The sequence below is a fragment of the Thamnophis elegans genome, chromosome 7 (assembly GCF_009769535.1).
Source record: "Thamnophis elegans isolate rThaEle1 chromosome 7, rThaEle1.pri, whole genome shotgun sequence".
In the NCBI taxonomy this organism is placed as follows: Eukaryota; Metazoa; Chordata; class Lepidosauria; order Squamata; family Colubridae; genus Thamnophis; species Thamnophis elegans.
Window position 1 is genome coordinate 75,850,449 of NC_045547.1, and position 104,779 is coordinate 75,955,227.

General features: G+C 45.2%; 1 protein-coding gene across 2 annotated transcripts; it reads left to right on the forward strand.

Annotated features, from left to right (window-relative positions):
• Positions 1-10,144: 10,144 nt before the first annotated feature.
• LOC116511886 lies at positions 10,145-102,273 on the forward strand. Of its 2 annotated transcripts, none has more exons than XM_032222154.1 (15): positions 10,145-10,254; positions 62,807-66,542; positions 68,878-68,962; positions 74,283-74,347; positions 75,637-75,899; positions 77,135-77,295; positions 79,009-79,161; positions 81,655-81,784; positions 84,788-84,862; positions 85,291-85,380; positions 92,722-92,873; positions 96,226-96,387; positions 97,489-97,559; positions 98,526-98,630; positions 101,489-102,273. In XM_032222154.1, the coding sequence occupies exons 2-15, from the start codon at positions 62,819-62,821 to the stop codon at positions 101,641-101,643; spliced, it is 5,391 nt and encodes a 1,796-aa protein (XP_032078045.1). In that variant the 5' UTR covers positions 10,145-10,254; positions 62,807-62,818; the 3' UTR covers positions 101,644-102,273. The 2 variants fall into 2 exon arrangements, with proteins under 2 accessions (XP_032078045.1, XP_032078044.1); XM_032222153.1 differs by lacking the exon at positions 10,145-10,254 and adding an exon at positions 40,990-41,391.
• Positions 102,274-104,779: the final 2,506 nt, after the last annotated feature.

Consider the following 104,779-nt stretch of genomic DNA (forward strand, 5'->3'; position numbering starts at 1 on the left):
GAAGAAAAATGCATACACATAGAATTCTTGACAGTTATGGGACTCATCCTGGCTTCTGGATCCTGGCTTCTGGATCCTGGCTTCTTTTAAGACTACTAATTTTTTAATTTGGTCTGAGCTCAGCCAAGGTTAGCTAAATCCTGCCACCTCTTGGGCCTGTGAGGAATTACAACTTCAGAAGGAGAATAACAAGAGTTGGAAGGGACCTCGGAGGTCTTCTAGTCGGTTCGGGGGTGTGGGCAGGACTGGGTTGCTACCAGTTCCAGTGACCCAGGCCGCCAAACCACGACCCGTTCGGCTGAACCGGGCCGAACCAGTAGGAACTCACCACTGTATTGTTTGCCTGCCTATTGTTGAGGTTGAAGCTGAAGAAGTTGTTGGCAGGTAGGATACAATTATAGCAGAGGTGGGTTCCTACCAGTTCGCACCTATTTGGTAGAACTGGTTCGTCAAATCTACAGAACCGGTTAGAAGAGGTTCCACCAGTGGACCCGGAAAGCAGGCCACACCTACAGAAGAGGTTCCAATTTTTTTTGAAACCCCCACTGGTGGGTGTGTAATGTCCCGCAGTTATCTACGCATTAATAATGATCTAGTAATATTCCTTATACATTTTAGGGAACTTTCCGTACATAATTGGTGTTTCTTTCATACTTTTTGATTTCTAATTTCTGTTTCCGTTAGTTGGCAATTGCTAAAATCATTCCCACGTGAAAAAGTATTCAAAGCCTTCTTGATTTTAATTGTCAATTTATTTATTCCTGCACATTGTAATATGTATTCATTTACATATCTCTGTTCTTCCACTATTGTGCAAACACAATTCCAGCAGCTGCTAACATGTGTAAAATTAAATATATATTATACTCCCTTTCAAATAGCCAACAAAAATATACTGTTGCTTTTTTTAATTCTAGTGTAAAAATAGGAAGCTGAATATATTGATAGATAGTAGAAATACACCGGAGGAGCAGAAGGAAAGAAGAAAGAGGGGTAGAGAGGTGGGAGAGAGGATCGGAGGGAGGGTGAGATGGAAGGGAGGGAGTGTATTGGGAGTGAGGAGTGATAGAGGGGAGGGGAAGTAGGGTAGAGGGGAATGTTGTAGGGGAAAGGAAAGTTGGAGGGGGGTGAAAGGGTGTATGGAGGGTTGAAGTGGTATATCGGGTTTGTATTTTGGGGTATTGTTGACAAGGATGGCTGTGTTTATTGCTCAATGTTATATGGCCCCAGTTATGCACAGTATTATGTGACTGTATGAAATGAAAATGAAAATAAAACATATTTACACAAATAGCCAACAAAATTTTCTGGTTTTTCCATATCTTGCTTTACGATTGCTTCTAACAACTAACTTCTGATAGCTACTTGGACCCCTAAATACTAATTCATAATTTCCTAATTATGAATTTCCGGTCACATGGGTGGCAAGCCACTCCCACAAAGGAGGCCACACCCACAGAGTAGGTTCCAACAATTTTTGAAACCCACCACTGAATTATAGCATACAATTTTGTGTGCTATGCTTAGGCCAGACCGTAGGCGCCATAGTTCCAGGTCGCCCAAGCTGAAAATTTCAAACCTGGTGGCACCAGCCTCTGGTGTAGGAGAATAGAATAATAAACCTTTTTTTTTTTTTTTAGTCTCCTCAAAATCAGAAGCTGAACACTTGAGATATCCGAACTATTTCTGAGTTAGGAAGAGGGATGACTCTGAAATAATGGATGTTGTCATTCCTATATTAAGGGGACATTTTGTCAGGCACCGTTTGGGTAGAAACTTTGGCTTAAAAAAACAGCTTCTTGTAATTGCAACACAGCCTCAACCCAACACTTGCTTATCTCTGCTTGCGGTGTGGCTCAATTAACTCCGCTTGCTGTGTGATTTCCCCAGTTTGCCCACACACAGTGATCCATAAGCTAAACCCCCAGGGCTGGGTTCATACAGCAATCTGCGATTCAACACTGCATCTCACTCAAACACGACAACCCAATTCTCCTTTTCCACGAAGTACAGGTGGTCCTCAACTTACGGCCACAACGGCATCCAAAATTCCTGTGGTTAAGTGAGGCATTTGTTAACTTGAGTTTGCCCCCCCCTCCCATTTCACGGCTTTCCTGGGCCACAGTCCACAGAATCATCACCGTGGATAAGTTAGTAAGACCGTTGTTATGTGACTCTGGATTTCCCCATTGGACGTGGCTGGTCAATGTCACCAAAACGGATCATATGACCCCCCAGGACATTTGAACCGTCATAAATGAAGCATTTGCCAAGCATCTGGATTTTGATCATGCGATTATGGCGGGGGGGGGGCACATGCAATGGGCCATGTGGAAAAAGGTCATTTTTTCCCCCAGTGGCGCTGTAACTTTGAATGGCCACTAAATGAACTGTTGTAAGTCGAGGACTATCTGGCACTGCTCCGAAGGGAAGCCTGATGCGTTACCTTCTGCGTTTGTAGACAACAGCTGCACAACTTCTATATCAGCAGCGCTGGAGAAACCCTGCGAAACCTACAACAGAGGAATGGCTAGTGAAGGTGACAAAACTGGCAACTCAGGTTAAATAAATGAATGGTCTTTTGTCAGAGAAAATTAACTGAAGAAATGTATGCATAATTGTAAGCCTTTGGTGAACTTTCTGCAGATTCCCCCCCCCCTCACAAATTTTAAATATTTATTTCCCTAACTAGCTGATAACCAGGCGTAGCTTGGGTATGTATTTATACCAATCCTGTATGAAGTACTGCGAAGCTGTTACTATGGCAAGTCCACTGTGCTGTACAGTAGAAGCCATTTTAAGGCACAACAGGCTGTATCTTAACAGAACTTGAATCCAAAACGCACACTGTCACCATCAAAATACTGTGTCTTGGCACTATAGATATAATTCAGTCCTTTTCATTTCAGCAGCCCAGAGTTATGCTGGAACACCCACATACAGACACCCACACCCATCCCAAGGGATGTCAGGGGTGTCTTAACCTCACAGTACTTGCTTCCAGAAAGTAAGTCATCTGTGTACGAAGTTTGGTTGAACTTGCTCAAGACGTTCCAGAGTTTTGCTGGAAAACACAAACACACACACACACACACACACACACACACAAAAGGGAACAGAACTATAACAAAAGTAGAAAAAGAAAAATAATATCAGATGAATAACAAAGGAAAAGGGGGAAAGTAAAAGAAAATTATAAACAATTAAGCATCACATATCTACTATCTATCTATCTATCTATCTATCTATCTATCTATCTATCTATCAATCAATCTGGTTTTGTCTGTGTATGTGTGTTATCCAGCATAACTCTGGAACACACACACAAATACTGTAGGGTAAGACACCCTTAACACTCCTGGGGGGGTGTTCTGTTAAGATGCAGCCTGCTGTGCCTTTAAATATTTTCTACTGTACTGCCATAAAATGACTTCCACTGTACAGCACAGTGGAGTTGCCATCGTAACGGCTTCACAGTACTCCACAAGCGGGCTCCCCTTAGAAATTACATTTGGTCTGGGCATTTCCCCCTATGAATAAATACCCGTGCAACACCGGGTTATTGGCTATTCTTATATAAAACAATATATGAAGATTTCAGATCTAAAAGAGAAAAGGACTCTGTTGAAGTAAAATATCACGACATCTGATGTTTCCGAGAAAGAAGCATATTGCATTATTTTATGATTAGCAGAAAGGATCACCTTTTCCCCAATGTATGAATAATACATATCCTGACTCCAACTTTGATTATCAGGGGAAAAAATCCAATTTCTCAAATAATTCCTTGGGCAATTTCCCACTCCCACTTCTCTAAAACAGTCAAATTCCTCATTTTTGGAATGTAATTCAAAGCAATATGCATATTTAATCTCCTGGAGGATCAGACATTTTTAACATTTTTTAAAATATTGAGGTTTTTTTGTGGAAAATGGACATTAGATCATAGTTTTGAACTAAGAGGTGAATGTAAGTTTTCTTTTATCCTTAGAAGAAGTCAGAAATTAATTCTTTGCATATTTTTTTCTTTATTTCTGCACCTCTATTTCTCTCTTTTTCCCATACTTTTAAGTTTGTACTTGTGCTATAAACAATTTAATAACATTATTGCAAAGATTAGAACTTTGCTAGAGCTGTTTCCTAGTATGTCGTATTTCTTCTCTGAAAACGTTCCTTTACTTAAAAGTTTTCCTGTTGCAACGAGCACAAATTATAAAGACACCTTCTTTCCCATGTTTCAAAATAGATAATCCTATTCATGCAATCTAGAAATTATTTTCCAGCCACATTGCAAGCTGACTCATGGTAAGACTATGACCGCTCCAAGATTCCCCTTTGGTCTGAGGTAAATTTACCATATATGCCTCTGTAATTTGTGTTAGATTTCATTCTGTGATGTGCAGTCCATTATTCTAAACAATTCAAAATCATTCCAGATTCTATCTTGGTTTTCCAAAGTATTAACAATCCCATTCAGTAATGGGTCTTGCGCAAATTTGGGAAAACCATACTATTCCCCCAAGCCATTAAAAACTTGAAGGCCAAACCATGGAATGTGGTCTTGTTGATTCAACCATTTAGTTGTGTTTATCTCTTGGAAATTTTATAGGCAAGTTGCCTATAAAATGCATTTCCGCAGCCATTTGACTGAAAGGGTGCACCAGTGGTGGGATTCAATTTTTCTTACTACCGGTTCTGTGGTTGGTGAGTGTGGCTTGGTGGGCATGGCAGGGAAGGATACTGTAAAATCTCCATTCCCTTCCTACTCCACTCCAGGGGAAGGATACTGTAAATCCCCATTCCCTCCCCACTCCAGGGGAAGGAAACTGTAAAATCTTAACTCTCTCCCCAATCCAGGGGAAAGATACTGTAAAATCTCCATTCCCTCCCCACTCCAGGGGAAGGATACTATAAAATCTCCATTCCCTCCCCACACCAGGGGAAGGATACTGTAAAATCTCCATTCCCTCCTCAACCCCAGGGGAAGGATACTGTAAAATCTCCATTCCCTCCCCACTCCAGGGGAAGGATACTGTCAAATCTCCATTCCCTCCTCACCCCAGGGGAAGGATACTGTAAAATCTCCATTCCCTCCCCACTCCAGGGGAAGGATACTGTAAATCTCCATTCCTTCCCCACCCCGGGAAGGATACTGTAAAATCTCCATTCCCTTCCCACCCCGGGAAGGATACTGTAACATCTCCATTCCCTTCCCACTCCACTCCAGGGGAAGGATACTGTAAACTCTCCATTCCCTCCCCATTCCAGGGGAAGGATACTGTAAAATCTCAATTTCCACCCCACTCCAGAGGAAGGATACTGAAAAATGCCCATTCCATCCCCACTCCACTAACCTGCTTTCCAGCTCCATTCTCCTGTGCAGGGCAACAGAAGAAGACCTGGACAATCAGCTGAGATGCGGGAGGCAGCGTATAGATGAGGGCGGAGCCAGCCAGAAGTGGTATTTGCAGGTTCTCTGAACTACTCAAAATTTCTGTTACCGGTTTGCCAGAACCGCTCAGAACAGGCTGAATACCACCTCTGGTGTAGGCGTAAGGTTTTCTATCCGAGCAGACAGTTGGACTACAAGATCTCCAAGGGCCTTCCAACCCAGTTTTTTTTTTTTTGTTTTCTATGTTTGCTAAGATGGGGACCACAAGGAATACAACCAAAGCCCTTTACTTTTTTTAAAAAAAAAATTGATTACACAGTTACAGCATAATGTTTCTACAAGTGGAGAAAAAGGAATAGAAGAAAAAAAAAAAACCCCAGAACTTCCAGGATAATTAATACAGCTATCTACACACCCACGGGTTTTTTTTAATAAAAAAATATTTTGCTTTGTATGAATTATATGGTGCTAAACATTAAAAAAAAAATTGTTGGAAGAAAAGTCTTTCTGGTTCAGTTCCAAGTGGGGAAAAAGACACTGGATTCATGGAAGTTGCTTGGAAAATGGTGTAATAGTGGACAAGACCATATGGTTTGAGATGTTGAGAAAAAAGGGAAGAGATGCTGAGAATACTCTGGTTTAATGCCCTCTCTTGGCCTTGCTCCAGAGCTTCCTGTTCCTGTGCAAGAAACACACTCTGATTTCATACTCCCGGGGGGTGGAGGGTCTTAGCTAACTTTGTAGGCTGACTGTCTTTTGAGTCCCAAGCTTGGTTCACTTGCTGGGTGATGATTTAATGAAAGGGCTTTGGGATTCCTATTACGGCTCTGCCTGAAGGAGGTAGATCTTTGTTATACAGAATAGACTAACTCAGGCCCTTAATGGCTCATTGACAAAGGTGGGGGCAGGGAGCTTGGTTTGTCCTTAAAACATGTTTCCCCTTTTCTCATCCCGGGAAATATAATATTCTGTCTTTTTAATATTTCCTAAAATATTTCACTTTCCTAGGAGAGGGGTGGTGCCAACGTCCGACATATCAATGCATACAACTGGATTCATGAATATTCAAAATAATACTTTTAAGAAAGGGGAGGGGTGACGTATCCTATCAGGAGCAACAAATTCAAAAATCTATGACTGTGTTGCTTGAAAACCTCCCTTGCCCCTTTCCAGCAGAGTCCTCAACTTGATTAATTGCTCTCATCCATATAGAGACCATTTGAAGTTACACTGTCATTTTGACTCTTCCTCCTCCTTTTCCAAGTCCTTTTTCATATTGATAGCGGAATTGCATTTTTTGGGAACAGAGAAAGACTCTGCAAATTTTACCTTGCTCTTTCTTCTTCTGTCTGACATCATTGCAATGATTCTGTAGGAGATGACCCGGCTGAGCCCACGGGTGGGGTCAAATGCATCATCTGTTTGGAATCGTTACGCCACCATAAATAAACCCATAGTCCTTTTGAACGGTTCACCGACAAAACCGCGCTCAACTAAACCGCGCCCGACTAAACCGCGTCGCTGACATCATCAACAGGGCGACAACAGCGCGGAGACAGAAGCACGCTGTAAACCCTAAACCTAAAATTAACCCCTAAACCTAAACCTAATCCCCCTAAACCTAACCCTAAACCTAACCCTAAACCTAACCCTTGTTAGGGGAATCTGGTTTCATCATTGAGTATGATCATACAACTTGAACATACAACTTGAACATTGGGCATTATCTAACAAAATGAATTCAATGGTGAAAAGAGTAAGGTTCTACATTTAGGCAAGAAAAACCAAATGCACAGCTACAGTATAGGTGGCACCTTGCTCAATAGTAGTAACTGTAGAGGGATCTTGGAGTCCCAGTGGACAACCATTTAAATATGAGCCAGCCGTGTGCAGCAGCTGCCAAAAAAGCCAACACAGTTCTAGGCTGCATAACAGAGGGATAGAATCAAGATCACGTGAAGTGTTGATACCACTTTATAAGGCCTTGGTAAGGCCACCACTTGGAACACTGGCCATCAGTTTTGATAACCACAATGTAGAAAAGATGTGGAGACTCTATAAAGAGTGCAGAGAAGAGCACCAAGATGATGAGGGGACTGGAGGCTGAAAAATATGAGAGAACGGTTGCAGGAACTGGGTATGTCTAGTTTCATAAAATAAGGACTAGGGAGACACGATAGCAGTGTTCCAGATATCTCAGGGGCTGCCACAAAGAAGAGGGAGTCAAGCTATTATCCAAAGCACCTGAGGGTATAACAAGAAACAATGGGTGGAAACTAATCAAGGAGAGACAACTTAGAACTAAGGAGAAATTTCCTGACAGTTAGAACAATTAATCAGTGGAACAGCTTGCCTCCAGAAGTTGTGAATGCCCCAACACTGGAAGTCTTTAAGAAAATGTTGGATAGCCATTTGTCTGAAATGGTATAGGGTTTCCTGCCTAGGCAGGGGGTTGGACTAGAAGACCTCCAAGGTCCCTTCCTGCTATTGTATTGTATTGTATCATCAGAAGGTTGCAAAAAGGATCCCGTTATCCCAATATACCATCATAAATATGAACTAGTTGCTGAGCATCTTAATTCTGATCAGGTGACTAGGGGCAGTGGCCATGTGAAAAATGGTTGTAAGTATGAAAATGGCCATAAATCTCTTTTTTTTTGTGCCATTGTAACTTCAAACAGTCACTAAATGAACTGTTGTAAGTCAAGGACTACCTGTAATCCATTCTTAATTATCAGCCTGCTTTTGAGTAGGCAAAAGGATTCAAGCCAGTGCCAGAATTTGGCAGGAGAATGCAAATCTGAGGTTTACAGTCGATGTAAGGAAGGAAATCCTGTTGGTAACATATTTAATTTCCAATTTTGGGCAAATACAATTCTTGCTGCTGTAGTTACGTGTATAACCAAATAAGTATCCTCTTTCTTGAATTTCTCTGGGATAATACCTAGTAAAAATATCTCTATTTCTTGTTGTAACATATTCTCTAGCCATACTCTTATTTTAGTCCAATTTCCTTACTTCTGCACATGTCCACCATATACGATAATAGAGCCTGTTGCTTGTTGACATTTCCAACATTTCGCTGACTTGTCTTTAAATAGCTTTGCTAATTTTCCCAGTGACATGTGCCATCTATAAAACATCTTGTATAAGTTTTCTTTATAGACTGCTGACATGGTTCATTTATAGTTCCTTTCCCATAGTTTTGCCACTTTTCTAGCTCAACCATGTGGCCAAAATTCTTTGCCCAAGTTAACATTGTATCTTTAACCACTTCTTCTTCTAGCCTAGTTCTTAATAGGTGGCTATATAGTTTCTTCACTATTCTTTCTTCCGTTCCCATAAGTATCTTATCCAGCTCTGAACTTCCCAAGTTAAAACTGTATTGTAGGGAAGGAAATCCTCATCTGAAGCCAGCTTGAATTTTATTGCCAAGTTTCCTTTTTTTCCTTCCTCAATGAGGAGAAATCTGCGAAGGAGAGATCAGGCTTCGCTTGATGGCATCTCCTTCACCATCTGTGTTTAAATTGAAACAAACAAACAGATAAACCTCTATCCTTCAGCATTAAAAACTTAGAATAACTTTGTCACTTTGAATGTACACAATCGCCCTACATTAAAATGAAATTTTGTCACATACAGCTCTCCTAGGGTCACCACCTCCAATATTCAAACATAAACATGACAAGATTATGAAAAAAGAAAGAAAGAAAGAAAGAAAGAGGAGGAGGAAGGGAGAGAAAGAAAGGAAAGAAAGATAGAGAAAGAAAAAAGTGAAAAGGGGATAGAGACAAAGAAAAAGAAAGAAAGAGAAAGGGGAGAGAAAGAAAGAAAAAGAAAGAAAGAGAGAAATGAGAAGAAAGAAAAAAGCAAGAAAGAAAGAAAGAAGGAAGGAAGGAAGAAAAGTAAGGCAGGAGAGAAAGAATAAGAAGAAAGAAGAAAGAAAAGAAGAAAGAGAACGGGAGAGAGAAAGAGAAGAAAAATAAAGAGAAAGAAAAGAGAGAAAGGAAGAAAGAGAGAGAATGAGAAAGAAAGAGGGAAAGAGAGAGAAGGAAAAGAAAGAAGAAGGAAGGAAGGAAGGAAGCAAGGAAAGAGTGGGAGAGAGAAAGAAAAGAAAAAAGAACAAAGAAAGAAAGAAGGAGAAAGAGAATGAGAACGAAAAGAAAGAAAAAGAAAGAAAGACAGAGAGAGAGAGACAAAGAAAGAAAAAGAAAGAAAGAGAAGGAGAAAGAGAATAAAGAAGAGAAAGAAAAAGAGAGAGAAAGAAAGAGAGAGAGAAAGAACGAAAGAACGAAAGAAAGAAAGGAGGAGGAAGGCGGGAGAGAGAAAAAGAAAGAACGAAAGAACGAAAGAAACAAAAAGAAAGAAAGATGCATATACCCACATATATTATAAAACTAAACAGCTGCTGTAAACCTCGCATCATTTAATCCCTAACCACCATTCCTAACCCTTTTTTGGGGGGAGACACGCGCGTGGAGATCCTCACGGCGAAGAATCGCGCCCGCCCGCGTGGGGCTGTTTTATCAGGCACGGAGCTTCCCCGGCGCTCCTTTGTGCTTCCCCCGCCACCTCCCCGCACCTGGGATAGGAGTCACACTATTTCCTTGCTAGGCTTCGTTCCCGGAGAAGCCAATAAGCGCGCAGCTTTCCTGGCTTCCTGTCTCTCGTAGGTGTGTCCCTCCGTGGCTCACCTGAAAAAAAAGTGAAGAGCCCGGTGCGAGGGCTCAGCCCCCCCCCCCCAACCCGGGGAAGGCAAGAAGGAGCAGGGAACCGCCGAAAGCCTCCCCCACCCCCAACCAGGGGACCCCAATGGACAGGCCGGCCTGGCCCCCAAGACCGTGGAAGGGCAGCCGCTTCAGGTAAGTTGCTCCGGAGCTCCGGACTTTAAAAAACAAAACTTTCGGCCAAGTTTGTCTCGCTGCCAAGTTCCAGGGCTGAATCAGAGCAAAGAGACGCGCTGGGGCCTCGCGTAGGAATTCCAGGTGAGCTGCGTCAGGTCGAGCACGGAACCTGGCAGGCAGGCAGGCAGTTTGCAGGGAAAGAAAGGGAAGGCAGGAAAAAAACCAGAGGAAAAAGGGTTCGTTCTTTCTCTCTCTGCCCCCCCCCTCACCGCCTTCAGCTGCAGAGAGACGCCCCCCCCCCTCTTGTAAAGGATTGTGATAAGGTGTGTGTCTGTGTCTGTTGGTTTCCTCCTGCATTCTCTCCCCCTCCTCCAACTCCGTGATGAATTATCAGCAGTTCTGAGCTGGAGCTCTTTTGCCGGAAAATTAACACGAAACTTGCAATGCCGGGAATCCCCAAATTTGGGTGAGGATTGTCCAGGAATGTGCCCCCCCCCCACATCGGAAGGAGCTGTTTTCCAAGGCTCCTGAAACTTTTTTTAAAAAGTTTGTTTTTCATTTTTAAACTCCTACATACAGTACATTTACAGGTATACATTCTCACGGGTTGTTATGAACATTGCGTATTAACCATTTTGAAACTCCGTTTTTCCCTATAAACATTCAAAACTTAATTTAAGCTCCTGAAACTTAAGATGCCTTTCAAGACAGGTAGTCCTCGACTTACAGCGGGTTCATTTAGTGACCGAAGTCACCGAAGCGGGCAGCCCTGAAAAAAAGTGACTTAGGGACGTGTTTCACACTTCTGAGGATCATTGTGAGGACACCTCCGGTTTTTAAACCCCAAGCTGGTTGTTGGCTGCCATCCTCGGGCTGGCTGTCATTCCAAGGTGATGAATGCTTTCAGAGAGAGGGAGAGGGAAGGAGGGAGAGAGAAGGAGGAAGAGAGAAGGAGGGAGAGAGGAAGGGAGGAAGGGAGAGGGGGAGAGAGGGGGGGGAGAGAAAGGCTGCCTCTCACAGCCTCCAAGAAAGGGGATATTTGCTTTTTCTATTTCCTTCAGAGGCTCTTTTGAAATTATTTTCAGTGTGTAGTTCTCTTTTATTGCTGAACGTGTGAGTCAAATGTGAAAGGAAAGTGGACGGTGGATGGTTTCTCACCCCTCTGGTGGTTGATAGTTTCTTTCCCCCCCCCCCAGCCCTTGTTGTGTGGACTAGTCCATCACTCCAACCACATTCTGAAGGCATCATCATGAGTCAAGACAACATGGACATTTTGTTGACCTGGATTTAAGGTTCAACATAATATCTGAACCCATCCATGTGTCTTTAAATCATCCATATTTCTTCTTTTATTCTTTTACTTGCTCTTCATATCAGGGGTGAAATCCAGCAGGTTCTGACAGGTTCTGGAGAAACAGTACCGGAAATTTTGAGTAGTTCGGAGAACCGGCAAATACCACCTCTGGCTGGCCCCGCCCCCACCTATTCTCTGTTTCCCGAGTCCCAGCTGATCAGGAGGGAATGGAGATTTTGCAGTATCCTTCCCCTGCCACGCCCACCAAGCCACGCCCACAGGGGCATGTTTTTAGCAAAAAAAAAATTAGTAAACAAATTGAATTTCACCTCTGCTTTATATATACAGTTAATTTTTGAAGTTCTAGTAATTCTCCCTAATTCTATAATATTACCCTTCCTCAAAAAAATAAAAAATAAAAATAATATGTACTGTTACTGGAGTATTCTAGCTCCAGAGATGACTTTTTCAAATTTTAAGGTACAAGTATGAAATATATCAAATATAATCATGCAGCTGCCATTTTCTAAAGTTCTGTAATTATGACCTTTCATTTTAATTATCCTTTTCATTTTATTCTGATTTTATTGGGTAGTTTTGGTAAGCTGGTTGGTTTCAGGCAGTCAGATAAATTTTAGGTTAATATTGATTTTACTGAAGCATAGAGAAAACGATAAAACATGGAGGTGGCTATAAGTGGGTCTAAATTTAATTAATTTAAGTAAGTTCATTTAAGCAAGGATAAGTTTGAAACATTCTAAGTTTAACAGAACTTTTAAATAGAACTTAAAATCCCTCTATTATTTGTTGATAACTGGGACATATCACCTGGTAATTGTTACATCTATAAGTATTTTGTTGTTGTTAGCTGCAAAGTCGTGTCCGACCCATCGCGACCCCATGGACAATGTTCCTCCATGCCTTCCTGTCCTCTGGAGTCCATTTAAGCTCACGCTGACTGCTTTGGTGACTCCATCCGGCCACCTCATTCTCTGCCGTCCCCTTCTTTTGCCCTCCATCTTTCCCAGCATTAGGCTCTTCTCCAGTGAGTCCTTTCTCCTCATTAGGTGGCCAAAGTATTTGAGTTTCCTCTTCAGGATCTGGGCTTCTAAAGAGCAGCCAGGGTTGATCTCCTCAAGAACTGACCGGTTGGATGGCCTTGCAGTCCAAGGGACTCGCAGGAGTCTTCTCCAGCACCAGAGTTCAACGGCCTCCATTCTTTGGCGCTCAGCCTTCCTTATGGTCCAACTTTCACAGCCATCCATTGCAACTGGGAAAACCACAGTCTTGACTATACACACTTTTGTTGGCAGGGTGATGTCTCTGCTTTTTAGTATATGCATAAGTATATAAGTATATGCATTAAATAAAATAAAAAATAAAGTCTGCATTAGGTACTTGATATCTTTAGGAATAATCTTTAGCATGACCATCATTCTGGCTTAATTTGTGCCAAATACTACTTTATCGGTTTATTCCAAAAGATTGAGAGACGCATTTTTGAACCATCCAAATCTGAACGATGTAACTTTCCCTGCTCTAGTCCAATCATCTCTCTGTTTACTCTTTCCTCCTGTTTTTATGTATTCTTTGGGTGTTACCCAGAATAAAAGAATGATGTATGGATAGGCTGATTCTATTTGTGTGTTGCAGGAGTTGGTAACCATATTTTAATTAAGATGTAGTCATGCTGCCAGAAGCCACTGAAGCAGGGGAGCGTATACATACCGTATGTTTCGGCATATAAGAGGCACCGGAGTATAAGACGCACCAAGATTTTGAAGAGGCAAATGAAAAAAAAAATTTGCACTCTGCAAACCTCCCAAAAATGGCTTGTTTTTGTGAAAACGAAAAATGAATAGCCTTTAGGAGGCTTGTAGAGTGCTCCTGGGGGCTGGGGGGGGGGCAAAATTGAGCAAAAAATGGCCCGTTTTTCTCTCATTTCTGCCTTCCCCAACCCCCAGGAGCTCTCTGAAAGTCTCCTAAAAGCTCTGCATGGCCATTTTGGTGAAGGGGGCGGTGTTTCGGGAGGCAAAAAAAATGCTGTATTCAGTGTATAAGCGGCACCCATATTTTCAGCCTCTTTTTGAGGGAAAAGGGTGCGTCTTATACTCTGAAAAATACGGTATTTCTCATAGAAAAAGGGTGCTTTATTTTTCCTGCTGGTGGGTGTTTGATAGCTCTTGAAACCGTTCTGACAGTTCATAAATGATTTGGGGTGGTCCATGCTATTACCAAGACGAGCCAAAAGTGTGGGTCGAGCCTTGGAGACGGTAGCGAACCCATGGCAAATAGGGGTAAATCCTAGACTTACAACAGTTCGTTTTGTGACGGTTCAAATTGGCAGCGGCACTAAAAAATGTGACATGGCCGTTTTTTCCACATGGTCCTTTGCAGCGTCCTCTTCTTCCTATGCAGTGTCCTCTCCACCCAAGCGGCTGGACCTCGTGATGGAATTGCTAAAGGAAGATTTGGGTCTCGAGAAATTTCAAGTTGTCTTCACTGTGGAGGGCAAGTACAGCTCAGGAGTACATGGCCAGGGACCTGGCCCACGTAATTGGCTATGTACAGATAGTCCTCGACTTACAGCTGTTTGTTTAGTGACCAATGTTACGACAGTGCTGAAAAAAGTGACTTATGACCACTTTTTGCACTTACAACCATTGCAGCATCCCCATCAGAGGTGGGTTGTTTCCTGTTCGGATCAGATCGGGCGAACCGGTAGTGGCGGCGGTGGGAGGCTCCACCCACCTGTCTGTTGTGGGTGCACACGCATGAGCGAACTGGTAGTAAAAAAAATGGAGACCCCGTACTGATCCCCATGGTCATGTGATCAAAATTTGGGTGCTTGGCAATTGGCTCAAATTTAGGAGAGTTGCATCGTGCCAGTCGGCTCCTGTGATTTTGTGATCTTCAAGTCAACGGGGGAAGCCGTGTTCCCTTAAAAAAAAGTGTTACTAACTTAACACCTGCAGCGCTTCACTGAATAACAGTGGCAGGAAAGGTGGTAAAGTGGGGAGAAAACTCAGCAAACAAATGTCTCGCTTATCGACAGAAAGTTTGGGCTCGGTTGGGGTCATACGTCGAGGACTTAGGTATATTATATCTGGGTGGGGTTATTTTTGTCTCAGAACAGCTGAGACACAATCTGTGGGTGAGTGGCACCTCCAGTTATAAGAATGCTCTTATTCATTTATATAATTCCGGTATCACTACCATACAAGTTGCTCAGCAGCTTCTGCATGCAATTCAAAGTTTTTGGCTGAGGAGAGCAAGTTTGCAGGAAGCCCTCAGGCTAAAACATCTGAAAGAAGCCACAATGAGATCAGATACATCACGAGGAGAGCACATCTTTCTCCTTCTGTCCTGGCCACTTTCTACAGAAGCATGATTGAGAGCGTTTTAACGGACTGCATCCCTGTTTGGTTTGGTGGCCACAGCCCCTCAGATAGAAAGCCCATACAGAGAGTGGTGAGGACAGCGGAGAAGATTATAGGAAGCTCGCTTCCCATTATTTAGGATATTCAAGGAAGGGAGGGAGGAAAGGGAAAAGGGAAAAGGGAAGGAAAGAAGGAAGGAAGGAAGGAACACATGAAGGAAGGTGAAGGAATAGGAGAAGAAAAGGAAAGAAGGCGTTAACAATTGCAATAATTTGCTTACCAACCATGGCAAAAAAATTATAAAATCAGGCACTATTCACTTAACAAATGCTTAGCAATGGAAATTCTGGTCCCAATAGTGTTCCTAAGTCAAGGACTACCTCAATACTTGTAACTTGTTCTAGCACCATGATGGCGAACCTATGGCAAGCGTGCCACAGGTGGCACATGGAGCCATATTTTCCGGCATGCCAGCCCTCAGCTCTGGCACACATGGGCGTGCCGGCCAGCTGATATTCGGCCTTCCAGCAGACTGGGGAGGCCATTTTCGCAAGGGGTGGTCATGTGGATGCATGGGGGGGCACGTGCACATGTGCAGGTGGGTGGGGCGCATTCCATTTTGGGTCTGGGCATGCGCATGCACGCAATATCATGTGCACACACAATTTTGGCACATCTTTACAAAAAGGTTAGCTATCACTGTCCTAGAAGAGTGATGGCTAACCTTTTTGTCGTCATGTGCTGAAAGCACATGTGCGACCCCCGTGTCCCCCGCCCCCTGTGCATGCACACATGACCCCCCATGTCCCATTTTGGGCCTCCCTGCAGACCCCCCCACATGCGTGTGCGTCTCCCATACGTGGCAGAGACCAAAAATCAGCTGGCTAGTGGGAGGCACACGCACATGCGTGGTGGAGCTGAGTTGGGATGACAGCTCATGTGCCCGCAGAGAGGGCTTCATGTGCCACAGGTTTGCCATCACCTGTACAGGGTAAGTAACTAGCCAGGTAGAGAACCAAGTGCACAAAACTTGCCATTGCTCCAGCTGAACCCTATATGGGAAGTTGTCACTTGATTGCAAGGTTTGCTGTTAAGAGTCTGTAGTGCTGGTCTTATTTACAGATACAATCAAGGTTTTCACAGGGCAAGAAGAAGGAAGGCATTGCTAAAGATTACACAGTTTTAGATAAACTTTTGATAGAGACAGAAAACAAGTTGATCAAAGTGCCGTATAGATTTTTACTGGAATATAAACTCGAGGAAGAACATGTCAAAGAAACTACGGTCGCCGAAAAAAATTGGTTATAATGTGGAATTGGCTAAGTGGGAAAAACTTTGGATACTTAATCGGAAACTAACTTTGGCTACGGCATATAAAGAAAATCTTTATAAGATGTTCTACAGATGGCATCTCCCCCCAGCATGGCTCTCCAAAATGTTTAAAAATCTGGCCCCAAATTGTTGGAAGTGTAAAAAAACACCAGGCACTTTTTATCATATGTGATGGACATGCAATGAGGCCAAAAGATATTGGAAAATGATTCAATCATGGTTGGAACAAATGGTGGGAGACCAAATTTTGTTTAAACCAGAAATCTTTCTCCTAGGCATAATACCGGAGGGGTTTAAGAAAAATGTACTCTTATCTAATTATACATGGATTAACTGTGGCACGCATAACTTTTGCGTAGTATTGGAAAAAAGAAAATACACCATCAGAGCTAGATATCATCAGAAAAGTGTTGGCCTGTGCGGAAGCAGAAAGGCTCACTCTTGAACTTAAAGGGGAATCAGAATATTTTGAAGTCTGGAACAGATTTTATGATTGGTATAAGAGAAGGTGACAAGACTGGAACAAACTGTATATATTGTGATTGGACAGAAGGATAGATAATGCACTAAGTGGGCTAATAATGGTTGAGGCTAATTGTGTATAATGTGAATGTATAGTCACTTCAACTCTGCAGTACTGCATCGCTTTAAATGTAAAAATAATAAAAATATATTTTAAAAAAAGAGTCTGTAGTTCTCACACATACACCCACATATACAATGCAGACACCACACCTCTGTCCTTGATTGCTTGAAATACACCAGAACTTCAGTCAATCCCTGTCTTTGGTCTTCCTTTTTTTTTTTTTTTTTTTAAAAATGACTTTTTAAAGGCCCATGATACTTTTTCAAGAAGATAACCAGTTCTTATACATTTCCTGCAGTACATCTGACCACTGTTTTATTTATTTTAGCCTCGGGCATATCATACACGGACTAGCAATGTATATTAACATTTCACCTAGATTTACGGTAATAAACGACAATAAAATATAAATGTGAAAAGACCATTGCCCTTCTTAACCAAGGCAATTAAGGAAATAAGGAAGCACATGTGAACACAGCCCGGTGAAGTGATTGTAAAATGTATGGAATTGTCCGTTTTTCGATATCTTTCCAATGCCTTTTATAAAAAGATTTCCCTCATTTTTTTCATTTAAAGTCTACTGTGATAGCAGCAACTAAATGTATACACTGCTCTGCCGCAATATTTTTTTACATTTTCCGTTGATGTTGAAACAAAGGCCATCTTTCCTGGTTGGTTTTTGGTTGGTTTGCAGAATCAAAGCCAAATAGATAATTGATGCGTTGTAGATGCTTGTAGTTAATATTATTATTTGTTTATGCCACAAGGTCATAAATGAAGTTTGTTTAGAACTGGAGGCGGAAATGACATGGTTGTGGCCAGCCAGTGACCAGTGGAGCTGACAGCAGACTCAGACAGTGAGGAGGTTGGGGAGGAACATGGGCCAGTCCTGGAGTCTGGGAAAGGCTCTGACGAGGGCTCTGTGCCGGAGGCAGAGAGGGGGCCAGGGCCATCCAACAGTTATCAGCTGCTGTCGGAGATCAGTGGGGCAGAAGAACAGCAGGAGCCTGTTCCCGATGTGCGCATGCGCAGAGCTGCCAGGAGAAGTTAAGGAATAAGGGCCGATCTGGGAGTAAAGGCACAGGTGGACGGTGAATGACCCCTCCCAGAGGGAATAAAGAGGATACAAGGCCCCACTGATACAGAGAGCAGAGAAGCAGTACTTTGCTTTTACAGAGGGACAAGTAGGATGGTTAGCTCGCCTGTCGAATTGACCTGTGCTAGTTTCCCAATTTCAAGAGGAACAATTTGATTTGTTTGTGCCGCGTGTATCACCAGCAGGCACCAACAGTGCAAAACAAACTCTGCTGATTAAAGCACAGGTTGAATAGTTTTAAGATCCTGATTAATTTAAGATCCTGCCCCCCTCCCCCCAAATCTACACCACAGCTTGTTTCTTAATTAAACAAGCGTGTTGTTTTGTTAAAATTGAAAATACTGAGAATTTTAAAGTATGCATCTGATTGAACGTAGAGTAGGAGATAGGGTCAAAAGACAAACTCCATTGGATCTCTACCGAGTGGAATTTCCATTGTTTTGTTATGGTGCTTGGTTGTCGTATCTTTTTATCTTTCAAGTTTCAGTGTTGTGCATGTTTGTGGTTTACTTTTTTTTGCCATTTGTCACTTTGTTCCCCTTAGAGCAACTGACATTTTCCGTCTTCTGCCGCATACCTCCCTAAGACCGATAGGATCGCACAGGATGGGCCTTCTCCAGGTGCCATCAGCTGGACAATGCCGGCTGGTGACGCCTCGGAGTAGGGCCTTCTCTGTTGCCGCTCCGTCCCTATGGAATGAGCTACCCCCAGAGATCCGGACCCTTCCCCCTCTCATCGCCTTCCGTAAAGCTATCAAAACCTGGCTTTTCCGGCAGGCCTGGGGCTGTTGACCTCTTGATTGAGGTCCAGCCCCGCTTAGATGGGGTGCATGTTGTGTTTCTTTTAATTTGTTGTGTCTTATTTGTTTTAATCCTTTTTAATATTTCTTATTTCTGTAAGCCGCCCGGAGTCCTCCGGGATTGGGCGGCCTATAAATTCAAGAAATGGAAATGGAAATGGAATGCTTACCCTTGCCTCCTCAGCAAGGTTTCCACAAAAGGGTTCATAGACCCTTGGGACTAATATGGTAGCATCTTCTGATTTTCTTCTGTTGGAAGAAATGTCCTTCTGGGTTCAGTTCCAAGTGGGGGGAAAAGACACTGGAAACATGGAAGCTGCTTGGAAGGATGGATTTAATGGTGGACAGGACCACATGGCTTGAGGTCCTGGGGAAAAAGATGAGCACATGCTTCCAGATATTGGGTGAAGAAGAAAAAGAGATCGAGATGTTGAAAGTCCTTGGTTTTATGCCCTCTCTGGCCTTTGATCTTGAGCTTGTATTCTGATTGGTTGTCAGACTCCTATGGGGCCATGAATGGGCAACTCTGTAGGCTGGTTGCATTGCTGGCTGGTGTAATTTTCCCAGGTGCCTTCTGGTGAGTTTCTATAGAAGGCTAATCCTTTGTTATGTATGATACACTGGCTCAGGCCTTTAATGGCCCATTGACAAAGGTGGAGGCTATTGAAAGGGAGTCTCTTTCCTGTCTAAAATCATGTTTCTCCATTTCTTATCTAGGGAAATATAATATAAACTGCCTGTTCAATATTTCCCAGGATATTTCATTTTTGCAGGAGAGGGGGGATGTGAAGGATTTGAGGTCCAGACAACACTACCACTGAAATAGAATAGCTATAGCACTTAGACATATACCACTTTTACAGCCCTCTCTAAGCTGTTTACAGAGTCAGCCTCTTGCCCCCAACAATCTGGGTCCTCATTTTACTCACCTCGGAAGAATGGAAGGCTGAGTCAACCTTGACCCTGGTGAGACTTTAAGTGCCGAACAGCCGGCAGTCAGCAGAAGTGATCATTTGCAATCTTCCCAGCAAGCTCCCAGAGTCAATGGAGAAGCTTGGATTTGTTTAATGGCCATATGATTCATTTAACGGCAGTGATTCAGTCAAGCAGGGCCAAAAAAAAAAGTTGGTTAGATAGTGTCATTGATGCAATGAACTTGCATCTGGCCAAACTCCAGGAGACAGTGCGAGATGGAAAGGTTTGGTGTACCATGCTCCATGGGTTCGCGAAGAGCCGTACAGGGTTTAGTGACTCAACAACAACACATTTCTTAACCATGGAAATTCTGTCCCCAATGTGGTCGTAAGTCGAGGACTTCCTGTGTTTTCGGCTAGAGCTATTCTGGGGTGAACAGGTTTTTCTGGGTTCCAATTCATGGCTAAGCAGGGTGCGTGGGTGTGCATTGGGGAGAAAGATTTATTGAACACAATAAATCACCTCTGTTACTAAGGATGAAAATGAATGGCACGGCAGTTTTGGCCACCGTGATATAAAGAAGATGTGGAGACTCTACAAAGAAAGATGACTCAGGGTTAAAGATTAAGATTAAAACATTAATAGATTAACATAGCTGGAAGGGACCTTATAGGAAGCAACAGTAACAGAGTTAGAAGGGACCTCAGTGGTCATCAAGTCCCACCCCCTGCTCAGTCAGGAAACACCTATACCATTTCAGACAAATGGTTATCCAAACTCTTAAACAGTAACAGAGTTGGAAGGGGCCTCGGAGGTCATCTAGTCCAGCCCCCCTGCCCACGCAGGAGACCTGTACTAGGGATTCGAACCGCCGAACTGATGGACAAGCTCAGTGTCTTAGCCATTGTCCAACCCTCCCCGCTCAAGCAGGAGACCCTACACCATTTCTGACAGATGGCAGTCCAGTCTCTTCTTGAAAGCCTCAAGGGATGAAGCCCCCACAACTTCTGAAGGCAACTTCTGTTCCATGGGTTGATTGCTCGCACTGTCAGAAAGCTCCTCCTTATTTGAATCTTTCTCCTTGGTCAGTTTCCATCCATTATTCCTTGTTAGAACTTCAGGTGCTTTGGAAAATAGCTTGACCCCATCCTCTCTGTGGCAGCCCCTCAAATATTGGAAGACTGCTATCGCGTCTCCCCTGGTCCTTCTCTTCACTAGACTAGCCATGCCCAGTTCCTGTAACAGTTCTTCTTATGTTTTAATCTCCAGTCCCCTCATCATCCTGGTTGCTCTTCTCTGCACTTTTTCTAGAGTCTCAACATCTTTTTTATAGTGTGGTGACCAAAACTGTCCAAAACATACGAAGAATGATTGCAGGAATTGTGGATATGTCTAATCTAGTGAATGGAGGGACTAGGAGAGACATGATAGCGGTGTTCCCATATCTCAGGGGTTGCCCCAAAGAAGAGGGGGGTCAAGCTATTCTCCAAAGCCCCTGAAGGCAGGACAAGAAGCAATGGGTGGAAACTAATGAAGGAAAGAAGCAATCTGGAACTTAAGGAGAAACCTCCCAACAATGGGAACAATTAATCAGTGGAACCAGAAGTTACGAATGCTCCAACACTGGAAGAGGTGGCTCAGTGGCTAAGACACTGATCTTGTTGATCAGAAAGGTCGGCAGTTCGGCAGTTCGAATCCCTAGTACAGGTTTCCTGCATGAGCAGGGGGTTGGACTAGATGACCTCCAAGGTCCCTTCCAAGTCTGTTACTGTTTAAGAGTTTGGACAACCATTTGTCTGAAATGGTGTTTCCTGCATGAGCAGGGGGTTGGCCTAGAAGACCTCCAAGGTCCCTTCCAACTCCAGTATTCTGTAGTTTTTACAACCCAAATAGCGTGCTCTAATTTTTTGGCAGCGAGAGAGTGAGAAGAGGGTTAAAGAAAGTTCTAGGTTTCCCGAGGAATGACTTTGATGACTGCATTAGGAAATGGCAAGAGGCATGTCCTGACTGGTTAAGAAAACACAGCATAGATGCTCCTTTGCTACTCAGTCAGATTGACGGAGCAGCTGCCAAAGACGAAATGCTTGTGGATGCAAAAGTAGGATCTCCCAAGGAAAGCCACTTTAGAGGGTATCCTCAACTTATAACCATTTGCTCAGTGACCTTTCCAAATTATTATCATTCCGGGTACATCGTGTTAGGAATGAGAGAACATTCTTCCTTTTGGACAAGATCTTGCTGATAACTAAGAAACGCGGTGATCACTACATATGCAAGAGTCGCATTCCATGTTCGTCTTTGATGCTGATTGAGAGCACATGGGACTCACTTTGCTTCACTGCTTCACCCACTACAAGCATAACAAGCAGCAGTATAACATTCAAGTGATTTACAAACCGGTCCCTGAATTTATAACCATTGCAGCACCCCCATAATCATGATCTACAGACCCCTCACATCTACCCTCAAAACCACCTTATATAGGGCATTACACACCAGAACAATTAGACACAAGGACAGTTTTTTTTCTTTTTTTCCTTTTTCTTTATTTTTGCATTTTTTAAATATTTAAACGTAAAAAACAACATAAAAAGAATTCTCATCCATTAGATACAGCATGTCGTTTGGTTACAAGTGTTTTTTGCATCCATATTCTCAATTACATATACAATCAGAGATTTTCCGTCTAATATAACTAAATACCTCACTTTCATTGTACAGCATATATTCAATTTCGATTAATATTTCTTTCTTTTCAATAAACCTATTTCCCTTACGTTCTTGATTGTCTGTTTAGTAACAACATACCTTTATATAATCACTTATCCCATTCTGAATATTTTTACAATATAAATTTTTTTACCAACCATTTATATTTGTGTATCACTATTTTCAATTATGTATAATCCCACCAAGCTATCGAGTATGCTTATGTTCATTATTGTCCTTGTACATCATTCATTCAAACAAAGATGTTTGAATTTTTCAACAAGGTATTCTAAATACTCACTTCATATATATACCAATTTTTGATGGCAGTTTTTTTTTCTGTCATCAGTCTGCTAAACAATTAGTTCCTACAACACTGTCAAGCCATCTAGTAAGGCTGTATTCCTATTCTTCTTCTCATCCTTCCTAGTATCTATCTCTTCCCACTTATGACCATAACCATGTTGCTTGTATCCTTACGATTTATATTGCTTTATTTGTTTTGTATGATTTGATTGCTAATTTGTAACCTATGACTATCACTAAGTGTTGTATCTTATGAATCTTGATGAATGTATTATTTTCTTTTATGTCCACTGAGAGCATCTGCACCAAAGACAAATTCCTTGTGGGTCCAATCACACTTGGCCAATAAAGAATTCTTATTCTATTCCATTCCATTCCATTTCATTATTCTACTCTACTCTACTCTACTCTACTCTACTCTACTCTACTCTACTCTACTCTACTCTACTCTACCTATATCTATTTCTATTTCCATTCCATATATTCTATTCTATTCTATTCTATTTCATCCCATCCCATCCCATTCCATTATTCTACTCTACTCTACTCTACTCTACTCTACTCTACTCTACTCTACTCTACTCTACTCTACTCTACTCTACTTCTATTTCCATTCCATATATTCTATTCTATTCTATTCTATTTCATCCCATCCCATTCCATTCCAATATTGTACTCTACTCTACTCTACTCTACTCTACTCTACTCTACTCTACTCTACTCTACTCTACTCTACTCTACTCTACTCTTTCCATTTCCATTCCATTCCACTCCATCATATGATCAAAATTCAGGCGCTTGGCAATCAGCATGTATTTACAACAGTGTCAGGGTCTTGTGATCAAAGAGCCATGGTGGCACATTGGTTAAAATGTGGTATTGCAGGCTAATTCTGCTGACTGCCAGCGGTTCGATTCTCACCAGGTTCAAGTTTGACTCAGCTGTCCATTCTTCCGAGGTGGGTAAAATGAGGACCCAGATTGTTGGGGGCAAGAGTTTCATTCATTGTTTGAATGAAACTGCTTAGAGAGGGCTGTAAAAGCACTGTGAAGCGGTATATAAGTCTAATTGCTATTGCTATCACCTTTTGTAACCTTTCCACCCAGCTTCTGACAAGCCAAAGACAACAGGGATGGCTGGGTTTGATTAACGTCTGTGTGATTCCTTTAACAGTCGAAGCGGTTTGCTTAACAACCAGGGCTAAAAAAGGTCATTGAATCAGGCCCATCTCGCTTAAATGCCTTGTTTTACAATTCCAATTGTGGTCGTAGGTTGAGGACTATCTGATCTTTGGAGGAAGCTAATTGTCTTCAAATCCATCGGTCCGACAGGGATGTTTAGGGAGATAAGGGTGTGTTTCTTCGCCTAGGAAGATCTGCAGCCTTTATTATTTATTTATATATTCGTTAAATTGCTACCGATATCAGTGGTGGCTAACGTCTTTCTCAAGACGTGCCAAAAGCGGGACGGTGCATGGGGGGGGTCGCTCATGCGCATGCCCACACCCTTAATGTAATACCCTCCCCCCATGCATGTGCACCCTCCTCCCATGCATGCACACAGGCCTCACTGAAGCCTCTGGACTTCCAGGAGGCACATTGGCCTGTTTCTCGCCCTCCGGAGGCTTGAGAGAAACCTCCTGAAGCCTCTGGAGGGAGAAAAATGGCCTAACAGGAAACCCAGAAGTTCGTTCCTGAACTTCCGGTGGGCCACGTTGCGCCGTTTTTTGCCCTCCGGAGGCTTCAGAGAAGCTTCCTGAAACCTGGAGAGGGCAAAAAATGGCCCAATGTGGGGTTCCACCACAAATCCGCGAAGCCCTTCTGCGCGGAGACATAAGTGCGAAGATTAATTCGCGCCGTTCTAAGCGCTAGGGAAAAATGCGACCCTACCGCGATGACATAATCGCGGAGGGCAAAATCGCGCATTCCCAAGCACTTAGTACCCTAAACCTAAACCTAAACCTAACCCTAAACCTAACCCTAAACCTAACCCTAACGCTAAACCTAACGCTAAACCTAACACTAAACCTAACCCTAAACCTAACCCTAACCCTAACCCTAACCCTAACGCTAAACCTAACCCTAAACCTAACCCTAAACCTAACTCTAAACCTAACCCTAAAACAAACCCCTAAACCTAATCCTAACGCTTACCTTAAATGAAGTCGGCTTTCTGCCATGGCGCCGTTTTGAAGCGCCCTTCTGTTGCCGGGCTGTTGTTGCGGCGGTGATGATGCGCGGCGATGACGTCGCGGCTTTAGCGCCGCGATTTTATCGCCGCGATTTTGACCAGCGCGGTTTTGACGTGCCACGCAATACGCAAACCAGAAGTTCGGTAACATACTTCTGGGTTGCCCTTTGGGCCATTTTTCTCCTTCTGGAGGCTTCAGGAGGCTTCCCTCAAGCCTCCGGAGGGCGAGAAACAGCCCAATGCGCAAACCGGAAGTCCATTCCCAAACTTCCAGTTTGCATGTTGGGCCATTTTTTTTCTCCCTCCGGAAGCTTCAGGGAAGCCTCCGGAGGGCGAAAAACAGCCAAAAACCAAGGCCCAAAACCAGCTGGCCAGCGTGCGTATGTGCGCTGTAGCTGACAGGGCAACGCCTCACGTTCCCCCAGAAATGGCTCTGTGTGCCACCTGTGGCATATGTGCCATAGGTTCTCCATCACGGACCTGTATGGTTACTTTTTTATGGGTGCCTTGTTTACCCCAAGCAAAATGGAATCTCATTTCGGGTGAGGGCAAATCAGCCAAAGGCACCAAAAATTCATGAGAACCGGCGGACCGAACTCCGTAAATATGTTTTTAAAAAAAACAATACCTTTAAATGTGCAAGAAAAAAAATTCCATGTTTTGGTTGTTTTTTTTTTCCTGAACCAAAGTTCACTTTTGCACAAAGCTGTACTTGTAGCTTTCCTCTTGCTTTACTAATCATGAGGCTTCCAGTTGCCCATGAAGAAAAAAAAAAAAATTGTCCCACAATTGCAAAGTGTGACTTTTATGTAAATAAATGGAGCTGGAAGCAGACTAGTGCATCGCTGAGCTGCTGAAAATGGCTAATTACAGGGAGGAATGAATCCAACCAACCAGCAAAGCTAGTTTGAAACTAGTCCTAGATTCGTGGGAGGTGCAGAAATTCCGGATACAGTCACTTGAACCTCATTAAGGAAGAAGGTGCAATCCCTTTATTTTTAATTAAAGTTGGTGGGAAGAAATGATATAGAAGAGTTTGGAGGCCCAGGAGCTCCTGCAGGATAAGTAAATAAATCTGTTCTGGCCCACCAGCAACCAGCAGAACTGGCAGCAGAGTCGGACAGTGAGGAGGAAGATGGGCCAGTCCTGGAGTCTGGGGAAGGCTCTGATGAGGGCTCTGTGTTGGAGGCAGAGATGGGGCCAGGGCCGTATGCCAAGTATCAGCTGCCTTCATAGTCAGGCATTAGTGGGGCAGAAGAACAGCTGGAGCCTGTTCCCAGTGTGCGCATGCACAGAGTTGCCGGACAAAGGGTACAGCTAAAGAACAAGGGTTGACTTGGGAGTAAGGCCGCAGGTGGAAAATGAATGGCCCTTCCCAGAGGAAATAAAAGAGGAGCGAAAGGGGAGTGGAGTTTGCAGGAGACCATTAGTTCGCTTAAATTTGTTCGTGACTCTCCGAGACTCCTTGCCAAGTTTTGCAGATATCGGCCTGGCAGCTCTCCAAGCCAGAGAAGGTCTGTGACTGTAAATCCTCTCTCGAAAGACTTTTCTGGATGGGAATGAGCAGAATTCACAGGAAATTAATAAAAGGGTTTTTTGTTGGGACCAAGAGTTTGCTTCATGCTCTTGGGAAGCCTCGGTCAGAACAACTCCTTGATTTCCAGTTTGAATTCAGGTTTTTGGCTTGTTAATCTGTAAATCCCTCCTACTTCAGCGTCTAAGAAGAGACATTTTCTCCCACGGAGATCCCATCTGTCTCGAAACATCTATTCAAAAGGGCCGGTGAGGTGAGACGAAATGAAAGGGATCAGTGGAGGTTTATCTTTAGGGGTCTCCACAGAGCGTGGTAGAAAAAGTCAAAATGGCGGCCACAATGGTGGCGTTATTCTTGAAGGCAATATAACACTCCTCTAATAACCTTCCTTAGGTGAAGGCAACCTTAGATGCTGCTCCAAATCCTGCCTATCTGGGTTTATGGTGTCTGCTTGTGCGTTGATTGTTGTTGCTTCCATCTGGTTGGTGTTTCAACCTCCCAGAATCTTTTGAAAGTTTGCATTATACATCTGATCCTGTGCATAACATTGGCTGCTGTCTAGAAAAGAAACAAACCCAAAATGAAACAACAATATTTGGAAACTATTACTTTACGGGAAAGAAACAGAGGACCTTATGCAATTCTGATTTTTAACAATGCTACTCATTTTTGGTAAGGCCACACTTGGAATCCTGCATTCAGTTGTTTGTTTATTGGATTTATATGCCGCCCTTCTCCAAAGGACTCGGGGGGGGGGGGGCGTACAACATTTTAAAAAAACACATATTACAAAAGTTAAAAAAAAAATAGAGTATCCAAAAACAATCCCAATTAATATTAACAATAACATTTTAAAAATTAGATTAAAATTAACAATTAAATCAATCATTTATTTTGTTTTGTTCAGGCCAGGCCGGCTTGTTGGAAAAGCCAACTTTTTAGGGCGCATCGGAAGGACCGGAGGTCCGGGATTATGCAAAGCTCCGGGGGCAGCTCACTCCAGAGGGAAGGCGCTCCCACAGAGAAGGCTCTCCCCCTGGGGGTCGCTAGCCGACACTGTCTGGCCGAAGGCACCCTGAGGAGGCCAACTCTGTGGGATCGCACTGGACGATGGGAGGCTACCGGTGTCAGTAGGTGGTCTCGCAGGTACCCTGGGCCTAAGCCATGGAGCGCTTTAAAGGTCATAATTAGTACCTTGAATCGCACCCGGAAGACAACCGGCAACCAGTGCAGGCCGCCTAAAAGGGGCGATGGGAGCACCTAGGTACCCCCATGATAACCTACGCGGCCGCATTCTGGACCAGCTGAAGCCACGAAGCCAGTTTTGGTCGCCACGATGTAGAAAAGATGTGGAGACTCTAGGAAGAGTGCAGAGAAGAGCAACAAAGATGATTAGGGGACTGGAGGCTAAAACATATGAAGAACGGTTGCAGGAACTGGGTTTGTCCAGTTTAATAGAAAGAAGGACTAGGGGAGACATGATAGCAGTCTTCCAATATATTCCAATTCCAATCCAATAGGGATTTCACCTTCTTCTTAATGTTGCAATATCTCAGGGGTTGCCACAAAGAAGAGGGAGTCAAACTATTCTCCAAAGTACCTGAGTAGTTCTAGGTTGGTTCTCTCCTTGATGAATTTCCACCCGTTGCTGCTTCTCCTGCCCTCAGGAGAAGCACCTTATACGCAATTCTGATTTTTAAAAATTGCTCTACAGGTGCTAGTTCTCGACTTACAACCACAGCTGAGCTCAAAACTCCATTGCTAAGCAAGGCAGTTGTTCAGTGAGTTTTGCCCCCATTTTACGACCTTTCTTGCCACAGTTGTTAGATGAGTCACTGCAGTTCTTAAGTGAATCATGCAGTTGGTAAACAAATCTGGCTACCCCCCTCCCCCACATTGGCTTTGCTTGTAGGAAGCCAGCTGGGAAAGTTACAACTGGTTATCACTGACCCCAGGGACAGTAGAACTGTCCTCAGTATATTCCAAGTTGCAAAGTGCTTGAAGTTTGATGGGAAGGCTGCAATGCTTTTAAGTGTGAATATCATCATAAGTGGCTTTTTTCAAGTGGTCAGTAAATCAATCCGAATAGAGCTGGAAGGGACCTTGGAGGCCTTCTAGTCCAACCCCCTGCTCAAGCAGGAGACCCTATACCTATGAGGGTGAACCTATGGCACTCATGCCACAGGTGGTATGCAGAGCTCTCTCTGCGGGCATGCGAGCCGTTGCCCCAGCTCAGCTCCATGACACATGCGCACATCTCCCGCCGGCCAGCTGATCTATTGGTCTCTCTTCCGTGCATGCGTGGGGACGGGGTGCAAGCAGCGGTCGTGTGTGCATGCACAGGGGGAAGGGGGATCGTGGGGGTGTGTGTCATGCACGCATGCGCAGAGGGGGCATGGGAAGTTTGTGCGTGCATGCACGGGGGATCGTGCGTGCATGCATGGGGCACGGAGTGATGTGCGTGCATAAAGAGCCGAGGTGGTGCAGTGGGTAGAGTGCAGTACTGCAGGCCACTTCAGCTGACTGCTAGATCAGCAGTTCGGCTGTTCAAATCTCACCGGCTCAGGGTTGACTCAGCCTTCCATCCTTCAGAGGTGGGTAAAATGAGGACCCGGATTGTTGTTGGGGGCGATATGCTGACTCTGTAAACTGCTTAGAGAGGGCTGAAAGCCCTATGAAGCGGTATGTAAGTCTGCTATTGCTATTGCAATATGGGTGCGCGCGCACACGCCTCCTGCACTCAACGACAAAAAGTGTAGCCATCACTTCTGTATACCATTTCAGACAGTCTTTTCTTAAAAACCTCCAGTGATGAAGCACTCAAAACGTCTAAAGATGAGCAATGAATAATTAAGGAGTGAATAGTTATAAAGGGAGGACTACCTGTATTTAGTTTAGGACAAATAGGGAGTAGCCCAAGGAGATACTTCCTCTGTCTTTCCCTCGGATGTCCTGATTTTTTTCTTACTAGGTGTTCCTATAACCCCCTAACTTTGATCCTTCCATTTCTTAGATTTAATGACAGTTTGATGTCATGCTTAAAGGCCTCCACGCTGGAAAACAGGAGGCGGTGAATTCCAGTCCCGCCTTGGGCCCAAAGCCAACTGGGTGACCTTGAGCCAGTCATTTAATCTCCTGCCCCAGGAAGAAGGAAGTAAGAGCAAAATCACTTCCGAAACTTTGGCAAGAAATCCGCCGGGACTAGTCCAGGCAGTTGCCAGTCCTGAGTCAAAAGGCAGAAAAAGAGGCCCCTGGAAGGAATTTTTTTTAATTATTATTATTTTTTTATTAGTAAAAGAAAAATACAACAGCCAATAGATTGCAAAAGACAATACAACATCCGCCACTGTTTTGCTTTACATTTGACTACGTTTCGAGACATTTCCATAATAACAAAATCGTTATAGACATCAAAGGTTAGGCATCTTCTTCCCTCCCTCCCTCTTTCCTTCCCTCGTTTCTTCTCTGCCACTCCCCTTCCTTCCCTCCCTCCTTCTCTTCTTCCCTCCTTCCTTCCCTCCTTTCTTTTCTCCTTCCCTTCCCCCTCCCTTTCCTCTCTCCTTCCCCCCTTCTTTCTCTCATACATTCCCTCCTTCCTTCCCTCCTTCCCTCCTTCCTTTCTTTCTTCTCTCCTTCTCTCCTTCCTTCCCTCCCTCCTTCCCTCCTTGCTTCCCTCCCTGCTTCCCTCCCTCCTCCCTGGAAGGAATTTTTGGAGGGCGGTTTTATCACCATGTCTGGTAGAATGAGAAGTGAAGCCTGTGCTGCTGAAATGCATTTCTCAATGAGTTTTTTGTGAGATATTTCAGGGGGGAAAGAAAACCAGATGAATTTTATTTTTCCTGAGATTCTCCGTCTCTTAAATGTAGCTTTCAAGGCCTGTAATAACTCAATTCGTCACCAGATGGCTGCAGTTACATAGGTTTGTTCCCCCCCCCACCCCCCTCTGGGGAAAAAAAAGCTGTCCGTCATCAGTGGAGGAATATATAATTTTAAAATCAATCAGTGCTTCAACATTCAAAAACACGGATGTTGTGTACCTTAAAGCAACTGACCAAAATGTCTGTTGCTGACCTGTTCAGTCTGGAGTTCACCAACCCATGCAGCTGGATTTTCACGAAAGTGAAATTACTCTGATTTTTATCACCTGCTGCACTCTTTTCTATCACCTGCCCAAAAAAAAAAAGCTAATACAATTATTGGTTGTATAAACAGAGGCATCGAATCAAAATGATCTGGAGTATTAGTGTTGCTTTGCAAACTTTAGCAAGGCCACGCCTGGAATATTGCATCCAGTTTTGGTCACCACGTTGTTGAATCAGTGCTTCAACATTCAAAAACACGGATGTTGTGTACCTTAAAGCAACTGACCAAAATGTCTGTTGCTGACCTGTTCAGTCTGGAGTTCACCAACCTATGCAGCTGGATTTTCACGAAAGTGAAATTACTCTGATTTTTATCACCTGCTGCACTCTTTTCTATCACCTGCCAAAAAAAAAGCTAATACAATTATTGGTTGTATAAACAGAGGCATCGAATCAAAATGATCTGGAGTATTAGTGCCGCTTTGCAAACTTTAGCAAGGCCACGCCTGGAATATATTGCATCCAGTTTTGGTCACCACGTTACCAAAAAGATGTTGAGACTTGGGGGGAAAAGTGCAGAGAAGAGCAACTAAGATGATTAAAGGCCCGGAGACAAAAACATACGAAGAACGGTTGCAGGATTTAGGTTTAGCTAGTCTGGAGGGAAAAAAAGGACTACGGGGGACATGATCTCAGTATTCCAGTATTTGGGTGGTTGCAACAAAGAGGAGGGGATCAATTTATTTTCCAAAGCACCAGAGGGCAGAACAAGGAGCAATGGATGGAAACTAATCAAGGAGAGAAGCAACCTGGAATTAAGGAGAAACTTCCTAACAGTGAGGACAATTAACCTGTGGAGCAGCTTGGCTTCAGATGTGGTAGGGCTGTTTTTTGCCCTCCCCAGGAACCCAGAAAGGCTCTGGAGCCTGGGGACGGCGAAAAACGGACTTACCGAGGTGGTGCAGTGGTTAGGGTGCAGTACTGCAGGCCACTTCAGCTGACTGTTATCTGCAGTTCAGCAGTTCTAATCCCACCGGCTCAGGGTTGACTCAGCCTTCCATCCTTCCGAGGTGGGTAAAATGAGGACCCGGATTGTTGGGGGCAATATGCTGACTCTGTAAACCGCTTAGAGAGGGCTGAAAGCCCTATGAAGCGGTATATAAGTCTAACTGCTATTGCTATTGCTATTACCAGGCCCACCGGAAGTCAGAAAACAGGCCAATTCCAGTCCCTGAAGGGCTTCGGGGCAGGGCGGGGAGTCCGTTTTCACCCTCCACAGGGTCCAAGAAAGCCATGCATGCATGTGCAGGGCTGTGTGTGTGTGTGTGTGTGTTACGCATGCATGAACGGGGGGCATGGCACGGGGGGGGGCATTAAATTATGGGGATGAGCATGTGCAATAGTGTGCATGCCTCTGCTTTTGGCACTTGAGGCGAAAAAGGATTGCCACCTCTGTTATAGGGTCTCCTTAGGGGCCGAGGTGGCGCAGTGGTTAGAGTGCAGCACTGCAGGCTACTTCAGCTGACTGCAGTTCAGCAGTTCGGCTGTTCAAATCTCACCGGCTCAAGGTTGACTCAGCCTTCCATCCTTCCGAGGTGGGTAAAATGAGGACCCAGATTGTTGTTGGGGGCAATATGCTGACTCTGTAAACCGCTTAGAGAGGGCTGAAAGCCCTATGAAGCGGTATATAAGTCTAACTGCTATTGCTAACTGCTATTGCTATCCTGCTTGAGCAGGGGACTGAACTAGAAGACCTCCAAGGTCCCTTCCAGCTCAATTCTGATTCCGATTCTGACTTCACAAACAGCAGAGGCTGCTACCTTCCTGCTCGCCCCCTATCCTCCTCCCTCCCTCCCTCCCCTGCTATTTTATTTATAACAATAAAAAGGGAGGGAGGCAAAGCTTCCTGCCATTCAGCTTCCGAGGCTGCAGGAAAAGGAATCAATGCAATCTGCAGTTTGCATTCATGCAGACTAAATGCTCATTAAACCAAGGTGCTTTGTTTTGCACCCAAGAATTAACCTGATACAGAGGCCCCACTGCTCTGAATTATTTCTGTCCCCGGGGATGAGTGACCCTTTAGAGTCCCACTAGCTTCTTAAAGGTTTGATGGACACTTTGGGTCTGTTGCCAGAGCTTCTTCTGATAACAGAATAACATCGTCGGAAGGGAACTTGGAAGTCTTCTAGTCCAACCCCATTTTCTCAAGCAGGAGTTCCTATCCATTCCAGACAAATGGCTGTTCAACCTCATCTTAAAAACCTCCAGGGATGGAGCATCCACGACTTCTGGACGGAAACTGTTCCACTGATGAATTGTTTTCATTGTCGGGAAATTTCTCTTTACTCCTAAGTTGCTTTTCTCTTTAATGATCTTCTATTGCTTCTTGTCCTGCCCTCAAGTGCTTGGAAGGATAGATTGTCCCTGTTGTGGCCCGTCAGCAGCCAGCAGAGCAGCCAGCAGCAGATTCGGACAGTGAGGAGGTTGGGGAGGAACCTGGGCCAGTCCTGGAGTCTGGGGAAGGCTCTGATGAGGGCTCTGTGTTGGAGGCAGAGAAGGGGCCAGGGCCGTCTGACAGTTCTCAGCTGTTCTCTGAGTCAGTGAGGCAGACAAACAACTGGAGCCTTTTCCCAGTGTGCGCATGCGCAGAATTGCCAGACGAAGGGAACAGCTAAAGAACGGGTCGATTTGGGAGTGAGGCCACAGGTATGAATGGCCCCACCCAGAGGAAATAAAAGAGGAGCGAAAGGGGAGTGGAGTTTGCAGGAGTCAATTAGTTTGCTTAATTGGTTCATGACTCTCCAAGACTCCTGGCCAAGTTCTGCAGATATCGGCCTGTCAGCTCTCCAAGCCAGATAAGATCTGTGACCGTAAATCCTCCCTTGAAAGACTTTGCTGGATGCGAATGAGCAGAATTCACAGTCAATTAATAAAAGGTTTTTTTGTCAGGACAAGGAGTTTACTTCAGGCTCTTGGGAAGCCTTGGACAAAACATTCCCCCTGTTTGTGCTAGACATACAAATATTAGAACACTGCTATTATGTTACTCCTAGTCAGAGATGGGCGTCACATACTGTAACAACTGGTTTGAACCAGAACACAAAAATGTGAGTGTGTGCAGATATGGTGATTATATAAGACAGGTAGTGTCAAGGTAAGTGGGCGGGCCGAGCCACTGGTTGGAACCACCGGTTCAGAGTGTGCTGTCCTGTCTCCCCGGGTCCTTCTTTTCTCCAGACGAGCCAAATCCAAATCCTGCAACTGTTCTTCGTACGTTTTAGCCTCCAATCCCCCAGTCATCTTCTTTAACCTTTGTCTTCAACTTTTCTTGCCAGTTTAGGTTCCCCAGTGGCAGGCATGGTCCGAAAAGACCTGTGGGCTGTCACAGTTGGGCAATCACAGCGTGAAGTGCGCATAAAAAGCAAGCAGAGATATTTAATTTTTTTGACCACAGATGAGGAGACCCTTCCCTGGTGGTCTCCTACCCTGTTTAGCCTATCTGTGGCTGATACTTCTCAGGACTGAAAAATATGGAATGCAGAGTGCCTAATTTACAGACAGGTTCCTATTTTTATAGTTTACTAAAGCTGTGGTTTTTTTTTTAAATCTTCACACACAATACAATTTTCCTTTTGTGCAGATTTGACTTGCCCTAGTACAGGGGTGAGCAAACTGCGGCTCTGGAGCTGCATGTGGCTCTTTCATCCCTCTGCTGCGGCTCCCTGTCATTCAAAATATGCATCACAACTGCCAATGTGCGACACCCGCCAGAACGTGATTTGTTGAGCTCTTTGACCCTAGTCGGCCAACCATGGATAAATCCAAGAAAAGAAAAGTTTCAGAAGAAAACAGAAGGTTTAATTCAACTACATATGACAGTTTCGTGGCCGCTCAGGAAACAGTCAGGCACGGGAAGGGTTTTGTGGCTCCTGGTGTTTTCTTTTCTGTGGGAAACAGGTCCAAATGGCTTTTTGAATGTTTAAGATTGCCGACCCCTGCCCTAGTAGAAAAGAGAAGTTTACAATAATTTTTATAAACACTGTGTTGGAAGAAATATCCATCTGGTTCAGTTCCAAGTGGGGAGAAAGACACCGTTAACATGGAGGCTGATTGGAAAGATGGTTTAATGGAGCATTTGATTCTGGATAGCTGACACATGGAGTGCAGAATGAGAGTTCTTTATAGCCTCTTTTGGGCCTTGCCCTTGAGCTTCCTGTTCCTGTGGAAAGGGCATATATCCTATTGGTTGCTCTCAGACTCCCATGGGCTATAGCTGATTTTGTAGGTTATCTGAGTCAAGCTTGTTTGAAACTTGGGCTGATGCAGTGAAGAAGGGGCTTTGTTGTGCAGTTTCGGTTGTGGCTGAATGGCTTTACCCTGAAGGATAATCCCATCACCCTAGAGCTGAAGGTCTTTTGGTTTGTAGATACGCTGGCCCAGTCCTTCTCAATGAGCATCAAATATCTGCTGATCTGAGGCTCTGAGTTTCTGTCTCCCTTAAGTTTCTCTTCTCTATCAGAGGGGATTCTGTTGTTTTTCCAGTTTTGCACATATATGTTTCTGTCCATTGTTATTACGTGTAACATGATATATTGTCTTTTTTTTTTTTTGCAGTAATTTCCTCTTAATATACCTAATAAAAATAATTCTGGTTTTAAATCTATTTGTTGTTTGGTAATTTCCTCTAGCTATCTTCGTATCTTTGTCCAAAATTTCTTTGCTTCTGGGCTTGTCCACCCCCATGCGGAAATATGTTCCTTGCTTCTGTTTACATTTCCAGTATTCCGCTGGACTGTTTGGGAACATTTTCGCTATTCTTGCTGGGCGCAAGTGCCAACGATAAAACATTTTATATAAATTTTCTTTATATGCTGCCGACATTGTTAATTAAAAAAAAGTGTTAGAATGTGCCGAGATGGATAGCCTTACAATGGAAGTAAAAGAAAGGGGAGAAACGGAATACTATTTGATTTGGGACATATGGTTGGTTAATTGGTTAGAGAATAGAAGTAAAGATCAAGAAGGTTAAAGTAAATTAAGAGGTGACAACAATGTAATTATCTATCTATCTATCTATCTATCTATCTATCTATCTATCTATCTACCTACCTACCTACCTACCTACCTACCTACAAACATACATACATACATACATACATACCTCTATCTATCTATCTATCTATCTATCTATCTATCTATCTATCTATCTATCTATCTATCTATCTACCTACCTACCTACCTACCTACCTACCTACCTACCTACCTACCTACCTACCTACCTCTATCTATCTATCTATCTATCTATCTATCTATCTATCTATCTATCTATCTATCTACCTACCTACCTACCTACCTACCTACCTACCTACCTACCTCCATCCATCCATCCACCCACCCACCCACCCACCCACCTACCTACCTACCTACCTACCTACATCTATATACCTATATACCTATATACCTATATATCTATATATCTATATATCTATATATCTATATATCTATATATCTATATATCTATATATCTATATATCTATATATCTATATATCTATATCTATATATCTATATATCTATATATCTATATATCTACCTACCTACCTACCTACATCTATATATCTATATATCTCCATCTCCATCTCCATCTCCATCTCCATCTCCATCTCCATCTCCATCTCCATATCTATCTATCTATCTATCTATCTGTCTGTCTGTCTGTCTGTCTGTCTATCTATCTATCTATCTATCTATCTATCTATCTATCTATCTATCTATCTATCTATCGTGTTGTAACTATAATAATGGCATATTGTATAAAATAGATACATGCATAAAAGGAAAGGAAGAATAATGTAAACTTGTACATAAATATGAGATATAACGATACCGGAGCATTGTAAAGATTGAAACTGTAATGCAAAATGAAGAAAATTGTTTGATAAAAATTAAAAAAAAAAGATTTCTATCCTCCTTTAGGGGAAATTTAATATTCTGCCTTTTTAATATTTCCTAAAATATTTCATTCTTCTTGGAGAGGTAACTTTCTACAACTGTTTATAAACAGCCGTGGGTGTGGGCATAAGGGCAAATATTTCAACCAGCTATTTTTTCCTTGACCAAACAAATGTTTCTCCAAAGGGCTCCAGCCTAGGATTCCCAAACCAGCTTGCTAAACAAGCAGAGACTTTAATGACCTGATTAACTCAGTGCCAGTGAAAGCTTCAGGCCATGATTCCTTTTTTTTTCCCATTAAAAGATCTAGTGCATTTGTTTCTGAGAACTGGCCAACTTGTTTATACAGCAGTGGCTAGAAAGAATGCTTGCGAAGTATATGAAATTAATCAGCTCTGAAAGTCCCACTCCTTCTTAAGAAATTGCAGAGTTGGTGCGGCCCCTCTGGATGAGAAAAAAAATAAACTTTTACTCATTATATCTGAGGGCAGCTTGAAGTCGAAATTTGGATTTTTCTAACTTTGCTGTACTGAACATAGAATAATAAGGTTGGAAGAGACCTTAGAGGTCTTCTAGTCCAACCCCTTGCCCATGGCAGGAGATCCTATACCAGTGATGGCGAACCTTTATGGCACCAAGTGCCCAAATCAGAATGCACATGAATGCTTCTGCATGCGCTAGAGGGCCAGAAACCCCAAAACCAGCTGGTTGGTGCGTGCATGCCTCTTTTTTTGAGCCATTTTGGCCCTTTTTAAACCATTTCTTTTGGCTATTATTTGCCCCGAAAATGACCCGAAAATGCCCCCCAAAACAGCCTGGAAAATTTCCCAGAAAATGGCCTGATTTTTGGCTGTTATTCAGGTCATTTGTGGACCATATTCAGGGTGTTTTCAGGTGAGTTTTGAGCTGTTTTCAGGCCTGTTTTTAGGCCATTATTCAGGCTGTTTATCAGCCCACAAATGGCCCCAAAACAGCCTGCAAAATGGCCCCAAAACAGTCCAAAAATGCCCCCCAAAACAGCCCACAAATGGCCCCAAAATAGTCCAAAAACAGCCTTTAAAAGCCCAAAAATGCCCCCAAAACAGCCCCCAAAATGGCCCCAAAACAGCCCGCAAAATGGCCCCAAAACAGTCCAAAAATGCCCCCCAAAACAGCCCCCAATTGGCCCCAAAACAGTCCAAAAACTGCCTTTGAAAGCCCCAAAATGCCCCCAAAACAGCTCCCCAAATGGCCCCCAAACAGCACCCAAATGCCCTCAAAACAGCCCCCCAAATGGCTCCCAAACAGCCCCAAAATAGCCCCAAAATGCCCTCAAAACAGCCCCCAAATGCCCTCAAAATAGCCCGCAAAATACCCTCAAACAGCCCCCAAAATGGCCCCCAAACAGCCCCAAAATGGCCCCTAAACAGCCCCAAAATGGCCCACAAGCAGCCCCAAAATGCCCTCAAAACAGCCCCAAAAATGGCCCACAAGCAGCCCCAAAATGCCCTCAAAACAGCCCTCAAAACAGCCCCCAAACAGCCCCAAAATGGCCCCCAAACAGCCCCAAAAATGCTCCCCAAACAGCCCCAAAATAGCCCCAAAATGCCCTCAGAATGGCCCCCAAGCAGCCCCAAAATGGCCCCCAAGCAGCCCCAAAATGCCCTCAAAACAGCCCCCAAACAGCCCCAAAATGGCCCCCAAACAGACCCCAAATGCCATCAAAACAGCCCAAAATGGCCCGAAAAACAGCCCAAAAAACAGCCTGAAAAACGGCCTGAAAAACAGCCAAAAAATGGTCCCCAAAACAGCCTCTTTTTTAGGCTTTGGGGAGGGGCATTTTCTGGTGCTCTAGTGCCAGCGAAGGCCAGCTGGCCAGCGTGCATGTATGCGCCGGGAACCAAAAGAGAACCTGGCGATGGCAGGCGTGGTCCCAGAGGAGGCATGCATGCCACAGGTTCACCATCAGAGTCCTAGACCCTTTCAGAGAATTGGTTGTCGTTGTCCAATCTCTTCCTAAAAACCTCCAGTGTTTGGAGGGAAGCTGTTCCACCGATGAAGTCTTCTCCCTGTCAGGAAATTTCTCCTTAGTTCTCAATTCTCTCTCTCTCTCTTTAATGATCTTCCATCTATTAGCTTACTTCAAGGGGGCTTTTCCCTTACCTCCCCTACCGGATCGCAAATGTGTGTGCGCGGGCTTGCTCACATCACTCACATGCACCCCATCCAAGCATGCGCCTGGCCTATTTTTTTTTTAAAAAAAATAGTTTTTATTAAACATTTTTACCCATAAAAACAAAAAGAAAAACACAACAAAAAGAAAAAAAAACACAAGAGAAACATAACAATATAAAGTTGTTATACAGCCTTCTGCATTGGCATTTGTAGTTCTCCATTCTCCATTGCCTTCCTGTTGATTTTAACTTCTCTAATAGTGTAAAGAACAGTAGTACTAACACTTGTAATAATACCGATTGTTCATATCGCCAATATATTTACATTGCAGTCAATACTTTAAGTTTCATAGTAATTAGTAACTTTGGTTAATTTTTATTCAATACTAGTTTAGGGAAAAAAACACAAAAGACTTCTATTTCCTGTTTTGGCTGGTGTTTTCTAGCCACTTATAAATTCTATTCCATATTTTATAGAAATCCGATTCTTCTCTTTCTTTTAATTCCATTCTTTTAATTAAGGTGTGCACATTGCCTTTTTAGACCTAATGCTGTTGCACACACTTAATAACTATTATATACTACAAACATAAGTCTTATTTGTATTGGGAACCCCCCCAAAAAATGTTTTGTAATTCACTTTATATTGCAAAATTCCTTTTATGGCGGTGGTCTGGAACTGAACCCACGGTGTTGCCAAGGTATGCCTGTATCCTTATCCAGATAAATCAGCATGCTTGCAAGAGACACACAGACACTTCCTTAGAAATGCTCACTGGTGCAAACTCTTTCAAGCCGTAAGTCGCATAATAATTATTCAATATTAAACACAGGTAACAAAAATCAGAAGCATCCCAGCTGTTGCTGTTTTTCTCCTGTTGGAGATTATAGCTCAAAGCTTACCCTGTCTTCTTTCTATATTGCTACACATGGTTGAAGATGGTTATGCAGTTGTTGATTTAATTGTGAACTTAATCGGCCACCAAATATGGTGGGTTTGGAGGAAAACCAGCTGGCATGTGGGCATTCTGTGTTTTGGCAGCCAAGAAATAATTCACCTTTTGTTTTTAGTAGCATTTCCTTTCTTGCATACCCAGTAAGGCGGGCAGCATCAGAAGTAGAACATTCATCTGCCCAGAGAATTGTGATGGACTTGTCCAAGTTCTCCTATGCCCCTTTTCTTAAAAGTTGGCCCCTCTTTGTTGCACACAATAAGGCAGTTTGACTTGGGAGCCTCTGAGGACTGTGTCCCGTCTCACAGGATAGAGAAGATGGTGGCAAGGTCAGCAGAGCCAGGAAGAAGGCTGGGCTGAGAAGGAAAGAAATCCATGATTTTCTGGGGAAATCTTTCGTCGTAGGGAAACCTGAGGTCAGGGCTGGTTGGCATGAAAAGATGATAGTGCAAGATATTGCTAGAGATCTGTTGGGACTTGTTGGATGAGAAACACACCATTTACTACTTCAAATCAAATGTCAAATGACTTTATTGCAGTGATTAACCAGCAAAAAGAAGGAAGAAAAACAATAGTTTTCAAATGCCCAGAATGTAGAAAAAGAATAGGGAGAAGCATTATGTAGAAAAATATGCTAAATGGTTTCACAAGGTAAAGCTAGAGGTTCCCCTCACACATATCTACCATCCTCTGGAGTCCATTTAAGCTCACAGCGACTGCTTTGGTGACTCCATCCAGCCTTCTCCTTCTCTGTCGTCCCCTTCTTCTTCTTTTGTCCTCCATCTTTCCCAGCATGAGGCTCTTCTCCAGTGAGTCCTTCCTTCTCATTAGGTGGCCAAAGCTCTTGAGTTTCCTCTTCAGGATCTGGCCTCCTAAAGAGCAGTCAGGGTTGATCTCCTCAAGGATTGACCGGTTGGATGGCCTTGCAGTCCAAGGGACTCGCAGGAGTCTTCTCCAGCACCACAGTTCAAAGGCCTCCATTCTTTGGCATTCAGCCTTCTTTATGGTCCAACTTTCACAGCCATCCATTGCAACTGGGAAAACCATAGCCTTAGCTATACGCATGTTTGTTGGCAGGGTGATATCTCTGCTTTTTAGTGTGCTGTCTAGATTTGCCATAGCTTTCCTCCCCAAGAGCAAGCGTCTTTTAATTTCGACAGACTAGCCAACTAGAAAATTCCCCACTTTGGACAGCCAGCTTTCGTTCTCTTGTTCATCCCCGTCTCTGCTTTTCTGCAACTTTGAATGTTAGGCTAAGTATGATGAAACTTCCTGACAGTGCTTGTGTATCTCTCTCTCTCTGTGTGTGTGTTTGTGTGTGCGTGCGTGCACCCGGGTAGGGAGCAACCTCTAATTAAACAGGACATTTGCTTTTAGCTTCACTTAGTCATTGGTGGGGGTGTGTGTTTAGACTAAACCTTCAGCATTGCTCAATGCGCCGACTTCCGTTGAGGCACAATGAAGAAGTGGCCCGTCCAACAGCTTTCAGCAAACAGAGTTGGATTCCTTTAACCTCACAGTCCTGCCGTTGTGGTCCAGGAAGCAGAGGGAGGGGAGAACTCATAGCAACAATGGCTTTGGGACATCCTGCTGGCTCTTGAAACGGCTGCCATCCTCCCCTCCGAAAGAGCTTTCTCGCCAGCCAGGAGGACCTTCTGCTCTTTTCCCCAAGCGAGGAAGGGGATGGAAGAAGATCCCACCAAGGCAGGCCTGGTCACCTAACCTGGGCTTTTAGGGGCTTCCAGCAGAGGCTGCCAAGGGGGGTGGATAGGCCTCCTCTTTGTGTGCGTGACATATGCGTCTTCCTGGATCAGAACAAATGGGATACAGAGGAAGCAAGGAGAGAATGAGACGCTATCTCAGAAAGCTGAGAAAGGTAAGGTGCCTTTGTCCTATATTTTATTTTATTGCTTGGTCAGGAGACTTTTGTATTGTGCAAGGTGTTTAACTTGCTCGCTTGGCCATCCTAGGAAGGTTGCTGTCCTCCTAGGGAAGCCTCCCCGCTCAGGGGCAGCACGAACTGGGTAAATCCCCCACAAGGATGGGTAACAATGACAAAGGAAGTCTAGTATCTTCACGACTTTCCTATTTGGCTGTTGATGCAGACACACACACAAAGGCTTGTCTGGGAGGATCTGTGGCTGCTCCAGCCAAAGCCAGTCAGACCTGAAAAGAATGCACCTACACCGCTAAACAATGCCTAACGGAATAACAAGAATTGGAAGGGACCTTGGAGGTCTTCTAGTCCAACCCCCTGCTTAAGCAGGAGACCCTATCCCAGTGACGGCTAACCTTTTTGGCTCTGTGCACCCGAAGCACGCATGTGTATGCCTGAATGTTTGCGCATGCATGTGTGAAACCCCAAAATGCAATGCGGGCACCCTCTGCTAATGCACCCCGCTCCCCCCTTGCCCGTTTTGGGCTTCCAGGTTGGTGCAGGAGGCTTTCCAGGCCCAAAATGGGGCACTGGGGGGGGGGGGGAATGCGCACAGATGCATGCACCCCTAAAATGCAATGCGAACACTCCCACACCTACTCCCCCCTCCCACATGCATGTGTGCATCCACCGCATGTGCCCCACCCCCCGCGCATACATGGCAGAGACCCCAAAACCACCTGACTGGTGGGAGCCCTGTGTGCGTGCAGGCGTGGTGGAGCTCGGCTGGGGCAACAGGTGGTGTGCCCGCAGACTGGGCTCTGCATGCCACCTGTAGCATTCGTGCCAGAGGTTTGGCATCAAAGCCCTATACTATTCAGGTGAAATGGTCGTCCCGTCTCTTCTTGTAAACCTCCAGGGATGGAGCACCCACAATTCTGTTCCATCAATTAATTTGTTCTCGCTGTCAAGAAATTTCTTCTTGCTGTATGTATTGCAAAAAAAAATTATTTCAAAAATCGGGGGTCGTCTGATATGCCGGGTATAAGAAAGGCCGTACCAAAAAAACAAAAGAAAAGAAAAATCAATGCCACCAAGCAAAAATCTGCGCTGCCACCAGTGCAGACGTCGGCCTTTCAATCAATAACCTCCGCGCTCCTCGCCTGGGCACGTGAGTGGATGAGCGCTGGGATGGCTTAGTAAGATCTGGCTGGCGGTCTGGAGGAGGAAGGCGCTGAGCTCAAACTACGGAAGCCCGGCAGTGCGGAGAACTCCAGCCGTCTCACGGGCGCCTAAAAGTAGGGGGGGGGGTCGTCTTATACGCCCGGTTGCCTTATACGCCGGAAAATACGGTAGTTTGCTTCTCTTCTTGATTACTTTCCATTCGCTGCTCCTTGTTCTGCCTTCAGTTGTTGAGTTTTGCCCCATTTCGTGACCTTCCTCGCCACAGTTGTTCAGTGAATCGTGCCGTTGTTAAGTTAGTAACAGGATCTTGAAGTGAATCTGGCTTTCCCATTGACTTTGCTCATCAGAAGGTCACAAAAGCTGATCACATGACCCTGGGACGCTGCAACCATCCAAAATATGAGTCAGTCCCCAAGCGTCTGAATTCTGATCACATGACCCTGGGGATGCTGCAACGGTTGTATGTGTGGAAAACGGTCGTACATCATTTGTTTTCAAGGCGGTTGTAACTTTGAACAGTCACAAGATGAATAGTTGTAAGTCAGTGGTAGTCAACCTGGTCCCTGCCGCCCACTAGTGGGCGTTCCAGCTTTCATGGTGGGCGGTAGGGGTTTGCTGTCACTCTGCTTTATAAATGTTACAAAGTAAAGTTACTTCCCTACTTTATAAATCACCATTACTGTGGAACCGGTGGGCGGTTAGAAAATTTTACTACTAAAAGAGATACAAAAGGGGGTGGTAGGTATAAAAAGGTTGACTACCCCTGTTGTAAGTCGAGGTCTACCTGGATATGGAACTCCCAGTTATATATATATTTCATTTGGGGGTGGGGGAATGTGGGAAACCTTGTGACAGTTCTCAATTTTTCCCCCTGGATCTGGCGAGGTTTGGTGATGTTGGATGATGGGAGATTGTTGTTAGTTGCAAAGTCATGTCCAACCCATCGCGACCCCATGGACAATGTTCCTCCAGACCTTCCTATCTTCCACCATCCTCTGGAGTCCATTTAAGCTCACGCCGACTGCTTCGGTGACTCCATCCAGCCACCTCATTCTCTGTCGTCCCCTTCTTCTTTTGCCCTCAACCTTTCCCAGCATTAGGCTCTTCTCCAGTGAGTCCGTCCTTCTCATTTCATCTTTCATCTTCAGGATGTGGCCTTCTAAAGAGCAGTCAGGGTTGATCTCCTCTAGGACTGACCGGTTGGATCGCCTTGCAGGCCAAGGGACTCGCAGGGGTCTTCTCCAGCACCAGAGTTCAAAGGCCTCCATTCTTTGATGCTCAGCCTTTCTTATGGTCCTTCACAGCATCCATTGCAACTGGGAAAACCACAGCCTTGACTATACGCTCTTTTGTTGGAAGGGTGATGTCCCTTCTCATTAGGTAACCACAGTATTTTGAGTTTCATCTTCAGGATCTGGCCGTCTAAAGAGCAGTCAGGGTTGATCTCCTCTAAGGATGAAAGAAAATGGTACCAACATCAGGGACTGTCTACAGTACCTCTTTGGCCCAACAGAGAAGGACAACTGTTTTAAGTAAAGCTGATGGTATGATTGGTAAGCTATAGTTAAAAAAAATAGCAGAATAGGGGGGGAAATAGCTGGAAGGGGCCTTGTTTAGACCACCAAACAATGACTAATAGAGTTGGAAGAGACCTTGGAGGTCTTCTGCAGAGTCTAGTCCACTCCCCATGCTGAAGCAGAAGATCCTATAATCATTCCAGACAGGATTCCAACAGTCTCTTCTTGAAAACCTCTAGTGATGGTGCCAACCACAATTTCTGGAGTCAAGTCATTGCACTGGTTAATTGTTCTCCCTTTTAGGAAGTTTCTCCTTAGGTTGGACCTCTCTTTAATGATTTTTCATCCATGACTTCTTGTTCTGATCTCTGGTGCTTTGGAGAACAGGCTGACCACCCCCGCTCTCTCTTTTCGTTGTGGTATCCCCTAGATATGGGCAAGACAGCCACATTCTTATGGCTAATCTGTGGGGACTCAGTGGTGTCTTTCTCCTCAATTGATAATTGTGTGGGTGTACAAGGGAACTTTCTAAATTTATTTCTCCATCCCTTGAGAGATAATTTAGGCTGCAAGTGTCTGGTCCCAGGTTGCTCAAGGACCCCCTGTGCAAAGAGCAAAATTGAATGCGGACCTGTGTGAATGAGCAGGATTATCATTCATTGGCATCCTTCAGTCTCAAAAGACGACAGTATCGTGCTCTCGAAAGAGGTCAAAGCTGGAGTGTCCTCTCCAGAGCACGAGGCCTGGGTAGATGAATATGGAGGATAGACTGTTACCCAAGCAGCAGATCCCCCCTCTCCACGTCGCTGAAATAGTCCAATGGAACGGCAGAGCTGATACGATCGGTTCCAGCTGCGTCACGGGAGTTACCAGAACGTGGTTGCACACAGTCACAAACTGCTTTCGGGACGCCAGCTCCGGATTTTGCCTGGAGGTTGACTCCCGAAGCCTTTTCCAGTAGTGGATAGAGCCACAAGGCAGTGGAGGTTTGTAATCAGGGTATCCTTTCTCCTAGAAGATGGTTCTGCTGCTTTATGTGCCGTTGTGGGGTAGAGCCCTCTTCCACCTTCAAAACTGTTGACCGTCTTCTCCTGTAACCCTGGAAAGGGACCCTTACGAGGTGCTACCAGCTGGGCCAGCTGGACCAAGGTTTTTTTAAGGAGGTGTTACTCTTCCATCACTCACCCTTTGTCCTGGCTTGTGACAGGCAGAGCCTGGCTTCCCAAATGTTGGGCCCAGGATGGTGGGTTTACGAGCAGGATAAGGTCCCCAAATCTCTGTAGATCCTCTTCTGTTTTGTACTCCAGCAAGCCTACATCTGACAATATCTGTAGACATTGCCCAAGACTCCCTCGGTATGAGTGTGTGTGGGCGTGGGAGCGTATGCACCCACCCACTCAGCCACGGGTACAAAGCATGAACCCATCTGAGCTGTCAGTTAGGCAACAAGGCTGCTTGCTTTCATAAGATCTCATCCCAAAGATCCTCCTTGTGTCTCTTTGAGAGTTTCTGCAGCCATTGAATGAACATAGTATCTCCTTCTTGAGCTCCAGAATAGACCTTTGGAGGACTACAATTCAAGGCAAATTTGTTTAAATCCCCCCCCCCTTGTTCAGGAGATGAGTCTGAGTGTGGTCTGTGGGTGAGTCCACATTTCGGTCCATGTCTCTATGGCCCCAACCATGGGAATTCTCTTAGAAGTAAGTTTTGTGGCTGCCAGGTATAAATTCCTCCGTTCTTCTCTGATATAGTGGTCAGGGGTATCATGGGCCCATCCCTTATCCCCTAAGCCAGGGGTCAGCAACCTTAAACATCCAAAGAGTCACAAAGGTCCTAAACAGAAGCCCCCCCCCATTTAATTCTGGAGCCGACCGGAAGTCCGGTTCCCACACCATAGAGTCTCCTCCTGGTGCAGCATCCTTTTTCCTCTAACTGTCCTAACTGAAAGCCCTATCAATTGTGGAGCTGACTGGCAACAGGGAGCTGCAGCAGAGGGATGAAAAAGCCACATGCAGCTCCAGAGCTACAAGTTGCTACCCCTGCCCTAAATGATTCCACAGCACAGCCCCAAATGGGACCTCTCTTCCTTTAAACACTTTGGGGTTGATGAAATAACAGGATAGACCTGGCATAAAAAGGTAAAGGTAAAGGTTCGCCTCGCACATATGTGCTCGTCGTTCCCAATTCTAGGGTGGCTCAGTGACTAAGACGCTGAGCTTGTCAATCAGAAAGGTCGGCAGTTCGGCGGTTCGAATTCCTAGCACCGCGTAACAGAGTGAGCTCCCATTACTTGTCCCCAGCTTCTGCCAACCTAGCAGTTCGAAAGCATGTAAAAAATGCAAGTAGAAAAATAGGGACCACCTTTAGTGGGAAGGTATTCCATGCGCCTTCTGCATTTAGTCATGCCAGCTACATGACCACGAGATGTCTTCGGATAGCACTGGCTCTTCGGCTTTGAAGACCTGGCATAGATCTATCCATGTTGTCTACTACCATGATTGGAGATACATTATATGCCTATGTTCCGTCTTGAAGATCTATTGCAAGTGGAGGAAGGGAGGGAGGAAGGGAGGGGGAGGAAGGAAATATTCCACCAATATTTCCAAAATAAAACCTGCTAGATGATTGGCTTTGCAAACTAAACCCATCTCTAGCTGGGTGAATGGAGATCAAGATGCTTCCGGGTGCAGTTCAAGTGTTGGTAATAACCATTAAAACTCTTCATGGAATGGTCCAGGATTATCTGTTCCCACTGGAGTTGGCCCGTCCCACCCATGCCAGCAGAAGAAGCATGCTGCAGGCCACCTCCCCCTTCCCCTTCTGTTTCCACCCTCCCCATTACATTTGGCTGGGTGTCGTATCTTATTTATGCTTTTATCTTCATAGTTGTTTTTTTTAAAATGATTGAAAACCACCCAGAGTTACCCTGAGGTAGAATGGGAGGCCAAATGCATTTTTATAAGCATAATCAATAAACAAATTGCACAGAAGGCAATTGACTAGGTTGACTTTTGCAGTCAGCTTCTTCCCAAAGGAATTTGGTTCCTGTGGGCAACCAGCCTTCACACATGTCAGCCAGTGGCATGGCTGTCTACAAAGGGGTATCAAAACAACAACAACAATAACAACAAACCTCCAAATGGGCAATTGTGCACATAAAAAGGGAGCGAGGCTTAGATCGTATGGCCACCATGGCCATCTTGATGTTGGTACCGTGTTTCCCCAAAAATAAGGCAGGGTCTCATTTTCTTTTGTCCCCTGAAATAAGCACTTGGCCTTATTTTTGGGGAGGTCTTATTATTTTTGAGGTGCAGGAGGTACCTTAACCTCCACCCGTGGCTCGCCAATCAGCTGATCCAGAGAGGGTCGGGGGTTCTGTCTCTGTTCCTGGCACCTTCTTGCCAGCCGCGGTGGCGCAGTGGTTAGGGTGCAGTACTGCAGGCCACTTCAGCTGACTGTTATCTGCAGTTTGGCGGTTCAAATCTCACCGGCTCAAGGTTGACTCAGCCTTCCATCCTTCCGAGGTGGGTGAAATGAGGACCAAGACTGTGGGAGCGATATGCTGACTCTGTAAACCGCTTAGAGAGGGCTGAAAGCCCTATGAAGCAGTATATAAGTCTAAGACTAACTAACTAACTGCCTTAGTGTCGCTGAGCATGCTGCTCTTTCTGCGTCCAGCACTAAGAGAAGGTGCGCCAGAGGTAAGGTTTGCGGGAGCAGCCTCCATGAGACTTCCGCATGGAGGGCAGGTGCATGTCTGGAGCATGGCGCATCTCTCCTCCCCCTCCACAGGAAATGGGAAGGACCTAGCTGCGCATGCAGTTAAATATTTTAGGCGATTGGGCTTATTATCCGGGGAGGTCTTATTTTTGGGAAAACAGGGTAGAAACCACACACACCCCCATGGATATTCCTGCCTTTTCAGAAACGCAGAAGGCCGGTTAGCAAAATTAGCAGGCCCACTAAGGAAAGGAGGAGAATGACAATGCGTGCCCAGCCTCCCCTCGCAGGAAACAAATGTTTTAACCACTGGTTTCCTCAACTCTGTTTACTCCACAACTTTTCTGTAATGCGCAGCCTTAGGAGACCTGGGTCGTTTTCTGCTGACATTTCTGTATTTTGGCTTCAGGAGGCCACGCGCCTCCCATCCTTCCTCAGCTCCCCTTTACGGAGCTTCACTCTAAAGGGAAGCCATTGGCTTAACCGGCATCCCGATACTGAGCACCAGGCAGGAATTAATGGATAAAACAGACTAATCAAGGAGAAAAGCAACTTAGAAATAAGGAGGAACTTCCTGACAGTGAGGACAATCAACCAACAAATGATTTTCTTCCAGAAGTTGTGGGTGCTCCATCTTTGGAGGCTTTTAAGAAGAGACTGGAGAGCCACCAATCTGAAAGGATGTAGAATCTCCTGTTTGAGTATGGGGTTGGAGTAGAAGACCTCCAAGGTCCCCCTTCCAGCTCTATTCCGATTGCATAATTGAATAATAACAACGCGCAGTATGGAAAACGTGCACCTAGAGAATTTTCCTCCACTGCCATATCATTCGGATCTGGAATTACCTGTTGACGTGTCCTGCAAGGAGGTTCAGGACTAGTAAAAGAAAGAACTGCTTTAGCAGCATCTTGGGTGCTTCCTCACCGCAGCTTCTTCTCACCGTGAGAAACTGAGATCAGCCTGTTAGGAGATGGACCAGGATGGTGACGGTGGTGGGCATGGCACTGTAAGAGCGGGTGTGTTATCGATGTGACCTTAAGGAAGTATGGAATTGATTGACACCGGGTATGGTGAGGGTCACCACCAGGGTAGACTGGTGCTCCAGGATCTTTGGTGGCGTAGTGGTTAAAGGCAGCACTGCAGGCTACTTCAGCTGACTGCAGTTCTGCAGTTCGGCTGTTCAAATCTCACCGGCTCAGGGTTGACTCAGCCTTCCATCCTTCCGAGGTGGGTAAAATGAGGACCCGGATTGTTGTTGGGGGCAATATGCCGACTCTCTGTAAACCGCTTAGAGAGGGCTGAAAGCCCTATGAAGAGGTATATAAGTCTAACTGCTATTGCTATTGCTATCTTTGAAAGTTATACGGTTCAATGGTTCTGAGATCACATCTGCCAGCTCCTTCAGAACTCTGGGATGTAACCCATTCAGGGGTAGGCTGCTTCAGTTTTGGCCAGGTTCATGAGAACCCGTAACTAACATTATGGCCAGTTCAGATAACCTCCAAATCTCACCCCTGGCTGGCCATGCCCACCCTTCCCCTTCCCTCCTCTGCCCCCCCCCAAGGAGTCTTCACGTGGCCCATTTTGGATGCGAGGTAAGTGCAGGCTCCACGTGGAGGCTCGGGCAAAAAAGCCCCCCCCCCCACCATGGTGCAGGAGGCCGACTAGGCCATGCCCACCATGGCCACGCCCACCCAGCAGAGAACCCTTTGTTGAAATTTTTGAACCCCACCCCTGAATCCATCAGGTTCCCTACGATTTGAACTCATGTAGAGTGGAGAGCTGTTCTCCCCCCTTTTTTCCTTGCTTCTTTTAATTTGTATTCCTAGTCTGCCTTTTACGGTTATGTATTTGGTAAGTGGGGCTGTATTATCTTTTTGGGTGAAGACAGATGCAAACAAAGAATTAAGTAACTCTTCTTTCTCTCCATTGCCTGTTACTTCCTTGCCAACTTCTTTCATTAGTGCACGGATTGTTCCCTTGACTTTTTTCTTCTTTTTTATATGTTGAAAACAACTTTTTTTTTTTTTTTTTTAGCATTTTTGACATTTGTTGCAATTATGAGCCTTAACTTTCTTGACTTCATCTTTGCAAGTTTGGGCTATTTGTTAGTGTTCTGCCTTAGTTCTGTGTCCCTTCTTTCCATTTTGTTTTGTTTTGTTCTTATCCTTGTTTTTTTTTTTTCAGTTTATCAGAGAGCTCTTTGTGTAACCATACTGGTTTCTTCTTGGATTTCTTGTTTCTTCTTTTTCAGTGGTATTGAGCTGGACTGAGCTTTTATAATCATATTTTTCAGTGTTTCCCAAGCTTCTTGAGTGGTTTTCCCCTTTAGGATCTTCCTCCATCAAATCTTTCCCAAGCTCTCTCTAGGTTTGTTAAAAATCAGCTTTTAAAAAAATCTAAGACACTGGTTCAATTATGTTTTATGGTTTATATTTGCATTATATTGAATTCCAATATGACATGGTCGTTCTCCCCCAATATTCTGCCAACTTCAAAACTCTCTGTCACTTCTTCTCTTTTAGTAATAGTAAAGTCCAGTGTAGCTGTCTCTCTAGTTCTATCCTTTACCTTTTGGGTGACAAAGTTGTCAGGTAGGTTGGTTAGAAACATGATCTTCTACTTGATGCAGGTTTATTTTCTCCCAGTTGATGTCAGGGTAAAGTTCTCCATCACTACTGTGGTGTGTTTCCTAGATAATTTTTTAACTGGTTAGCAAAAAAGGCAAACAAACAAGTTCATCAATTTCTATTACTGGTAGCTGTAGGAAGTATGGTTCCCAGGAACTACCATATTTTTCAGAGTATAAGACGCACCTCTTTCCCCTCAAAAAAGAGGCTGAAAATCTAGGTGCATCTTATACACAGAATAAAGAATTTTTGGCCTCCCAAAACCCTGCCCCCTTAACCAAAATGGCTGTGCATAGCTTGTAGGAAGCTTTCAGAGAGCTCCTGGGGGCTGGGGAGGGCAGAAATGAGCAAAAAATGGCTGTTTGCTCAATTTTGCCCCCCCAACCCCCAGGAGCACTCTATAAGCCGCCTAAAGGCTACGCATGCCCTTTTTTTAAACAAAAAAACCAGGTCCGTTTTCATGAAGAATGGGCCAATTTTTGCTCGTTTTTGCCCACCCCCACCCCCCAGGAGCATTCTACAAGCCTCCTAAAGGCTATTCATGCCTTTTTTGAAGAAAAAAAAACAGGCCCGTTTTTGCAAAAAACGGGCAATTTTTGGGAGGTTTGCAGAGTGCAAAAACTTTTTTTTATTTGCCTCTTCAAAACCTTGGTGCGTCTTATACTCCAAAAAATATGGTAATGGGCTTGCTGACTCTTCATCACTTCCAGAATCAAAGCTTATTGTCAGAAGGACCAACTGTGGAAGAGAACACATGGCTCCCCTTCTAGGAAACATCTCACCAGCCATCCCTTGCCAGAAAGCTCTGGATAAGAAGGTCTTTAGTTGCTTGACTTGTGTTCTACTCAATAGAGCATTTGAGTATATCACGTGGTTAAACCCGTGGATCTCTGAACCCTGTGGACATCACACTGATATTACGGAGGACCTCTTGGCTCATCTGATTTGTGTGCAGCTCACAATCAAAGTTCTATGGTTGATTATATTTCCTAGTTTGGGAAATGAAACGTCTGCAAGAAAACAACCAAGCTCAGAGAGCACCAAGGACCCCATAGTCCTCGTCCTTGTTCTCCTCATCCTCTATTCTCTCCTCCTCTTCAGCTTCTTCTCTCCTCTTCCTCCTCTTCCTCCTCTCCTCCTCCGCCTCCTCTTCCATCATTCCATAAACTCTATTCCCTTCTAGTACTGATGATGTTACCTAGTTAGGGTAATGAAACGTCTGCAAGAAAACATCCAAACTCAGAGAGCACCAAGGACCACACAGTCCTCCCCCTTCCCTCCTCCTCCTCCTCCTCCTCCTCCTCCTCCTCCCACTCCCCCCCTCCCCCTCCTCCTCTATAAACCCTTCTCCCTTCTAGCACTGATGATGTTACCTAGTTTGGGTAATGAAATGTCTGCAAGAAAACACCCGAGCTCGGAGAGCACCAAGGACCCCATAGTCCTCATCCTTGTCCTCCTTCTTCATCATCATTCCATAAACTCTCCTCCCTTCTAGCACTGATAATGTTACCTAGTTAGGATAATGAAAAGTCTGTAAGAAAATAAGCCAGCTCAGAGAGCATCAAGGACCCCACAGTCCTCTTCCTCCTCCTCTTCTGTTCCTCTTCCTCTCTCCTCCTCTTCCTCCTCTCCTTTCTCCTCCTCCATCATTCCATAAACTCTACTCCCTTGTAGCACTGATGATGTTGCCTAGTTAGGGTAATGAAACATCTGCAAGAAAACAAGCAAGCTCAGAGAACACCAGGGACCCCACAGTCCTCCTCCTCCTTCTCCATCATTCCATAAACCCTTCTCCCTTATAGCACAGATAATGTTACCTAGTTAGGGTAATGAAACGTCTGCAAGAAAACATCCGAGCTCAGAGAGCACCAAGGACCCCTGCCCCGAGATGGCACAGTGGTTAGAGTGCAGTACTGCAGCCATTTCAGCTGACTGTTAGCTGCAGTTCAGCGGTTCAAATCTCACTGGCTCAGGGTTGACTCAGCCTTCCATCGTTCCGAGGTGGGACCCAGACTGTGAGGGCAATATGCTGACTCTGTAAACCGCTTAGAGAGGGCTGAAAGCTCTATGAAGCGGTATATAAGTCTTAATTGCTATTGCTATTTCTACCCTGAGCTTCTTAATGTTTTCTTCTATTGTCTCTTTCAATGTCCTGCTTTCAATCCAGAACAGTAGACGAGGGGTAAAGGGCATTGTGGCTTGTACTGGAAAATTATTTCCTGGGAAATATTCTCCATTATCAAGTGCACGTCTATAGCGTTGTATGCTTATTACAAAACACAGTCGGAGGCCAAAAAATAGTACAGTAGTTCCCAACTTAACGAGCACAATTGAGCCCAAAATTTCTGTTTGTTGAGGGAGACATTTGTGAAGTGAGCTTTGTCCCATATTACGACCGTTCTTACCCAGTCATTTACTAAATGAATCAATGCAAGTTGATAACTTAACAATCTGGTTGTTAAGTGAATCGGGCATTCCCGTTGACTTTGCCCATCGGAAGGTCACCAAAGGGGGTCATGTGCCCCCCCCTCCGGTCACTGCAACCACCATCATAAGTATGAACCAGTTGCCAAGCATCTGAATTTTGATCATGTGATCCCAGAGATGCTACAAAAGGTTGCCACTGTGAAAAAATGCTCATTAGTCCCTATTTTTCCCCCAGTTGTAATTCTGAATGGTCACTAAATGAACTGTTGTAAGGCAAGGACAACCTGTCGTGTAATTCTAGCAGAATGTGATATTTGGCAGATTGCTTTGGCTCTATAGCAGTGATGGTGAACCTTTTTTGGCACTGAGTGTCGAAAACATTGCGCAGAAATGTCGCACGGGCTCGTCAGGGCCACGCTCCCGAAAAGCCGAACTTCCAGGTTCTGGCGTTCATGCGTGCACTGGTTTTCGGCACTGCCACGCATGGGAAGCACAGCTGATTGCCGTGCATGCATGTGTGCCAGAAACCCAGAGGACAAACAGGCAAGGCTGCGTATGCCGGACGACATGGCTTCATGTGCCACTTTGGGGACATGTGCCACAGGTTTGCCATCCCGGCTCTATCGAATCCACAGGTCTGGGACTTAAAACTTCTGAGCATCCTATGGATAATTATGAGGATATCAGGGAGGTCTTTCAAACATTATTGCTGTAGTTGAGGGCAACGTGGATAACGTTTCCTCTTTTCTTTTCTTTTTCTTCTCCATGGTATAGCCTAGCTCCCGTTCTCTTGCTTCCTCTTTCTCCTTGCCGGGTCGGAAGGGAGCAACGCCTTTGCTCAAGTCAGAACTATTGTCTGCAAGAGCCATTTATAATCAGGCGGTCCATGGCTGTTTGAAAAGTTTGATTTTGGGGTTTTCTTAAAGAGGTAGAGAGTTTAGAAAGAGGGCAGAGAAGAGCAACAAAGACGATGAGTTGGCTGGAAGCGAAAAACGGGAGAAGGGTGGCTAATCTTTTTGTCGTCACATGCTGAAAATGAGCTCTCACCCATAATGCACCTCGCACAGGTTGTGCAACACCCCCCCTATGCATGTGCGGGATTCCCTGCCCCCCTGCATGAATGTGCTTCGCCCATCCCCCTTCAGCCATTTTGGGTTTCCAGGTTGGTGCAGGAGGCTTTCCAGGCCCAAAATGGGATGCCACTGCGGGCCTGACATGCCACCCTCCTCGGCCCCATTTTCGCTTCCAGGTTGACGCAGGCCCAAAACGGAGCATGAGGATGCTGCACAAGGTCCCAAAATGCAAAGACAGTCCCCCCCACATGCATGCATTCCCCTGCACATGCACGCCCCCCACATGCCTCCTGGACTCTCTCAACTGCGCATGCACAGCAGAGATCCAAAGTCCAGCTGTTTGGTGGGAGGTGCACGTCCATGCGGGTTGGAGCTGGGCTGGGACAACAGCTGCCGTGCCCGCAGAGAGAGCTCTGTGTGCCACTGTGTCACAGATACCATAGGTTCACAGGCATAGGATAAACAGTTGCAGGAACTGGATACTTTATATTGCCAAAAATATTCGCTCACCTGCCTTTCCTCGCATATGAACTTACTGTAAGTGACCTCCCATTCCTAATCCATAGGGTTCAATATGACGTCGGTCCACCCTTTGCAGCTATAACAGCTTCAACTCTTCTGGGAAGGCTGTCCACAAGGTTCAGGAGTGTGTTGATGGGGATTTTTTGACCGTTCTTCCAGAAGAGCATTTGTGAGGTCACACACTGATGTTGGACGAGTTTACGTGGCCTACCGCTTCGTAGCTGAGTTGCTGTCATTCCCAAACACTTCCACGTTCTTATAATACAGCTGACAGTGGACTGTGGAATATTTAGGAGCGAGGAAATGTCACGACTGGATTTGTTGCACAGGTGGCATCCTATCGCAGTTCCACGCTGGAATTCACTGAGCTCCCGAGAGCGACCCCTTCTTTCACAAATGTTTGTAAAAACAGTCTGCATGCCTAGGTACTTGATTTTATACCCCTGTGGCCATGGAAGTGATTGGAACACCTGATTCTGGTTATTTGGATGGGTGAGCAAATACTTTTGGCAATATAGTGTGTGTCTAACCTCATGAAGAGGAGGACTAGAGGTGACATGATCGCAGTCTTCCAGTATTTGAGGGGCTGTCCCAGAGAAGATTGAGGGGGGGTGGGGGGTGTCAGCTTATTCTCCAAATAACCTGAGGACAAGACAAGATATAACAAGGAGAGAAGCAACGTAGAACTAAGGAGAAACTTCCTGGCTGTTAGAACAATTCATCAGTGGAATGGCCTGTTTTCAGAAGTTGTGGGCGCTTCATCACTGGAGGTTTTTTTAAAGAAGGACAACAATTTGTCTGGAACGGTGTAGATTTCCTGCTTGAGCAGGGGGTTGGGCTAGAAGACCTCCAAGGTCCCTTCCAATTCTGTTATTCCTATTCTAAGAAGTCTCCAAATTTGGCAACTTTTAAGACTTGTGGACTGGTGGGTTTGGATGGATCTGAGAGATGTTAAGTTTGGGAGGCTGAAATGCGTCTTCTAATTTTCTGCATCTTGGCCCCTAATTTTCTTTTTTTTCCCCCGGAATTTGAATGGTGGGGGGATGATGGTTATCTTTTTCATCATAGAGTGCCCAAGGTTGAGATGGATTGTCCCTCCTCAGTTGGATATTAAAAGTGCTCCATTTATCTCAGAGCTACACGTGACAATTTGGACTTCAAATTGTAATGATTAATTTTTTTTAACCTCTTGAGTGTTTGTGTCTTCAGTTTTGGCCACTGAAGAAAGCCCTGTAACTCTCCCCGTTTAACAATATGGATAGTCCTCAACTTGCAATTGTTCATTTAGTGACCTTCAAAGGTACAGTGGTGTTGTTTTTAGTGTTGCATTCACTAAAAATGCTGAAAATGTCAAAATGGTCCTACAGTGGAGTCCTCTCTGAACTTGGTTGCTTGCGTGAAAATTTTCTGTTGTCAAACTAGATGACATCTGCCACTCGCTTTGAAGCAAACAAGCTCAGAGAGCACCAAGGACTCCACAGTTCAACCCTGAGGTCCGCAGTATTCCCTCCCATTGTCTCTTTCAGTGTCCTGTTTTCATGTAGAGCAGTAGATGAAGGCCAGTAAGATTTAAGAGTCAAAGGGTGGCTTGTTGCGGGCAATTGTTACGAGTGTGGAACATTCAATCTATTCAGCCTTACTGTGAAGCAACCGGAGATCCCTTACGCAGCATCTCATCTGAATTGTTATGGTTTAGTTCCCCAAATTTGGCAAAAAACCAGTACGCATTTTATTTTGGAAAAGCTATTTGTGAAAGAGTAGTAATAGTCCACTTTCCCCCACCAAGCTACTCAGCATCAAGGAAAGGATGACTGGGTCCTGTAAAAAAATATGCCGCCCTCAGATGGAGAGTCAACAGTCACCAGGTCTGGTGGTGGATGATGAGAAAGAGGAGGAACAGCTGGGTTCAGTGCCTGATGTGCGGATGTGTAAAAGGCAGAGGAGAGGAGAGCAGTGGAAATCTATGAGCTGGTCCTTGGGATGGAAGAGCCACCGCTGCTAGCGAAGCCTCACTCTAGCTCTGCAGATAAAAAGCAGGGGGTAGAGATGAAGGTGGCTCAGTGGTTAAGACGCTGAATTTGTTGATCAGAAAGGTTGGCAGTTCGGTGGTTCGAATCCCTAGCACCGCGTAACAGAGTGAGCCCCCCATTACGTGTCCCAGCTTCTGCCAACCTAGCAGTTCAAAAGCACATAAAAAACGCAAGTAGGAAAATAGGGATCACCTTTGGTGGGAAGGTAACAGCATTCCGTGCGCCTTCGGCGGTTAGTCATACCGGCCCATGACCGTGGAGACCTCTTCAGACAGGGCTGGCTCTTCAACTTTGAAACAGAGATGTGCACCGCCCCCTAGAGTCAGGAAAAATTAACACATATGTGCATGGGAAACCTTTACCCTATACTCTTATGAAATATGCTTATGAGACCAAGGTGAAAGCTAAAGCAATTTAACTCAGTGTGAACTGAACGTCTGGTTTACTAAATTTTAACCACTTATCAGTTTTTCTCGTGCAAGGGACAGATGGAAGGGTTTTTTTAAAAAAAAATCTCTAACCCTCCCCCACCAAATTCCTTCTTGATTTTGGGAAGCTGCATGGATTCTGCATCTCAAAACAGAAAACATCAGGCCAATATTTGCAGTGAGAGCTATCAGGAAGCATAGGGCCCATGAGGCTGGAGGGCTAAGGATAGGATACTTGGGCAGGGGTTAGACTAGAAGACCTCCATGGTCCCCTCCAAACTGTTAGTCTTTTTATTCTCCTTGTTCTGTTAAGGGGAGCATCTTGCCCCAGAGAGCTTCACAGCCTGCCTCCACCAAGGATGTTTCCTGTTTTGGTCTCTTCACAATGCCTAAGCTGGTGGTTGTATCTTTGATTCCAAGATGCCCGCTAACATTCAGGGAGAACAATTCAGACATACTTGAAGCGCTGGTTGGAAGAAATGTCCATCTGGGTTCGGTTCCAAGTGTGGAAAAAGCCCTGGAAACATGGTGGCTGTTTGGAAAGATGGTTTCAATGGTCGACAGGACCACATGGTATGAGATCCTGGGGGGAGGGGGGAAGGAGGATCCCATGCCTTGAAGATCTTGGAGGAAAAAAGGAAGAGATGCTGAGAGTGCCCATTCTGGGCCCCACCCTAGAGCTTCCTGTTCCTGTGCAAGAAATGCACTCTGATTGTTGGTCAGACTCCCAGGGGTGTTAGCTAACTTTGTAGGCTGTCTTTTGTTTGGGTCCCAAGCTTGGTTAACTCTTGCTGGGTGATGATGTCATGAAAGGCCTTTAGGCAATTCCTACTATGGCTCTGCCTGAAGTAGGTAGATCTTTGTTATGTAGAAGTCCTTCGGGATTGGGCGGCATATAAATGTGGTTAATAAATAAATAATAAATAAAAATAAAATAACAGGCTGGCTCAGGCCTTAATGGCCCATTGACAAAGGTGATGGGGGCAGGAAGCTGCAGGGAGCTGCTTTGTCTTTAAAACGTGTTTCTCCTTTTCTCATCCAGGGAAATCGAATGCTCTGCCTTTTTTAAATATTTCCTAAAATATTTCAGTTTTCTAAGGGAGGGGTGGGTGCTAACTTCCTGCAAATTGCTTCTTAGCATTTCCCTAAGATCAATTTGCAAGGTCCATTTATCCAACGGAGAAAAAAGTCTGTAGAAGGCTATTCAAAAGGCATTGATACCACACGTGTGTGTGTGTGTGTGTGTGTGTGTGCGCGCGCATGTGTCCGTTCCTGTACATTTCTGTACAAACAGACTTTATTCCCACACACCAGGGAGAGTAAACAAAAAGAAAAATTGAACCCCAATCCAGAGACTACACAGCCATCCGCCGGGAGTTGCTTCAAGTTGAACTTCAACTCCCAGCGTTCCCACGACTGACCGAGGGAATTCTGGGAATTGAAGTCCACGAGTCTTAAAACTCTTGCCAAGATTGGATGCCTCTGGGTTAAAAGGGGGAAGGGAAGCAATCTGGTTCGTGCTGCAGGGAAGTCACCTGGGTCATGATGATGTCGTGCAAATGATGCAAATGAGATAAGGTGTTTTCCCATCGAGAAGCAGCAGACAGTAGCTGACTTCAGCCAAATGTTTAGAATGTTGTTTATTCCATCAGAAAAGTTCAACTTTTTGGTGACGAAAGTGATCTCTGAAGGAAACAGAATGACAGAGTTGGAAGGGATCTTGGAGGTCTTCTAGTCCAACCCCCTCTTCTGAAGCAGGAGACCTTAAGACTTCCAAGAAGGCTCCACATCCATTTGCCACCACTCAGGTGACCCTAAGGACACAGATAAACTTCCCAAGTGGCCTCAACGATCCTCTAAAAGGATGCAAAGGACCAGCTGTCTGCAAGGAGTATCAATCCTTCCATTTCCCCCACTATCCAGTCAGAGCTGAAGAAGCTTCTTGGATGAGAAGCGAAACATCTTCAAAGAAAAACCAGAAAGTCCACTTGCCTCTCCGGAAAAAAAAAATAGCAATAGCAATAGCAGTTAGACTTATATACCGCTTCATAGGGCTTTCAGCCCTCTCTAAGCGGTTTACAGAGCCAGCATATTGCCCCCAACAACAATCCGGGTTCTCATTTTACCCACCTCGGAAGGATGGAAGGCTGAGTCAACCCTGAGCCGGTGAGATTTGAACAGCCGAACTGCAGAACTGCAGTCAGCTGAAGTAGCCTGCAGTGCTGCATTTAACCACTGCGCCACCTCGGCTCTCAAAAATACCTTTGAGACAACCATGACCTGTATGACTGAGAATCTCCATAGACAGGATATATTATTTTACCACAATTTACCATTTTACTATACTATTTTACCACAAAACACACCAGTAAATTTAAATTTCACAACAGGACGTTGAATAGCCCACCCTCAGTCCTTCGTTTCAAAGCCAGTTAACATCCAAAAAGCAGAACATTCTAAGTAGAAGTTAGCAAACACTTGGAATAGTGGATTCAATTTTGGTCGCCACGATGTAAAAAAAGATGTGGAGACTCTAGAAAGAGTGCAGAGAAGAGCAACAAAGAGGATTAGGGGACTGGAGGCTAAAACATACGAAGAACGGTTGCTGGAATCGGAAACTATTAACTATTAATAGTTTTAATAGTTTCATTAAACGATTAAATTTCTAGTTTAATGAAAATGATAGCCGTGTTCCAATATCTCAGGGGCTGCCCCAAAGAAGAGGGAGTCAAGCTATTCTCCCAAGCACCTGAGGGCAGGACAAGAAGCAATGGGTGGAAACTAATCAAGGAGAGAAGCAACTTAGAACTGAGGAGAAATTTCCTGACAGTGAGAACAATTAACCAGCGGAACAACTTGCCTCCAGAAGTTGTGAATGCTCCAACACTGGAAGTCTTTAAGAAGAGATTGGACAACCGTTTGTCTGAAATATTACAGGGTGTCCTGCCTAAGCAGGGGGCTGGACTAGAAGACCTCCAAGGCCCCTTCCAATTCTGTTATTCTGTTCTATTCTCTCTCTCCTCTGAGGAAAACAAAACAAAACAAACGAACCAAAACCAGGGTCTATTTTTAGGGCGTGAGAGGACCAGAATGATGCTGCTTTCTTCCTTCTGGTTTAGGAGGCACTTCCTTTACATGCCAATCATAACTGCCACTTCCATGTCGAGCGGGCATTTATCTGTTCGCTGCTGTCGCTTCCTTCTCCATGGGAGGCTCAGGAGAAGTGAAAGCACTGGCCCGTTTCCTCTCCACAGTATGTGATGGGCAGGGAGGTGTCAATGCGAGACCTCAAGAAGGGTGGGGCTTTTTCTTGCCTCATCTCCACCACAGCCCAAGGACCAATTGGTTTCTCCCTGAAAAGGTTCCTGGGTGGAGGGCAAAGCTATGCCTAGAGCCAAAGGATGGACCAAAAGGATTTAGCAGAAGGGAGCATTTCCAAGCAATTAAGAAGCTCTTCGGCGAATCTGATGCAATAGAGTTTCAACAAATGTGGTTTGTTGGAAAAGATGCCATCAGGTTCTTTCTCATTTTTTTTTTAAATCCATGCAATCAACATGTGATGCAAACAGTGATCTGAACAGTAAGGAAATAAGGAAGAAGAGCAAATCTCTCTCCCTCCCTCCCCCCTCTCCTCCTCCCCTCTCCCTCCCTCCTCCAGTGCCCTATTTCTAACTAGAGATGAACTCTCTTTTCATTCATGGCTTAAGCATTAGGACAGGATATGCTGGTGGAAGTCGGGGAAGGGTATCAAAACAACAATATTTTATTTTAATTTTGAAGATTTATGGGGCCAGTCAACTCTGGGCAGTGGAAGTATAAACAAATAATAACATTCCCCTGCCAAAAACGATGATGATGATGATGATGATGATGATGATGATGATGATACAAAACAACAACAATAACAACAATAATCTGGCAGCAACCCGTACCAATCATCAGCGTCCGTCAATGATATTTGTGATACATTTTTAAATGTTCAGTTGACTGAGTTTTATGTTTAATGAATAAAAGAGATGATGATGATGATAGGAAATTAGATGGAGAGGTGGAGAGGTGGCCATCAAAACTACACGGCTATGGATGAAGCATGTAACAGTGATACCCATTGTCATCGGGGCACTTGGCACCATGTCCAAGAATTTTACAAGATAGATCCACAAATTGCAGCTTCCTGCAATAACACCAGCGGAACTGCAAAAAACTGCGCTACTCGGAACATCTTATATTTTAAGAAGGTCCTTGGTTGATACCTAGGACGCTGGCAGCAAACCGTATCAACCATTAACACAGGTCACTGGTATTTGCGATGCATTTTTGAATGCTCAGTTGGCTGAGTTTCATGTTTAATGAATAAAGTACAATCATCAACATCATCATCATATAAAACAACAATAACAACAACAATAATCTGGCAGCAACCCATATCAACCATTAGCACCAGTCAGTGTTATTTGTGATACATTTTTAAATGTTCACTTGACTGAATTTCATTTAATGAATAAAAGACAATAATAATAATATAGGTAAGTAGGTAGATAGGTAGGGGGATAGATGGGGAGATAGATGGGTAGACAGATGGGTGGATGGATGGATGGATGGGTGGGTGGGTGGATGGATGGGTGGGTGGGTGGGTGGGTGGGTGGATGGGTGGGTGGGTGGGTGGATGGGTGGGTGGGTGGGTGGATGGCTGGGTGGATGGATGGATAGATAGATGATTGCTAGATAGATAGATAGATAGATAGATAGATAGATAGATATGATATAGATAGATAGATAGATAGATAGATAGATAGATGATTGATAGATGCTAGAGATAGATAGATAGATAGATAGATAGATAGATAGATAGATAGATAGATAGATAGATAGATAGTTTAGTTTAGTTTTTTAGTTTTATTGAACACTTATAGGCCGCCCTTTTCCCTGAGGGGACTCAGGGCGGCTTACAATAATGAGGGAGGGGAGTGCAAGACAAGACATAAAAGAAAATGTGAGTAAAAAATAATTAACAATAAAAGCACAACATTCACTCAGCATTCGGGCGGGGAGAGAGTAAAGTCCTATCCCCAGGCCTGATGGGATAGATAGATAGATAGATAGATAGATAGATAGATAGATAGATAGATAGATAGATAGATAGATAGATAGATAGATAGATAGATGATAGATAGATAGATAGATAGATAGATGATAGATAGATAGATGATAGATAGATAGATGATAGATAGATAGATGATGGATGGATGGATGGATGGATGGATGGATGGATGGATGGATGGATGGATGGATGGATGATAGGTAGATAATTGTACACACAGCCATTCTTCGGCTTCTCCCAAAACTCACACTTTTGAGAAATAGATTCGGCTGAGGGACCAGTCACAAGGTTTCATGTCTGAATGCAGCTTCTGTCCTCTGTCTGCTCTTAACCCACTACATCATATTGGCTCTCGGTGGGCCACCCTTGTCACTCTTTCTAATGTCACTGGGGCTCCTCCCGGCACAGCAATGAATTAATCTCTCACGTGGGTATTTCTCTGTGTGTGGATGTGTGTAATGAACTTAGTTTTGATTGTCGTGATTTGAAACAACATTAAGGGAACAAGAGATCAATATCCTCTGAATTCCTGTAAGTTCGGTGGGTGGGGAGGAAGATCCATGGAATTCAGCATGGAATTTTATGTAAAGGGAAGGTTGAACAGAAGTGTATTTTTTTCTCCATTTTTGTCATCTTTGTCCATCCTTCTCCTCTTGCTGTTCTATTGATTAGCTATATTTTTCGTCCTTCCCACAATAACACCCGCAGGCAATATGTATGTACAGCTCAATCAGGTTGTAATTGTAACCACTGTGCCTCTCTCTCTCTCTCTCTCTTTTCAGGAAGCTTCACTGATGGAGCCTGAGCAGATCCAGGAGACACATTTGTTCCCGCGGAGAACCCATAGAATACATGAAGCCAGCGATCCTGCCTCGGCCAAAAAGTACCATGATGTCACAGACACTTTCATCATGAGTCAAGTTCCTGGAAGTGAGGAGTTGGAAGAGAAGGAAGATTCGTCTCTTTCCAATGATCTTGCACTTCTCTTTGTTATGAAAGAACATATGTGGGATGGATCTTCTCATCCTGTGGAGAAGGACCCTTCCCAAGAACCGGAAAGAGGGCCAAGAGATTTAGAGAACTGGGAAGAATCTTCCGATGGAAAACAGAATCTCAGTGAAGGACAGCTCAGCTTGAAAGAGAGCAGGGAATCTTCCTTAAATTCCTTGGATGGGGAATTCGTAAGTTGTTCTTCCACCAATTCCCAGTCTTTCCTTCTGGATACAACCAGCCCTGCTCTCTCCTATCCCAGGGCAGTCAGTGCAGGACAGATGGAGAGCCAAGTCCGTGATTCTAGTTTTGGCCAACCTCCAAGTTTGTGTGACACACACTCTCCGACATGGCATGAGGAATCAGCAATGACAGACGCTCTTCCTTGTCAAGAAGACTCGGTCAATGAATCTCCTTTGGTGACTCATAATGTTTCAGATTGCCACAAAAGTGCTGATTTCTCCAACTGGAAACTGGAGACACAGCAGGAGGAGAGCAGAAGCTCTTACGATGGAATGGACGTTGCAATGAGAATCAATGAACTTTCCTCTAAAAGAGAAGAAGCGAGTAACCGATTGAGCAACCTGTCTTCCGAAGAGGAAGAGTTGAATTTAGAGGGGACACAAAGAAAAGCGGACAACGTTCTATTCCAGGTATCTGCCAAAGAAGCGGAGGAACATTCAGATGTTGATGATGAAACGGGAGGTTTGGAGGAGAATGTTCTCAACTTCCTCGTTCTCCAGCTCCAGGAAGAGGAAGAGAGTAACGCCGAAGGGAGCAGCTCTCCGTTACTAAAGAAAAACATCCAAACCGATGATAATGTAAGCAATGTGAATTGTGAGGAATCGGAGTCAGACCAAAACCGGCTATCGTCAACCACCAGGAAGCCAGAATTTGCAGAATCAAAGGCGCTGGAGTTGGCAGGCAGCGAGGAAGAGGGAGGGAAGGATTTGAATGAGAAAGCAGCAAAGAGCAACACGGCGACAAATCTGGAGGAAGTAGAGCGGTCACACAAGGACCAAGAAGAACAAGAATGGATGGTGCGAGCAACAATAGACTCCGCGCCTATCAGATCGGGCCAGGACACACTGGATTCTTTGGAAAACAATCTGGCTCTTTCTGGTGTAAACGATAACAGTTCTGAAGAACTTGCTTTCTCTTTGAAGGAGGTGTCCTCAGCAGATCACTCTCCAACATCAGGTTGCATATTGCCCGAACCTTGCATCCAAACAACTACTATTCCATTCCCTGGAATGACCCCTGCAGGCTTTCAGACAGGTAGTGGAAGCCCAAGGATGCAGGCTGCCCTATATCACAGCTGTGGAGAAGTGGAACACTCCGGCATCTATGATGAAGCAAAGACAATGTTCTGTGGTGATCAAGATAGTGCACAACCCACTGTGGGTTTTGGAGAAGAGGATGTTGGAAAAGAGGAAAATGCTAGGAGTGTTGATGGTGAACAAATAACACAATTGTTTACAGATGTAGCGTCAGGCAATGACTCCCGAGATCTTCATGGTTCTCAAGCTACAGACAGTTCTTCTGATGCCAAAGAAAATCCTGTCCCATCGTTGAGGACTATCATCACCGCTCTCCTGCAAGAAGGTCCCATTAAGGGAGCCACGGATGAGACTGTCACTTATGCAGGAGATGAATCAGTTTTACATTTCTCCAGTCAACCAGACAGAGCGACCGGTGATGATGAAGCTTCAGTATTGGACAGTGATGGAGATGATCGTCTTCCCACTTTTGGTGAAGACTTCCTTGAAGACACTCAGAGTTCTCCTTCCAAAGACCTCCCAAATCCCTCTCTAGAAGAAGGCCTGTCCAATATAGCCAAAGAGATGATCAAATTAAGTCTTTCTTCCTGGGGTTCGGTGGAAGACACTACTGAAAATGATGTGAAGTCCCACCGACAACCGAAACCCACAATTAAGAATGCTGCGTTGTCCGGGAAGGAAGCAGCAACAGACACACATTGCACGGAGGATGAAAGCTTAACCAGTGAGTCACCATATTTTGCAGTTCTTGGAAAAGAGAGAACAGAATGTGGCTGCAATGCCGACAGCCTCCCGTCTTGCAGGACCCTTTTTGCAATGACCACCGATGCAGCTCAGCTGACACAACCTTTGGCCCCAGTTCCAGAGGGGGACTCAGAGCAGATTTTGTCCTTCAAATCTGCTTCGTTTTTGTCCTCCAGGAAGCCTCTCCAGTTCGTAATCTCCCCATCCACGGCAAATTTTAATGCCCAGCCAACTCCCCCAGGCCTTAATCCTGACCGACTTCTAGAACAATTGTCCTCTTCCAACCAGGTTAATCCATTAGCCCCTAAATCTTCCGCTAACGAGACTCTTTTGGAGCATTCGTCTTTAGCCCCTGAAACCAGATTATCTGAGCAGCTTTCCGCTTCTGAAGGTGACTTGGATCAGTGTTGCCAAGTTCCACATTCCGTATACAGCTTTAAGCAGTCTGTACCTGTGTCACACCATGCCACTTTACCCATTCTGTCTAGACGTTCCGTGTTTCCTTCATTTAGTATCAATGCAGGTTCCCAGCGGACTAAAGAGATCGCACAATCTGTAGCTGCTGGACCGGGCCACAACTTCCAGGCACAACCTCCACGCATCACTGTTAGCCGGGGTTCTCACCGTTCCCAATCAGATTCCAATTCCAGGAAGCATCTCCTAGTCGGGGACAATCCTTCTACACAGCAGAGGACCGACGCTTCAGAAAACAGCCCCCTTGTGTCCCACACAGGAAGCAATGAACCGACACATCTCAGCCCACAGGTGGGCCGCCGTGCCTCTTGGAATTCATCCTCTATTTCCAAACGAGGTGACCTTGTCCTGGTTTCAAGTTTGGACGATACAACGGAAGAGTTTTCTGGTCTTCCATTGGCCACGTGCTCTGAGTTGGGCCTTTCTTTTTCGGACTTGCAAGGTGGATTTTTAGGAAATGGTGCCATGGGTGCAGATTCCTTCATCAGCGTCTCTGAAATGGTGTCCAAGTTTGAAGATACGCCCGATGGGAGGTCTTCTAGCTATACTCTCCATTCCTCGGGAGGTCGCGAGAAACTGTGCGAAACCAAGTCCACAAATGTAAGGCAGGCTCCTTCTCTTTTAGCATTCTCTAACCCAATCCACTTTCTCCAGCTTGGACCTCCTTCGCCCCCAAGTTTTCCATACCCAGGGGGGCATCAGGATCTCCAGTGGCCAGAGCAAGAGACCAAGATTTCAGATGATCCAACTGCATCTTTCTCTGAAGGTCCAGGAAGGTTCAGGAAAGTCCTTGAAAAAACAGTGGGGGAACCTGTTTCCCTGGCGATCCATAGAAGAGGCCTGGAAGGCAGACATCCGCGCCTGGAGAAGTCCTCCAGCTGCCCAGACAAAAACACCATCGGGTTGGGCACCAAAGAATCCGCTTTCGGAACAAAGAAGCAGGAGGCGGGGGCCAAGCAACGAGCAAAAAGCAAAGATTGGCATCGACAGCGCTTAAGAAAGATTTCGATGCCGACCGACGGTGCTGTAGGTGAGCGTTTTTTTTCTATCTCAGATCCCAAAGTTGCAGAAAAAACAATTGCTGTAGAGCAGGGGTATCAAACTCAAGGCTCAGGGGCTGGATCCAGCCCACGGGGTGCTTAGATCTGGCCCATGGGACTGCCCTGGAAACAGCAAAGGACCAGCCCACTGTGCCTCTCCATGCGGCCCTCCCGAGCTTCATTTTCCCTGCAGGAGGCTGCTGCAGCTGAAAACGGAGCTCAGGAGTCCGTTTCCACTGGCAGAGCATTCTGGCCACCACAGGAACCCCCAACACGAGTGATGTTGAGCTGGCCACGCCCCCTGACCATGCCCATCCTGGGTCAAACACAATCCTGTTGCAGCCCTGAATGAAATTGAGTTTGACATCCCTGCTGTTGAGGATCAAGGAGGCAAAGCTTGCTTCTATAACTCTTCTATTCTAGTAGAATCACTCCATTTAGTAGTGCAGGTAGCCATTGTCTTACAATGCAGGTAGCCCTCCACTTATGTCAATTCATTTAGTGACTGTTCAAAGTTGCAACATCGCTGGGGAAAAAAAGTTACCCAGGGCCATTTTTCATACTTATGACCAGCCTTAGGGTCACGTGACCAAGATTTGGATGCTATACAACTGGTTCATATTTATGACAGTTGCGGGGTCCCCATATGGTATAAGCAACTTTTGCGACCTTCTAAGTCAATGGGGAAGCAAGGTTCACTTAACAACTGGTTTATCAATCTAACAGCTACAATGATTCGCTTAACAGATGCGGCAAGAATAGCCGTAAAACGAGGCAAGATTCACTTAACAAATGTCTCACTTAGCAATGAAAATCTGGGCGCAATTACGGTCATAAGTCAAGGACTGCCTGTAGTTCATCTAGTGACCATTCAAAGTTGCAACAGCACTGAAAAGAGTGACTTAGGACCATTTTTCACTCTTACGATCATTGTGGCATCCCCATGGTCGTGTGATCCGAATCCAGACGTTTGACAACTGACTCAGACTTATGAGGGTTGCAATGTCCTGGGGTGGGGGTGGTCATCTTTTGTGATCTTCTCACAAGCAAAGTCAATGGGGAAGCCAGATTCCCTTAACAACTGTGTTAGTAACTTAATAACTGCAGTAATTCACATAACAACAGTGGGCAAGAAAGTTGCAAAATGGGACAAAGCTCACTTTGACAGACGTCTCACTTTGCAGCAGGAATTTTGAGCTCCATTGTGGTATTAAGTCGAGGGCTATCTGTACACTGATCAGCAATGCTGTGGTTCAACATGGCCCTCTTGAAAAGCCTGTAACTCGGGGGGGGGGGGTCAAACTCAATTTCATTGAGGGCCACATCAGGGCTGTGATTGCTCTCAGGGGGCCGGCCAGGCATGTGGCCAACTGGGTGGGCATGGCCAGCTTGATACCTCTCCCCCAAACTGCTGGCTCTGGGTAGACCGGGCTGAAGCTACGCTGTGTTGTGGCCCACCAGCGGCCAGCAGAGCTGGCAGCAGATTCAGACAGTGAGGAGGTTGGGGAGGAACATGGGCCAGTCCTGGAGTCTGGGGAAGGCTCTGATGAGGACTCTGCATCAGAAGCAGAGAGGGGGCCAGAGCCATATGCCAATTATCAGCTGCCTTCAGAGTCAGACATCAGTGAGGCAGAGGAACAGCTGGAGCCTGTTCCCAGTGTGCACATGTGCAGATTTGCCAGATGAAGGGAACAGCTAAAGGACACTGGTCAACTTGGGAGTAAGGCCACAGGTGGACGATGAATGGCCCCTCCCAGAGGAAATAAAAGAGGAGCAAAAGGGGAGTGGAGTTTGCAGGAGACAATTAGTTCACTTAATTGGTTCGTGACTCTCCGAAACTCCTTGCCAAGTTTTGCAGATATCGGCCTGTCAGGTCTCCAAGCCAGATAAGGTCTGTGACTTTAAATCCTCCCTTGAAATGCTTTGCTGGATGCGAATGAGCAGGAGTCACAGTAAATGAATAAAAGGGTTTTTTGTCGGGACAAGGAGTCTGCTCCCTGCTCTCGGGAAGCCTCGGTCAGAACATGTGGCCTGATGTTTCCTCTTCACTTTGGGTAGTCCAGCCGAAGAGATGTCGCCAGTTCCTTAAATGTTCCAGGATAGTCCTGTGGGCTGGATCCGACCACATCGTGTGCCAGATCTGGTCCGTGGGCCTTGAGTTTGACACCCCTGCTGTAATTGCTTCTCAGATCTCTATGGATCTCAGGGCAACTGTGCCTTTGGTCAACCCTCACCACGTGGTCATGAGTGGCCTCGTCTGGGGGGCCTTGCTTGAACCACGGAGGTCCAACCCGTTAACTTGTGTCTCTTGTTCTTCCTTGGCAGACGTCTCCATAGCCTCTCTCCACTCAAAAGAGGAAGCCGCCGCGCACAAGGACAGAGCCAACCACTTAGACTGTGTGAAATACGGGTGAGTCCCTTCTCGTCGGTGCTTTGCTGTGAAAATCCTCTCTTCCCACAGAGGTGGGCCTGTGCCAGGAAGGAAAACAGGGCAGGGTGAAGAGCTTGGGTTCAGGGCATGTCTCTCCTAAGAGGAGAAGGTCCAAGCTGCGTGAATCAGCCAGGAGATCAGAAAAGGTTGGGAAGGAAGCAGAGTATCCATGGATTGAATGGTCCAGCTAGCAAGCGAAATTCAACTTACAAACCATTATTTTGATGCTTTTGGAGCTTCCCCTGTCAGCAACCAGCACAGGTATTCCTCAACTTACGACCTCAATTGAGCCCAGAATTTCTGTTATTAAGTTGAGACACTTGTTCAGTGAGCTTTGCCCCATTTTATGACTTTTTCCTGCCAGGGCTGTTAAGCGAATCGCTGCCGTTGATGAGTTAGCAACCTGCTTTTTACGGGAATCCGCCTTCCCCCTTTCCTTATCCAAAGGTTGCAGAAGGACACAGCAACGGTCACAAATAGGGACTGATGGCCAAGCATCTGAACCATCGGGGGTGGGGGAATGCAGCAAAGGTCACAACTCTGAAAAATAGCTGTAAGTCGCATTTTTCAGAGCCCTCACAACTTTGAATGCCCACTAACTGAACCGTCGTCTGCATTCAGTTCTGGTCGCCATGATGTAGAAAAGGTGTGGAGACTCTAGAAAGATTGCAGAGAAGAGCAACAAAGATGATTAGGGGACTGGGGACTAAAACATATGAGGAACGGTTGCAGGAACTGGGTTTGTCTAGTTTAATAGAAAGAAGGACAAGGGGAGACATGATAGCAGTCTTCCAATATCTCAGGGGTTGCCACAAAGAAGAGAGTCAAACTATTCTCCAAAGCACCTGAGGGTAGGACAAGAAGCAATGGGTGGAAACTAAACAAGGAGAGAAGCAACATAGAACTGAGGAGAAATTTCCTGACAGTTAGAATAATTAATCAGTGGAACAACTTGCCTCCGGAAATTGTGAATGCCCCAACACTGCAAGTCTTTAAGAAGATGTTGGATAGCCATCTGTCTGAAATGGTATAGGGTTTCCTGTCTAGGTAGGGGGTTGGACTAGAAGACCTCCAAGGTCCCTTCCAACTCTGCTATTGTATTGTATTGAGGGCTACCTGCACTTTGCAAGCTGTTGGATGCTATACAACTGGTTCACAAGAGAATCCAGGCGTTGCAGGTAGAAGTTGGAATTTCAGTGGGTTAAAATCCTGGCTCGCCTACCAAACTCAGTGAGTGCGATGGATACATTGCTACAACCCCTTTGAATCCCCTACGCTGACCCCAAGAGATATCTGGCACAACTTTCAAATAGGGCTTGCTCAGACCCAGTGACTGCTGATGTGCTGTTATTAGCTATTAGTGTCAAGGTATTTCTCCATCCATGGAGGCTAGAGAGAACTTTTGGGATTCATAAGAAATTAAAGCAGAAGAGCGTATAGTAGAGCAGGAGTGGGTTCCGGCTTCTGTTACTGCCAGTTTGCTCAGGGACGTGTTTTATGCGCTCTACACATGTATGTACAGTAGTAAAAAAATGCTACTGCACATTTGCAGAAGCAAAAAACAAGATGGTGGTGCGTATGGTGCCACTGATAGAACCAGTTTAGGGGCGTAGCCAGCCGAGTTACTATCTACTCAGCCGAACCGGTCCAAACCAGTAGGAGCCCACCTCTGTAGTAGAGGCACAAAAAAGGCTATCTCAGATGCTTTAAAGCAGGGGTCTCCAACCTTGGCAACTTTACGCCTGGTGGACTTCGACTCCCAGCTGGGGAATTCTGGGGGTTGAAGTCCACCAGGCTTACTGTTGCCAAGGTTGGAGACCCCTGCTTTAAAAGATACTTTTGCAGATTTTTTTCCTCTGACAGTGCAGATGGGGAGACGGGCTTTCCACTCCGACACCATTCATCTGCCAAAAGGAAAGAGGGAGGAGAGAGACCAAATGCTCCCTTTCCTGTCCTAAAAAATTAAAAATAGGTGGATTCCCTCACAGAAATTTTACCATTCTCCAGAAAGCCAGCCTACAGACAAAGGTTATGTTTAATGGTTCAGGCACCGGGTCTAGAAAAAGGGAAACTGTGAGTTCTAGTCCTGACGTAGGCATGAAAACCAGCTGAGTTGACTTGGGGCCAATTGCTAGACAATTATGAGTTCTAGTCCTGCCTTAGCCATGAGAGCTAGCTGGCTGACCTTGGCCCAATCACTCTCTCTCTCTCAGAAGCAACCTAAAATTGAGGAAAAACTTCTTAACAGTGAGGACAATTAACCAGTGGGACAGCTTGGCCTTCAGAAGTTGTGGGGGCTTCATCACTGGAGGTTTCTGAGAAGAAAAGAGAGGTGAGAGAGAAGAGAAGAGGAGAGGAGAATAGGAAATAGAACAAAATAGAATAGAATAAGAGAGGAGGAGGAGGAGGAGGAGGAGGAGGAGGAGGAGGAGGAGGAGGAGGAGGAGGAGGAGAAGAAGAAGAAGAAGAAGAAGAAGAAGAAGAAGAAGAAGAAGAAGAAGAAGAAGAAGAAGAAGAAGAAGAAGAAGAAGAAATTACAAATTAGGATTAGAATAGTTGGAAGGGACCTTGGGGGTCTTCTAGTCCAACCCCTACACCATTTTGAAATGGTGTAGGAAACCCTACACCATTTCAAAACCCTAAACCAGTCACTTATCTCAAATGGTATAGGATCTTGAGTTAGGGGGCTGGACTAGAAGACCTCCAAGGTCCCTTCCAGCTCTATTCTGATTCTGGATATGTTTCCCATCTTAAGCTTTTTGCAAAAATAAGAAAGGCAGGATATAAAGAAAGGATTTTTTTTTTAAAAAAAAGCCCAAAGGCGCTGAGGTGAAGCTGAGAATTAAGTGACTACATGAAGGAAGAAGAAGAGCTGATTTCTGTGTCACGTGACTCAGCAAAAGCTCATCCTTCTTAGGTCTTAGGATAAGGCCGGCTGGTGGACCATTCCAGAAGGCCTTGTTTAGTCAGTGAGAGGAAGCATGACCATCTATGGTAGAATAACAACAGTTCAAAGGGTTGACGAGGAAGCCACGAGGCTACAAAAGGCAGCTCTTTGGCAGGAAGCCGGGAGTACATTATTATAAATAAACAGGTCACTTCTGGCTAAAAGAAAGCCTCCAGCCAAGTTGTAAAAGACTGACAATATGATGTACAACAGTTCGTTTAGTAACTATTCAAAGTTACAACTGTATTGGAGAAAAGTGACACCGCTTTTCACAATTACCTCAGAATCATGCGATCAAAATTCAGAGATTCAGTCATTCATATTTATGACCCTCGCTGTGTCCCAAGGTCAAATAACCTAATGATCCACTGTGGTAACCTTCTGGGCGGAAATCCGATTCATTTAACCGGGTTACTAACTCGTCAACTTAACGGCGATTCACTTAACGTCCATGCAGGGGTGAGTTCCTGCCGGCATTACTACTGGTTCGGCACCTGCACGCTAGCTTCGCTCGTACACATGCCAGACGTGCACTCTGCGTGCGTGCGCATTTGCACGTAAAAAGGTCTGCACATGTGCACATTAAAAAAGGGAAAAAATACATGTTTTCAATGAAGATTGTTCTGCGCATGTGCAGAACAGAAAATGAAGATGGCGCCGCCAAGGATAGAACCAGTTCGGGCACGGGTCTGGCCAAGTTATTACCTTCTCAGCCGAACTAGTCCAAACCAGTAGGAACCCACCTCTGCATCCGTGGCACAAAAGCTGGCCACGTGGGGCAGAATTCACTGAACAAATGTCTCGCTTAACAACGGGAGTGTTGGGCTCCATTGTGGTCGTAAGACGAGGACCAGCTGTACTTCGTTGATCGGAGTAGACATAAAGTAAGACTACTAAACTTGGATATGGTCGCTCCCAAGGTAGCAGCCAAGCAACCTTAGTAACTTTAAGATGCGTGGATTTCAACTCCCAGAATTCCCCAGCCAGCATGCTGGGAACTGAAGTGCACACGTCTTAAAATTTGCTTAGGTTGAGAAAAAGAAAAACCCTCTCTAACCTTTTGCTGCCATCTAATGACCGTCTGAATTTTGCATGCCAGATCTGACAGGATTGAGGGTTGATGGAGTTACTGGGATCTGAGGATCTGCTTGAAAGAAGATGGGGGTAGACTAGGGTCAAATTTAGGATAGTGTCCCAATACAGGGACAGCTGTTTTCTACCTTTAAAAAAAATCTGCTTTATAGGGAAAGACTTACAGGAAAAGCAATTGGGGGGGGGAAACATCAGCAAGGATGATGTCATCAGGAGCGCCTCCAGCTGTTGTCACGTGCCAGTTATGAACAAGGTTTCGTAATAAAGTCCACCGATGGAGACGGTTGAGGATAGGAGGAGGAGATGATTTTTTGCATGACTTAATCCTGAGTTGCAAGCGAAACAAATTCGTCAGCCGGTCTTAAAAAGGCAATTCCAATGGCTCATTTTTCTAAACTTAACTTCATTGTCATCTAGACCCACATTGAGGGCGTTTGAGTGCACATTTCTCTTCATTCACTGTTGTGCACACTTCAGAAGTGGGTTGCTACTGGTTCATACCGGTTCAGGCGAACCGGTAGTGGAAATTGGGACTGGGTTGCCGAACCGGTAAGGTCAGCAGGCTGGCCACGCCCCTGAACCGGTTTTCCGGTTGCTGCTGCTGTTGCCGGCTTGTTTTTCAGGCATTTTTTCATGTTCTGCACAACATTCCCCCCCCCCCGGTCCACGTGCGTTAGGAACAGGGGTGGGCTGTTGCGGGTTCGCAGTGGTTTGGGAGAACCTCTAGCTAAGAATCTGCCCAGTGCAGAGAACCCACAAATCCCACCCCTGGCTGGCCCCACCCACCCACCCTGCCCCTCCCCTCCTGGAAGTCCCCTCGCAGCCCGTTTTGGATGCCAGGTAAGTACAGGACCTGCATGGAGACTTGAGGATGAAAAACAAGCCTCTAGGAAGTTCCGGAAGTGGGCCGGAAGTGGGCCTGTTTACGTCCTCCGGAGCCTGGGGGAAGCCATTTTTGCCCTCCCGGAGGAACGAAGAAAGCCTCCGGAGCCCAAGGAGTGTGAAAATGCCCCCCCCGTCATGCAGGAGGCTGACCATGGCCACGCCCTTCCAGCAACCAGGAAGAGAACCTGTTGCTAAAATTTTTGAAGCCCACCCCTGGTTAGGAATGCAACTAGAATCAAATTCATATAACAATCTGAAGAGGTGATTTTTTTTTTTTTTTACCCAATGCTTAGGGGTAATTGATGAAAGCCAACTCCTTTGGAGTAGACTTCTTAAATTTTCCTTCTTTAAAAACAATTTTCCCTTCCTTGAAAGAGAGAAGAAAATGCCAGAAAGCCTAGAAAATATCAAACGGCGCCGTTCCAAACTAATAAATTCATGTAAGTATTGCTTCTCTTGGTATGTTTTGTGGCTTCCCCAACTCCTCCCTTAAAAGGGGTTAAATATGTTTCTCTACTTGGGCTCGATACTGGTAGTCCTTGACTTACGACAGTTGGTTTAGTGACCGTCCGAAGTTACTATGGCAGTGGAAAAAATGTGATTTTATGATCCTTTTTCACGCCTCCAACCATTGCAGCATCCCCATGATCATGCAATCAAAATATTATTGCTAAGTGAGCCATTTGTTAAGTTGAATTTTCCAACATTTCTTGTCACAGTTGTTACGTGAATCACTGCAGTTGTTAGGGGATTAGATTAGATTAGCAGAGTTTGAAGTGACTTTGTAGGTCATCTAGTCCAACCCTCTGCCCAAGCAGGAGACCCCACACTCTTTCTGACAGATGGCAGTCCAGTTTCTTCTTGAAAGCCTCCAGGGATGAAGCTCCCACAACTTCTGAAGGCAACTTCTGGTTGATTGCTCTCACCGTCAGAAAATTGCTCCTTATTTCCAGGTTGAATCTCTCCTTGGTCAGTTTCCATCCATTATTCCTTGTTAGACCTTCAGGTGCTTTGGAGAATAGCTTGACCCCCCCCTCCTCTCTGTGGCAGCCCTTCAAATATTGAAAGACTGTTATCATATCTCCCCTGGTCCTTCTCTTCACTAGCCATGCCCAGTTCCTACATCCCTTCTTCCTGTTTGCTCTCCTCTGCCCTTTTTCTAGAGTCTCAATATCTGTAGTAACATGGTTGCTAAGTGAATCTGTCTTCTCCCTTGACTTTGGTTGTCAGGAGGTCACAAAAGAGGATCACATGACACCCTGGGGCACTGCAACCATCATAAATGTGAGTCAAAAGCCAAGCGTCTGGATTTTGATCACATGACTGTTGACTTATGACAGCAGATGTAAGGGTGGAAAATGGTCAGAGGTCACTTACCTCAGTGCCTGTTGTAACTTCGAACGGTCACTAAACAAACAGTTGTAACTTCGAGGACTACCTGTAATTGCAACAGCCTTGTGATCTCCTATGCCAGGGGTTGGCAACCTGCGGCTCTGGAGCCGCATGTGGCTCTTTCATCCCTCTGCTGCGGTTCTCCCTGTCACTCAAAATATGTGTCACAACCGCCAATGTGAGACGCCCGGCTGGCATATGATTTATTGAGCTTTTCAACCCCTGGTAGTTTCTGTGGCTCCCGATGTTTTCTTTTCTGTGGGGGGTGGATCCAAATGGCTCTTTGAATGTTTAAGGTTGCCGACCCCTGTCCTTTGCAATCCATTGCTCCCTGCAGCAAAACTGCTCTACCAGGAATACAGCGACGATGCCCTGAACAAAGCAATCCAGAGCCAAAAACAGGCAGATTCCTTGTCTGAAGAGGTGGAAGAGGTGGAACCGATCTCTCCCAAGCTGCGGAGAAAGGTGCTGATCTCCCAGGACTCTTACCTGCAACGCCTATCCGTCTCGTCGGGCTCCTCACTGTGGCAGGACATCCCCATGGTTCGAGGGAGCACCATGCTGCTGAGCATGACCCGCGAGGAGCAGAAGCTGCAAGAGGTAAAGGGCAAGGGCTGTCGTCGGGCTAGACGAGCAATGAATAGCAATCGCGCTTAGACTTATATACCCCTTCACAGCGCTTTCCAGCACTCTCTGAGTGGTTTACAGAGTCAGCATTTACCCCCCCCTCCCCCAACAGTTTGGGTCTTCATTTTACCGACCTCGGAGGGGTAAAAGGCTGAGTCAACCTTGAGCTGGTCTGGATCGAACTGCTGGCAGTGGGCAGAGTTAGCCTGCAAGAGTGCATTCTAACCACTATGCCACCAGGAAGGAGAATAGGAAAGGGAGGGAGGGAGGGAGGGAGGGAGGGAGGGAGGGAGGGAAGGAAGGAAGGAAGGAAGGAAGGAAGGAAGGACGGGGAATAGGAATAGGAGTTAGACTTAAATACTACTCCATAGCACTTTTCAGCCCTCTCTGAGTGGTTAACAGGTTCAGCCTATTGCCCCCCTCAACAATCTGGGTCCTCCTTTTACCCACCTCGGAAGAATGGAAGGCTGAGTCAACCTTGAGCTGGTCTGGATCCAACTGCTGGCAGTGGGCAGAGTCAGCCTGCAAGTTTGCATTCTAACCACTGTGCCACCAGGAAAGAGAATAAGAAAGGGAGGGAGGGAGGGAGGGAGGGAAGGAAGGAAGGAAGGAGTAAGAGTAAGAATAAGAATAAGAATAAGAATAAGAATAAGAGTAATGACAGTTAGACTTAAATACCACTCCATAGCACTTTTCAGCCCTCTCTAAGCGGTTTACAGAGTCAGCCTACGGCCCCCTGCAATCTGGGTCCTCATTTTACCCACTTCGGAAGGATGGAAGGCTGAGTCCACCTTGAGCCAGGTGAGATTCGATCTACCAAATTGCAGTCAGCTGGCAGTCAGCAGAAGTAGCCCTGCAGTACTGCATTCTAGCCACTGTGCCACCAGGAAGGAGAAAAGAAAAGGAAGGAGGGAGGGAAGGAGGAAGAGAAGGAAGGAAGGAAGGAATAGGAATAGGAATAGGAGTTAAATACCACCCCATAGCACTTTTCAGCCCACTCTAAGTGGTTTACAGAGTCAGCCTCTTTCCCCCCATCAATCTGGGTCCTCCTTTTACCCCCCTCAGAGGGATGGAAGGCTGAGTCCACCTTGAGCCAGGTGAGATTCGATTTGCCAAATTGCAGGCAGCCGGCAGGCAGCAAAAGGAGCCCTGCAGTACCATGCTCTCACCACTGCGCCACCTCGGCTCTTTTTCTCTTCTTCAAACAGGCCAAATTTGAACTAATTGCATCCGAAGCCTCTTACCTGCGGAGTTTGAACGTAGCCGTGGATCACTTTCAACATTCCCAGGAACTTCAGGGGGTTTTAACCACGCAGGACAAGCAGTGGCTTTTCTCCCGTCTTCAGGATGTGCGGGACGTTAGTGCCAAGTGAGTTCTGTTTCTCCCACTCTCTTTTTTTTAATGCAAATAGTAAAAACACAGACATATACATCTAAAGACAAAAAAAAGGTAAGGAAAAAAGGGGGGGAATTAATATTACAGTTCCCCCCCAGAGACCCCTGTTTTGTTCCCCTTATATTTCTTCGTCTATAACAAGTAAAAGATATACAGTATATTCCCATTGTGTCCTTATCCTTCCAAAACAACATATATTCTTTTTTCCCCCAAATAATTCTTTATTCTTTTATTCTCTTACATAGTATTTTAAATATACATTCACATGATTGTTATTCTTCTTTACATTTATCATTCTTATACATTTATTATTTCATTTAATAGGTTATAATATACAGTTTGGGTTGCTTTATTTACCATCCCTTCCGCCTGTTGTAACGCCACCTTATTTTCCCTTTCTTTCCTCCCTCCCTCCCTTCTCTACTTCCTTCCTTCCTCCTCTCCTTGCCCTTCCTTCTTCCCTTCCCTTTCTCCTACACCTACTCTCCTTCCTACCCTCACTCCTTTCTCTCCCTTCCATCCTTCTCACCTCTTTCTTCTTTCCCCCGTCTTCATTTCATTCTCTCCTCCTCTCTCCCTTTCTTTTTCTATTTGTTGTAGGTGTCTCTTTCAAATATCAGTTTATGTTTCCTTGGGATGGTATTTCCACCAACCCAAATATAATTTGGCATCATTTCTTATTCCCTTACCTTCACTAGTCCAGTGTTTTTCAACCTTTTTTGTGCAAAGGCACACTTTTTTCATGAAAAAAATCACGAGGCACACCACCATTAGAAAATGTTAAAAAATTTTAACTCTGTGCCTATATTGACTATATATAAAGTAATTCTCCCACGGCACACCTTACACTATGTCATGGCACACTAGTGTGCCGCGGCACAGTGGTTGAAAAACACTGCACTAGTCTACCCTAGTTATGTTTCCCTCCCACGTTATATCTCGCTCTTGAATATATACTTATATATTTAATATCTTCTTTTCTGTTTTCCCCTTCTTCCCCCTGTTTTCCATTTAATAGTGCATCGTCTGAGTACTTTATCTTCTCCCTACTTTTTTTTCTATCCATCCATCCATCCATCCATCCATATCTATCTATCTATCTATCTATCTATCTATCTATCTATCTATCTATCCATCCATCCATCCATCCATCCATCTATTTATCTATCTATCTCTATCTCCATATCTATATCTCTATCTATTCATCCATCATATCATCTATCTATCTATCTATCTATCTATCTATCTATCTATCTATCTATCTATCTATCTCTATCTCCATATCTCTATCTATTTATCCATCCATATCTCTTTATCTCTCTATCTCTCTATCTCTATCTCCATATCTATATCTCTATCCATCCATCCATCCATCCATCCATCTCTCTCTCTCTCTCTCTCTCTCTCTCTCTCTATCTCTCTCTATCTCTATCTCTATCTCTATCTCCATATCTATATCTCTATCCATCCCTATCTATCTATCTATCTATCTATCTATCTATCTATCATCTATCTATCTATCTATCTATCTATCTATCTATCTATCTATCTATCTATCTATCTATCTATCTATAGATTGGGGACAACAATGGCTCTTCCATTCCTCTGAAAGGATCACAACTCAACAAAATAAATGGAATAATGATGTTCTACTTCTTTTCCATGATAACCTGATGATGCCTGCAGTTTCCTCTTTGAACTGGAAGAGAAGCTTGAGGAGAACATGTTCACCTTCAACGTCTGTGATGTGGCACTCAGAAACGCACCAGAATTTCGCAGGGTTTACTTGCCGTATGTGACCAACCAGACCTACCAGGACCAGACTTTTCGGAGACTCATGTAAGCACCTGAAGATGCCTTCTGGATTGCTTGTGTTCTGACCTAGGCTTCCCAAAAGGACGAAGCCGACTCCTCGTCCCCATAAAACCCCTTTTATTTAGTTTTAAAGGGAATTCCTCTCCAGCAAAGTCCAAGCCAACCATCTTTCAAGAGATTTCACAACTACAGGCCTTTATCAGGCTTGGAGAGCTGCCAGGCTGATATCTTCCAAACACCATGCTGTAGCAGCAATTACTTGGCAAGAAGTCAGGAACAGATCTTCACCCTCATGAACTTGAACTCCTGCAAACTCCACTCCCCTTTCGCTCCTCTTTTATTCCCTATGGGAGGGGCCATTCACCATCCACCTGTGTCTTTACTCCTGAGTTGGCCCTTGTTCCTTAGCTGTACCCTTCTACTGGCAGCTCCGTGCATGCACACACTGGGAACAGGCTCCAGCTGTTCTTCTGCCCACTGATGTCTGACTCCGAAGGCAGCTGATAACTGTCAGATGGCCCTGGCCCCATCTCTGCCTCCGACGCAGAGCCCTCCTCAGAGCTTTCCCCAGACTCCAGGATTGGCCCATGTTCCTACCCAACCTCTTCACTGTCTCAATCTGCCACCAGTTCTGCTAGCCACTGGCAGTCCACAACAGCTTGACCTTTTTCTAGTTCTCTCCAAAAGCTTTTTAGGCAAATCTGGAGTCAAGGCCCATGGGCCGGATTCGAGCCCCAGGGTGCTTAGATCTGGCCTGCGGACCCACCCTAGAAATGGAAAAGGTCCAGCCTGTGGTTCCTCTGCCAGCGAAAATGAAGCCCGGGGAGCTCCATTTTCAATGGCAGGGGACTGCAGGAGACCATCACAGCTAAAAACGGAGCCCAGGCAGGCTGTCATGGCCAAAAACAGACCCTCAATGAGTGATGTCGAGGTGGCCATTCCCCCCCTCCTGGCCCTACACTCCCAGCCCCCTGAGGTTACAACCCTGATGTGGACCTCCATGCAATTGAGTTTGACACCCCTGTGTTAAGGCATAACAGAAAATTCCTAATGTCCTCACTTCTCACCATGCTTCAAAGGCAAGTGTGGAGTGTCCCAGCTGGTTTACACATTGTTTGTCCGAACAAATCACTAGACTAGAATCGCCAATCAAAGGACAAGCCAAAATTCAGGTGAACGGTCTTTTGTATCTCGGTATTGGGGAGACATAGAAAATTTGTTCCTGGAATCATTTCACCAACTTGTTTCAATTTAACTTTTTGTTGTATGCAAGATCCAATCCAGGTTCATCACTGGGATCAGAGGTTTAATCTTCCAAGCTTTTGGAGTCATACTGGAGCCCATCCTAAGGGAACTTCTCCCTACCAGGAAATGTGCTTTGGGTTATTCTGTGGATCATATTTATATGGCACTGCTATTGGTTGATTGGTGTGTTGATGGCCAGCGATTGGCTGTTGCTTCCTTGTGCTGCCAAGCCCTCAGTTCCTAAGAATCTGATAAGCTGGTAGTAAATCAGCACTCCTGTTGATTTACAAGGGGCCCGTATCCCAGGCTTCAATGTATTCCCTGGCTGTTTTTGTACCTGCTCGGCCAACAATCTTAGTAGCTGCGAAATTGATTTGCATATCCTTGTTCATTGCTTGTGAGGCTATCAGTGAGATTGGGTTTTCTCATCTGACCGCTCACTTATGTTCTTGCAGTCTGGTGGTTAGCTTCCTCCCCACCTATCCTACATAGTCACAGGGGCAATCCATGCAAGGGATCCGGTAGATTACATTAGAAGCCTCTCCTGTCTCCAAGCGATCCTTGCAATGCATGATTTCACTGTACGCTTTTATAATATAGATTAGTGCTGACTTCAGTGGGAAGTTGTTATCTACCTGGTTACATGTCATAGGTTTGTACCTACCTAAAACTTCCCACTCTCGGTATATATGCAATTGTCCCTTAACACCTGCCTTGTGCTTTTTTTGCCTTAAATCAGGGGTGTCAAATTCAAGGTCCACAGCCGGATCCAACCTCTGGGGTGCTTAGATCTGGCCCACAGGGCCACCCTGGAAACAGTGAAAAACCAGTCCACTGCCAATGAAACCTGAATTTGGGAGAGCCTTCTGCAGCCCTCCAAAGCTCCGTTTTTGGCTGCGACGGCCTCCTGCAGCCCTCTGCCAGTGAAAACGGAGCCTGGAGGAGTTGCACGCTGCCCTCCCAAGTTCCAATTTCACTGGCAGAGGGCTGCAGGAGGCCATCACAGCCAAAAACAGATGTCGAGCTGGCCACATCTCCTGGCCACACCCACACGACCTCCCCAAGGTCAAACCCAAGCCTGATGCGGCCCTCGATGAAATCGAGTTGGACACCCCTGCCTTAAACTCAAGGACGCAGGAAGCTCTGTGTATAGCAGTTCTTAGCAGGTGTTTTGTCTTGTTGAACGTTGGACCTCATGTCTTTCCTTTAGATCCCAGTCTCCCACTCCTACTTCACAAAGTGTCGTGTCTGCCTTTTTCCTCTGCTGCCTAGGAACGGGGTTCCTGCTTTCCAACAGGTCTTGGAGAAACTGGAAAGTGACCCGGTGTGTCAGCGCCTCTCCCTCAAATCCTTCCTCATTCTCCCATTCCAGCGCATCACCCGACTGAAGCTCCTTCTCCAGGTAGGAAGACTCGCCTGGCCGCAGTTCAGCCAGGGACCTGAAAGTAGCATCTGATACGGGTAGCATATTTGTCTAGTTTCTTGAAGTTCGAGGCTGCTGCAAGGCTGGGTGGGGCAACGCCGGGTGATGTGTAGCATGGCGAGGTGAGACCGGGGCCCTCCACATCGAGGCTGCTGCGAGGCAGGGTGAGGAGACACTTGGTGAGGCCAGGTGGTGTGAGGCAGGGGAGCTGCTTCCTGGGTGTGGGCCTGGGCCAAGGCGTCCCGTCAGCATTTCCAGGGCAGCCTCATGGGCCAGATCTGGCCTGCAGGTCTTGAGTTTGACATGTCTGCATTAAGGTCCTTGTTCTGATCTAGGCTTCACCAAATCACAATGCACACTCCTTGTCCCGACAAAACCCCTTTTTATTAAGCTCGTGTGAATTCCTCTCATTCACATCCAGCAAAGTCCTGGCAAACTGTCTTTCAAGGGTGAATTTACAAGCATAGACCTTATCAGGCTTGGAGACATACAATGCTGTATAAGGAAATACTTGGCAAGGAGTCTCTGAGAATCACGAACCAATCTTCACACTAATTAAGCAAACTAATGGTCTCCTGCAAACTCCACTCCCCTTTCGCTCCTCTTTATTCCCTATGGGAGGGGCCATTCACCATCCACCTGTGCCTTTACTCCCGAGTCGGCCCTTGTTCCTTAACTGTTCCCTTCTGCTGGCAGCTCTGCACATGCGTACATCGGAAACAGGCTCCAGCTGTTCTTCTGCCTCACTGATATCCTACTCCAAAGGCAGCTGATAACTGTCAGAAGACCCTAGCCCCATTTGTGCCTCCGACGCAGAGCCCTCATCAGAGCTTTCCCCGGACTCCAGGACCGGCCCATGTTCCTCCCCAACCTCCTCACTGTCTGAATCTGCTGCCAGCTCCTCCGGCCACTGGCAGGTCACAACAATCACCTTCCTTATTGGCCTCATCATTTCCACCTCTACTCCAAAGCCCTTTGTTAGATCCAGAGCCCTGCACCCATTCAGTATTCTTCTATTTCAACCTCATTTACCATTGATACACAGCTAACCCTCAACTTACAACGGTAACGGGCCCTGCCTGTTAGTGTCATAAGTCCTGAGCGTGACGATCCCGTTTTTATGATCTGGTTGCTTATACAGTAGTCATTGTTCACAATGGGGCGTTTTTGCTGCAACCAAGACATAAGCGACAAAAATATCGTAAATTGTGGGCAGTCAATGTTGGGATGATACAACGGGCGGTAAATGTGAGCCAGTTGCCAAGCAACCAAAATGTAACTCACGTGACCGGGGGAGTGGCTATTGGAACTTTGTAACTGTGTTGTAAGCATTTTAATGGGGGCATTGCAACTTCAAAAGCTAAACGACCAGTCGTAAGTCGGGGAATACAGGTAGTTACAACAGGTTGTTTAGTGACCATTTGAAGTTGCATCGAGATTGAAAAAAAGTGACTTATGACCGTTTTTCACACGTATGACCGTTGCCGCATCCCCAGGGTCGCGTGATTTTTCACTCGGACACTTGACCCCTGACTCACATTTATGACGGTTGCAGTGTCCTGGGGGTCACGCGATCCCCTTTTGCGACCCAACGGGAAGAACCGATTCACTTAACTGGGTTACTCCTTTGAAAACTGCGGTGATTCGCTTAACAAATGCGGCGGGAAAATTTGTAAAGTGGGGCGAAATGAATTTATCACTCGGCAACATAAATTTGGGGTTCAATTGTTGTCGTAAGCCGGGGACTACCTGCACACGGATTGAATAGGGTTTGCTAGGCCTCGCCTCTTCTTTTTTTTTCCTTCTATAAAAACCCGGGTGTTGTTCTCCTCCCCTCTTACTCCGATTCTCTCTGTGTCCCCTTGGAGAAAAAGAGAAGAGATGTTTACCAAGTTCTCTAGCAAAGATCTCTAGATAGAAATAGTGGTGTTGCCCCATTTCCTGTTCTCAAGATGTTGGCGAGAATTCGTGGCTGCCGTGAGATCAGTTTGAGCTCAAAACTGATGACTAGTTCCAAAAAAACTAAACAAAATTAGAAAATATAGAAGCTTTCCAGCTTTTCACAGAGAACCAGTTTGGGCGACTAGTGGTTAAGGCACCAGGCTAGAAAGTGGGAGAATGTGGGTTCTAGTTCTATTTTTGGCATGAAAGTCAACTGGATGGGCCAGTCACCAGGAGACTGGGAGTTCTGGTCGCACCTTAGGCATGAGAGCCTGGGTGGGGCCAATCACCAAGAGACTAGGAGTTCTAGTCCCGCCTTAGGTGTGAAAGCCAGCTGGGTGACTTTGGGCCGTTTACCAGGACACAGTGAGTTCTAGTCCCATTTTAGGCATGAAAGCCAGCTGGGTGACTTTGATCCATTTACCAGGACACAGTGAGTTCTAGTCCCATTTTAGATATGAAAGCAAGCTGAGTGGGCCAGTCACCAGGAGACTGGGAGTTCTAGTCTCGCTTTAGGTATGAAAGCCAGGTGGATGACTTTGAGCCAATCACCAAGAGACTGGGAGTTCTAGTCCCGCCTTAGGTGTGAAAGTCAGCTGGGTGACTTTGGGCCGTTTACCAGGACACAGTGAGTTCTAGTCCCATTTTAGGCATGAAAGCCAGCTGGGTGACTTTGGGCCGTTTACCAGGACACAGTGAGTTCTAGTCCCATTTTAGGCATAAAGCAAGCTGAGTGGGCCAGTCACCAGGAGACTGGGAGTTCTAGTCCCGCCTTAGGTGTGAAAGCCAGCTGGGTGACTTTGGGCCGTTTACCAGGACACAGTGAGTTCTAGTCTCGTTTTAGGTATGAAAGCCAGCTGAATTGGGCTGAAAGAGAGGGACTGGCTCAAAGTCACCCAGCTGGCTTTCATGCCTAAGGCAGGAGTAGAACTCCCAGTCTCCTGGGAAAGGTATGTTGGATATGTTTGCCACCTGGTTTATTTGTAGAAATAATAAAGGCGGGAAATCAATCAATCCATCCATCCATCTTTCCTTCTGCAGAACATCTTGAAAAGAATTCCACCTGGGGCCGATGAAGAAGTCCAGGCCACACAGGCATATGACGCTCTTGAAAAGGTAAAAACCCCTCGGAATCTGATTTTTCAGTAGGGGAAATTGCTCTCTGTTTTATCTGTTTAATGTAATCCTTAAAAAGTTATTGCTAAAAAGGAAAAAATAAACAAATTAGCTATTTCTTGGTATCTTTCTGCTTTGATGGGCCAAACAATTGTGGGATAAGTCTAGTCAAATTCACACTTCGGAAACCAAAATTAAAATGAATTGATATATATAGAATAACATTCCTAAGTGGCATCTGGAACTGCTGTTCTGGGATGTGCATAATCCCTGCTCGCTCCGAGAAATAATAATGCAGAATTTCCCCCTGCATGCTAAAGGAAGAAGCAAGGTCTTTTAAATCTGATTCTTTCAAAGTAAAAATGGGTGATTTTGCAAATATTTTTTCCTCCCCTTTTTCTATTCTGATGGCCTTTTTCTCTCTGCAGCTCATCAAAGATTGCAATGCAAATGTCCAACGTATGAAGAGCACCGAAGAATTGATTCACTTAAGTCAAAATATGGAGTTTGAATGCAAGGTAAAAATACATGCATGCATGCATGCATGCATGCATGCATACATACATACATACCAGTGGTGGGATTCAAATAATTTAACAACCGGTTCTCTGTCCTAATGACCAGCTGGGTGGGTGGGGCACAGTGGTCATGTGACTGGGTGGGTGTGGCCAATTCAATGGCACTCACGTCGATGGGCGCTTCGCGTTGGCTGTTACAATGTAATAAGGGTTAACCGGAGAGGCAGTTTCTGTAAGCAGGGCAATAAAGATTAGGCTGGAAACACCAGAATGTTTCCTTCCTGCCTTCCTTACAGGATTACCCCTGCAAAGTAGGAAAAAATCAAAAGGAGATTTCTTCCAACAACCAGTTCTCCAAACTGCTTAGAAAGTTAACAACCGGTTCTCCCGGATAGGTGCGAACCGGCTGAATCCCACCACTGATGCTTGCATACATACATATCCTGCAAGGAATCTCTTTTGGATTCAAGTGTCTTCTAGATATATATATCTAGAAGACATATATATTATATACATATATATAATCTCCTCTGTACCTCCACCCAAAGGTTTTCAGCACTCGGAAACCCCTGCCCAAGATTGTCAGAACTAACATCCTTTTAACTTTTGTTTCAGCTCATGGGGCAAACAGAATTTAGAGTAGAGTAGAGTAGAGTAGAGTAGAGTAGAATAGAATAGAATAGAGTAAAATAGACAGTAAAATGGAGTGGAGTGGAGCAGAGCAGAATAAAAGAATGAATAGGATAGGATAGGATAGAATAGAATAGAAAACTTTATTGACACTTTAAATGTACCCTAATCAGCATACATTAAAATGAAATCTCATTGCCCGCAGCTCTCAAAGGATCATCAATTCTACAGGGATAGATAGGGGCTAGATCACTACCACCAAATATACAGGTAGCCCTTGCCTTACAACAATTCATTTAGTGACCTTTCCAAGTTACAACGGCACTTGAAAAAAGTGAGCTATGACCATTTTTTACACTGCATCCGCACAGTAACACGATTTATATTTGGATGCTTGAGAGCTGACTCAGATTTACGACCGTTGCAGTGCCCCGAGGGTCACGTGATTCCCCCTTTTGCAACCTTCTGACCAGCGAAGTCAATGGGGGGAACAGCCAGTTTCACTTAACAGCCTGGTTGCTACCTTACCAACTGGAGGGATTCACTTAACAACTAGAAAAATCATTAAATGGAGCCAAGCTCACTTCACTCGTCTCCCAGAACGGCAGAAAATCCATTGTGGTTCGGCGGTTCGAATCCCGAGTACGGGTCTCCTGCGTGAGCAGGGGGTTGGACTAGTTGACCTCCGAGGTCCCTTCCAACTCTCGTCACTGTTTATTTAAGCTCCTGGTTTTCATCAAGGGAAGAGGGTGAAGGGTTGAGGATGCCAGAAATTCCCCGTGAAGTCAGCAAAAGTTGAACTGCGTTTGCAGGCGATTCCAGGAACTGTTGCAAAGCTTTGGGATTTCTTAAGAGAGGCAGCAAGATCACTGTGTCTCAGAGGTTTAACTTCCTCACTCAGGGAACTATTAATCACTCTAAATCCCTACAGACGGTTTCCTCCTGCAAAAAGCAGCTTGCTTCTGTGAGAACAGATGTGGCCACCTCACGTCACCCAAACAGTCCTTCTGGAATCGCTTTCAGTTTTCAAACACGCTCATCTTACTCTAAGCTTCCTTAGAAAGCCCCTTTCCTAATCCTCATTTCATTTCATTTCATTTTATTATATTTATATGCCGCCCTTTTCCCCCAAAGGGGACTCAGGGCAGCTAACAAATCAAATCAGGGAAGGGATAAAAAAAAAAACGAAACATAACAAAACATAATTTAAAAACAAACAACAGTCATACCATTCGAGACGGGGGCAACAGCTCTTTAGCCTGTCTGAACAGCCAGGTTTTAAGGGCTTTGCGGAAGGCCTGGAGGGTGGTGAGGGTTCTAATCTCCACGGGGAGCTCGTTCCAAAGGGTCAGAGCAGCCACAGAGAAGGCCCTCCTCCGGGTAGTCGGCAGTCGACACTGGCTGGCGGATGGAATTCGGAGGAGGCCTAATCTGTGGGATCTAATCGGTCTAGTGGAGGTGATTGGCAGCAGGCGGTCTCTCAAGTACCCAGGTCCAATACCATGAAGGGCTTTATAAGTGACGACTAGTGCCTTGAAGCGTATCCGGAGACCAATAGGCAGCCAGTGCAGCTCGTGGAGGATAGGTGTTACGTGGGTGAACCGAGGTGCACCCACGATCGCTCGCGCTAGTAGGTAACACGAGATCCAGAGTGTGACTTGTAGAACACAGAGAGGACATAATATTTTAGGCAGCCTCCAGGTCACCGTTTATTTTATTTATCAAATTTATAGGCCGCTCACCTCACAGTGTGAAACCAATGGCATCATGGAGACATGAAATCCTTTTTTTTTTAAAGTTTTTTTTAAATTTTTTGTTACATATTTTAACTTCTTTTATAACTTCTTTTATTTGAATTTTAAATTTTGTTATATATATATATATATATATATATATATATATATATATATATATATATATATATATATATAATTTATTTCATATATACATTCACAATTATATGATCTCATAACTATTATTAATAATATGTATTTATAACAATTTTTCCCTACTGTTGACAATATACTTGAAGATTGCTTTTTTAACATCCCATAGATCCATCTTATCTTACAACGGTCCTACTTCTTCTTCCCTCCCTCCCTCTTTCCTTCCCTCGTTTCTTCTCTCCTACTCCCTTTCCTTCCCTCCTTTCTTTTCTCCTTCTCTCCTTCCTTTCCCCCTTCCTTTCCTCCTTCCTTCCTCCCTTCCTTCTCTCCTTCCTTCCCTCCTTCCTTCCTTCCCTCCTTCCTTCCCTCCTTTTGAATTTAATACCATTTATATGCCGCCCAATCCCGAAGGACTCCGGGCAGCTTACAATACAAAAATAAATCAAAAATAAAATACAGGGAAAGAAAAGATAGATTTAAACTTCTTAACTTAAACTTCTTAACTTCTTTTCCACCTTTACATCTTCTGTTATGCATCGTTCATTTTACATCATGTTTCCATTTCACATTTCAAGTCCTTTCATTTTCTTCCCATGTTTTCCAGATTAACTTTTAATTTCTTCTTAAATTATAAACAATATCATTATTTGCCTCTCCAAGTTAATCCAATGTAACGTATCGTTTCCATCTATTATTCTGTTTTACTATTGGTAACAGACTGTATATCCTGAAATTTAATTTTATATAGTAAACATTTCACTTAGTTAATTATCCATAATTAATAGTATTAATCCATTTCCCTCACATCGTATTAGCTGTATCCCATTGGCTATATTTGCCGTATTTCATTCTATTCTATTGGTAAATCCTTTTCCTCCTTTCCTCCTTTCAATCATTTTCTCTTAGTCTCTCAGGAGCTTCACTTCTCTTATATTCTCTTCTCTCCATCCATTCGCCTAGCTTTTTCTTCTTCTTGTAATTTCTATATTTTTTTCTTCCAAATCTTTTTTCTCCTTTTTAATCCTATCGTTTTGGTACCTTTCCCCAGTCCCCCCCCCCCGGTTTTTCCCCATTAATTCCACCTTTGCTGTTTAATTTTCCCTTTTGGGGGGGGCTGCTTCCCCCTTGTCTCCTTTTGGTGTGTCACTGTAAATCCCAATACAATCATCTTAAGTTTTTTCTTTCTTTTTCAATCTCTTTTTGTTCTGTAGTACCGTATTTTTTGGAGTATAAGACGCACCTTTTTCCCTCAAAAAGGAGGCTGAAAATCTGGGTGCGTCTTATACACTGAATACAGCATTTTTGGCCTCCCGAAACCCCGCCCCTGTCACCAAAATGGCTGTGCATAGCCTTTAGGAGGCTTCCAGAGTGCTTCTGGGGGCTGGAGAGGGCAGAAATGAGTGAAAAACGGGCCGTTTTTTGCTCATTTTTGTGTCCCCCGGGAGCCTCGTAAAGGCTATTCATGCCTTTTTTTTAAAAAACGGGCCCATTTTCACGAAAAACCGGCCTTTTGGGGAGGTCTGCAGAGTGCAAAAACTTTTTTAAAAAATTTGCCTCTTGAAAACCTTGATGCGTCTTATACTCCAGTGCATCTTATGCTCCGGTGCATCTTATACTCGAAAAAATACGGTATCTTCTTGTCCTTCATTTAGTCCATCTTCTTTCTCCTTTTCTCCTTCTCCTTGTTCTAGGTGTCTGGAGACATGAAATCTTAATTCCCCTCTGACAGCTTTCTTGTGTACAGGAAAGTTGTCAACTTACAACCATTTGGTTAGTGAATGTTCAAAGTTACAGCAGCACTGAAAAAAGTGACTTACAACCGTTTTTCACACATACGAACGTTGCAACATCCCCGTAGTCACCTGATCTAAGTTCAGACGCTCCGCAACTGGCATGTACTGTACGTATGATGATTGCAGTGTCCCGGAAGCATGTGATCTCCTTTTGCAACCTTCTTGACAAAGCATAGTCAAAGAGGAAGCCAGATTCACTTAACAATCCAGAGGTGGGTTCCTACTGGTTTTCCCCAGATCGGGCGAAGCGGTAGTGGTGGCGGTGTGGGAAGCTCCACCCACCCGCCCGGACGCTCCTGCACATGCACACGAGCGAACCGGTAGTAAAATAAATTGAAAACCCGCCACTGTAACAACTGTGTGACTGGCTTAACAAGTGCAGTGATTCACTTAACAACCGTGGCAAGAAAGGTGGTAACATGGAGCAGAGGTCGCTGTCTTGCTTAGCAGTAGGAATTCTGGCCTCAATTGTGGTTGTAAGTCAAGGACTTCCTTGTACTGAGTCATCACCCTTGTTTCAGGGAGGCACTGATGAAGATGTATGTATAGAATATAGTTCTGAAAAGTAATGCTTTGAAAATGAAGGCATTTAAGTTTGAACGTGTAAGTAGATAGACTGAGTACACATTATACATGCATAAAAGTTTTACAGGCACATTAAAACATTTTAGCAGGTAGGCGAGTTTGGGCACCTTGCTTAACAACATTTGCTAATGGTGGAGAGGTTCTAAGACCTGGAAATGGCTGTAGGAACATAGAATAACAGTATTGGAAGGGACCTCAGAGGTCTTCTAGTCCAACCCTCTGCTCATGCAGGAGACCCTATACCATTTCAGACAAGTGGCTGTCCAATCTCTTCTTAGAAACCTTCAGTGGTGGAGCACCCGCAACTTCTGAAGGCAATTTTCTTCCATTGGTTAATTGTCCTTACTCTTAGCAAATTTCTCCTTCGTTTTAGGTTGCTTCTCTCCTTGGTTAGTGTTAAGGCCCACCAGTGGAGCTGGCAGCAGACTCAGACAGTGAGGAGGTTGGGGAGGAAGATGGGCCAGTCCTGGAGTCTGGAGAAGGCTCTGCGTCGGAGGCAGAGAGGGGGCCAGAGCCGCATGCTAGTTATCAGCTGCCTTCAGAGTCAGACATCAGTGAGGCAGACAAACAGCTGGAGCCTGTTCCCAGTGTGCGCATGCACAGAGTTGCCAGACAAAGGGAACAGCTAAATAACAGGGGTCGACTTGGGAGTAAGGCCACAGGTGGATGATGAATGGCCCCTCCCAGAGGAAATAAAAGAGGAGCGAAAGGGGAGTGGAGTTTGCAGGAGACAATTACTTTGCTTAATTAGTTCGTGACTCTCCCGAGACTCCTTGCCAAGTTTTTGCAGATATCGGCCTGTCAGCTCTCCAAGCCAGATAAGGTCTGTGAATATAAATCCTCCCTCGAGAGACTTTGCTGGATGGGAATGAGCAGAATTCACAGTCAATTAATAAAAGGGTTTTTTTTGTCAGGACAAGGAGTTTGCTTTAGACTCTTGGGAAGCCTCGGTCAGAACAGTTAGCTTCCATCCATTGTCCATAGGAAAGGGATATACAGCATGTGTCCTTTTGAAAAGGTCACACCATTTTGTTATGTGGCAACGAGGCTGGGAAGATCAGGTTCAATGTTCAGAGTTTAGTTGGAATTTAGCAGATTCCAGCAGTCAAACCAGAAGAGAGAAAACTCCAGAACAAAAGGCTGCTGAGTCAGTGTGTATATTGAAAACAAGGAAAAACATAGAGATGACTTGGTCATAAGGAAAGAAAAATGATTTGCGATGAAAGGGAAGACTGAGAAAATGTTGGCTTCGTTGAGATCCTGGGAAGGAGAGAGGTGAGATCAAAGGTGTGGACGCAAAGAGAGGAGAGTATCGAAAAGTATTGCTCCTGTTCTTGGAATAAACTAGATTTGGGCTATTTTGTCTCAGTTAGAACTGAAGAAACCTCTTGAACAAGAAGCAAAACGTTTTCAAGGAAAAAAAAACAAAGTCCATTTGTCTTTTTGAAAAGCACCTTTAGCATAAATTTGGCCAGTTTTCAGTTCTGCTACTTTTAATTCCAGGTCTCATTTCTTTCTCACATTTGATGGACTAATTATGGTTCCAGAAGAAAAATAGCACAAGGGGTATTTATTTATATCACACCTTTATTATTTTTACAAATAACATTTTCAGGGCACCGAACATATCCAACACACCTTCCTTCTCCTATTTCCCCCTCAACAACAATCCTGTGAGGTGGGCTGGGCTGAATGAGTGACTGGCCCAGAGTCATCCAATTGGCTTGCATGGCTAAAGTGGGACTTGAACTCGCAGTTTCCTGCTTCCTAGCCTGGTGCCTTAACCACTAGACCAAATTGGCTCTGATATGTACATATACATACATACATACATACATACAGACAGACAGACAGACAGACAGACAGATAGAGATAGAGAGATAGAGAGATAGAGAGATAGAGAGATAGAGAGATTAGATAGATAAGATAGATAAGATAGATAAGATAGATAGATAGATAGATAGATAGATAGATAGATAGATAGATAGATAGATGATAGATAGATAGATAGATAGATAGATAGATAGATAGATAGATAGATAGATAGATAGATAGATAGATAGATATAGATTTTACAACCTCCGGTATGCCCAAATATGGGAGGATATATATATATTTAGTGTCACATATATAATATACATGCAATATGTAACACATATATGTCCTGCTACTTGCTGGAGGAGAAGCCTAGCTGGGAGTTATGATAAGACAAGGATTTAAGTATGAGTAAAAGGAGACAGTTGTTAAGTTAATCATAAATATCATAAATAAGTTTTCAAGCATCTCAGTCTTGATGATCATCTTCTTCTAACTCCTTTAACAAATGTCTCATTTAGCAACTGAAAATTTGGGTCAGTTGTGGTCATAGGTCAAGGACAATGTGTGTGTATTTGTGTGTGTGTGTATTTTAAAAAATATGGCTAAAAGGAGACTCCTTCCCTTTGCAGATCTTCCCACTTATCTCACAATCTCGTCGGCTAGTAAAACATGGAGAACTTACAGCTCTGGAATATAATATCAGCTTAAAGTGGAAGCTTACTACCAGACCCATCTACCTCCATCTCTTCAATGATTACCTGCTTCTTTCTCGACCCAGGGAGTAAGTTTTTTGGGGGTTGGGTCTCTGCAGAATCCAGGGCTGTTTTGAACCTATCAAAGAAGGAAGGATTTATGACTCCCTGCAGCTTCAGAAGTTCTTCTCAGTAAGATAGATGGCTACAGAGACATCTCTTGAAAGAAGAACATGGTTAGTGTTTTCAGCTGCCCCCATGAGGTCCTGGGGTGGCTGAGTGGCTAAGATGCTGAGCTTGTCGATCAGAAAGGTCGGCAGGTGGGCGGTTCGAATCCCTAGCGCCACGTAATGGAGTGAGCTCCTGTTACTTGTCCCAGCTTCTGCCAACCTGGCAGTTTGAAAGCATGTAAAAATGCAAGTAGAAAAAATGGGGACCACCTTTGGTGGGAAGGTAACAGCGTTCCATGCGTCTTCGGTGTTGAATCATGCCGGCCACATGACCACGGAGACATCTTCGGATAGCGCTGGCTCTTTGGCTTTGAAAGGGAGATGAGCACCGCCCCCTAGAGTTGGGAACAACTAGCACATATGTGCGGGGGGAACCTTTACCTAGAGTAGGAATGGAAAGGAAAGCATTTAATTTGCCTCTGAATGCAAATATACTTAAATTATTATTTGAATAAACCAACACAGAATGCGAAACTGAGGTATTTTTAAATTGAAACACTGCAAATTTTTTGATAGGTATTTTTTTTTAAAAAAAAGAAATGTAATAGGGGAAATTGCTCTCTGTTTTATCTGTTTAATGTAATCCTTAAAAAGTTATTGCTAAAAAAGAAAAATAAATAAATTAGATATTTCTTAGTATCTTTCTGCTTTGATGGGCCCAACAATTGTGGGATAAGTCTAATCAAGAGACTTCAACGGTTTCCCAACTGTTCAAATTCACCCTTCGGAAACCAAAATTAAATGAGTTGACATATATGGAATAACATTCTTAAGGAGCACCTGGAACTGCTGTTCTGGGATGTGCATAATCCCTGCTCGCGACGTCTTCGGACAGCGCTGTCTCTTCGGTTTTGAAAGGGAGATGAGCACCGCCCCCTAGAGTTGGGAACGACTAGCACATATGTGCGAGGGGAACCTTTGCCATGAGGCCCTGCAAGATCTTTGGCTCATTGTTTTATTTTTCTTACGCAGCTGACCCAGGAAGAAAAATCCTGACGGAAAGCAGATGAATGGGATAGAACAGAATGATAGAGTTGGGGGGGACCTTGGAGGCTCGGTTCCACCACAAAACCGCGTTCGACTAAAGCGCGCTCGACGAAACCGCGTAGCTGACGTCATCACAGCGCGACGAAAAAAGCACGCTGTGAACGCTAAAGCTAAAATTAACCCCTAAACCTAAACCTAACCCCCCTAAACCTAACCCTAAACCTAACCCTTAACCTAACCCTTAACCTAATGCTAACCCTAAACCTAACCCTTAACCTAACCCTAAACCTAACCCTAACCCTTAACCTAACCCTAAACCTAACCCTAACCCTTAACCTAACCCTAACCCTAACCCTAACCCTTAACCTAACCCTAACCCTAAACCTAACCCTAACCCTTAACCTAACCCTAACCCTAACCCTTAACCTAACCCTAAACCTAACCCTAACCCTAAACCTAGCCCTTACCTTAACTTGAATTGGCTTGCTTTCAAAGAGCTCTTTAAAGCGCCCTTTTTTCTCCGCGGTCGCTGTTGTCGTGCTGCTGATGACATCAGCGACGCGGTTTAATCCGGCGCGCTTTAGTGGAGCACGGTTAGGCTCCCTCCCAATTCTAGTCCAACCCCTGGACAAATGGTTGTCCAGTCTCTTCTTAAAAGCCTCCAGGGATGGGGCACCCACAACTTCTGAAGGCAAGCCATTCCACTGGTTGATTGTTCTCAATGTTAGGAAATTTCTCCTTATTCTGGCAACTTAGAACTAAGGAGGAATTTCCTGAAAGTAAGAACAATTAACCAGTGGAATGGGTTGCCTCGAGATGTTGTGCTTGCTCCATCGCTGGAGGCTTTTAAGAAGAGACTGCAGAGTCGTTTGTCTGAATGGGACAGATTTCCTGAAATTCTGTAGAGATTCTCAGTCATTCCAGGTCCTGGTTATCCCAAAGCTGCTTTTATTTCAGGAGGCAACTGGACTTCCTTGTTTTTCTTTCGAAGACCTCTCACTTCTCATCCAAGAAGCTTCTTCAGCTCTGATAGGATAGTGGGGAATGGAAGGATTTATATTCCTTGCAAACAGCTGGTCGTTTGCATCCTTTTAGAGGGTCGCTGATATCCTTCCATTCCCCCACCATCTGGTCAGAGCTGAAGGAGCTTCTTGGATGAGAAGCAAAACGTCTTCAAAAGAAGAACAAGAAAGTCCAGTTGTCTCCTCAAAAAGTTGTCTCCTGGCACATATTTCCTGCTTGAGGAAGCGGTTGGACTAGAAGACCTCCAGGGTCCCTTTCAACTCTGTTATTCCGTTGTGTTATTTTGTTAAGATGAAACAAGCACAGTTCTTCCTGTCTTTTCCTGTAAGAAGAAGAATCAAACAATCCGGGCCCAGAGCAATGAATATTGATCCCTGTTTTTTCTCTCTCTTTTCCCCTCTCTCTTTCCCTCCCTCTCTCTCCCTCTCGCTCTCTCTTCATTTCCCTCTCTCTCCCTTTCCCTCTCTCCCTCTTCCTCTCTTTTCCTCTCTGTCCCTCTCTCCGTCTCCCTCTTTCTCCCTCTCTCTCCCTCTCTCTCTCTTCATTTCCCTCTCTATCCCTTTCCCTCTCTCCCTCTCCCTCTTCCTCTCTTTTCCTCTCTGTCCCTCTCTCCGTCTCCCTCTTTCTCACTCTCCCTCACTCTACCTTTCCCTCTCTCTCTTCCTTCCCCCTCTCCCTTTCCCTCTCTCCCTCTCTCTCCCTTTCCCTCTCCCCCGCTCTCCCTTTCCCTCTCTCTCCCTCTCTGTCCCTCTCTCGCCGTCTCTCTCTCTCCATTTCCCTCTCTCCATCTCCCTCTCTCTCCCTTTTCTTCTCTCCTTCTCCCTCTCTCCGTCTCTCTCTCCCTCTCCCTCTCTTTTCCTTTCTGTCCCTCTCTCCGTCGCCCTCTTTCTCCCTCTCCCTCTCTCCCTCACTCTACCTTTCTCTCTCCCTCTTCCTTTCCCCCCTCCCTTTCCCTCTCTCCCTCTCTCCCTTTCCCTCTCCCCGCTCTCCCTTTCCCCCTCTGTCCCTCTCTGTCCCTCTCTCTCTATCTCTCTCTCCATTTCCCTGTCCATCTCCCTCTCTCTCCTTTTTCCTCTCTCCCTCTCCCTCTCTCCGTCTCTCTCTCCCTCCCCCTTTCCCTCTCTCTGTCTCCCTCTCTCTCCCTCCCACTTTCCCTCTCTCCATCTCTCCCTCTCTCTGCCTCTCTGTGTGTCTCCCACAGGAATGGCCGTTTCATTGTGTTCGATTACGCAGCCTCCTCGGATGTGCGTGGGGAAAAATGTGAAATGAAACTCCACGGCGACAACAAAAACCTTTTCCGCCTTTTCCTGCTGCAGAACAATCAAGGGAAGAAAGTGGAATTCCTCTTCCGCACAGAAACACAGTAAGGACTGGCAGGGAGAAACTCGGCAACCGGGCTCAGTTTTACAAGGGTGCCCAGGAGAAGCCCGTTTATGCCACTGCCAGCTTGGAACAATGCCAAAAGCTTATTTGTCTTTAAATAGTAGCCGCCCCTCTCTTTGTGAGCCCACAAAGTGAACACTGGTTTCCCTCAGCTGAGAAACAGAGGTGAACCCCACTTCCTAAAGTCGGACACGACTGGACAGGGGAAACCTTTACTTAGTTAATTTGAACTTGTGTGCATGCATTTATTTATTTATTTATTTATTTATTATTTATTTATTTATTTATTTATAAAATTTATATGCCGCCCAATCCCGAAGGACTCTGGCCGGCTTACAAAAAAAGAGAGGGAAAAAAAAGAGAGAGAGAAAAGAGAGAGAAAAAAACAGTTTAAAATCACAACACCACATACATTCACTCTAATCGGGGCTGGACCTCAACAATAAGGTCAACAGCCCCAGGCCTGCTGGAACAGCCAGGTTTTTACAGCTTTCCTGAAAGCCATGAGAGTGGGTATGGTCCGGATCTCCGGGGGTAGCTGGTTCCAGAGAGTCGGAGCAGCCACAGAGAAGGCTCTCCTTCGGGGGCCCGCCAGCCAACACTGTCTGGCTGACGGCATCTGAAGGAGGCCCAATCTGTGGGATCTTACTGGCCGCTGGGAGGTATGTGGCAGTAGGCGGTCTCGCAGGTATGCTGGCCCTAAGCCATGTAGGGCTTTAAAGGTAATAACCAACACCTTGAATTGCGTCCGGAGACCAATTGGTAGCCAGTGCAGCTCGCGGAGGACAGGTGTAACGTGGGTGTACCTCGGTGCGCCCAATATCGCTCGCGCGGCCGCATTCTGGACTAGCTGCAGTCTCGAACGTTTTTCAATGGTAGCCCCATGTAGAGCGCGTGCATCTGATTGCTGGTGCACGAAAATCCTTGGCTGATGGTTTATAGTGCAGCATGACCTGTGAGGACATCCCAATGTGGCCGATAGAACAAGTCATGCACAACAACTTGCAGCCTAGTATGTTTCAAGTGAAAGAAGCGAGCATGCGAGGCCTTGCTTTCTAATCACCTTCTTTGCTTTTCCTAGGAGTGAGAAGCTGCGATGGATTTCTGCCCTTATGCCCCAGCAGCCTGAACCTGACCTGTTGGATGATTCTGGTAAGAAAACTCGGGGCACAAAACTAATCAAGGGGAATATTTGTAGCTCAGGGTTGACATGAGGGGGTCCTTTGATGCCCTCTGAGATTTGTTGTTTTCTTTATTTAAAAAAGTTTTTTTAAATTAGATAAACATTAAAAACATAATGTGACATTTCTGGCATCAACATTTCCCTATAGTTTTTGGATCTTACAACAATTACATTTTATATCCACTACATAGGTATGTCCGGTCAATCAGATTACCTGTCCATTCATCCCTTCTTATATCTGATTACTAACCAAACTAATACATATCCGATCACTCTACCTATCACACAATCTTCATACAATATTTTCCAAGTCTTAATTTGACTGTGTTTTTCTGCCCCGGCCTTTTGCCCTCATTTCTAACCATCGGTACTATTTGTCCCAGATTTCGTGATATTCCGTCTCGCCCTTGTCTCTGAGCTCCAGAGTCAGTCAGTCCATTTCGGTTCCACCACAAATGCGCGAACGACAAAAGCGTGCCTGACTAAACCGCGGTGACTAAACCACGGTGACAAAACCGCGCGACGAAGGAGCGACGAATGAGCCCTGAAGCGCGCCGACAACAGCGCGCCGACAGAAGCGTGCTGTAACCTAACCCTAAACCTAACCCTAAACCTAACCCTAAACCTAACCCTAAACCTAACCCTAAACCTTACCTTAACTTAAATCGCGCTTCTGTCGGCGCGCTGTTGTCGGCGCGCTGTTGTCAACGCGCTTTTGACATCGCGGTTTTAGCGCCGCGGTTTTGTCGGCGCGCGTATGACATTCGCGCTTTTGTCGGGTCACGGTCCATTTCTGCATACATCAATATCTTATTTATTATTTCTTGTTCCGAGGAAGTCGCCTTATTTTTCCATTTTTGTGCAAAAAACAATCTTGCCGCTATTAAAATATGTAGCATTAAATATAGTCCATCTGTATCCCATCGTGTTTCCAGATGCCGCTCAAGTGCAGTGTGTGAAATCCTACAAGGCACGAGAGCACGATGAACTGACTTTGGAGAAAGCCGACATCGTCATGGTCTTGCGGCAAAGCAGTGATGGTGAGTTCATCAACATGGGCTTCGTGGTAGGAGAAAGAAGGGCATTTCTGGCTTTGCCATTGGCTTCCTGGTGGGAAAGGGTCCCTTTCAGGGATGAGATTCAGTTGGTTCGGACCGGTTCAGATGAATCAGATGCTAATTGTAGATCTGATTCACCGAACCGGTAGTTGCCCTGCCCATCCTGCCCTCAGCCTTTGCACAGGCCCTGCACTTACCCCAATCCAAAACAGGCCACGTGGAGACTCTTGGGAGGAGTGTGGTGGGGTAGCAGGGGAAGGGTGGGATGGGCAGGGCCAGCCAGGTTTGGGATTTGGAGGTTCTCCGTACCGGCTCCAATGTTAGCTATGGGTTCTCTTGAACCCGGCTGAACCGGTAGCAGCCCACTCCTGGTTGAGTTGCTTGAATCAAGAGTCACAACACATGGCCACTGTACCTTGAGAGCTAAGGAGAATTGAGGCAGAGGAGAGGAGAGCAGTGGAAATCTATGGGCTGATCCTTGGGATGGAAGAACCACCGCTGCTAGCGAAGCCCCACTCTAGCTCTGCGGATAAAAAGCAGCGGGTAGAGATGAAGGTGGCTCAGTGGCTAAGGAGCTGAGTTTATCAATCGAAAGGTCGGAAGTTCGAATCCCTAGCACCACGTAATGGAGTGAGCTCCTGTTACTTTTACCCAGCTTCTGCCAACCTAGCAGTCTGAAAGCACATAAAAAATGCAAGTAGAAAAATAGGGGCAACCTTTGGTGGGAAGGTGACAGCGTTCCATGCACCGTCGGCATTTTGTCATGCCGGCCACTTGACCATGGAGGCGTCTTCAGACAGCACTCCATGGTCACTGGAGAGGGTTTGTCTTGTTTGAGGAGCTGGGTCAGAACAGGCCGTCTGAAGCTTGTCTGCAGGTAGAGTCCCAAAGGTTATGACCTTACTTCAGTGGTGGGTTTCAAAAAAATTTCGAACCTACTCTGTGGGTGTGGCCTCCTTTGTGGGAGTGGCTTGCCAGCCATGTGACCTGGTGGGAGTGGCTTGCTGGCCATGTGTTTTCTTTCTTTCTTTCTTTCTTTCTTTCTTTCTCTCCCTCTCTTTCCTTCCTTTTGTTTCTCTGTCCCTTTTTCCTTTTTTTCTTTCATCTTTCACTTTTTCTTTCTTTTTTTCTTTATTTCTTCCTTTCTTTCTCTTTCTCTCTCTGTGTGAGTCTCTGTGTGTGTGTGTGAGTAGTGGGTTTCAAAAAAATTTGGAACCTCTTCTGTAGGTGTGACCTGCTTTCCGGGTCCACTGGTGGAACCTCTTCTAACCGGTTCGGTAGATTTGATGAACCGGTTCTACCGAATAGGTGCGAACTGGTAGGAACCCACCTCTGCCTTACTTGCATCATTGATGTAGGTGATGTCATTGGGGCTTCTACTAGGCATGTATGCCACGGAGCGCTGAAATTCCTGGGTATATTATGGTGTTTCCCTAAGAGGGTCTTATTTTCTTCTCCCCCACCTCCCACAAATAAGTGCTTGGCTTATTTTTGGGGAGGTCTTATTATTTTGAGTTGCAAGCGGTCCCTTAACCTTCGCCCGCAACCCGCGTACCAGCTGATCCAGAGAGGGCCAGAGGTTCTGTGTTTCTGGCACACTCTTGCCTGCTGCCCTTTTTGTGGCCGCCAGTAAGAGAAGGGGTGTGGGAGCTAGGGTTTGCAGGAGCAGCCCCCGCAAGGAGTTTCCACATGGATAGCAGGGGCATGTGGGGCATGTTCCCCCTTCCCCCCAGGAAATGGCGGGGACAGGCTGCGCATGCGTTTAAATGTTTTAGGAAAGGGCTAATTTTCAGGGGAGCTTTCATTATTTTTGAGGCACAGGGGGCAGCAAGTGTGGTCACCTCATGGCTGCTGCTGTGTTGCAATATTTTCTGGGGGGGCTTATTTTAGGGCATGCGCTCAAAAGCGCGATTGGGTTTATTATCCAGGGAGGTCTTATTTTTAGGTTCCCAAAAGATGCCCTAATTAATTCACGAGCCTCAAGCCAAAGTTCAAAAGAAATCCAGTCCTTTATTCGGAGCAACATTTCTGGCAATGCCTGCCGTGGAGTCGGATCTGATTTCCATTTAATGGTGGCTGAATTTTAACACTGCGTCTCCCCTCCCCTCCCTCAGTCTGTGTCATAAATCACATTCACCAACAAAAAGCAGCGAATCACATGCCCAGTGGTGGGATTCCAATAATTTAACAACCGGTTCTCTGCTCTATTGACCAGCTGGGTAGGCGTGGCTCAGTGGTCATGTGACTGGGTGGGTGTGGCCAACTCAACGTCAGTCAGGTCGATGGGCACTTCACCTTAGCTGTTACAATGTAATTTTCAGTGGTGTGGTTAACCGGAGAGGCAGTTTCTATAAGCAGGGCAATAGAGATGAGGCTAGAAACAACACCAGAATGTTTCCTTCCTGCCTTCCTTACAGGATTAGCCCTGTAAAGTGGAAAAAAACAAAAGGAGATTTCTTCCAACAGCCGGTTCTCCCAACTGCTTAGAAAGTTAACAACCGGTTCTCCTGGATAGGTGCGAACTGGCTGAATCCCACCACTGCACAGGCCTACTGTAGAAATCTGAGATCCGACCCCAGCCGAAGGTATGCGTGGAATTCTCTCCCCGCTCTCCTCCAATGTCAACTTGATAAACAGACATGGAAATGCTTTACAAGTTGCCTCTTATTTTCAGGGAAAACAGGGTAGGAACATTGACCAGGTATAGAGAGCCATCCTTTATACATCAAGGGAACACGTGCATTAAGGCGCTTAATTTTTAGGGATGACAAGATAAAGTTGCAATGCACAAAATCACGGTGCGTTATCCTCCAAACACTTTGCTTTTGATCTCTCCGTAGGCTGGATTAAAGGCGTGAAGCTCTCTGACGGAGAGAGAGGCTGGTTTCCTTTCGATCACGTGGAGGTTATCTCCAGCAGGCAAATCCGGCAGATGAACCTGAAGGAGGAGCAGCGGGTCAAAAACGCCAAACAGCAGGTCTTTCGCCGGAGATAAAAGATCCCCTTTCTCCAGATGACCCTCCACCCTGTCCCTCCAACCCAGGAGGACGTTGCAAGGTGTTAAACTGCGTGTGTCAAAGACGAGACTTGAAGGGGCAAAGCACAAGCTGCTGTCACTGGCATCGGTCGTGCCAGTCTGTCACCCCTGTTGGAAAAAGCAGGAGGAAAGAACTGCATGGTTTTTCTTCTGGTTGCGGAGAAGAGGAAGAGCCAAGGAAATGGACAAAGATCTTCCGAAAAACTGAGCTTTGCTCTGCCACGTTTAAATGCACAAATCCGCCGGCCAGGGAGTTTGCTTCAGCTCTTGCAAAAAAATTATAAAGAAAACGCTTTAGCCCCCCTCACAGAAAGATGTTGAGGCTAAAATGTTAATATTTGAACGGGCTTTGGACTGTCTAGCAGAATGCAGTAGGGGGAAAATACACTTTGTGGTATTCGGATATAAATGGCCTTTTCTTTCCATTTTAGCATCGTGCGAAATAATGTTCCCACCAAAGAAAGAAAGACGTTACCACAACGGCTGGCGGGGAAAAAAAATTAGGTCCAGGTTTCTAGCATGATTGGCGTTCTGATGTGGCTCTGATCCCTTTTGCAGCCCCCCAACATGTGTCTGCACTTGCACATTTCTCAAGGGAAACACTTGATTTTGTTCACTAGGAATGTTTTGTTGTTAGTTGCGAATCCGTGTCCGACCCATCACAACCCCATGGACCACGTTCCTCCAGGCCTTCCTGTCCTCTACCATCCTCTGAAGTCCATTTAAGCTCACACCCACTGCTTTGGTAACTCCATCCAGCCACCTCATTCTCTGTTGTCCCCTTCTTCTTCTGCCCTCAGTCTTTCCCAGGCTCTTCTCCAGTGAGTCCTTCCTTCTCATGGCCACCTAATGAGAAGGAAGGAAAGTTTTTACCTGTTTTTAATTTCTGCATGTTGGGTGGTATTAAAGGAACAGGATGAAGAATAGAAATTGAAGGTTGCAGGAATTGGATAAGTCAAGTCTAGTCTAGTGAAAAGAAGGACCAGGGGAGACATGATAGCAGTCTTCCAATAACTCAGGGGTTGCCACAAAGAAGAGGGAATCAAACTATTCTCCAAGGCACCTGAGGGCAGGACAAGAAGCAATGGGTGGAAACTAATCAAGGAGAGAAGCAACCTAGAACTAAGGAGAAATTTCCTGACAGTTATTTATTAGACTTCTATACCGCTTAATAGGGCTTTCAGCCCTCTAAGCGGTTTACAAATTTTTTAGCAAATTGAGTCAGCAACTTGCCCCCACAGTCTGGGTCCTCATTTTACCCACCTCGGAAGGATGGAAGGCTGAGTCGACCTTGAGCCGGTGAGATTTGAACCGCTGAACTGCAGATCACAGTCAGCTGAAGTGGCCTGCAGTACTGCACCCTAACCACTGCACCACCTCGGCTCTTGAATAGAATAATTAACCAGTGGAACAGATGTTGCCTCCAGAGGTTTTAGCTGCTCCATCACTGGAGGTCTTTAAGAAGAGCCTGGACAGCCACTTGTCTGGAAAGGCATAGAGCAGTGATAGCTAACCTTTTCCAGACCCAGTGGCCAAAGGGCCAATGTGCAAAGCATGTGCCATCGCCCCCCCCCCCGTGCACGCACACATGCCACCCACGAACGCACGCGCCTCCCACACCCCTCGCACATCCATGGCAGAGACCCGACAACCAGGTGGCCGGTGGGAGGCACCCGTGCATGTGCGGCGGAGCGGAAGCGGTGGGACGGCTCGCTTGCCCACAGAAGGCGCTGCCATCATGGGTACAAGGGCTCCGCTGGAGTAGGAGGGTGGTGGATTAAAAGACCTCCAAAGTCCCATCCCACTCTCTTCTTCTGTTCTATTAAAAAAAGAAAACTAGTGGTTTTGACCTTCCTTCTCTTTTTTTTTAAAATCATTTTATTAAGAAATAGAAAGAAAACAAGATTTTTAAAAGTGAAAGAAAGAAGGAGAAAGGTGCAAGGGAAAAAAAAGAATAACTTCCCAGTTTTTTTCAGTGCAGAAGGGCACAAGAAAAAAGAAACGCAACCTCTTGTTTTGCATCTGACAACATTCCAAGTCGTTTCTATAACAACAAAATCATTCCCATCAATGAAACTTAAAATCGAAGTTTCAATTCCCCCCCCCCCCCCAGTTTTGAGCAAAACCTCCAGAAGCTGTTTCCAAATCCAGTAAGGGCAGAGGGTTGGGCTAGAAGACCTCCAAGGTGGTGGTCGGGGGGTTATTTTATTATTTTACTAATTTATTATTTTATTATTTTTCTTTTTCCTTTGTTCTTTTTCTTCCTTTCTCTTTCTTTCCTCCCTTTCATCTTTCTTTCCTTTCCTTTCCTTTCCTTTCCTTTTCCTTCCTTCCTTCCTTCCTTCCTTCCCTCCCTCCCTCCCTCCTTCCTATAGTTTTTACATCCACGAAAGCCGCCTTGAGTCGCTATGTGCAAGCAGCTGGCAATATAAAATGTCTAAAATAAATTGTGCAACCTTCCTGGGCAGCCTAAAACGGGGGGTCTCCAACCTTGGCAACTTTTAAGATTTGTGGATTTCCAACTCCCAGAATTCTGGGAGTTCCAGGAATTGAAGTCCACAAGTCTTAAAAGTTGCCAAGGTTGGAGACCCCTGGCCTAAAAGGTGGTCTGAAGTCAACCCCACTGAATTTGACTAGGTTTCCACTACTTTTGAATTGCAGTATTTATTTATTTATTTATTTATTTATTTATTTATTTATTTATTTATTTATTTATTTATTTATTTGTTTGTTTGTTTATTTGTTTATTTGTTTGTTTGACTTATATACCGCTTCATAGGGCTTTCAGCCCTCTCTAAGCAGTTTACAAATTTTTTTAGCAAATTGAGTCAGCAACTTGCCCCCACAGTCTGGGTTCTCATTTCACCCACCTCGGAAGGATGGAAGGCTGAGTCGACCTTGAGCCTGGTGAGATTTGAACCGCTGAGCTGCAGATCACAGTCAGCTAAAGTGCCCTGCAGTACTGCACCCTAACCACTGCGCCACCTCGGCTCAGTAACCTATTTGCGCATTCGTGCCGAGGATGTTGGCCGACAACTATTTGCCTGGGGTCTCATAACAGCGCGCATCATTGTCTCGGGGACCCATTTAAACC

Excerpts from the sequence above, each read along its gene's own strand:
- LOC116511886 (XM_032222153.1), top strand. The coding sequence starts at position 41,311 with ATGCGTCTTCCTGGATCAGAACAAATGGGATACAGAGGAAGCAAGGAG. Across the intron at positions 96,388-97,488 it reads CTCTTCCGCACAGAAACACA|GAGTGAGAAGCTGCGATGGA; the intron begins GTAAGGACTGGC and ends TGCTTTTCCTAG. Across the intron at positions 98,631-101,488 it reads CTTGCGGCAAAGCAGTGATG|GCTGGATTAAAGGCGTGAAG; the intron begins GTGAGTTCATCA and ends ATCTCTCCGTAG.